The following is a 121,896-nucleotide window of genomic DNA, read 5'->3' as shown; positions in this document are numbered from 1 at the left end:
GGAGAGCATCATTAACCACGTCTGAGGGGAAATTGTGGTCTTTGAAGAAGGAGGTCATCTGGGTTGTACGGTATTGGAACTGGTCCTCCTGGGAGCAGATGTGGCAGAGACGAAGGAATTGGGAGTATGGGATGGCGTTTTTACAGGGGGCAGGGTGGGAGGAGGTGTAGTCCAGGTAGCTGTGGGAGTTGGTCAGTTTATAGCAAATGTCCGTGTTGAGTCGGTCGCCCGAGATAGAAATGGAAAGGTCTAGGAAGGGGAGGGAGGAGTCTGAGACAGTCCAGGTGAATTTCAGGTCGGGATGGAAGGTGTTAGTAAAGTTGATGAACTGTTCAACCTCCTCGTGGGAGCACGAGGCAGCGCCGATACAGTCATCGATGTAGCGGAGGAAAAGGTGGGGGGTGGTGCCAGTGTAGCTGCGGAAGATGGACTGTTCCACATATCCTACGAAGAGGCAGGCATAGCTGGGGCCCATGCGGGTGCCCATGGCTACTCCTTTAGTTTGGAGGAAGTGGGAGGATTGAAAAGAGAAGTTATTCAGGGTGAGGACCAGTTCAGTCAGTCGAAGGAGGGTGTCAGTGGAAGGGTACTGGTTAGTGCGGCGGGAAAGGAAGAAGCGGAGGGCTTTGAGTCCTTCGTGATGGGGGATGGAGGTGCCTTCGTGATGGGGGATGGAGGTGTACAGGGACTGGATGTCCATGGTGAAGGTGGGGAAGAAGGACCTGGATCTGTACATCAGGTAACTCGGAGAATGTTTGGGATAATTTCAAAATTAGCAAAGCCTGATTTCCAGTGAGTGTTGACCATGGTCAGTAGTGCAGGTTACAGTGGTCACTGTACCAGGCCCCTGCCCCTAACTCCTTCAAGACCCCAGGCCTTGCCCCTCTGGATACCCCAGGCCTCTAGCCCCTTGCCCTTGGCCCTAGGCCCCTGTCCAGCCGAAGTCTGAGCGCCTCTGACTGACGAAACGGTTCCCATGGTGACGCAGCGCGCTGACGTCGGGCGGTGCCCAGTGCGCAGGCGTGGCCGGCTGGTCCTCCACATTCCCAGCATTCCCCCCGGGCGGTGATGGCCGCCGCCGCCGAGGTGCAGTTCGCCCAGAGACTCGCCTCCAACGAGAAGCGCTTTCGGGATCGAGCCGTCCGTAAGCTTCGCTGCTATCTGAGTGCCCGCTCGCAGCGACTGTCAGGTACTGAGGCCGAGGGGCCTCCCTCACACCGGCCCGGCCTGGCCTGGCCAAGACATTCACACGTGGGTTACTGAGGGCTGGGCAGGCACAGAGCATTGTTAGGCCATTCAGCCCATCGACTCTACTGAGACGTTACTTACCCCCATTCTCCTGTCACCCCTTTCCCTCCCAAATCATGAACCAATCTGTACCTGTCTTAAAGAGACTCTGTGATTTCACCACCACGTCCCTCTACAATGAGTTCACACAGAGTCACCACCCTCTGGGTGAAGAAGTTCCTCCTCATCTCGGCTCTGAAGGGTTGTCCCTTCGCTGTCAGCTCCTGGTCTCTCCAACTTGTGGAAACATCTTCTCCACGTTCACTCTATCCAGACCTTTCAGTTTTTGCTGAAAATGTGTTGCTGGAAAAGCGCAGCAGGTCAGGCAGCATCCGAGGAACAGGAGAATCGACGTTTCGGGCATAAACCCTTCTTCAGGGCTGGCGAAAGAAGAGAGAGTGGTGAGGGGGTTGGGTTGGATTAGAGCCGGTGGCCCTGAACCTAGTGGGGTTCCTGATAGGGTAGCAGAATTCTGGTGTCTCTGCTGTTGACTGATGAGTGTGGAAGAGGGGTCTGGATTACCAGGCAGAGGGGGAAGTATAGAGAATATAGGCATCAAGTTTTGGGGAATGCCACCGATGAGTGATGGGGCAGTGCAGATGTGGAAGAACCATGAGGGGATGAGGTAAGTGAGCCAGCTCACTAAGGGAGAAAATGCACTGAATAGGTTTTAGTGAGTAGACAGTGAACAAAAGGAGGTGCTTGACCAACTGTCCTTGGCATATGAGAAATGGTGTATTTGGAAAAGAACAAGAGGTGACTGAGTTGTCAGGTTGCAGTAACAGCTGGTGTTATGTGGGCCCAGGGACCAGGTGGGGCTGAACAAGAAAAGCAGTGGAAAAGACAATTTGTGGGAGAAGGATGACAATAGAGAGGTTTCAGACTGGAGGGGCATGACTTTGCTGCATTTGGATAGTTATACTTACACTGTATGTAAAATACCAAGTCTGTCCTCAAAAGCTACCAGCAAATACTGCTTTTGTTGCGTGATGTTTTTTGACATGTTTTGGTCTTGCCTTTTGATCTATGCACAACGCTGTAGTTTCAGGATTCCAACAATTCATTCTGTTTTATTTTATAAGGTGGTTTCAGTCAGGATGAGTTACTGAAAATATGGAAGGGCATTTTCTACTGCATGTGGATGCAAGACAAACCTCTCTTGCAGGTAAGTCATGATTATAGCAGGGCATCCCAGACAGTGGATCGCATACCTGGTGGGACTATGGAAATAGTACTTGAGATTGACAATGACGGCAGGGGGGAGAAAATAACTCAGTCCAGAGGTGCTGCAGGGTCTGACCTGGAATGCGTGCAGCAGGACTGTCAAAGAATAAGTGGCAGACATTGAGCTCTCACTGAACAAGAATTTTGGGTATTCTAAGATGGAGGACGGGAAATATTTCTGGCTGTAATTCTGGCTGTCCTTTTTTTGTTTGAGGTATTTTAGGTGTTGGAGGTGATTTCCTCGAATTCCAGGAGCAGCAATTACTGTTTTATATGCTGTTGCATTGTTTTGGAACTTTTGGGAAAAAAAAGTCAGTTTACATTTAAGAGGCATTTGGATGGGTATATGAATAGGAAGGGTTTGGAGGGATATGGGCCAGGTGCTGGCAGGTGGGACTAGATTGGGTTGGGATATCTGGTCGGCATGGACGGGTTGGACCGAAGGGTCTGTTTCCATGCTGTATATCTCTGACCTCTCAAGCAGTTCTTTATTCTCCTGTGATCAAGTGCCTTGTGTTGACGTTTTCTGACTACCTTAGTCAAAAATTCTGTACTTGAAGCTTGGGTTGTTGTTTGCCTCAGCAAATGATGAATTCTGGTTGTAGGAGGCACAACATGTATTTGTAAGCTTGAGTGTTGCTGCTGGCTCTCAAATATTCCTGTGATGCAAACTCGGTGACAGGGTTGTTGAGGCTCCTCCTGCAGGCGGTAAAGATGTAGCTGCACCCTCTTCATCTGGACAATAATGCAGAATTGATCATAAAATGAAAATGAGAGATCTTGCCTTGTGTGGTTTAACTGATAAAACCTCTACTATTCGTTACAGGAAGAATTGGCAAACACCATTTCCCAATTGATACACGCCTTCAAAAATCTGGATGCCAGTAAGTTGCTGCTGTTCTCATACTCAATATCTTGTTCCTCAGAGACAAATTGAGGAGTTGTGGATACATGGTTGGATTGTTTTGTTCTGCGCTCACCCATCATTCGGGATGGGGATACTTGTGAAGCCACTCCCTCCAGTGAGTTGCTTAATCGTCCACAATCATTTACAATTGGATGTGGTGGGATGGTAGGGCTTAGATCTGATCCACTAGTTGTGGGACTGCTTAGCTCTGTCTATCACTTGCTGTATGTGCCGTTTGGCATGCAGGTAGGCTTGTTCGGCTTTATTAGGTTGACATCTCATCTTTAGTATGTCTGGCATGCCCTCCCACACTGTTGAACTAGGGTTGATACCCAGGCTGAAAATATGTTGCTGGAAAAGCGCAGCAGGTCAAGCAGCATCAAGGAGCAGGAGAGTCGCGTTTCGGGCATGAGCCCTTCTTCAGGTTCTTCCTCAGCACCTGTCAATTCCTGAAGAAGGGCTCCTGCCCGAAACGTCGACACTCCTGCTCCTTGGATGCTGCCTGACCTGCTGCGCTTTTCCAGCAACATATTTTCAGCTCTGATCTCCAACATCTGCAGTCCTCACTTTCTCCTTGATACTCTGGCTGGATGGTAAAAGCAGAGTGTGGTATATGTTGGGTGATGAGGTTACAGATTGTGCTGGAGTACTATTTGTCTGCTCTTGATGGCTCAAGTGCCTCATTGATACTCAGTCTTGAGTTGCTAGATTTGTTTGAAGTCTGTCCCATTTAGCACAGTGATAATGCAGCACAATGTGAAATAAAGTATTCTCAATGTTAAGGTGAGACTTTGTCTCCACAAGGCCTGTGCAGTGGTCACTTTTGCCGATACTGTCATGAACAGATGCATCTGCAGCCAGCACATTAGGAAAGGTGAGGTCAGATATGTTTTTCCTTGTTGGTTCCCTCACCATCTGCCGCAGACCCAGTCTAACAGCTCTGTCCTTTAGGACCTGACCAGCTTGAGTCGTGTTGCTACCGAGCCACTCTTAGTGGTAGCATTGAAATCCGCCACCCAGAATACATTTTGTATCCTTACCACCCTCAGTGCTGCTTCAGTGTTCAAAAGGAGGGGAACTGATTGATCAGCTGAGGGAGGATGGTATGTGCTGAACAGCAGGAGGTTTCATTGAGTCTTACAGTGTAGAACAGGTCCACAGGCCTGGGTCTACACAGACAAACAAAAAAAATGCCCACGTGCACTAGTCATGTTTTCCCAGGCCATAGCCTTGAAGGTTATGACATTTTGAATGGTCATCCAAAATTTTTTAAAGGTTTTGCCACCAGGATTCATGAACACCAGCTAGCCACAAAAACACATGACCCTCTCTCCCTCGTAGCCCTACACACAGAGGTAAAAAAAACACCATTTTGACTGGGACAACACATCTATCCTGGGACAGGCTAAGCAAAGACATGCCAGAGAATTCCTAGAGGCCTGGCACTCCAACCACAACGCCATAAACAAACACATAGATCTAGATACCATCTATCAACCCCTCAGAAAACGAACAGGAAATGACATCACCACAAACCCCAGGAACCTCATCCAGGAGAAAGATATAAATAGAAAGAAGGAGACAACAGCTTCGCTTCACTTGGAGGTCACCACTGATGATGTTACCTAGCCAGGTAATGAAACGTCTGGATATCAAACCTACAGCTCAGCGAGCAAACCTACACTCTAAACCTTTTAAAGGTTCTGAGGTTTCCACCTCAGTTGCCCTCCAGACAGTGCATCCCAGGTCCCCACCATCCTCTGGGAGAAAACATTTTCCTCAAATCCATTCTGAACCTTTCACCTTTCAATAATGCCCCATCATAATTGACCCTTCAACTACAGGTAACAGCTGCTTCCTATCCACCCTGTCTATACCCTTAGATCTTTTCCATCTCAATATGATCTTCTCTCCTCTGTACTAAAGAAAACAATCTGACCCTCTCTCTTCATAACTCAGCTGCTCCATCCCAGGCAGCATCCTGATGAATCTCCTCTGCATCCCCTCCACTGCAATCATGTCTTTCCTATACAGTGGAGACCAGAATTCTGATACTCCAGCTCTGGCCTAACTAAAGTTCTGTACAGCTCCATATATCCTCCTTACTCTTATGATCTATGCAATGCCAGACAAAGGCAAGTGTCCCCTATGTGTTTGATATGGTTCTCCATGGTATGCTGATCGAGAAAATGAAGTCATTTGGGGTTCAGGGTGTACTAGCTAGATGGATAGAGAACTGGCCAAGCAGCAGGAGACGTAGTAATGGAAGGGAATTTCTCAAAATGGAGAACTGTGACCACTGGAGTTCCACAGAGATCCATGTTGGGACTATTGTTATTTTGTGATATACATAAATGATCTGGAGGAAGCTACAGTGCTCTGATTAGCAAGTTTGCAGATGGTGCTAAGATTGTTGGAGTAGCAGATAGTGAAGGGGACTGTCAGAGAATGTAGCAGAATATAGATTGGAGAGTTGGGTGGAGAAATGGCAAATGAGTTCAGTCTGGGCAAATGCGAGATAATGCATTTTGGAAGATCCAAGTCAAGAGTAAGCTGTACAGTAAATGGAAAAGTCCTGGGGAAAATTGATGTACAGGGAGATCTGGGTATTCAGGTCCATTATTCCCTGAAGGTGGCAACACAGGTCAATAGTGGTCAAGAAGGCATACGACATGCTTTCCTTCATCGGACGGGGTATTCAGTACAAGAGTTGGCAGGTCATGTTACCATTGTATAGGATTTTGGTTCGGCCACATTTGGAATACTGGGACAATTCTGGTCGCCACATTACCAAAAGGATGTGGTTGCTTTGGAGAGGATGCAGAAGAAATTCACCAGGTATATTGTCTGGTATAGAGGGTGCTAGCTATGAAGAAAGGTTGAGTAGATTAGGATCATTTTCATTGGAAGGAACGAGGTTGAGGGGGACCTGAGTGAGGTATAGATAGGGTGGATAGCAAGAAACTTCTTTCTAGAGTGGGAGGTACTCCATTAGTCAGGGTGACGAGTTCAAGGGGAGAGGGGAAAAGTTTAGGGGGGATATACGCGGAAGGTTCTTTACACAGAGGGTGTGGGTGCCTGGAATGCATTGCAGCGGAGATGGTAGAGGTGAGCACGATAGCGTCATTTTAAGATGTATCTAGACAGATACATGAAGGGAGCAGAGGAATACAGATCCTTAGAACATAGGCGACAGGTTTGGATAGAGGATTTGGATTGGTACAGACTTGGCCGTCTGAAGGGCCTGTTCTTGTGCTGTGATCTTGTTTGTTCTTGTTCTTTGTTTGCCCTAGTAACCTGCCCCGGTACCTTCAGAAAGTTTTAGACAAGCACCCCAAGATCCCTGTGTTCCTCTGAGCTTCCTAGTGTCCTACCATTCATTCTGCTCCCTTGTCTTGTTACTTCTTCCAAAGTGGATCACCTCTCATTTTTCACGGTTAAGTTCCATCTGCTACTTATCTGCCCATGTAACAAACACGTCCATCCCTATTTTTAAACCAAGACTTTCTTCCTCTCTGTCAACTAATGGCAAATCTTCATGGTATCAGCAAATGTAACTATCATCTCCCCCAGATTTTAATCAACTTGTTCAGAGATGTTATTCCTCATCCTGGAGCAGGTGGGACTTGAACCCCCGTCCTCTTGGTTCAGGGGTAGGGGCCAACACTGCTGCATCACAAGAGCCCAAGTACCTCAGGGTAGTGTTCTCAGCTCCATTATCTTTAGCTGTTTCATCAGTGACCTTCCCTCGATAACAAGGTCAGCAGTAAGGATGTTGGCTGCTGGTCTTTCACAAAGCAAACCTGCTTTCCTTGCCTTGTCTGACCTACATGTGACTGCAGGAGACAGTGAGCACTGAAGATGCTGGAGATCAGAGTCAAGAGAATGGTGCTGGAAAAGCACAGCAAGTCAGGTAGCATCTGAGGAGCAGGAGAATTGACATTTCAGGCTTAAGCCCTTCGTCAGGATGTGACTCTAAGCCCATAACAATGTGTTTGACTCTTAACTGCCCTCTGGATTATTAGGAGAAAGTGAGGATTGCAGATGCTAGAGAGTAGAGCTGAAAAATGTGTTGCTGAAAAAGTACAGCAGGTCAGGCAGCATCCAAGGAGCAGGAGAGTCGACGTTTCGGGCGTAAGCCCTTCTTCAGGAATGAGGAAGGTGTGCCAAGCAGGCTAAGATAAAAGGTAGAGAGGAGGGACTTGGGGGAGAGGTGTTGGGAATGCGATAGGTGGTAGGAGGTTAAGGTGAGGGTGATAGGCCGGAGAGGGGGTGGGGGCGGAGAGGTCAGGAAGAAGATTGCAGGTCAAGAAGGCAGTGCTGAGTCCGAGGGTTGGGACTGAGATAAGATGGGGGGGGGGGGGGGGGGAAGGAATGAGGAAACTGGAGAAATCTGTATTCATCCCTTGTGGTTGGAGGGTGCCAATCGTGTTGCCATGGTCTGACGATGGAGGAGTCCAAGGACCTGCATGTCCTTGGCGGAGTCGGGGGGGAGAGAGTTAAAGTGTTCCGCCACGGGGCAGTTGGGTTGGTTAGTCCAGATGTCCCAGAGGTGTTCTCTGAAACGTTCCGCCCGAAAGCGGCCTGTTTCCCCAATATAGAGGAGGCCACATCGGGTGCAGCGGATGCAGTAAATGATGTGTGTGGAGGTGCAGGTGAATTTGTGACGGATATGGAAGGATCCCTTGGGGCCTTGGAGAGAAGTAAGGGGGGAGGTGTGGGCGCAAGTTTTGCATTTCTTGCGGTTGCAGGGGAAGGTGCCGGGAGTGGAGGTTGGGTTTGAGGGAGACGTGGAGGGAGTGGTCTTTCCAGAATGCTGATAGGGGAGGGGCGAAGGAATTGGGAATATACGATGGCGTATTTACAGGGGGCAGGGTGGGAGGAGGTGTAATCTAGGTAGCTGTGGGAGTTGGTCAGTTTATAGTAAATGTCCGTGTTGAGTCGGTTGCCCAAGATAGAGATGGAGAGGTCTAGGAAGGGGAGGGAGGAGTCTGAGACGGTCCAGGTAAATTTGAGGTCGGGGTGAAAGGTGTTAGTAAAGGGATGAACTGTTCAACCTCCTCGTGGGAGCACGAGGTAGCGCTGATACAGTCATCGATGTAGTGGAGGAAAAGGTGGGGGTTAGTACCAGTATAGCTGGGTTATTAGGGATGGTCAATAAATGTCCCAGTCAGTAATACCCTCGTGGTGTGAATTGAAAAAAAAATGTATGGGTGGATTGGTTGTAATATTTTCAAACTTGCTGATATCACAAAACTAGTCGGAAATATAATTTGTGAGGAATATATATAGAAACTTCAAGATGACTCTGAAAGTTTAAGTGATTGGGCAGCAATATAGTAGAATGGGGAATACAATGTGAATATGTGTGATGTTACCAACTTCAGGAGAAGAAGCTGTGCGTGTGTGTGAAGTACAGAGAGATTAGTGAGTGTTGGCATCCAGAGGACTGGTGTCCTTGACCATGAGTCACTAAAAGAGAGCATTCAGGAGCCGAAATCAACAAGGAAGACAAATGGTCGTATGGTCCTTCACCACATGGAGTGCAGGGAGTATAGATGTCTTACTGCGGTTGTATGGAACATTAATGAGGCCCCATGTAGTGTACTGTGTACAGTTTTGATCTCTGTCTAAGGAAAGATATATTTGTCATCGAGAAAGTGCACTGAAGGGTCACCAGATTAATTCCTGGGATTGCAAGATCATCTTGAGATGAGGTTGAGGAAACTGGATCCATATTTGCTGGAGTTGAAAATGTGTTGCTGGTTAAAGCACAGCAGGTTAGGCAGCATCCAAGGAACAGGAAATTCGACATTTCGGGCATAAGCCCTTCATCAGGAATTTTTTACCCATATTTGCTGGAGTTGAGAATAATGAAAGATGATTTGTTGAAACTTTGCAGTTTCTTATATAGCATGGTAGGGTTGCTGTAAGTGGGATGTTTCCCTACCTGGACTCCTGCCCACCTCCAACACACTGCATCCATCTGGCCACCCCACGCTGGCCTATTACCTGCCCTCGACCTCTTCATTTCCAACTGCCGCCGGGACATTAACCCCCTGTCTGCCCCCTCCCCCACTCCAACCTCTCACCCTCACAACACACAGCCCTCCAATGTCAACCTCACCATCAAGCCAGCAGATAAAGGGGGCACAGTGGTAGTCTGGCACACTGACCTCTACACCACTGAAGATAAACGCCAACTCGAGGACACCTCTTCCTACCGCCCCCTTGACCATGACCCCATCAGCAAACCATCATCTCCCAGACCATACAGAACCTCATCACCTCAGGAGATCTCCCACCCACAGCTTCCAACCTCATAGCCCAGGAACCCCGCACTGCCTGGTTGGACCTCTCCATCTCCATTAATGACGACTGACTTGACACTGACATTTTTTTTACAAACCCACCAACTCCCACAGCTACCTGGATTACACCTCTTCCCACCCTACCTCTTGCAAAAATGCCATCCCATATTCCCAATTCCTCTGCCTCCACCGTATCTGCTCCCAGGAGGACCACTTCCACCATAGAACACACCAGATGGCCTCCTCCTTTAGATTTTCCTTCCCACGTGGTTAAAGATGCCCTCCAACGCATCTCGTCCATATCCCGCACCTCCGCCCTCAGACCCCACCCCTCCAACCGTAACAAGGACAGAACGCCCCTGGTGCTCACCTTCCACCCTACCAACCTTCACATAAACCAAATCATCTGCCGACATTTCCGCCAACTCCAAAAAGATCCCACCACCAGGGATATATTTCCCTCCTCACCCCTTTCCACCTTCTGCAAATACCGTTCCCTCCGTGACTACCTGGTCAGGTCCATGCCCCCCTACAACCCACCCTCCCATCCTGGCACCTTCCCCTGCCACCGCAGGAATTGCAAAACCTGCATCCTCACCTCCTCCCTCACCTCTATCCAAGGCCCTAAAGGAGCCTTCCACATCCATCAAAGTTTTACCTGCACATCCACTAATATCATTTATTGTATACATTGCTCCCGATGCGGTCTCCTCTACACTGGGGAGACTGGACGCCTCCTAGCAGAGCGCTTTAGGGAACATCTCCGGGACACCCGCACCAATCAACCACACCGCCCTGTGGCCCAACATTCAACTCCCCCTCTCACTGTGCCGAGGACATGGAGGTCCTGGGCCTCCTTCACCGCCACTCCCTCACCACCAGACACCTAGAGGAAAAACGCCTCATCTTCCGCCTCGGAACACTTCAACCCCAGGGCATAATGTGGACTTCAACATTTTCCTCATTTCCCCTTCCCCCACCTCACCCTAGTTCCAAACTTCCAGCTCAGCACTCACCCCGTGACTTGTCCTACCTGCCTATCATCTTTTCCGCCTATCATCTTTTCCACCTATCCACTCCACCCTCCTCCCTGACTTGTCACCTTCATCCCCTTCCCCACTCACCTATTGTACTCTATGTTTCTTTCTCCCCACCCCCACCCTCCTCTAGCTTATCTCTCCACCTTTCAGGCTCTCTGCCTTTATTCCTGATGAAGGGCTTTTGCCCGAAACGTCAATTTTCCTGCTCCTCGGATGCTGCTGTGCTCTTCCAGCACCACTCATCCAGAAACATAAACATAGCATAAGGGCAAGACATGAGGGGGCACACTGATAGAGATTTGTAAGATTATGTGGAACATCCAAGAGTTTTGAAGCGAGGGTAGAAATTGCCGAGGCACTGTCCCAAATCTGTCAGACTTCCAAGGACTTAGAACAATATAGCACAGGAAAGGGCCCTTCAGCCCGTGATGGTGTGTTGGACATGATGCCAAATTAAATACATCCCTTCTGCCTACCTGGAGTCCATATCCCTCCATTCCTTGCATATTAATGTGCTTATCTAAAAGTCCCTTAAAAGCCCCTATCGTAGTTGCCTCCACCACCACCCCAGACGAGTAATTCCAGACTCCTACCTCTCCCTGTGTAAAAAGAACTTGCTGCTGACATCTCCTTTGAACTTCCCCCTCTCACCTTAAACATATGCCCCCTAGTATTAGAGATGGAGGAGGTGCCAGAGGCTGGAGAATTGTAAATGTTACAGCCGCCTTCAAGAACAGCTGTAAGGCTATTTCTGGCACAAACAGACCGGTTAGTTTCACTTCGGTGGTGGGGCAGCTTCAAGAAACAATAATTTGGAACAGATTCAGTCGTCACATGGGAAAGGTGGATACTGAGGAATAATCAGCAAATATTTATAAAATGAATATCATGTTTAACTAACGCGGAGGAGTAGTTTGAAGAGATAACGGAAAGGTTTGCTTAGGATAACAGCATTGATGTGGTGTACATGGATTTCTAGGAGGCCTTTGTTACAATGCTTCACAACAGACTTGAGGAAAGTTTTAGATCATAGTAGAAAACGGACAGTAGCAATGTGGAATCATAATTAGCTGAGTGATTGGGAACAGAGAATAATTAATTGTCAATGGATATTTTTCCACCTGGAGGAAAATTTGTAGTGGAGTTCCCCAGAGATCGGTAATGGGACCCTTGCTTTTTGTGAACTATATACATGATTTGGATTTTGATGGGCAGGAGACAATCTCCAAGTTTGCACTAAACTTGGAAGAATTATAAATTGAGGAAAACAGTGAGGAGCTCCACAAGAACATTGTCATGTTGGTCGCGTGGGCAAATAGGTGGGAGTTAATATTTAATGCAGAGAAGTGAGAGTTGATGCATTTTGGTAGGAAGTACAATGAAAGACAATACAAAATAGGAGATACAATTTGAAAGAGGGTGCAGGAGCAGAGGGAGTTAGGTGAATATGTGCACAGATCATTGAAGATGACAGGATGGGTGGAGAGCAGTTAGTAAAACATAGATTTCTTGGCTTTTTAAATAGGGACATGGAGTAGCAAGGAGGTGGTGTTGAACTTGTATCAGACCTCAGCTGAAGAATTGTGTCTGGTTGTGGGAAAGCTGTTACAGGAAAGATGTAAATGCACTGAAGAGCATCCAGCAGTGATTTACAAAAATGGTTCCAGGAATGACAGAGGTCAGTTAGGATAGGTTGAAAAAGATGGGACTGTCCTCCTTCAATAGAAGAGCTTGATAAAGTTTTTAACATTGTGATCTCGTGGGCAGAGAAGAATCTTACACAAAAGGAAAAGAACAAGAGCAGAGATTTAAAGTGATGTGCAAACAAAGCAAGGGTGATGTGAGAAAAATGTTTTCACACAGCAAGGAGTTAGGGTATGGAATACACTGTGTCTGGAAATGTGGTGGAGGCAGATTTAATTGAGGCATTCAAGAGGACCATTGGATGGTTATTTGGAGAGAATTGGTGGGCAGGAGTATGGGGAAAAAGTCAGGAGATTAGCATTAAGTAATAGAACCAGTGCAAGCATGATGGGCCAAATGGCAACCTCCTGCACTGTAACAGTTCTAGGAGTGAGAGTTTGCACTTCAGGCAGTGTGCAGACTGAGGTTCTGAGGAGAAAACCGAGTGTAGGGGATTAGAGATCTGTCTATTCTGAGAGTGTAAGGACTGCTGAATACCTCCAGTGGGATCTGTTTGCAACTTTGATTTCACTTGGATTTACTGAGCCATCGTTACATCTTATTGTGCTGCAGAGTTTCTGTTCATGGAGACATTCTTTCAGACAATGAATCGTGAGTGGAATGGAATTGATCGTCTTCGCCTGGATAAATTCTACCTGGTGAGATTTAAACTTTAATTAGGTTTCTGTTCACTGTCGCTCAGACTCTGGCAGCTACTGGCCTATTGGGAAGATTGTGTATTGGTTGTTTAGTCAGCTTCATGATGTATGGCAGTGACAAAGCCACATGGCATCATGAGTGGTGTGGCCCTTGAGTCTCATCTCTGTAAAGATCTGTGGTGTATTGTAGGTGACATCCCACCACCACTGTCACCAAAACCCATCTGGATTAAAAGCACAGATTCCCCATTTGACCTGAGCTGTGGGATGTTGAGGCTGTTTACAGCACTGCCTGTGAGATTCAGCAATGGTCTGGGATTGAACCCAGATATCCTGATTAATATGAATCAGCTGTGCCAAAGACTGTACTCAGCCTCCACAATGGCTGAGCTCAGTGTTTCAAGTAGTGGAGGTTAAAGTGCAGTTTGAATCGTGACTGTCACTGATGTTTTACCTGCCTTTGCTCTGCAGCTTATTCGCTTGATGCTGAGGCAATTTTTGGAGGAATTGAAGACCATGAACTGGGATGACAGGTGAGCGGAATTTTAAAGCATCCTCCATTAACACAATCTGTTGAGGCTAATTGGCAAAGCACTGGGAACAGTTGTGAATGTGCGCTTGGCTTGCACACCTAACTGAAACATGGTTTCTCTCACTGGTGTTGTTACGTATCTGCTACTTGGCACTGTTGTATACCTCTGCCATTGCCCCAGGCAGCACATGCCCCCTCTGTCTGTCACCACTGATGATTGACTGAAATAAGTTCCTGTGCATGGAAAACTCTATCTTTGATATGTCATTGGGTTTTTCAAAATTCTGAAGCAGGCATTTATATTGCAGAGTTCACGTGAACTGATCTTGTAAACAGAGTTTGCTGAGTGTTCTTTGTGCTGTTTTACTGGCTGACATGGCATTCTAATCCAAAGGGGAATCTATCGCACTACTTCAGTTTTACTTTGTTCATTCATGGCATTTGGATGTCATTGTCAAGGCCAACCCTTGTTGCCTATCCCTAAATATCTTTGAACTGGAGCCAATCAGAGGGCATTTCTGAGTCGTCTGCATTGCTGTGGCTCTAACCCAGACCAGCAAGTGGTTGGTAACTATCCTTCTCTGAAGGATTTAGTGAACCATGTTCCACAATCACTGGCAGGTTTATATAGTTTCATGGTCACAGTTATGAATCATTTATGAACATCTGACTTAAGAGTACTCGTACTTACAAGTGAGGTCCCATATTATAATTAATGCAGTCTTTGCTTGCACCTATGGCCATTTTATAATGTGTACAAGTTGAATTAAAATGCACAGAGGAACCTCGATTATCTGAGTGAGATGGGTGGGCACTATTTCATTTGGTTCATTGATTATTTGGTTAATTGGTTTTTCTGTGAAGTCTGCTCCCCGTTCAGGAGACTAGGCAAAAGCATACTGCGCGCAAGACCCAGCCCGTCCCCGCCCCCAGCCGCACTCACCCTCCATCCCCACTCAACGTCCGACCCTCACCCCCAGCCTCCAGGGCAGCCGGACTGTACACCAACAGTAAGGCTGCTGTTGCCTTTGTGGGGTAAGTCTTCAAATAGTGCGCGCACACAACCTTTTGATAGGTTCCACCTCTGCCCTGTACAGGACAATGTTGGGGAGATTATCTGGGGAAGGGGCGGTTTAGGGTACACCCCTGTGTAGAACTTCAGGGCTAGTGTGGGGGAAGAGAGAGAGAGGGCGGGAGGTCAGTGATTTAGAGACGGTATCTGGACTGTCCAGGGCATTTGAGTGAGCTGAGTTTGGTTTTAATCATTGTACCTGTAAACAAAAGACACAATCAGGGTTGAAACAGCTCTTTGATGTAATGTTTCTATCGGGATCTTGAGATCCCCTTTGGATAATCGAGGTTCCCCTGTATTGGGGAATGTAAGCCATGGATTGTCTAATGTAACCTGACCTTTCAGCTCAAATTTAATTTGAGTGTAATTTAAATTTCATGAGTTGTTATTGTGGGGGTTGAATCTATGTCTCCAGAACATTGGTCTGGCACTCTGAATCACTAGTCCAATGATATTATCATTGTGCCACCTCGTCCCCACACACACTGGCAGTTGCTGGCACTGATGTAATCCAGATTCTGGATCTATGGATGGAGGTTTGCTCGTTCAGCTGGAAGATTTGTTTTGAAACCTTTGTCATGAAAGTGAACCTTCCAGCTCAGCGAGTAAACCTATATCCATAAACTCAACCTGAGCTACCAATCTTCTCAAAATTCTTTATCCGTGACATCACTAAACTCAGCTAACTGAAAATGCTGTTAACATTTGTAGAAAACTAATGGAAGAAAAACTTTTGATTCAGTAATTTGAGTGAGCAAGGCTGGTTACTGTTTAATTCACTGGAAGTGTGGATATTTGGATGGTTGCATGGTGCACTGAGGAGATGGATTTCATCTTGCATTTTTTGCAGTGAACATTCCTCTTTTGTTTACAGTGTTGTCAACCGATTTTTAAGGTGTGTGACGACTGAGGTGCTGAAACCTACCACTAACACTGAGGCCAGTGGAATTCGCTTTCATTTTGTCGATATCTACCTGCAGGAACTGGCCAAAGTTGGTGCACACCAGGTAAAGAAAGGAATCCCTGGAGTGGTGGAGTTTTGTAAGGAACTGTTGTAATCTCTGCAAGTCTGTCACCATCACTGGTTCTCAGCATCTGTACATTCCGCTGTGATGTTGATGAAGGTGTCCAGCAAACTGGAAGCTTGTGTGAACTATGGAACATCCATACATGAATTAATTCTCGTTGGCTATTTAAAATTTCAGCCGCCCTCCCCACGTACTCTCTCTCCATCCCCTCTGGTTGAATATTAAGTTTGATTTGTGTGAACTATATTGAAATTATTTTGGGAAAAATATAGAACAGGTCGTGCAATTATTGTATGTTAACTGCATTCTCCCCTCCTTTGGCCCAGCTAACTGCAGACCAGAACCTGAACTTTATTGATCCTTTTTGCCGAATTGCTGCCAAAACCAAAGAGTGAGTATCATTCTGTCAGCGTGTCAGTATCTTTTGTCACAAAGTTAGTCCCTTTTTTTTCCTAAAAGCTATTCCATGGCTCAAGAAGACACTGTCCTTGGTTGTATTTTCAGAGGGGCAATAAACCCGGCCGGGCTCCGATCAGTCTGGTTTGGGACAGAGAGGAAAAGGATTTTGAGAGGCCTTTTGTTTCTATGTAAACAGATGAGACTTCAGGCCAAAGTGATCATGTTTTAGAAGTGACCTGCACAATTAAAGGCAAGTGGTCAGCTCTCTAGTTGGGCTGAGCAGTTTAGTTCAGTCTGACCTAGTGAGAAGTTCAACAGGAACCTCCCCCTCGCTGTCCCCCTCTAAGCATGTGTTCCATTTATACTGGTTTTTAAAGGGAGTTTGGTTATTGGGACTATTGTGCATATGTGTTTTTGTTGGCACGGTGGCTCTGAGGTTAGCACTGCTGCCTCACGGTGCCAGGGATCAGGGTTCGATTCCACCCTGAGGCGAAAATCTGTGGAGCTGTTGTATATATTCATAACAGCATAGTTAAGTCTATTTGGATAGGTTGAATTCTGTAGGGGTTCTTTATTCTGCTATTTGTGTTTCATTGTGTAATTTTGTGAATACATTTTTTGGCTATTTTAAAATCTCCTCCTCAACCTCGCTATCTTACTGCAGGTAGTTTCCACTGTACACTTCCCGAAACACGTTGCAAAGTTATGGTCTGGAGCTGCCTGCTTAAGAATGTGTTGAGTAGTCTGGCCTAGTCCATTACGCTGTGCTGTGTGAGATGTTTGTTATGACCCCTACGTCAGTGGAAGTCCCTTGTACTCTCTGGGCTCCTCACCAGGGTGAGGCTGCTCTCTGGGACTTATGAGCACCACTGCAATCTAGATCAATATGGAAACCGCCTGCTGTACTCCGGGCAGGGAGGTGATGCCTGAATTCCTGAGGGACCACAATCCACAGGTATTCCTGGGCTAGGAGCTGCTTCTGAGAACCAAGTATATCATAACCCATGGATAACCATACTGGATCTGGGGTATGACTGCAGTGGGTAAAGGATTGGTGTCTGGGTGGTTATTACCCGGGGTAGTGGATTTGGGGTATTATTGCCCTGGGTAACTGATTGGGGTCTGGGCCATTATCACATCAGAGAGGTGCTCAGGCTCCAGTCTGTTGTTATCCTGTGCAATCATTGGGGTCTGCTGATTTATGTCTGAATGATTCTAATTTTTGTTACCCACTATACTTGTCTGCAGTCGCGTTTTGTTTCACGTGGTTTCCCAAGGAATCTTCGAAATGATTGTGGACCATGCACCTTTTGCTATCGATGATTTGATGGAAGAGCTTCAGGGCAATGAGAATGAGGAGCTGAATTCCAGTGATGTAGAGGAAGATCCAACGCAAAAGATAAACGGTGAGGAATTACTCTGGTGTGAAATGGGGTGTCAGCTGTCTTGGTAGAAGTCTCTGGGATTCCCAGTCAGGGCAGGTGATCTTGCTGAAACATGAAAGATTCGAAGGAACTGGGTAGGTTCAGCCACTAAAGCGTTGTTCTCGGTTGGACTGTGTAGACACAGGTGCCAGGATAAATGCTGAATCGTTTACTGAGGGTAGGGAATCCTTGGAATTCTCCTAGACCAGAGTGTTGTGACTGCTCTGACTGAGAGAGAAGTCTTTAACACTCAAATGATTTGGAGAATGTAGGATTCTATCTGGAAAGTGAGATGCAGTTGTGAACTTAATGTTGCAATTGGCTCGATGGGACATATAGCTTTTTCCAACTCTGATTGCTTGGGTTCTTTGTGATTGCAGCCAGAGAAGCAACAAGAGCTGTTTATTTTGAGCTTTGAGTTACTCCCACTAATTTGCTGCTTTGTTGCACCTGGATTTCATTGTGGCTGGTTCTTGTTTTATATCAACTAGGAGAAAGTGAGGACTGCAGATGCTGGCGATCAGAGCTGAAAATGTGTTGCTGGAAAAGTGCAGCCTCCAAGGAGCAGGAGAATCGGCGTTTTTCCTGAAGAAGGGCTCATGCCCAAAAAGTCGATGCTGCCTGACCTGCTGCACTTTTCCAGCAACACATTTTCAGCTCTTGTTTTATACTTCACAGCTTTCACCATGGTTGAACTGGTAGAAGGGCCTGTTTCTGTGTCTTATGACTTTGATTCTTCGCTGATCTTATCTGGAGATTCTGTGCTTGGCCAGAGTTCAGGAGAGGATCAGTATCCATCATCCCTTGCTGGGACGTGCTTGTGTGGACAGGAATAGTTAGGACTAATGCTGTCCTTTGTTGAGTAGCTTGACAATGCTCCCATTCTTCCTGCACCAGCGAGACACACTGAGAACTTGGAAGGTTTAGATATAAAGAATAACTAATACAGGTGGCACGGTGGTTAGCACTGCTGTCTTGCAGCACCAGGGACCCGGGTTCGATTCCCACCTTGGATGACTGTCTGTGTGGAGTTTGCACATTCTCCCTGTGTCTGCGTGGGTTTCCTCCGGGTGCTCCGGTTTCCTCCCACAATTCAAAGATGTGCAGGTTAGGTGAATTGGTCATGCCGAATTGCCCATAGTGATAGGTGCATTAGTTCGGGGATAAATGAAAGCTAGGGAATGAATCTGGGTGGGTTACTCTTTGGAGAGTCGGTGTGGACCTGTTTCTATGATGGAGGGAATCTAATCTAATCCAATGTGCTGTAGGCACAGGATTAGGTACAGGAACAGTCAGTGGACCAAGAGCACTGATTATCAGTGAGCTGGTTCCACAGGAACACTGCCGTTGGGAATGGGAACAATATAAGGTCTGTGTCTTATCCAAAAAGTTAATCTTGATGGTGTGGGCCTGAACAAAGCCAGTTTCAAGTCTGATGAGGCATCAGTGTGGTATCACTCTGGTAACCAGAAAATTGAAATGTTGGTTTTGCCTTGGTGCAGCAAGAGTGAGAGGAGCAGAGAATCTGTTGAGAGAATGTAGCCCAGACTCCCCCCTTTGCTAAGGTCCTGGGGTGGTGAGAGGCTCGTGCTGCCGTTAGTTCTCGGAGCAGCATTCTTTTGTGTTCAGCTGCAGCTTGATGCAGAAGAGTTTCAAAATTGACGATTGGTTGATGTTCTCACAGGATCCACATCTGAGAACGCTGAGGGACTGCTGCTGGATGGACAGGGAGAGAAGGTGAATCCATCTCAACGTGACGATGACATTGGACCTGTGCTTCAGGTACTGTTTGATTTGAATGTTAATAATAACTTCTTTAATTGGGGATGTTAACCAATAGTGGTCACTTGAGTGGAATTGTTAAATAGAGCAGTACAGTAGTTCCTTTCGCCTTACCAAATACCTCTGAGCCAGTGGACTATTTGGACATGTGCCCACTATCACTGGGTATGGGGCTGTACTAGCAATCTGGGTTGAGAAAATTGTGAAATTGGACTGTGTTGTGAGCTGGTAACAAAATCACATTAGATATATGGCAGAACAGACTTGAAGGGATGAATGGCCTTCTCCAGGTGGGAGCTGAAAATGTGTTGCTGGAAAAGCGCAGCAGGTCAGGCTGCATCCAAGGAGCAGGAGAGTCAACGTTTCGGGCATGAGCCCTTCTTCAGGAATGAGGAAAGTGTGTCCAGCAGGCTAAGATAAAAGGTAGGGAGGAGGGACTTGGGGAGGGGCGTTGGAAATGCCATAGGTTGAAGGAGGTCAAAGTGATGGTGATAGGCCGAAGTGGGGTGGGGGCAGAGAGGTCAGGAAGAAGATTGCAGGTTAGGAAGGCGGTGCTGAGTTCGAGGGAATCGACTGAGACAAGGTGGGGGAAGGGGAAATGAGGAAACTGGAGAAAACTGCATTCATCCCTTGTGGTTGGAGGGACACCCAGACCAACCAACCCAAACACCCTGTGGCTCAACACTTCAACTCCCCCTCCCACTCCACCAAGGACATGCAGGTCCTTGGACTCCTCCATCGCCAGACCATAGCAACACGACGGCTGGAGGAAGAGGGCCTCACCTTCCGCCTGGGAACCCTCCAACCACAAGGGATGAACCTAGTTTTCTCCAGTTTCCTCATTTTCCCCTCCCCCCCACCTTGTCTCAGTCAAATCCCTCGAACTCAGCACTGCCTTCCTAACCTGCAATCTTCTTCCTGACCTCTCCGCCCCCACCCCCACCTAGACCTCCTTCTAACCTATCGCATTTCCAATGCCCCTCCCCCAAGTCCCTCCTCCCTACCTTTTATCTTAGCCTGCTGGACACACTTTCCTCATTCCTGAAGAAGGGCTCATGCCCGAAACGTCGACTCTCCTGCTCCTTGGATGCTGCCTGACCTGCTGCGCTTTTCCAGCAACACATTTTCAGCTCTGATCTCCAGCATCTGCAGACCTCAGTATATGTTTGTAAGTGGTAAAATCTATCTAACTATCAGTACAAACCAGTGAGGGAAGGGAGCCTGTCACTGTACCCACACTGACTCATGCATTCGCTGTAGTCCTTGTCTGACTTGGAGCTCTCTCACCATTCGTCACTGTTGCTGGCTCAGAATCCTGGAACTAGGCAATGTCACTGTGGGTTCCCTATAGCAGTCCAAGAAGGTAGCTCACTCCCACCTTCCCCAGGCTGTTGGCCTTGCTAAAGATGCTCACATCTTGAAAATGAGTTTTACAGCCCTGAAGAAAGATAACAATCGCAGTAAACAGCGGAGATTTTAACCATTTACAGCTACCTGAATTAACCCTGGGGGAGGAGGTAGTCTGGTGATGTCATTGCTAGACTTAAATCCCACCGTGGTAAGTGGTGGAATTTGATTTCAATAAAAATCTGGAGTCGAGAGTCCAATGACCATGTAACTGTTGATGATCAGAAGACGCATCTGGTTCACTCATTTGTTTGGGAAGGAATCTGCCATCCTTACCTGGTCTAACCTGCATGTGCCTCTAGACTCAGTGGTATGGTTGACAGTTGACTGCCCTCTGAAATAACCAAACAAGGTACTCCGTTGTAAGTAACCATGAGAATGTCTGGGGGGGAGAAAAGAATGAAACAGTGCAGATCACCTGGCACCTGCCAAGGCAATTGCCGACACAGTCCTATCAACTCTGCAAAGTCCTCCTCACTAACAGCTAGGGGCTAGTGTCAAAATTGGGAGAACTGTCTGACACACTCGTCAAAAAACAGCTTGACGTTGTCTGTAGGCTATGATTCCTTGAGTATGACTATGTCTCTGACACCACCACCATCATCCCTATCCCTGGATATGTCCTGTCCCACTGGCAGGACAGACCCAGCAGAGGTGGTGACCCAGTGGTCTACAGCCAGGAGGGAGTTCTCAACACTAACTCCAGATCCCATGAAGGCTCATGGCTTCAGGTTAAATGTGGGGAAGGAAACCTACCGTGTATCATCCTCCCTCAGCAGAGGAATCAGTTACTCCTCCATGCTGAACAACACTCGGAGGGAACACTGAGGGTGGCAAGGCCACAAAATGTATTCCAGGTGGGGGATTTCACTGCCCACCACCAAGAGTGGCTCAGCACCAACACTACTGATCGAGCTGGTCGAGTGGGTCTGCGACAGGTGGTGAGGGAACCAACAAGAGGGAAGAACATACCTAACCGCATCCTTACCAGTCTGCCAGCTGCAGATGCATCTGTCCATCAGAGCTTTGGTAAAAGTGGCCACTGCACAGTCCTGCTTGTGGAGATGGACCATCATATCTACATGGGGCGGTGTGATGTGTGGGATACTCCGATCACCAACATGTTCCTCCTGTCAGAGCCACTGCAACAGGCACTGCAGCAGTTAAAGAAAGCAGCTTGCCACTGCTTCCTCCCTGAGGGTGGGCAATAAATGATGACCTAGTCAGTGACACCCACATCCCATAACCAGATAAAAATAGAACGAGGAGTTGTGCAGAGGTATTAAAAAGCCACATAACCTCCGGTCATGTTGAACTGGCAGAGGGTAAATGGTGTGTATTAGTTGATGTTTACAATACCAAATCCAATACAATACAATTACAATACAATACCAAACAATAGAACGTATTTTTTTGGTTATCCAAAACCAAGGTGAAGAATGAGCTTACTCTTCCTTCCAGGCAAATTATTTTAGTACAAAGAAGGAACATGTTTGAGAATCTCGGTGGGAGTTAGGAAAACAATTCCACCTTTCTCCTGTGCTGTGCTGCTCCTGTCACTGCTTTGATTAATCTTTCAATTTGTGAGGTGTACTATGAAATTATCCCTGTTTCTAAAGAAAGGGCTTGGATTTCTCTTAGGCCTTTCACAAAACTCTTCCCACCCAATAATGTTGTTTTGAAGTGCTAATTATTTTATAATATTGGAACATTTCTGTTGTAATATCATGCTAATACAGAACGTCTTCGCTTCTCACCATGTACAAATTGGACTCTGCAATATCTTAAAGTCCTCTTGTTCTTCTTTGTGTGCAGTTCAATTATGAAGCTCTCGCTGATCGACTTTTCCAGCTCTCCAGCAGGGGAAGTACTCCTGCCCAAAACAGGAAGCGTCTCTATAAATTAGTGAAAAAGTAAGCTCTGCTTTTGTACATTTTTATTGTTTGCAAGCGCACATTGGCCCTTGATCTACACAAATATCTCTGCCGCTTTCTGATGTTCACACTAGTCCTTACCTCTGTCGCTTGCTGTTCCCACCCCTTTTCCATTTCTCTCTGCTTGATTTTGCTTTATTTGTATCCCAGTTCGCAGTGTTCCCAATTCCAATCTTTGTTTTCTGTTGCCCTCCATCACCCTAGCTAAAACTCTTTTGGATAATGTCATCATTTGAAGGTGTTGTATGTGAGCACTGTAGTTGTTTGAGCAGTGGTTAATTGTACCTATAACCTGAGTAATGTAATCCTATAGAGAGTAACTTAAAAGCACCAGGAATAAGTAACAGGCTATAAGGAAAGGAGTCAGAAGAAACGGAGTAAGGAATTAGAAAAGCTAGCTAATAAGATTGAGTAAGTTTATATCATGGCAGGTGAGGGCAGATGAGCAATACGTGAGAAATCCATGCAATGTACTGGCTTCCAAGATGATGACGTGTGCAGGAAGTTCTCCTTGAGCTCCCTGGAACCTGAGCTCTGGGTTTCAGAGGTCACCGGGCATCTGGAATGATTGGCACATCTGTGAGGCTCAGAATTACATGGTGGTTTTGTTTACAGAGGTGGCTACATCACAGTACAAGGGACTAGAGAAGAAGGATTAGGTGACCACCCACAGTCAGAGAGGAACAGGCAGGTAGTGCTGAAATCCCCTCAGCTCCTGTTTACAAGTCCTGTCCTGAACATCTCAAATGAATCTGCTTCCAACGCATTTCCAGACTCTGTATTCCTTACCCTAACTCCTCGCTGTGTGAAAACATTTTTTTCTCCTATCACCCTAGCTTCATTTGCAGATCACTTTAAATTTATGTCCTCTTGTTCTTGATCCTTTTTGTGAGCAAGAACAATTTCTCCCTCTACTCTGTTCAGCCCACTCATGATTTTCAAAACCTCTATCGGATCTCCTCGCAGCTACGTCCTCTCCAAGGAGAACAGTCCCAACTTCCTCAATCTATCCTCATCACTGAACTTTCTCATGCTTGGGACCATTCTTGTAAATCGCATCAGCACCCTCTCCAACCCACAGCTGTACACAGTATTCTGTCTGAGGTCTAACATGGGTCGTATGCAAATTTAAAATCACGTCCCTGTTCTTATACTGTGTCCCTGTTATCAAAGTGAAGACAATGTATGTTTTATTAACTGATCTCTCCACCTGTCATCTCACCTTCAATGATCTGTACACTTATTCACCCAGGTTGCTCTGCTGCTCCACCCCTTTAGAATTGTACCTCCAATTCTACATGGTCTCTCAATCTTCTTCTCACCATCTTGCATCACCTCTCATTTCTCTGCATTAAACCTTATCTGCAACTTGTCTGCCCACCACACCAACTTGTTAGCATTCTTTTGGAGTTCCACACTGTTTGCCTCACAGTCTACAATTCTTCCAGTTTTGGTGCCATTTGCAAACTTTAAAATAGTCCCCCTGCACACCAAGATCCAGATCTTTAATTTTTTTTTCAGGAAAAGCAAGGATCTCAATAGTGACCCTTAAGGAACTTCACTACAAACATTCCTCCAGTCCGAAAATCATCCACTGACCATTACTTTCTGTTTCCTATCATTCAGTCTATTCTGGATCCACTCTACTACTGTTCCTTTTACACCACCAATTGTAAATGAACTTTAATGCAGAGAAATGACAGGTAATGTATACCACTTCAATACCACGATCTATAACTTCCCACAAATGTCTGTTGAGTGGCATTGGATCAAATGCCTTCTGAAAATCCATGTCTGCAGCATTGGCGTTACCCTTGTCAAGCCTCCTTGTGACCTTTTTAAAAAAAACTCCAAGCATGTTTCCTTCAGAAAGCTGTGCTCACTCTTCCAAATCATGCCACTGTCTTGCACATGACTACCAACGTGGGCGCTATTCCAAACAATCCTGTTCAACTCTGTTCTTGCAGATAGGATCATCTGCAGTTAGGTGCAGGTTTCTGGTAGACAAGGGAATAGAGATTTGTGGTAGATAGGAAAATGGATTGAGACCACAATCGGCTCAGCCACGATCTTATTGAAAGGCAGGATAGGCTCAAAGATCAGAATGACCATTGCTGATTCACGTATTCGTATGTTGCATGTCTTTCTCTGATTGGTTTTCCTTTTCTATCCCTTTAGGTTCCGGGATTTAGCAGAAGGTAAGGATGGATGGCTTCTCTCAGTCTGTCACTGAAACAGTGTTTGGGTTTGCTATTCACTTAGTGGGTGGCATGGTGGCACAATGGTTAGCACTGCTGCCTCACAGCACCAGAGACCCGGGTTCAATTCCCACCTCAGGCAACTGCCTGTGTGGAGTTTGTACATTCTCCCCGTGTCTGTGTGGGTTTCCTCCAGGTGCTCCGGTTTCCTCCCACAGTCTAAAAAATATGCAGGTTAGGTGAATTGGCCATGCTTAATTGCCTGTAGTTTTAGATGAAGGGGTAAATATAAAGGAATGGGTCTGGGTGGGTTGCTCTTCAGAGGTCAGTATGGACTTGTTGGGCTGAAGGGCCTGTTTCCACACTGTAGGTAATCTAATATCTTTTCAACTAATACAAAGGGACGATTGATCTCCCCATTTTGTTGGTCAATTTTCGCAGTTCTGACCTTCTAACTTTGAGATGTACGGAACTGAAGGATAAAGAAAGGAACTTGTGTTTGGGATCAGAGGATGTGGGTGAGATCCTAAATGAGTACTTTGCATCGGTATTCACCCAGGAAGATATGGAGGATAGTGAGGTTAGTATAGAGCATGCTAATGTGCTAGGGCATTTTGAGATCAAGAAAGAAGGTTGATTCTTGAAGAGCATTAAAGTGGATAGGTTTCCATGACTGTTAGTATCTATCCCAAGTTTCTGTCAGAGACAAGAGAGGAGATTACTGAGACCTTGACCAAGACTTTGTATCTTCATTAGCCATTGAAGTCCCAGAGGACTAACCAGGAGCTGATGTTGTTTCTCTGTTCAGCAAGGAATTAGGGATAATCCAGGAAACCACAGACCGGTGCGATTCACATCAGTAGTTGGGAAGCTACTGGGGAGAATTCTTGGGGAGAATTCTAAGGGATGGGATTTATGTGCATTTGGAAAAGCATGACCTAATTAGGGACAATGGCTTTGTGCAGGGCAGGCCATGTTCTTTACTAAATTGATTGAATTTTCCGAGGAGGTGACGAAGATGATTGATGAGCTTAGAGCAGTGGATGTTGTTTATGTGGATTTTAGTAAGGCTTTCAACAAGGTCCCTCATGGTAGGCTCATCCAGAAGACTAAGATGCGTGGAATTCACACTGTCTTGGCCACATGGATTCAGAATCAGCTTGCCCACAGAAAGCAGAGGGTAATGGTGGAAGGGTGTTTTTCAGGCTGGAGCTTTGTGACTCGTGTTCACAGGATCCATACTGGGACCTCTGCTTTCTCCAGTGGTCGGACTCTGGAGCGCAGTGCCTGGGAAGCAGATATGATAAGGACATTTAAGGGGCCTATAGATAAGCATACGAATAAGCAAGGAATGACCTAGGGTAAGTGGAAGGCATTTGGCGTACTGTTCGGCACAGCATTATGGGCCAAAGGGCCAGTTCTTATGCTATACTGGTCGATGTTCTCAGTGCTTTGTCGAATTCTTGGGTGGGACTCTAGAGTCGGGATGAATGGAAGAATGTGATACGTTAAATTGAGTTAACAAGAAAGGACATCAGCGTAACCTGGGAGAATGGCCAGTTTAGAGAAATGATATTTGATGACCTGAGACTCTGGAAAGCTCCAATTAAATCCAGGTTGTCAGGAACGTGAGTTTGTTACAGTTAATTTTCTGTGTGTTTATAGAGTGATAGTGGATAAAGAAGGATTCATTCCTCTAAGTGGAAATGTAATAGTCCCATTCATACACTAGAAGGAATTTTTCTAATGCAATCCCTTGGTGTCCCTGTGCTTGGAGTGTTTGATGGGGACAGTGTAGAGCGATCTTTGATAATGTAACTGACCAGAAAGAGAGGTGATCAATTATTCTTTAATGTGCACCGTGTTTTCAAATCAATGTAACCTCACCTGGAGCGCCTCTCTTCCCCCCCCTCCCCCCCCCCCCCCCCCCAATGAGTCATGTTGTGAATGTTAATGGAAACTATTCTTCAAATACATTTAGAAAGTTGTGGTCTAATGGCCAGTAAAAGAGGTTAATCGTTATTTAAAACTTCAATTTGCCTGTTGAAAATAAGAGTTTTCTTATTAACTGAGTCCAGGGTCCATGCTTCATGTTTTAAACTCTGAGAACTGTGTAACAATGGATTTTCCCGTAACTTAAATCTGTTGCCCGAACAAAACAGTGGCGGGTGTTGTCGAAATCAGATGCTGAACTGAGAGGCTCCACAGCAAGGCAGGGTGGTGTTCTGCAAGGCTTTCTTGATTTCTATGCTTTGCCCCACTCTTTAGAAGTTCAGGGCCATTTTTTATTTTCTTTTCAATAGGCACTATGAACTAGTTTGTTTTGATGAATTGTAAAATTATGCTTTATCCACAGGAATATTTCCACAAGATGACTTCCCTGAAGATTTATCAACAGATGAGGAAGATGAAGATTCCTGGAGAAGGAAGAAAAAGAGGAAACACCGCATGGAAAGGTTGGAGGAGAAACTGGGAGGATTGGGTAAGTTGTTTCTTATCTTCATTGGGATGGAGAGCAGGGCTCTGTCCAGCTAACTAGTTCCCAGCTGGTGTAATGTCTGCCCAAATCAGAGCCCAGTCTGAAACCAGGCTTGATAGATCATTGTTTTTATTTAACAAGGAGATTTTTCTGCTGAAGTACAATGATGGAGATTGATGTTAGCAATAAAACATGTTTATTACACAGAAGCAATACAGATAGAAACAACAAAGCTGTTTATATAGAACTCATCTGAAGGATTTACAAACAGAGAATTAAAATACAATCCCGTCTATACCCACCACCGTCACTTTACAATACTCAAAACATCAGAGGCAATAACCTACTCGATCAAATTGATAGGTTTGACTTGACTGTTTCAATTCCCAGTCTCGATAGTTTGACAGCTTCTTCCTTGATTATTCTCACAACTCAGCTTAAACCTTGTTAGCTTCAAAGAATCCCTTCAGGGTTTGAACTGAGCACTTCTAGTCCAGAGCTTTAAGCTAAAACCCTGAAATTCTTTTTGAACTAACTCCTTCAGGAGAAACTCTTTCATACACTGAACTTCAACCACAGTGCCCAAGAGCACAGGAACTTGGTGTATGTATGTGCACAGATCATTGAAGATGGCAGGACAAGTGGAGAGAGCAATTTACAAAGTAGAAAGTTGCCTGGGTTTTATTTATGGGGCATATAGCGTACAAGAGCAGGGAGCTGATGTTGAAACTTGTATAAGGCACTTGTTAGACCTCTGTTAGAGTATCGTACAGGTAGAGTTTCCATAGTCCCTGAGGGCGATAGGGCTGTTTAACATTAGAGAAAGACGAGTGGTGGTGGTTTAACCTGAGGGTGACTGAACTTCATGCAGAGAGGAGAGTTCTTCATGGTAACCTCAGTCAATGTAGGAATTGTGTCCACCCCGTTGGTGTTATTCTGCATCGCAAACCGGTCTTCCAGCCAAGTGAACTATCCAACCCCCCTGTTTTGTGTACAGTTCTGGGTGTCACATTATAGGAAAGATGTGAATACATTGGAGAATGTGTAGAAGAGATTGACAAGAATGATTCCAGACATTAGGAATTTCAATAATGGGAATAGATTGGAAAGGTTGGCACCTTCCAGGCACCTGTCCTGCCACCCTCCGTGTTCTCTTTGGAGAGAGGGCGGTGGAGAAGATTTTATATATTTTTATTCAGAGGGCTGAATGGAGTGGATTGTGAGAAACTCTTCCATTCACCAAAGTATTTGAAATGAGAGAGCATAGATTTAAAGTGATTTCTAAAAGAAGCAAGGGTGATTTGAGAAAATGTTTTTTCACACAGTGAATAGTTAGTGTGAAATGCATAAAATCATACAGTGCACACAAGGCCCTTCAGCCCATCGAGGCTGTACTGATGTGAGAAGCACCTGACTTTCAACCTAATCCCATTTACCAGCACTTGGCCCATAGCTTTGAATATTATGACATGCTGAGTATTCATTCAGGTACTTTTTAAGGTCTGTGAGGTAACTTGCCTCTACCACCTCCCAGAGAAGGCATTCCAGGCCATCACCCAAACTGTGGGTGAAAAGAGTTTTCCTCCCATCCCCCTAAACATTCTGCCCGTCACCTTGAACCCTGAGACTGACCCTTCAGCTAAGGAGAACAGCTGCTCCTTATCCATTCTCTCCATGACTTTCATAATCTTATACTAGATCACCTTTCGGTCGTAAAGTCAGAGTAATACAGCATGGAAACAGGCCCTTTGGCCCAAACTGGCCCATGCTGACCATGGTGCCACTCAGCTAGTTCCAATTGCCTGCATTTGGTCCATATCCCTCTAATCCCTTCCCATCCATGTACCTATCCAAATGCTTTTTTAATGTTTCTATTGTACTTCCCTCAACCACTTTCTCTGGCAGGTCATTTTTAATGCACACCACCCTTTTACATGAAGAAGTTACTCCTCGGGTCCTTCTGAAATCTTTACCCTCTCACCATAAACCTGTGCCCTCTAGTTTTCAATTCCCCCTCTCTGGGGAAAAAGACTATATGCATTCATCCTATCTATGCCCTTCATGATTTTATACCTCCATAAGATCACTCCTCATTCTCCTATATTCCATAGAATAAAGTCCTATCCTGACCAACCTCTCCCTATAACTCAGCCCTCCTGCTCTTGGCAACATCCTTGTACATCTTTTTTGCACATCTTTCCAGTTTAATTTTGTCTCCCCTATAACAAGGTGACCAAACTATACACAATACTCCAGCTGCAGACTCGCCAACAACTTATACAACTGTAACATGACATCCCAATTCCTGTACATAATGCCTCGACCAATGAATGCCAGCATGCTAAATGTCACCTTCACCATCCTGTTTATTTGTGACATCACTTTCAATGAACTATGTACTCGTACTTCTAGGTCCCTCTGTTCCACAACACTGCTCAGGACCTTACCACTTACTGTATAAGTCCAACCTTGGTTTGACTTCCCAAAGTGCAACACCTCATACTTAACTGAACATTTTCCAATCCTCAGTGCACTTCTCATCCTTCCTGTAATGCAGCAACCAGGACTGCACACAGTACTCTAGTTGTGGTCTCGCCAAAGTTCTGGCCTCCCTGCTTTTATAATCTATGCCTAGATTGATAAAGGCGAGTGGTCAAATGCCTTTTTCATCATTGGATGCTGCCTGAACTGCTGTGCTCTTCCAGCACCACTGATCCAGATCCTGGTTTCCAGCATCTGCAGTCATTGTTTTTTGCCTTTTTCATCCCCTGACTAAGATGCCCTTTCACCTTTAGAGATCTGTGGACTAACACACCAAGGTCCCTTTGTTCCACAGAACTTCCTCATGCCATGTTGCTTATTGAATACTTCTTTGTGAAATTGCTCCTTCCAAAGTGTATCACCTCTCACTTTTCAGGGTTAAATTCCATTTGTCAATTATCTACCCCTTTGACCATCCCATTTATACCTTCTTGTAGCCCAAGATACTCAACCTCATTGTCAACTACCCGACTAATCGTTGTGTCATCACAAACTGACTAATCTAACCCTCTCTCAGCCACCTGTCATTTACAGAGGAACCTCGATTATCTGAATATCAGATTATCCAGCAAAGTCCCAATGCTTGGCGAAACCATGTTAACCAGCATTTGATTATCCGGAATTCATTTAACCAAATGAAATACTTTCCACCCATGTCCTTCGGATAATCAGGGTTCCTCTGTATATAAATGATGAATAATAGGGCACACCTCTCTGTGGTACCCCTTGGATATTAGCTTCCAGTCACAAAGCAACCTCTATCATCACCCTCTGTCTGCTATGACTGAGCCAGTTTTGAATTCACTTTATCAAATTATCCTATTTCCCATGTGCATTTGTTTTCTTGATAAGTCTCTAAGGTGGGACCTTGTCCAAAGACATCGCTAAAATCTATATAAACTACATCAACTGCACTATCCTCATCTACACACCTGGCTACCTTCACAAAATTCAAATGACCTCCCTCCGGAGATGCCATGCTGACTATCCCCCATCAAGCCTTGCCTCCCCAAGTGGAGATAGATGCTCTCTTTCAGAATTTTCTCCAATAGTTTCCCTACCACCAATGTGAGACTCTCTGCTCTGTAGTTCTCTGGCTGATCTCTACAATCCTCTTAAATATCGGAACCGCGTTAGCTGCCTGGAAATGTGGTAGAGGCAGGTTCAATTGAGACATTAAAAAAGACACTGTTTCTATCCAATAATTAACCGATGTGCAAGGGATGGGGCAAAAGGCAGGAGAATGGTGTTAGGTGCTCGCTTGGAGGGCTAGTGCTATTAATGGGCCAAATGGTCGCCTCCTGCCTTGTTACTATTGTGATCTTGTGCTTTGCTCATGATTTCTGTGTAGTTAGTTAGAATCGTTGTTCTGACTGGCTGTTTGTGATTTACCTTCAGATAAAAAGAAATCAGTAAAAGGACAAAAGAGAAAGAAAAAGTCTTCCAATCAGAAACTCCTTTCTATTGGCGAAAGGACTGACCAGCCAATTGTGGAAGATGGGAGTGAGGGGTCTAATCCTACAGAGCAGAAGCCTGCACAGAAAAGGAAGAAAAGATCAAGAGCCACCAAAATGAAGCAGAGGTTGCTGAGTGATGCAGGCAGTGGCGATGTGTTCGAGGGCAAAGGTCAGGCACAGGAAAATGGCTGCAGTGACCAGTTGAATCCAGCTGTGCTGGGTATGCCGTCTCTGACATCTGATGTCGACTCTGTGACACCCATAGCCAAACTGAAGAGGAGGAGGAAGATTCACAGTGACTCCAATGGGAGCAGCTTGGCTGAAGACTCAGCACCCACAGAGCCTGTTGTTGGAAAGAAAGTCAAAAAGCTGCTAGTGAAGCTGAAAAGACTGCAAACTAAGAAGCAGGCAGCAGGGGGCGACCAATTATCAACAAGCCAAGCAACAGGCAGGAGAAAGAGGAAGGGGAAAGAGCTGCCCGAAGGAACCAGTGATAGCAAAAAGCTAAAAGTCAAAAACTCTGTAAGTTCGAGTGGTCCTTAATCTATAAATTACTGTGTTTGATTAATCTAGAAGTGGACACTGCTGTTCAGTGTAATGTACATCCTTACTCTCTGCTGGCTGTCACAAACTCACAGCTGGGGCTAGTTTCAATCTAAACCCATCGGGCTGAAGGTTGATGTGTGAGCAGGAGGCTTTCAATGCAGAAAGTCTGTTCTGCTATTGTGAGAGGCTGCTGCCTGACCTCCATTTTTATTCCATTTATCTTCCCCAGCTTCCATGACCTTACGACAGAGTGACTGGCAGATTTCTACACCCTGTTTAATTGTAAATGGACATTATCTGACATTCACTTAAGGGGATTGCCAGGTGTCAGATGAGCAGTGCTTCCCTGCCCCCACTTTGGGGCTCAGCTGGTGTGGGGCAGGTGTGCAGTGTTAAAGCAAGGGGCATCGCCATCACTGAATCCCCCACTATCCATGTCCTAGATTAGATTAGATTACTTACAGATTAGATTATATTACTTACAGCGTGGAAACAGGCCCAACAAGTCCACACCGACCCGCCGAAGTGCAACTCCCCTACATTTACCCCGTCACCTAACACTGCAGGCAATTTAGCATGGCCAATTCACCTAACCTGCACATCTTTCGATTGTGGGAGGAAACTGGAGCACCCGGAGGAAACCCACGCAGACACGGGGAGAATGCGCAAACTCCACACAAGACAGTTGCCCGAGGCTGGAATTGAACCTGGGACCCTGGTGCTGTGAGGCGCACCACCATGCCGCCCCAAGAATTGATTTGTCATAGTCACTATTACTTAGGCGACTTTTTTCCTTCCCCAGTCCCAGACTTTAATGAATTAAATTCACCAAGGCTGCTTAGAGAGCACCTTCCAAACCCATAACCACTTCCATCTAGAGTGATAAGGGCAGTAGAGACATGGGTACACCAGCAGCACTGAAAAAGAATTGAGAATCTGTCTCTGATTATTTCAGTTTTTACCACCATTAGGATGGTGCTCAGGGTGGGAATAATTATTATCTGGTGGATGAATGTTGGGTGTAGACCAAGTTTTGGGTACCCTAACTTGCATTACAGTGGGCAAGTCTCCAGGGCCAGATGGGATCTATCCTAGGTTTCTGCATGGAGCAAGGGAAGAAATACCTGGGGCATTAACAAATGTCATCACATCCTCTTTGACCACAGGCGAGGTTCCAGAGAACTGAATATTAGCCGATGTTGTTCCCTTGTTTAAGAATGGAAGCAGGGATAATCCAGGAAATTATAGGCCAGTGATCCTGACATCTATGGTGGGGAACCTCTTGGAGAAGATACTGAGGGACAAGATATAAGCACATTTGGAAGAAAATGGACTAGTTTGTGACAGGTAGCATGATTTGTACAGGGAGGGTCATGACTCACCCATCTGATTGAATGAATGTTTTGAATAGATGACAAAAGATAATTGATGAACAAAGGGCTGTGGATACAGTTTGTATGGACTTTAGTAAGGCATTTGGTACAAAAACTAAAGTAACATGGGATTCAGAGTGGACTGGCTAGTTGGATACAAAACTGGCTTGGTCATGGAAGACAGAAGGTAGCAGTGGAAGGGTGTTTTTCAGAATGGAGACTGGTAATTAGTGGTGTTCCACAGGTATCAGTCTTAGGTTCACTGCTGTTTGTAGTATATATAAATGATCTAGAAGAAAATGTGGGTGGTCTGATTAGTAAGTTTGGAGATAACACCAAGACTGGTGGAGTTGCTGATGGTACCAACGACTGTGAAAGAATACAACAGGACATGGATAGATTGATGACTTGGGCACAGAAATAGATGGAGTTTAATCCAGAGAAATGAGAAATAAAATTTAGGTGTGAATGATACTGTAAATGAAAGAACCATTAAGAGCGTTAACATCAAACAGATCTGGGTGTGCAGGTCCACAGTTCCCTAAAAGTGGCAACACAGATGGCCAAGGTGATCGAGAGGGTATATGACATGCTTATAATTATCAGCCGGGACATGGAGTACAAGGGTTGGCAAACCATGTTGCAGCTATATAAAACCCTTGTTAGGCTGCATTTGGAGTATTGTGGTCACCACACTACCAGAAGGACTTGGAAGCTCTGGAGAGAGTGCAGAGAAGGTTCATCAGGACGTTGCTTGGTCTCAAGGGCATTGGCTATGGGGAAAGGATAAAAACACGAGGATTGTTTTCACTGGAAAGACCTGATAGAGGTCTACAAACTTATGAGAGGAATGGATAGTGTGGGTAGTCAGAGACTTTTTCCCAGGGTTGAAGTTTCATTTACAAGGGGACACAGGTTCAAGGTGAGAGGGGGAAAGTTTAAGGGAGATGTACGAGGGAAGTTATTTTACGCAGGGAGTGGTTGGAGCTTGGAACGCATTACCAGAAGAGGTGGTGGAAGCAGGCACGTTGACGACATTCAAGAGGCATCTGGATGGTTACATGAATAGGAAGGGAATAGAGGGATACGGACAGAATAAAGGCATGATGGTCGGCACAGGCTTGGAGGGCAGAAGGGCCTGTTTCTGTGCTGTACTTCTGTTTTGTACATACACTTCTTTTTTCATTTTGACTCAACTTTCAATATCTCTTGTCATTGTCATCCCAGGTTTCCAAATTTTGCCATCCTTATCTTTCATTCGCACAGAAACATGCTGGTCCTGAGCTTTGATCAACTGGCCTTTAAAAGATTCCCACATGTTAGATGTAAATTTACCCTCAAACAGCTGCCCCAGTCAGAGTTCTCCAGTTCCTACTTATTGCTATAATTAGAAATAAAAAAACCCTGCAGATGCTGGAATCTGAAGTAGAGAAGCAGGAGGCAGGAAGAGCACGGCAAACCAATAAGGGTTTGCTGTGTAATTGTTGTAATTAGCCTTCCTCGCATTCCCTCGAGGACCAGTCTTGTCCTTATTCATAACTATCTTAAAACTTATGGAAATTATGATCACTGTTTGCAGTCACTGTACTTGACGAATCTGAGCACCTCTGTTCCCTGGGTTTGTTCGGTCTGCCTGACCATGTGCTGGGAGGTAACAAGTTGACTTGTTGCATATTTGTCCTCTCCCTCCAGTTGTTTCACCTCTATCAGGTGTAATGTACAAGGTGAATAGTTCACTTGATATATTGCATGCATTGTTTGAATGAACTGTGTATCTGAAAGGAATGTGGTGTTTTATTGCGACCTTATGTTCTCAGGGTGATGCCGGACCTTGTGAAAACAAGACTTCAGCCACAACAGCACCTGAAGAATTTGTGAAGTTTGAGAGCACTCCAATTCCAAAACCCATCTTCTTCAAGAAAGCCAAAAGTGCTGAGCCTGTTTCCAAACAACAGTGTAATATGGTGAGAATGAGCTTGTGGAGTAGACCAGAGAATGATGACTCGGGGCTGTATAGGATCACCTTTTGCAATGTGTGTAGTTCTTGATGGGAGACAGGACCCAGATGTTAGTCAGGAAGGAGTGTGTACTATTAGATGAAATCAACATAATGGGAGAGGGGGAGGTATAAATCTTTCAAGTTTGATAAATTCTCAGGCCAGGATGAATAGGGAAAATTGAGGGTAATGATTGAGAGAAATTTCAGTTAGCTTCTGTAAGGTCTCAGGACATAGTCAATTCCTGTTCATGGTATATAGCAGTGTTTTGGACTTCATTGTAGGGGTTATAATGAAGGCATTTGTGCATGATACAGAAATTGCTTTTGCTGATAGCAAGGAGGAACATGTATTCATAGAAGATTAGAATCTCTACAGTGTGGAAACAGGCCATTTAACCCATCAAATCCATACCGACCCTCCAAAAAACAATCCGCTCAGACTCATCACCTAACCCTGTAACCATGTACTTCCTGTGGCTAACCCACTTGGCCAATAGGCAATTAAGCACGGCCAATCCACCTAACCTGCACACCTTTGCACAGTGAGAGGAAACCAGAGCACCCAGTGGAAACCCACACAGACACAGGGAGAATGTCACTGGATTGAGTAGGAAAGTGCCAAATGGGGTTCCACCTGGACAAGTATGTGGAGAACAGACACAGTGAGGGAATAAAAGTGTTCAGGTGAAGCTAGAGCTTCAGGAAGGGCTTTAACTGAAATGGAGGGGTCTGGGGAACGGCTATGTAGGTTTACACAGGAACATGGTTTGGCAGCATTGCAGGGCAGCTATTCAGTAGTGATACCTAGAGTACAGCAGGAGCAGGTATACAAATATGCAAAAAAAAAGCAAATAGGGTATAAACATGGGCCTGAGGGAGAAAATGATGAAAGGCAGAAGTAAAAGTGATTAAATGCATATTGTATCAGAACAAAATGACTGAATTAATGGCGAACATAGAGGTAAATGGACACGTGGCCATTCCAGAACCTTCCCACCAAATGAAAATTTTTATCTGCTTCCCTTTCACCCTCTTTTATCTACTCCCTTGGAACCCTTGAATTCTGATGGCTTTGGAATCACTCATGCCACACTCATCCTTTATCAGGGATACAGGGACGCCAGGAACTGGATTTCAGCAGTGTATTAGATTAGATTACTTACAGTGTGGAAACAGGCCCTTTGGCCCAACAAGTCCACACCGACCCGCCGAAGCGCAACCCACCCATACCCCTACATTTACCCTTTACCTCACACTATGGGCAATTTAGCATGGCCAATTCACCTGACCCGCACATCTTTGGACTGTGGGAGGAAACCGGAACATGCGGAGGAAACCCACGCAGACACGGGGAGAACGTGCAAACTCCACACAGTCAGTCGCCTGAGTCGGGAATTGAACCCGGGTCTCAGGCGCTGTGAGGCAGCAGTGCTAACCACTGCGCCACCGTGCCACCCACAGAACATTATGACAGAACATTATGAGGACATATGAAAAGGCAGCATGTTAATCACGGGTGACTTTAATCTGGCAGAGGTAACCTTGAGGAAGATGTCATGGAGTATATTTGGCCCAGTTTCCTAGAACATTGTAGACTGATTGTAAATACAGATGTAGTCAAGATTTGAGTAGTGCTGGAAAAGCACAGCATGTCAGGCAGCATCCGAGGAGCAGGAAAATGGACGTTTCGGGCAAAAGCCCTTCAGTAATACAGATGGAGGCCATTCAGTCCATTGTGCCTTCATCATTTTGTTAAATGCACACCCTGACCAAGTGCTAATGTCCTACTATTTCTGTATATCTTTGAGCAGTCTTTCTATCTGAATTGGGCAGCTCAGTTGGCTGGATAGCTGGTTTGAGTTGCAGAGTGACACCAACAGTTTGTGTTCCATTTCTACACTGGCTGAGGTCATCACGAAGGTTCCCCCTAACCTGAGGCGTGGTGACCCTCCTGTTAAACCACCGTCAGTTGACACTCTCTGAGAGCACAGCCCTCTGAGACTATGGTGACTATTATGATTTCTATCCAATGACCATCTAATTCCCTCTTGACTGCCTCACTTGACCCTATCTTCACCATTGCTAGGCAGTGCATTTCATATTCTAACTATTTGCTGAGTGAAAATATTTTCTTCACTTTTGCAGATTATTTTAAATCTGAGCCGCCTTGTTCTTGTTCCTGTTATGATAGCGAAGTTGGGAATCTAACCAGAGTTCAGGCTATTATGACCTGGTGATGTGTAATGAGGCAGGTTTAATAAATGATGTCAAAATCACACATCATTAGAAGGAGGCCATTCATCCCATTGTCAGAGTAAGTGATTCTTTAGGAAACAGTGATCATAAAATGGTAAAATGTAGCATTCAGTTTGAGAAACTTTGGTGGGAAACAACTGTACTAAGTTTAAGGGAGGAGGAATGAGGGCAGAATTGGCAGGAGTGAAGTGGGAAAGGGGTTTAGCAGCAAAGACCATTGAGAACCCAGACCCAAATTTAAGAAAATAGTTCATGGCTTATAGCAAAGTTAGATCCCAATGAGGAAGAAGGATTCTACAAAGGGGGTAAACTAACCATGGAACCAAGGGTGTTAAAGATAGTGTCAAATTGAAAGAAAAAAGTACATGGTCCCGATTGTAGAGAGACGTAGCAATGTCACCTGGGGGACTGGGAACGTTTTGAAAGCCACCAAAACATGACCAAAGGAATAATAGAGGAAGAGAATAAATTTAAGGGTAAACTAATACAGGCAATAAGAGCTTCTTCAAAGATGTGAGAAGGAAGAGAGAGGCCGAAGTGGCCATCGGTCCCTTAATGAATGAGATGGGGGAAAGAGTAATGGGGACCTAGCAAGTGACAAATTAAATTTGAGGTTATCTACTTTGGTAGGAAGAATAGAAGAGGTGAATATTATTTAAATATTCAAAGTGTTTGGAAAGGGTTGGGAATCTAACTTTAAGCGCATTGGATAAAGAGATGACAATGAGAAGAGGGACAGTAAATGTAGGACTGAGGGTGTTGTATCTGAATGCACGCAGTATATGAAATAAGGTTAGTGAGGTTTTGGCACAGATTGAAATAGACAGGTTTGATGTGGGTATCAGAGACGTGGCTGCAAGGGGATCGAGAGTGGGAGCTAAATTAGCATGGATAGACATCCTATCAAAAAGACAGGCAGGTGGGCAGAGGGGGTGGGGGTTAGTAAGAAATGGAATTAAATCGATAGCAAGAAACGACGTGGGGTCGGATGGTGTAGGTCGTGTTGAGAACCTGCAAAGGTAAGAAATAACCACAATAGAGATTATGTACAGGCATCCAGCGGTCAACATGTGTAGCACGAGATACACCAGGAAATAGAAAGTAAGAAAGGTAATGTTACAGTGATCATGAGGGATTTCAATATGCAGATGGGCTGGGAAAATCAGGTTAAGAGTGGACTGCAAGAAAAGGAATTTGTGGAATGTCCACGAGATGGCTTTTTGGAGCAGCTTGTGGTAGAGCCCACCAAGGAACAAGCAATCCTGGATTTAGTGTTGTGCAATGAGGCAGAATTGATAAGGGAGCTTAAGGTGACAGAACCATTAGGAGGCAGTGATCATGTTATGATTGAATTTGCTCTGCAATTTGAGAGAGACGAGGTGGAATCACTAACAGTATTACAGCTGAATAAAGGCCTGACAAATCTGTTAGAATTCTTTGAAGAGGTAATGAGTAGCTTAGACCAAGGAGAACCGTTCTATGTTATCCACTTGGACTTCCAGAAGACCTTTGACAAGGTGCTGGATAGGAGGTTACTGAGTAAGGTAAGGGCCCATGGTGGTAGCCGCAAGCTGCTAACATGGAGTGAAGCTTGGCTGTCTGGCAGAAAGCAGAGAGTGGGCATTAAAGGGTCCTTCTCAGGATGACAGCCAGTGACAAGTGGTGTTCCGCAAGGCTCAGTGTTGAGACCACAATTTTTCACTTTATATATTAACAATGTTGATGAAGGAACTGAGGGAATTCTGGCTAAACTTGCAAATGATATAAAGCTAGGTAGAAGGACAGATAGCATTGAGGAGGCGGGGAGGCTGAAGAAAGAGTTGGACAGGTTAGGAGAGTGAGCAAAGAAATGGCAGATGGAGTACAATGTGGGAAAGTGTGAGGTCATGCACCTTGGTGGGAAGAATAGAGGCATAGACTATTCTCTAAATGGGGAGAAAATTCAGAAGTCCGAGTGCAAAGAGACTTGGGAATTCTAGTCCAAGATTCTCTCAAGGTCAACTTACAGGTTGAGTCAGTAGTTAGGAAGGCAAATGATGGCATTTATTTCAAGAGCAGTGGAGTTGCAGGTAGATAGGATAGTGAAGGACGCGTTTGGTATGCTTTCCTTTATTGGTCAGAGTATTGAGTACAGGAGTTGGGAGGTCATGTTGCAGCTGTACAGGACATTGGTTAGGCCACTGTTGAAATATTGCGTGCAATTCTGGTCTCCTTTCTATTGGAAAGATGTTGTTAAAATTGAAAGGGTTCAGAAAAGATTTACAAGGATATTGCCAGGGTTGGAGGATCTGAGCTATGGGGAGAGGCTGAACAGGCTGGGGCTGTTTTCCCTGGAACGTCTGAGTCTGAGGGGTGACCTTATAGAGGTTTATAAAACCATGAGGGTCATGGATTGGGTAAATAGACAAGATCTTTTCCCTGGGGTCAGGGAGTCCAGAACTAGAGGGCATAGCTTGAGAGGGAAAAGATATAAAAGAGACCTACGTGGCAACTTTTTCACACAGGTGTTTCGAATGAACTGGCAGAGGAAGTGGTGGAGGCTGGTACAATTGCAACATTTAAAAGGTATTTGGATGGGTATATGAATAGGAAGGGTTTGGAGGGATGTGGGCCGGGTGCTGGCAGGTGGGACTAGATTGGGTTAGGATATCTGGTTAGCATGGATGGGTTGGACCGAAGGGTCTGTTTCCATGCTGTACATCTCTATGACTCTATAAAAGCAAGGATGTACTTCTGAGGCTCTATAAGACTCTGGTCAAACCACATTTAGAATATTGTGAGCAATTTTGGGTCCCATGTCTCAGGAAGGATGTACTGACCCTGGAGCAGGCCCAGAGAAAGTTCACAAGAATCATCCCAGGAATGAAAAGCTTAACATATGAGAAATGTTTAAGGACTCTGGGTCTAGACTCAATGGAGTTTTGAGGGATGAGTGGGGGGAGGATCTCAATGAAATATACAGAATACTGAATGGCCTGGACAGAGTCAATGTTGGGAAGGTGTTTCCAACTGGTAGGAGAGACTAGGACCTGAGGGTAAAAAATGAGGTCTGCAGATGCTGGAGATCACAGCTGAAAATGTGTTGCTGGTCAAAGCACAGCAGGCCAGGCAGCATCTCAGGAATAGAGAATTCGACGTTTCGAGCATAAGCCCTTCATCAGGAATCAGGAATCCTGATGAAGGGCTTATGCTCGAAACGTCGAATTCTCTATTCCTGAGATGCTGCCTGGCCTGCTGTGCTTTGACCAGCAACACATTTTCAGCTAGGACCTGAGGGCACAGCCTTCGAGTAAAGAACGAAGCTGGTCTCCTTATTGAAGGGAACGTATCCCAGCAGTCCAGAGAAGGTTTACCAGGCTGGTCCGGAGGGTGGAGAGATTTCCTCATAAGGAGTCTGCGTTGATTGGACCTGTACTTGTTAGAATATAGAAGAATGGGGTATGTTGATATTGAAACATCTAAGATTCAGGTGACACTGCTGATGGTGGGAACTGTGTGGAAGATGCAGAAATGTTTTAGCACGATTTAGACAAGTTGAGTGAGTGATCAAATGTCAGATGAAGTATAATGTGGATAAATGTGAGGTTATTTACTTGAGCAAAATAGAGGGCATTATTATCTGAATGATGGTAGGTTGGGAGGGGAGAGAGACCTGTGTGTCCTTGTAGACCAGTCACTGAAGGTCAGCCTGTAGGGGTCAGCAGGTGGGGAAGAAGGTAGATGGGATGTTGGTCTTCACAGGGAGAGGATTCGAGTACAGGAGCAGGGCTGTCCTGCTGCAATTACACAGGGGCCTTGGTCAGACCATTCCTGGAGTTTTGTGTAGCTTTGGTCTCTGTATCTGTTCTGACTGTGGTGGGAGTGAAGCGAAGATTTGTCGGACTGGGATGGCAGAACTGACGTGAAGAGAGATTGAATCAGTCAGGACCGTATGTGCAGGGGGAATGCTACAAAGTTCTAATGGGACTGGACTGGGAAGGTCAGAAAGGATGTTCCTGATCATGGAGGAATCTAAAACGAAGGATCATAGTCTGAGGATCTAGGTTGATCCTTTTAGAATTAAGATGAGAAATGTTTCAAATGGAGAGTGTTGAACCTGTGGAATTTTCTTCCACAGAAAGCAGTTGAAATCAAAATCTTGAATATTTTCAAGTAGGAATTAATATAGCTCTTGTGATTAAAGGTATCAAAGGATACAGTGAGAAAGTGAGCCCAGGGACTGAGTTGGATCGTGATCATTTTGAATGACAGAGCAGCCTCAAAGGGCCAAATGGCCAATTCTTTCTTCTGTTTTCAATATAGGGGATTGATCAGGTGAGCAGTTGTTTCCTCTTTCACTAAGAAAGGAAATTAAAGGTTATGGGGGGAAGGTAGGAAAGTGTAGCTAGAGATTGTCAGATCATGATCTTATTGAATGTCATGACTGACTCAATGGGCTGAATGGCCTGTTTCTGCGCCTACTTCTCACTGTCATTACAACAAATGTTGGGATAGTGAGATTTGCAGAGAGACCTTGGCAGTCACATTCAGAGATTGCTCAGGATGGCTGGGCAGGTGAATTAAGTGATATGGTATGCTTACAGGTGAGAGTACAGGGAAATTCATGGACTTGTGACCTGGACTGGAAAGTTTTAGCTTTTTGGAAGATTAAACAAACTGGAGTTGCTTTTCTCTGAATCAAAGAGTAAGAAAATTATAACACAGGAACAGGCCCCTTGGCCCTCCAACCCTGTGCCAATCCAGATCCTCTGAGGTGTTTAAAATTAAAGGGTCTGGATAATGCTGGCTGGGAAGGCAATTCCTATCCAGGAAGACTGGGATTTAAAGTTAATTTTTCCAAGACGACAATGCTGGCAATCTGAATTTTGCTATGAGAGAGGTTGATCGAGGTCTGAGCATTGTATTTCACAAAGTTCTTGGATCAGCTTGTGTAGTTCTGTAACCCATGGAGCTATCGTACTAAGAACTGGGTGGTATCTTGCCAGGCAATGCAGACCCCATGGGCCTTCTGTGTTCTGAATGTTTATAATTCTCTGAGCAAAGTGATTTCTTTTTTTTTCTTGGCTAACCCAGTTTTCTTGGCTAAATGTTTAAATGTACTTTTTTCTCTGGTTCCACAGATTAAAGTCATGTCCATGTCCAGTGCAAAGAAAGTACGGTTTGGTCTGAAAAAGAATATGACAGCAGGTGAGGGGTGGCAGCAGGAGCAGCTGAATTACTGAGCTTTACTCCCCACCAGCTCGACTTGGCACGTGGTACTGACTGAGGTGTCAGTGCAGCTTGTGCCCTGGGTATTGCAGCTGAAACTACCCTTTATTTGAGAGTTAGTCTGGATACAAGTTAGTCTTGTGGAGCCATGTCCTCGGAGTATCAGCCTGGGGATTGGGTATTTAATCCAGGGACATTACTACAATGCCATCTCCTCCCCATTTGTAGCTTTAGGCACTGTGACCCATTGCACTGACTAACACTGTTACAGGGAGATTGGTGGGGGATAAGTCATGTTTGTTTTTCTCTCCCGTTGGTTTTCCATCCACCTACCGCAGACCCAGCCTAGTAGCTACACTTCTTCAGACTCAACAGGGTGGGGTTCACTGATGGTAATGCTGTTATTCTTGCCAATAATCATTGCCTGCCACTTGAGGTGCAAATGTTACTTGCCACTTGTCAGCCGAAGCCGGGATATTGTCCATGTCTTGCTGTATTTGAACGTGGACTGCTTCAGTATCTGAGGAGTTGTGAATGGTGCTGAACATTGTGCAATTATCAGTGAAATTCCCACTTCTGACCTTATGATGGAGGGAAGTCCATTGATGAGGTAGCTGAAGATGGTTGAGCTGAGGTCACTACCCTGGTGAACTCCTGCAAAGATGTCTTGGAGCTGAGTTGCCCGATCTCCAATAACCACAACCATCTTCCTACGTGTCAAGTATGACTCTAACCACTGGAGAGTTTGCCTGCTGATATCCATTGATTCCATTTTTGCCAGGGCTCCTTGATGACACACTTTGTTGAATGCAGCTTTGATGTCAAGGGCTGTCCCTCTCCCCTGCCCCCTGGAATTCAGCTCTTTTGTCCATGTTTGACCCAAGGCTGTAATGAGGTCAGGAGCTGAGTGACCCTGGTGTGTTGCTGAGCGGGTGTTGCTTGTTAGCACTGTTGATGATACCTTCCATCACTGTACTGATGATGGACAGTGGACTGATGGAGCAGGAACTGGCCGGGTTGGATTTGTCCTGTTTTCGTGGATGGGATAGTGCAGGACAATTATTCAAATTGTTAGGTAGACACGAACGTAAGAATTAAGAGCAGGAATAGGTCACCTCACCCTTTGAGCCAGCTCCATCATTCAGTATGATAATAGCTGATCTGATGTAGTTATGCTGTCCCAGCAATCCCTGATCACCTTTTACTCCTTTGCTTACCAAGAATCTGTCAATGTCTAATAAAAATATTGAAAGATTCTGCTCCCACTATGTTCAGGAAGAGTTCTGAAGTATCAGTGGAAAATGTTTTACCTAATTTCCTTCTCAAATGAGTCACTTACAGTTCTACATTCTGCCATAAGAGAAAAAATCCTTTACAGATCCCCCCACACAATGCCCCATGTGACCCGTCCCCCAGTGAGGGTCAGTGTGTGTGAGGGGTGGGGAACTGTCCCCCAGTGAGGGTTATTGTGTGTGGGTACATGTAACTGTTCCCCCAGTTAGGGTCAGTGTGTGTGTGTGTGTGTGGGACTGTTTCCCCCAGTTAGGGTCAGAGTGTGTGTGTGTGTCTGTTTCCCCCAGTTAGGGTCAGTGTGTGTGTGTGTGTCTGTTTCCCCCAGTTAGGGTCAGTGTGTGTGTGTGTGTGTGTGTGTGTGTGTGTGTGTGTGTGGGACTGTTCCCCCAGTGAGGGTCAGGCTAGGGGTTTAGAAATGTAATTGGGACAATATTCAGTTTTTCATTCTGTTTAAAACCTCAAATTCAAAATGTTTAAAGTTAAATGAATCTGTACTAAAATTCATTTCTGTCTTCAGAATTCAAAAGAACAGATAAAAGTATTCTTGTGAGCCCCGCGGGAACCCCTCGGATTGCATTTGACCCTGAGCAGAAGCCCCATCACAGCGTGTTAAAGTCCAACTTGACAGCAGCCTTCTCGCCCAGCTTCACTGGCAGACGGGCATCATTCACCAAAAAGGGACGGCCACCAAAAATGGACAGTCTCTGAGTGTCCCACAGTCATTTTTCTATACGTATCATTTTTATTATAAATAAAATTTGTTGGATGAACTTTGAATTGTGAAGACTTGGATTCTAACGTTTGGGCTTATGTCTCACTTGGGATAATTGAGGTGCTTCAATATCGGAGGGTCAGTGTGCTGAGGGAACGCCGCCCTGTCGGAGGGTCAGTGTGCTGAGGGAACGCCGCCCTGTCGGAGGGTCAGTGTGCTGAGGGAACGCCGCCCTGTCGGAGGGTCAGCGCTGAGGGCACGCCGCCCTGTCGGAGGGTCAGTGTGCTGAGGGAACGCTGCCCTGTCAAAGGGTCAGCGCTGAGGGAACGCAGCCCTGTCGGAGGGTCCGCGCTGAGGGGACGCCACACTGTCGGAGGGTCAGCGCTGAGGGAACGCTGCCCTGTCGGAGGGTCAGCGCTGAGGGAACGCTGCCCTGTCGGAGGGTCAGCGCTGAGGGAACGCTGCCCTGTCGGAGGGTCAGCGCTGAGGGAACGCTGCCCTGTCGGAGGGTCAGTGCGCTGAGGGAACGGCGCCCTGTCGGAGGGTCAGCGCTGAGGGAACACCACACTGTCGGAGGGTCAGTGCTGAGGGCACGCCGCCCTGTCGGAGGGTCAGTGTGCTGAGGGAACGGTGCCCTGTCGGAGGGTCAGTGCTGAGGGCACGCCGCCCTGTCGGAGGGTCAGTGTGCTGAGGGAACGCCGCCCTGTCGGAGGGTCAGCGCTGAGGGAACAGCACACTCTATTTGGAGAGAACAAAGGCATAGCAGCAATAAATCATGGAACACTGGGACTGCCAGGAAGCAGGAGATTGTGTCTGTCCTAGATCCCGTCCAATACAAGATATGAGTGCACAAGAGGTTGTAAAGCAAAGATTTGCAAGCATGTTGTCTGCACTGGAAACGCATTTAAGAAGAAGAGTAGTTTAGGGCTTTTTGAACAGAGAAGCTGAAGGGAAGTGTCTCAAATGTATAAGTAATATGGTTACAACAGCAGGTCAAAGGCTGAGAACAGCAATTAAGTCACTTCAGACTCCCCAATGCCTGTTCACAAGTCAGGAGTGTGATAGAATACTCCCCAGTTGCCTGGATGGGTGCAGTGCCAACAACACTCTAAGCTTAAACAGTGTCCAGAATAAAGCTGGCCACTCGATTGGCATCACATTCACCACCTTCAACTTTGACTACTTCTTGCCACCAATAATTAGCAGTGTGTACCACCTGAAAGATACATGGCAAAAATTCACCAAAACCCCTCAGACAGCACCTTGCAAATTCATAACCACTTCCATCTAGAAGGACAAGGGCAGTAGATTGATGGGAACACCTCACGCTGCAAGTTCCCCTCAAAGCCACTCACCATCCTGTCTTGGAAATATATCGCTGTTCCTTCAGTGTTGCTGGGTTAACATTCTGGAATTCCCTCCCTAAGGGTATTGTGGGTCAACTCTCACTATGTGGACTACAGTGAATCAAGAAAGCAGCTCAATAGGGATGGGCAATGAAATGCTAGCACAGCCAGCCCCCTACCTCACCCCCCTCCACTACCCAATCCCACAAACAACGAAAAGATATAAAAGCTCCCACTACTTCACTGGTGCCCTGACTAGAATTCCTGTCACTAATAATACTGCAATTACATGGAGTGTGTTTGAGTAAGCTGCCCTTTTCGTTGCTGTCACATGTTGTATCCCGTTAAGATAACCCAGTGTAAAATATGTTGATCCGTTCCAACAGTTCAGATGCTAAATTTGTTAAAAGGTTTCTTCTCTTTAAAGAAGAAAGCACTTTTGCAACTGAAGGAGGCAGAATCTAGGACCGTGCTGGCGATGACCCACCTGGGTCCCTGGCCCTGTAATGCTAACCACACACCTGCCAAATCTACTGCTGCTTAATATGTACACAAAATACAATTCGATTTTTTAGGTGCGGGCATTGCTGGTTAGGCCAGCATTTTTTGGCGATTGCTGTTGCCTAGGAGATATTTGAGCCACCTTCAACTGCTACTTTTAAAGGTACAATGCTATGTGACAATTTGATGTAGTGCAGCAGCTCACTCGTCCATTTCAGGGGGCAGTTAAGAGTCAACCACATGGCTGTGGGTCTGGAGTCACATGTAGGCCAGGCCAGGTAAGGATGGCAGTTTCCTTCCCTAAAGTTCATTAGTGAACCTATGGGTTTTATGACAATACAGTAGTTGCATAATCTTAAGCTAGTTTATTAATTATTTGAATAGAATATCTCCAGCTGCCAATGTGGACTGGACTCATGTCCAGAGCATTAGTCCACGCCCCAGTATTACTGATGTGGAAGCTGTGCTGCTCTGTCAGTGTCACACAAATTTATATATTGTTTAACCTTCATCTGTCAGACAAAATCTGTCTGGGAACTTTGACAGGTGAAAGGAGGAGGACTCTGCTCTTGCCCACTTGCCTTTAAGGGTGTGTAACACCTAAAGCCTTTGGCAGGTCGCCTATCAGAAACACACAAGGCAGCTACTGCTGCTGGGCCTTTCTCCTTGTATCTCACTCAGTTTGAATTTTCTCCTTGGAATTCATACACACTGATTTACTGATTACCCGTTGTGTTTAGCAAATCCCTTTAGTATGATGGCTTACTGCTGTTCAAGCTGAAATAATCCTGATGTAAATTACTTGCACTTTGTCTTTCGGCCTGGTGCAACTTTATTTTTCTTCCAAATAATCCCTCTATTTGCCACATCTGTTTTCCTCATGTTAGGTCAATAGGGGATAGAAGTTTAAGATAAAAGGGGAAAGTTTAAATGAGATATGAGAGGCAGGTTTGTTTGTTTTTTTATACAGAATACCTGACCAGTGCTGCCAGAAGAGATGGTAGGAATGGATACAATCGCAGCAATGAAGAGGCAGCTTGACAGACCCATGGATTGGAGGAGAAAGTGAGGCCTGCAGATGCTGGAGATCAGAGCTGAAAATGTGTTGCTGGAAAAGCGCAGCAGGTCAGGCAGCATCCAAGGAGCAGGAGAATCGACGTTTCGGGCATAAGCTCTTCTTCAGGAATCCTGAAGAAGGGCTTATGCCTGAAACATCGAATCTCCTGTTCCTTGGATGCTGCCTGACCTGCTGCACTTTTTCAGGCCCATGGATTGGCAGAGAATAGAGGGATATGGAGTGTGTAGAAACAACGTTTTTAGTTTAGAAAGGCATTTTGTGTTAGGAACAGGCCCTTTGACCCACCAAGCCTGTCCCGTGCTTTGTCCTAATACTGTGGGTTCTTTTAGATCCTCCCTCCAATATTTATTAGAACATAGAACAGTACAGCACAGAACAGGCCCTTCAGCCCACGATGTTGTGCTGACCACTGATCCTCATGTATGCACCCTCACATTTCTGTGACCATATGCATGTCCAGGAGTATCTTAAATGTCCCCAATGACCTTGCTTCCACAACTGCTGCTGGCAACGCATTCCATGCTCTCACAACTCTGTGTAAAGAACCTGCCTCTGACATCCCCTCTATACTTTCCTCCAACCGGCTTAAAACTATGACCCCTCGTGTTCGTCATTTCTGCCCTGGGAAATAGATAGTCTCTGGTTATCGACTCTATGCCTCTCATTATCTTTTATACCTCAATTAGGTCCCCTCTTCTCCAATGAAAAAAGTCCGAGCTCAGTCAACCTCTCTTCATAAGATAAGCCCTCCAGTCCAGGCAGCATCCTGGTAAACCTTCTCTGAACCCTCTCCAAAGCATCCACATCTTTCCTATAATAGGACGACCAGAACTGGACACAGTATTCCGAGTGCGGTCTAACTAAAGTTTTATAGAGCTGCAACAAGATCTCACGACTCAAACTCAATATCCCTGTTAATGAAAGCCAAAACACCATATGCTTTCTTAAAATGGCCACCCGAGTGGACAGGGTTGTTAAGGGATCTATGTACCTGCATCATTGTAGACCTATTTTACACTGAGCTGTGGCCCAGTTCCAGTTCTACACAGAACTGCCTGAAATCTAACTTTTAAACTGGAGTGCTGGAAATTGAGATATTGGGAATTTTCAGGGGAATTCTGAACAGTGCAAACATTTCAAAAATGAAAGGATTTCTTGTTTTCTTCAATTGAATGCCAAAGCAGTTGCGTCAATTAGAAAGGCTTGTTTTTGGAGTACAGGGTCATCCTACACCATTATCTAATTGTCACTGATTCAGGCAAGTAAAGGACATGGTGCTTCTGATGCTATGTGCAAAACAAGTGACTACCCAATCCCTGAACTGATTAAACTGCATCACGACACCAGTAAGAATGTAAACTTGTTCTCATGCTTAATCAGAGTTTGTGTAACATCAAGGGCAGAGCTATTTTTGTCTTGTTTCTAAAAGCACTGATTTTTATTTTCTGAAGTCATGGTTAGATTGCCTCTGTTCCTACCTGTTCCAACTTCAGCTGTACAGACCAACAAACAAGCAGCAAGGCCCCTTAATATTCGATGAAGAGGTGGTTTTCTGGAAGCAGGAAGAGATTGCTGTGGTCACTGAGCTGGGAATGGAGATGATTCTGTATCCTGTTGGTTTAGTTCAGCCTGGTCTCAATGGTAACTGGAGCTATTTATTTATGAAAGCAAAATGTTGACCAGTTAGTTCACCAATACAATTTTGGTACTGAGCTGGAGAGAGAGATATGGTAATGAGTGAAATGAATGAGTGTACTAGAGATGAGGATTTATAGGATGAAGAAAAGGTAATTGTTTTATTGCCTATTCAGTAAATAAAGGAACTGGGCAGAAGGCTGGATATTGATGATATAAACCTGAGATCAAAGAGGTGACCTAGTGGTGGTAATATTGTGCTTTACCCAAACTGTCTGGACACCATGGAGAAACAGCTACACAGTCACATTCAGTGACAGATACAGCCAAGAATCAATTGTACAGCATAGGCACTGGCTCTTCGGCCCTAACACATATTATGGCTTTTTAAACGGTCCATATCCCTCTACTCTCTGCCTACTCATAAGATGCCTCTTAAACGTCGCATTGATTACCCCCATCTCCTCTGGCAGCACATTCTAGGCATTTACCATCCTCTGTGTAATACCATATTTCTCACATCTCCTTCAAACTTACGCCCCCCAGGACACAAGCATGACTTTTGTTCCAAACACCGTTTCAGTGCTGCGTCCTTATGTGAGCTAACCCTATCACGTATATCTGATTGAATTATTCAGCGGAGAAAGTACTTAACTCCTATCCTGGAAACCAACTGCTTATCAAATGAAATATTTATCTTATACAATATATCACTGAATCATATTTTGTTTAAGGTTAGATTCTGAGTTCAATCAAAGAAGATTTCAGGTGAACACTTCACATGGGACACTAGAACAGACACCAGTTTATTCCTTTTTGCTCATGCGGGTACTGGTCATACCAATCTGCAACTCAATGAGAACTGGTACCAGAGCCAGCAGATAGCTATGGGTTAGCATTGGATGCTGGCAGATTGCTATGGGTTACTATTGGTACATAGAGGGCTGTGGGTTAGCACGGGCGCACGCAGAGGGCTGTGGGTTAGCACGGGCGCACGCAGAGGGCTGTGGGTTAGCACGGGCGCACGCAGAGGGCTGTGGGTTAGCACGGGCGCACGCAGAGGGCTGTGGGTTAGCACGGGCGCACGCAGAGGGCTGTGGGTTAGCACGGGCGCACGCAGAGGGCTGTGGGTTAGCACGGGCGCACGCAGAGGGCTGTGGGTTAGCACGGGCGCACGCAGAGGTCTATGAGCCAGTGTTGGTGCTGACAGAGAGCTCTGAGCCTATTTCCCCGACAGCAGAAAGGTATGAGCCGGTATCCACTCCAGCGTCCTCTGTGAAGTGTTCACTTGAGATTTCCTTCAACTGACTCAGCTCAGAATGTAACTTTAACCTAAATACTATTCAGTGAAGTATGAAGAAACCGTGTTTAATCTGTGATTGGTTGCAGCGAAGGGCAGGTGCTGACCATTTCTCCTGGTCAGCAATTCAGTCAGACATGGCTCAGAAAGCAGCGGTGTGGATAAGAGAGTAACAGTGCTGAGAAAGGGAGTCGTGAAGAACTAAAGAATGAATAACATTTGGAACAAATGCCAATTGTTTATTTTGAACCCGGGAAGGAAACATTTCTTTTGGGAAACTCTCAATGACTGAGTGATGACCAGCCTGAAACCCTCAGCACATTCACCCATGTCATGTTCTCAACCGCAGAGAATGATGGAAAGTACAGGCTGTTTGGGTGTTAATTACAATTACAACACCATCTTTAAATTGCATTGGCCAGTCTTTGTTCAGATTCTCTGAATGGTCAATGCCTTTTATAAATGGACAACAATTTCCTTCTTATTTAGATTCCACGTCTCTCTATCTGCAAAGGGTTATTTGTTCTTCATTCATGATTCAGGTTTTCAATGAGTTCTTACCAAAACAAACAGCAGACCTCCAACTCCACAGGCTTTTTCCATCAATGTTTAGGAACTGGACAGTGACTCAGTACAGGCTCCTCTGACACAGCTCCATGAAAATTTACAGTCACCACATGAGTCACCCAGAGCCCAGCTACAACAAACGATTTGTGCAAATTCCAACATAAATATAATTTAAGGAAAGTATTTCTCCAAAATATTACCACCCACATCATTCTGTGGTTTCTCTGCTCCTCATTCAAAGTTTCGATGAAAATTTACATCAGGTTTTGTTAAACTCATTCAGAATGGACTGTTCTTCAGGAAGCACTGACCAACCTGGGGATGAAGTGTGTGCTGGGGTGGTGAAGCTGAGCTTTGCTGCCATTTTTAGGTCCCCCTCTTTTGGTTAAAGCCACATAAAGCCGGGGATGTGTGTGAGACGAGTACGTAGTGTAATGATTCTCCTCCATCTGCTCCTTGAAGAGACAGTCTTCAGTGAAGTTCACCTAAATACAACCAGAAGATAATCAGCATGAGGTCAAATTGGACATTCACCTCAACAAAACATCCACATTTGGCCAATTCTCCCAGGATTAAGCAAGGAGACAGCCTGAGATCTGTCGGGTAACTCTGCGGCCAGGTCAGTCGAACAGGGAAACGGGAAAGAGTGATTCAAAATGAAGAAACTAATAACCAGATGATGACATGTACCACCACCTTCAGGAACTGTGTCCCAGAGAGAGTCAGCTCCTTCAGGAACTGTATCCCAGTGAGAATCAGCACCTTCAGGAACTGTATCCCAGAGAGAATCAGCACCTTCAGAAACTGTATCCCAGAGACAGTCAGCCACTTCAGGAACTGTATCTTGGGGACAGCTGGCCTGTTGGAGACTGAAGCAGTTACACTGAATGTGAGTGTGGTGCCTACTGGCCAGACCATATGGACAGGGGAGATTTGTCAATATCTGCAGCAGCTCACCTGTGCACTCAGGATAAGATGTGGACTCAGTGATGTTACAATGTGACACAAATGGTTCTTTGGCACAGTGGTAGAATTATAGAATCTCTCAGTGCATGTCCAAGTCATCACGCAGACAGAGGGAAAATCTGCAAACTCCACACAGACAGTCTCATGAGGCTGGAATTGAACCAGGGTCCCTGGTGTGTGAAGCAGCAGTGCTAACCACTGAGCCACTGTGCCACCCCACTGATGAGGAAACATCTACCTTATGAAACTTACCGACCCATATAGGATTCCTTGACTGGTTATTGCAAGAAATAGCCGAGTGACCACAGCTCGAATGACAACAATCCCAATCTTCACTGAAAATAACTCCATAATACCTGGTGAAGCAGAGAGAGCACTGAGAGGGATGGAATATCAGATTATACAGTGACAGGGAGCTGGACTAACATCAGGAGAGATACAGTCAGTAACACAGGGCGCTGACGGTGTTAGAGTGACAGTGTGAGGTGTTGTTCTTTTGTCCTCCCTTCCAAAATGAACAACTTCACATTTCCCCACATTATACTCCATTTGCCAACTTCTTGCCCACTAACACGGCCGATCGATATTTCTTTGTAAACTGTTTGTATCCCTCTCACAACCAGCCTTTCCACCTATTTTTTGTTGTCTGTAAATTTGTCTACAGTACATTCACTTTCTCTCTCGCCAAGATATTAATATACATTGTAAACAGTCGTAGTCCCAGCACTGATCCGTGTGGAACCCCATCGGTCATGGGTCGCCAAACTGAAAACAATCTTTTATCCCCACTCACAGTTTCCTGCCAACGAGCCAATTCTTTACCAACACCAATAAACCACCTGCAACACCATGGGCTCTTACCTCACGGCTTACCCTTTTGTGAGGTACAATGTGGAATGCCTTCTGGGACACCAAGAACAACACATCTACTCTGGTTCAGATGTCTTTATAAGGATGAGGAGATACGTACTCCTGAGGGACTATTGCCAGAAAAGGTGCTGGTAACAGGAATTCACGGTGAGACAAAATGTGCTCAATTATGTAAATTGAGGTTAGAAAGTCCAGAGAAGAGTGGAGAATTTGTGATAGGAGCACTGGACAAACTCAGCTGTGAATACAATTTGTTATCCACAACCACCTGATGAAGGAGCAGCGCTGAAAGCTAGTGCTTCCAAATAAACCTGTTGGGTTATAACCTGGTGTTGTGTGATTCTTAACTTGGTATAACCCCAGTCTAACACCAGCATCTCCAAATTATAAAATCATGAGTGCATGGATAGGTTAAATAGACAGGGTCTTTTTTCCCTAGGGTAGGGGAGTCCAAAACTGGAGGGCATAGGTTTAGGGTGAGAGGGGAAAGTTATAAAAAGGACCTAAGGGGAAACTTTTTCACACACAGGATGGTGCGTGTATGGAATGAGCTGCCAGAGGAAGTGGTAGAGGCTGGTACAATTACAACATTCAAAAGGCATCGAGATAAAAAGGAAGGGCTTGGAGGGATATGGGCCAAGTGCTGGCAAATGGGACGAGAATAATTTAGGATACCTGGTCAGCATGGACGAGTTGGACCGAAGGGTCTGTTTCCGTGCTGTATGTCTCTATGATTCTATGATCCATATGCCATGGACATTTCTTTTCAATTAAAAGTAATAGAATCCTATTTTGTTAGATAGTGGTGAAAAATGGACTATCAATGTTCAACTTTCATTATTTGACTTTAATACCTAAGACTTCAGAAGAAGTTGCTTCACAAGGAGTACTGCTCAGTGAAAATGTCTGCTGTGGACACCTGAGAAGTCTATACAGTTCTCCACTTTGCATTATGGGACAACAGTAAAATCACCATCATCCCAGAGGACAGGCTCTCACTTTACAGACAGCCAGAGAGAGAGAGAGAGAGAGAGACGCACAGAGATGGCAGGTGGGGATTTACCCTGAGGGAGACCATGCCTCAGGTAGGGGTGAGGTTGAGAAGACGGGACCTTTATGGTAACTTCAGTGATGTGGGAATTGAACCCATTCTGTTAATATCATTCTGCATCACTAACCAGCTGTCCAGCCAATTAAGCTAACCAGCTCACACACATGTGAAACCAGTTACTTTGAAATTAGCACTAAAACGAGAAGCAAAACACAAGAAATTTGCATCACTGTTTCAACAACTCGAACTAAATAATTAACCTGCAGCTGCCTAAACCTTACTCCCAGATGTGGCACCTCTTCACATCTTCTTTGTAAACTCATTTCCTGTCTTTTCTGTGTGCATTTGATGTCATATTATATTTTCGGCCTATAAAACTCTCCTTCACTCAAGGAAACCTTGGAATTGATTAGATTAGATTCCCTACAGTATGGAAACAGGCCCTTCAGCCCAACTAGTCCACACCGACCCTCTGAAGAGCAACCCACCCAGACCCATTCCCCTTAATTTTAGCATGGCCAGTTCACCTGACCTGCACATCTTTGTGACTGTGGGAGGAAACCGGAGCACCCGGAGGAAACCCACGCAGACACGGGGAGAATGTGCAAACTCCACACAGACAGTCGCCCCAAGGTTGGAATCGAACCCAGGTCCCTGGCGTAGTGAGGCAGCAGTGCTAACCACTGAGCCACCGTGCCACCCCAGCTCTTCTTCATTTCTGATCTAGTTGACAGAAGTTAATTGATATGTGATCGTTTTGTGTTAAACAAAGAAAAACCTTCTAAAACACTGTTGCTTCTGATCAAGAGGGAGCCATGACACCCCTCCCATAATTAGTTTGGGTAATCTCTATTCATAAACTAACTCTTGGAAACCGGAAACATTTGGATGAATTGATCTGTGTTCCTTCCTACACCAATGTTCTAAACTGTGGTGTCCATACCTGTAGACAGTACTCCAGGTGTGATCTAACCAGATCTTACACAACTGCAGCCAAACACCCTCCACTTCATTCTCTTGACCTCTCTTCCACTCAGCTTTTGAATGAATTTTGTACCCGACCACTGACTGTATTACAGAGGAGGCGGCCATTCAGCCCCTCTAGCCTGCTCTGCCATTCAAAAATATCATGGCTGGCTGATCTGTTTGTATTACAGCAATCTGTATGCATTGTCCCGAAGCCTCTTTTAAATTCCACTGTTCTTCACATTTCAGAACTTTAAAAAAAATTCAACTATCTTTTTATGATCCAAAGTGCATAACCTCCACTGTTTATATATACTGAAATCCTGTAGTAGTTTTGCCTAAATAAAGCTTAGGATATCTGCTCGGCATGGATGGGTTGGACCAAAGGGTCTGTTTCTGTGCTTTACATCTCTATGACTCTATCAAGGTGTCTTTGTCAATTTGAGCGCCTAAGTCCATTGTCAATGGTGCTATCAAAACTTGAATTATGAGCAAACCCAAGTAAACGGCCGTTACCAGTTTTTAACTTTGTACAGCCCAGTCCCATACCAGCGTCTCCAAATCAATGCTAATAGTGATAATGATACTCCTCTCAAGTTTCTCTTTGTATTCTCTCTTCCACTTTTGTTTTCCTTTCCACCTCTCCTCTCCTCTGGATCTGGACTCTCCTGGAGGGCGGCACGGTGGCTCAGTGATTAGCACTACTGCCTCACAGCACCAGGGTCCTGGGTTCAATTCCCGCCTGTCTGTGTGGAGTTTGTACATTCTCCCCGTATCTGCATGGTACTCCGGTTTCCTCCCACAATCCAAAGATGTGCAGGTTAGGTGAATTGGCCATGCTAAATTGCCCAGAGTCTTAAGTGTGTTAGTCAGGGGTAAACATAGGGTAAGGGAATGGGTTTGGGTGGGTCTCTTCGGAAGGGCAATGTGGACTTGTTGGGCCGAGGGCCTGTTTCCACACTGTCAAGAATCTAATGTAATCTAATCTGGACTGGACCACACTCTCCTGGATCTGGATCATTTGTGTGATTTCCACTCTTTCTTTCAGTCTTATAGTACCTTACATCTCTCTTAACATCATTGGCTGTGGTATTTGCTAAGTAAGTTCTTGCTCCTTAGGGATATGGAATAGGTCTTGCCTTCTTTGAATTTTCATTGTTTATTTATAGTTTTAGAAGTTTTGTCAATTTTGTTGTTGTCAGTTTTTGCCTCATATTGTTAAAGTTTGTCTTATAGTAATAGGATTGAATATCAACTCATAAAAATACTATGTGGAGGGTAGCAGAGACACCATGATTCAGTTAACTCACTCCTGGGGGCAGGTTGACCATGTTAACATTGCAATCAGGCAGAAGGCCTCAGTTTGAAAATAAAATCAAAGCCTGCTGGTAAAACGTAGCAGGTTCTCTGCAGAGCAAGGAACAGAGTTCATGTCTCAGATCTGTCAAAAGAAACACCTTTCAACAACTGGGTTAGAATAAGTGGATTTCTTCAGGTTTTAGCTATTCTTACTTCAGAGGGCCACACACATACTTTCCAGAGGTCCCAGGGCTTCTTACTGTATTGCTCACACCCATAAGCTGTTCAGTTACCCAGGAACCAGTCAGAGTTGTCATCAGGCTGATGACCTTTGGTATCCATGAACGGTCACAATTGCAAAAACCAATCAGCTACTTGCTGCCAACTAATTCTCCCTCTGCTTCACACCCTGGTGCTGGGCCTTCTGAACAAACTGCTTCCTACTCCCACCACCTCCCAAACTACTTGAACAAAGCAGCAGTGTAAACACCGTATGCAATGCATTTCAGTCACTTGTTTTTAGAAATTGTGGAAAGAGTTGCTGCATTTCTTGTTTTTTTCCGAGTTAAGTCCACAATCAAAAATAGAGGAAATAAAATAAGGATCTTTACATCCTGAACCACTTCAAATGGTCTCTGTACCAAAAGTACAGTTCCTTTTGAACCCAGCACTGCTGCCAGTGTCGGATGAGGTCAGACCTGCCCCTGCTACTTCAGATTTTCTGTTGACCTGTCCATCCTTATGCTGGTTAGCGTGTGGACGTATGGTAATTCTGACCCTAATAACACTGAGGTCTTGCTCTTTAATTTTAGTTCCTAATCTCTGAATATTCCTCTGCAGCATCTCCTGCTTTTCTCCTCCCTCTATCATTTGCTACACATGGGCAACATGGAGTTGACTGCTTCTCATTGACCAGGCTGTGTAAGTGACAGAACTGTGTCTCAGCTACTTACCATAGTGATTACTTTCATGAGCTCCGTTGACTCTGCCATTGGGAAGGATCTGCAGATGGAATCCAATTCCGATGCTGCAGTACAGGAATTGCTGTTTGGTCGCTCTGTTACTCAGTAGAGTCTCATCATTGCGTCTCCAACCCAACGAGGGAGGTAGCAGTGTTGGACCACGTTCTGGAAAATGAAGAGCTGGTGAAGAATCTTACACTGTCTTGAGGCAGTGAATTTACAGTTTTACCTTCAAGTGTTAAAACCGAAGAAGACGTCTCATGATAAATGCCAGGGGTAAGATTTAGTTAAACCACCAGGAAGATTACACACACAATTTCTCACAGAGGGGTATTACCTTTCATTATTAGTCATCTACACAAAACGTTCGCTCCAGCTGAATTGTTTGATCAAATTCAGTGCATCACACTTTAGGAAGCTCATAAGGATTTGGAAGCAGTTACAGAATTGACAAAATTGTCTGCAGGAGCCAAACTGTGGTCATGAGAAGGTGTAAGTAACAATGCTAACTTGAATTCTGAAACATTTTAAATATATGAAGTGTAAGGACTCATTGAGGGAAAGTAATTCAGCTATTTGGTCCGACTGAGAAGGTATCATCGATACCTGTATAACCTGGAGACAATGAGTTTGTTTATTCAGTGAACCAAAGACTAAAAGATTTCTTCAAGGGTCATATGAGATTTTAGTCAAGTCAATAAAGAGAAGCTGAATAAAAGGGAAATGAGAACATGAGAAAAACCATTTTGAATATGGAGTTGTTCAGATTTGGAAGGCACTGCCTGATTTGCTGGTGGAGATAACATCCTTCAATCGAGAATCAGACAAATACATTTTGGTGAAACAGAGAAACAGCAGGAGAATAGGACAAACAAGATCGCTCTTCAAAAGGTAAATGCAGACTTGGTGATCTGATGGCCCACCTGTTCTATTAATCCCCTTGGCTGAATCAAAATCCATCTGCCATTATTCTGCACCTTCCATCAGCCTGTCTGAGATCCTGGAAACTATAACTGTTCCATTCAGTCAAATGTGTTGCTAAGCTGTAGACTGTGGACCCTGTGCATTGTGTCTGACTGACTATGGATCCTGTGCTGCGTGTGTTTGACTATGGTCTGTCTGTGTGCTGCGTCTTACTGTGGATCCTGTGCTGTGTAAGGATGACATCTGCGTGAGTAGTATTTATTTATAATTCTGTGAGTGAGGCACTGATGAGGAGCCAGTCTGACTCTATCCTCTTTGCAATGAGTGTGTAGATTCAGTCTGAGCAGAGACAGATGAGTTAGTTCATACCTTGCCACTTGAACTTGTACTTCAGGGGGCTGTTTCTCCAGGTCCCATTCCGCACTGAACCTCCCCGATTTTGGGATCTTGCTTCTGAAGACATCTCCTGGACATTCAGAAACATTAACAATGCAATCAGGCAGTTGAAGAATTTCTGGTATGTACTTACACTCACTCCCCTTGACATTACCCTAACAACTCTTGAGCCAGGAGCTGAACTTAGCTCTTGAACCACAATCTTCCAAATATGTCAGGGAATAAACCGTCCAAAATTAAATATCTATCGACTGTAACAATCACTGACTGAAAATTGTAACGGCCAAACTATGAAGAGATATTTTTGTTGTAGCTTTTGTCTCTGAGTTAATGGCAGAGATATTTATAGGGTATGTGAAATCAGTGATGTGTTTTACACTCTGATAATCAGTCTGTCCTTTAATTAATGTAAACACACTTGGTGCAGGGTCATTCATCACAGGATGCTGAGAACTCTCCATCAATTAGAACAGAAACATTCACCAAAGTGATGCTCAGTGACTCAGACAGACAGGAGATGCGGCCTCCACTGTGTCCCTATTCAGGAGTTTGGAAATCCCATTTCAGGAGTAAACAGGAATGGTCAATCGTGCCGAGTGGCCTGAATGGTTACTGTGTGTGCTCATGGTTAATGTTTTTGACACAGGAACACAAGGCTGAGTGACATTCAGACCAGTCAGGCTTTGCTCAGAGACTGAAGCTGCTGACTCTCTCTGGGATACAGATCCTGAAGGGGCTGACTCTCTCTGGGATGCACAGAATCATAGAACCCCTACAGTGTGGAAACAGGCCCTTCGGCCCAACAAGTCCACATTGAACCTCCGAAGACTAACCCACCCAGACCCAATCCCCTATATTTACCCCTGACTAACGCACCTAACTCATACATCTCTGAACATACTATGGGCAATTTAGCATGGCCAGTTCACCTAACCTGCACATCTTTGGACTGTGGGAGGAAACCGGAGCACCCAGAGGAAACCCATGCAGACACAGGGAGAATGTGCAAAGTCCACACAGACAGACGCCAAAGGCTGGAATCGAACCCCGGTCCCTAGCATTGAGAGGCAGCAGTGCTAACCACTGAGCCACTGTGCCGCCCAGTTCTTGAAGGTGCCCTTTCTGAGATAGAGTTCCTGAAGGGGCTGACTCTCTCTAGGATACAGATCCTGAAGGGGCTGACTCTCACTGGGATACAGTTCCTGAAGGGGCTGATTCTCACTGGGATACAGATCCTGAAGGGGCCGACTCTCTCTGGGATACAGATCCTGAAGGGGCCGACTCTCTCTGGGATACAGATCCTGAAGGGGCCGACTCTCTCTGGGATACAGAGAATCATAGAACCCCTAAGGTGTGGAAACAGGCCCTTCGGCCCAACTAGTCCACACTGAGCCTCCGAAGATTAACCCACTCAGACCCATTCCCTTATATTTGCCCCTGACAAATGCACCTAACCTGCACATCCTGAACACACTGTGAGCAATTTAGCATGGCCAGTTCACCTGACCTGCACATCTTTGGATTGTGGGAGGAAACCCAACATAGACATGTGGAGAATGTGCAAAATCCACACAGATAGTCGCACAAGGCTGGAAATGAACCCAGGTCCCTGGTGACGTGAGCAGGCAGTGCTGACCACTGAGCCACTGTACCATCCAGATCCTGAAGGTGCTGACTCTCACTGGGATACAGATCCTGAAGGTGCTGACTCTCACTGGGATACAGTTCCTGGAAATGCCTGGGAACTGCAGACTTGTGAGCCTTACATACGCCGTGGGTAAGTTGTTAGAGGGTATTCTGAGAGACAGAGTATACAGGCATTTGCAAACACAAGGATTCATTTGTGATAGTCTGCATGGGTTTGTGTGTGGGAAATCATGTCTCACAAATTAGAGTTTTTTGAAGGGATGACCAAGAAAGTAGTTGAGGGCTGTGCCATAGACATGGTCTACACGGATTTCAGCACAGCCTTTGACAAGGTAGCACACGGTAGATTGTTAAGTAAGGTTAAATCTCATGGGATCCAGGAGGACCTAACCAATTGGAATCAAAACTGACTTGACAGTAGAAGACAGAGGGTGGTGGTAAAGGGTTGTTTTTCAGACTGGAGGCCTGTGACCAGCAGTGCGACTCAGAGATCAGTGCTGGGTCCACTGCTATTCATCATTAGTTTAATGAATTTAGGTTAGAATTTGGGAGGCATGGTTAGTGAGTTTGCGGATGACAGGAAGATCAGTGATAGAGTAGACAGCGAAGAAGGGTATTTGGGAATGCAGCAAGATCTTGGTCAAATAGGCCAGTGACCTGAGGAATGGCAGATAGAGTTTAATTTAGCTAAATGCAAGGTGCTGCATGTTGGTAAGCCAAACCAGGGCAGGATGTTAGGATCAATGGTCTGGCCCTGGGGATATTATAGAACAAAGAGATCTCGGGGTACAGGTTCATAGGTACTTGAAAATGTAGTCATGGGTGGATAGGATAGTGAAGAAGACTTTCAACCTGCAGCGTTTGTTGGTCAGAGCGTTGAGTATAGGAAATGGGACCGAAGAAGAGCTTATGCCTGAAACGTCGAATCTCCTGCTCCTTGGATGCTGCCTGACCTGCTGCGCTTTTCCAGCAACACATTTTCAGCTCTGATCTCCAGCATCTGCAGACCTCAGTTTCTCCTATAGGAAATAGGACACCTTGTGGGGGCTGTACAAGATGTTGGAGAGCCGACATTTGGAATACTGCGTGCAGTTCTGGTCACCCTACTATAGGACAGATTTTATTAAACTAGAAAGAGTGCAGGAACGATTTACTAGGATGCTACCTGGTCTAGAAGGTTTGAGTTATAAGGAGGTTGGATAGACTGGGACTTTTTTTCCCTGGAGTATAGAAGACTGAGGGGATGATGTTATAGAGGTCTATAAAATCATGAGAGGTATTGATAAGGTAGATAGCCAACAGCTTATCCCCATAGTAGGGGAATCTTAAAGTAGAGGGGAGAGGTTTAAGGTGAGAGGGGAGGTACACAAAAGGAGCATTTTGTTCACACAGGGGGTAGAGTGTGTCTGGAACAGGCTGCCAGAGGTAGTGAATACAATTTTATCAGGTACATGAATGAGATAGGGACAGAGGGATATGGATCAAACACAGGCAAATGGGATTATTTTAATTGTGAAAACTGGGTGGCATGGGCATGTTGGGCTGAAGGGCCTGTTTTCATGCTGTAGACCTCTATGACTCCTGAAGGTACTGACTCTCAGTAGCATCGAGTTCCTGAAGATGCTGACTGCCACTGGCTGACAGTGATTGAAGGTGATAAAAAGAAAAATATGACAGGACTTAAAATAATTCTGGATCAGAGGAGCAAATAACCTTTCAATGTAGCACAATAGACACTGGTGTGTGAGAACATGGACGTGACATGTGAATGCCTTTACAAAGGATTTCATATTTGTGCCAATGAAGAGTCACATTGGTATCTTGTTAAAACAGAAAATACTCGGGCTGGTCAGACAATATGTCTGTAGAGAGATTTAGTACATTTCAGGCTGTAACCTTTTCATCAAGAAAAATAATAGTGAAAACTAACATCTAAAATGTGAGAATGAATACAGAAATAGCTGGAGAAATTCAGGTGGTCTGGCAGCATCTGTGGAGAGAGAAAAACAGCTTATGGGGAATAGCTGTTGGCTATCTATCTTATCAATGCCCTCATGATTATATGGACGTCTACAGGGTCACTCCTCAATCTTCTACACTCCAGGGAAAAAAGTCCCAGGCTATCCAACCTCTCCTTATAACTCATGTAAGACTGTGTCTGCCTGAACAAGTTTGGCTGGACCTACTGTCTTTCCTGCTGTGATTTTACATATTAATTGGTGTTCCTTGGGGTCGATGTTCACATTGCTGCCTTTTTGACATATTCATTACTGAGACTTTGGTCCAGGTTACCATGTTAAAGGTTTCAAACAGTCCAAACCATTGAGTTGTAGCAAACAGTGAGTAATTGATTTCTCAAGGACATGGCTGGATTGTAAAACAGGCAGACTTGTGGTAAATTAAATTTGAGACAAAAAGGTGATAAGACAAGTTTTAGGAAGAACAAGGAGCTGCAATTTTAAAGGGAGTCTCTAAAACAACACAGAGAATGCTTGAGAAACTCTGCAGGTCAGCAGCATTTGTCGAGAGAATAATCTTTAACATTTTAAATCTAGTCTGACTTCTCTACAGAATAGATGGACAACTGAAAAAGACCTTGTCTATTTACCCTATTCATGATTTTATAAACCGCTGTAATATCACCCCTCAACCTCCGACACTCCAGGGAAAACAGCCCCAGCCTGTTCAGCCTATAGCTCAAATCCTCCAACCCTAGCAACATCCTTGTAAATTATTTCTGAACCCTTTTAATTTCACAACATTTTTTCTATTGAGGAAGACCAGAATTGCATGCAATATTTGAACAGTGGCCTAACCACTTTGAGAGGTTGGAGACCAGAAATTGTACTGAACTCATTATATAATTACCAAGAGCAGGTCAGAGGCTGGGGAAAAAAAACTGAAAGAATTGCAAATCCTTTAAATAAAAAACAAAAACAGAAATTGCTGGAAAAGTTCAGCACATGTGAAGCATCTGTGGACAGAAACCAGAGTTAACGTTTCAGGTCGGTGATCCTCTGAACTGATGGTAGCTCAGAAAATGTTAGTTTATTTGTGGAAGATAGAGTGGCAGGAGGGAGTAAGGAATAAATAATAGGTAGGCATAGAGCCTAGAGTGAGAGAACAGTTGGACAGGCAAAAGACAACAATCCGGCTAAGATGGTGAATAGCTATTAATGAGGACTGTAACAGCACAGGCTAGGAATACTGCAGTGAGTAACTCACCTCCTGATTATCCAAAGCCTGTCCACCATCTACAAGGCACATGACAGGAATGTGATGGAATACTCCCCACTTGCAGCTCCAACAATACATAGAACATAGAATAGTACAGGCCCTTTGGCCCTTAATGTTGTGCTGACCTGTCATACCAATCTGAAGCCTATCTAACCTACACTATTCCATATACGTCCATATGCTTGTCCAATGACGACTTAAATGTACTTAAAGTTGGCGAATCTACTATTGTTGCAGGCAAAGCATTCCATACCCTTACTACTCTCTGAGTAAAAATACTCAAGAAGCTTGACTGGCACCACATTCACAAACATTCACTCTACAATGTGTACTATTACAAGATATGCTACAGAAATACACCAAAGACCCTCAGATATCACTCTCCAAACCCACCGCCACTTCTATCTAAAGGGACAAGGGCAGCAGATTTATGGGAATACCACCACCATTAAGTTCCCCTCCAAGTCACTCACCATCCTGACTTGGAAATGTGTTGCTGTTCCTTCACGGTCACTGGGTCAAAATCCTGGAATTCTCTCCCTAATGGCATTGTGGGTCAACCCATAGCACATGGACTGCAATGGAAATGAATATAAAAAATGAGATTGACCAAAACACTGCCTGAGATGAAGGAGGTCAGCGGGGTGTAAAGCTTGCTGAGGCTGGCACTGTTCTCCTTGGAGTTGAGAATGATTCAATGTGATTTATTCCCTCCATACCAGGCAACATCCTAATAAATCTCCCCTGAACCCTTTCCAAAGCTTCCGTTTTGTACAGCTGCAGCATGACCACATGGCTCCAAAACTCAATCCCTCTATCAATAAAAGCTAACACACTGTAAGCCTTCCTAACAACCTTAACAACCTGGGTGGGAACTTTCAAGGGTCTATGTTCGTGGACACCAAGATCTCTCTACTCATCTACACTACTAAGAATCTTACCATTAGCCCAGTACTCTGCATTCCTGTTACTCCTTCCAAAGTGAATCACCTCACACTTTTCCACATTAAACTCTATTTGCCACCTCTCAGCTCAGCTCTGCAGATTATCTATGTCTCTCTGTAACCTGCAACATCCTTTGGCACTGTCCACAACTCTACTGACTTTAGTGTCACCCGCAAATTTATTAACCCATCCTTCTATGCCCTCATCTAGGTCATTTATAAAGATGACAAATAGCAGTGGACCCAAAAAAGATCCTTGCGGTATAACACTAGTAACTGAACTCCAGGATTAACATTTCCCATCAGCCACCAATCTCTGTCTTCTTTCAGCTAGCCAATTCCTGATCTAAATCGCTAAATCACCCTCAATCCCATACCTCCATATTTTGTGCAATAGCCTACCTTGGGGAACCTTATCAAACACCTTACTGAACTCCATATACACCACATCAACCGCTTTACCCTCATCCAGCTGTTTGGTCACTTTCTCAAAGAACTCAATAAGGTCTGCGAGGGACAACCTTCCCTAATCAACTTTTTCCTTTCTCGATGGTTATAAATCCGATCTCTTATAATCCTTTCCAACACTTTACCCACAACAGAGGTAAGACTCACTGATCTATAATTACCAGGGTTGTCTCTACTCCCCTTCTTGAACAAGGGGACTACATTTGCTGTCCTCCACTCCTCTGGCACTATTCCTGTAGACAATGACGACATAAAGATCAAAGCCAAAGACTCCGCAATCTCCTCCCTGGTTTCCCTGAGAATCTGGCCCAGGGGACTTATCTATTTTCACACTTGCCAGAATTGCTAACACCTCCTCCTTGTGAATCTCAATCCCATCTAGTCTAGTAGCCTGTATCTCAATATTCTCCTTGACAACGTTGTCCTTTCCATGTGAATACTGATGAAAAATATTCATTTAGCGCTTCTCCCATTTCCTCTGACTCTATGCACAACTTCCCACCAGCCTTGATTGACCCTAATCTTACTCCAGTCATTTTTTTATTCCTGATATACCTATAAAAAGCCTTAGTGTTTTCCTTGATCCTATCCACCAATGACTTCTCATGTCCCCTTCTGACTCTTCTTTGTGCTCTCTAGGTCTTTCCTGGCTAACTTATAACTCTCAAGCACCCTAAACGAGCCTTCACATCTCATCCTAACATCAGCTTTCTTCTTCCCCTTGACAAGAGATTCAACTTCTTTAGTAAACCATGGCTCTGTCACTCAACAACTTCTTCCCTGCCTGACAGGTACATATTTATCAAGGACACACAGTAGCTGTTCCTTGAATAAGCTCCAAATTTCAATTGTGCGCGAGTAGTTTTTTAAAAATAGAATTGTTGTGAAAGTGCTGCCTGAATGCACAAAAAAAACTTGAAAAGAAGTAATTTACAGGATTATTAGGAATGTGCATGGGATTGTGTCTAATTAGAAAGTACTTTATAAAGGTATAGTGTGTCAGTTTGTCTCTGTGTGTGATCAGAGGCCTTGATTATATCCCTGCTTTTTTATCTTTTTACTGAAAAGAATGATAACTGCTTGCTTCTTCCTCATCAGTCATTCCCTGAAAAATTTATCCTGGCTACTCCTATCTGAAACTTTCTTAATGCATTTGCAATTTTGATGGGGAATATACAAAACTAAACTCCATACTTTCAAAGTGAATGCCTCACATGTGGCCAGTGGAATGACTTGTCCTAATGCGTGTTCCAGGCGTTGTCAGCTTTCTCTCTTGCTGACCATCTAGATTACCTTCCACTAGTGGAGATTCTTTAATATTATCAACAGGCAGTAGACATGATCTGGATGCAGTGTAAACAAAGTCATCTCAAACTAGAATCAGATATAGACTGGATTCAGTGTAAGCAGAGCGAAAGTGAGGACTGCAGATGCTGGAGATTAGAGTCAAGATTGGAGTGGTGCTGGAAAAGCACAGCAGGTCAGGCAGCATCCGAGGAGCAGGAAAATCAACGTTTTGGGCAAAAGCCCTTCACCAGGAATGAGACCGGAGCCTCCGGGGTGGAGAGATAAATGGGAGGAGGGTGGGGCTGGGGGGAAGGTAGCTGAGAGTGCAATAGGTAGATGGAGATGAATGAAAAAAAAATCTGCCTGTACTATATGCAAAATAAAAACATTTCTTTGTACATATGTACAAGCAGAAATAATTAATCACATCAAATATGTTATAGTTCCCACAATGCTACAAGGGAGGGAATTCCAGGATTTTGACTCAGTTACACTGAAGGAACAGCAATATAACCAAGTCAGGTTGGTGAGTGACTTGGAGGGAACTTGCAGGATGTACTGTTCCATGTATCTGCTTCCCTTGTCCTTCCAGTGATCACAAAATGGTTGTGTGTTTGCTAAGTGCTAAGGAGCTTTGGTGAGTTTCTTCAGAGCAGCATGCATCATGAGGTCAGAAGTGGGGATCTTCACACAATGATCAGCACCATTTACTGCTCCTCAGATACTGAAGCAAGCCATATTCAAATACAACTAGATCGGAACAAAATCCAGGCTTGGGCTGATCAGCGGAAAATAACATGCACGTCACACAATGGCAATCTCCAATAAAAGACAATCTAACTACTGCCTCTTGACATTCAATGTTGGTATCATCACTAAATCCCTCACTATCCACATCCTGGAGGTTAGCATTGAGCAGAAACTCAACTGGACTTGCCTCAATAAACACAGTGGGAGAGTGAGGACTGCAGATGCTAGATCAGAGCTTAAAAATGTGTTACTGGAAAAGCACAACAGGTCAGGCAGCATCAAAGGAACAGGAGACTCGACGTTTTGGGCATAAGCCCTTCTTCAGGAATGAGGAGGGTGTGCCAAGCAGGCTAAGATAAAAATTAGGGAGGAGGGACTTGGGGGAGGGGTGTTGGGAATACGATAGGTGGAAGGAGGTTAAAGTGAGGGTGATAGGCCGGAGAGGGAGTGGGGGCGGAGAGGTTGTGAAGATGATTGCAGGTGGCTAGTGGACCAGATCAGAGGGTAGAAATACTGCAGTGAATAACTCACCTCCTAATTATCCAAAGCTTGCCCACCATCTACAAGGCACAGGTCAGGAGTGTGATGGAATATTCCTCACTTGCGTAGACAAGTGCAGCTCCAACACTCAAGAAGCTTCACACTAACCAGGACAAAGCAGCCACTTGATTGACACCACACCCACAAAGAGCCACTCCCTCCACCACTGACGCTCAGTAGTAGCAGTGTGTACTATCTATACAGTGCACTGCAGAAATTCACCAAAGATCTTTATACAGCTCTTTTCCAACCCATTAACATCAATAGTCAGTTTGAATGGCTTCTCAGAAATTGGTGTTGCTAAAACTGGTGTCGTTGTCAGCTTTCAAACTGTGGAAGCTGTCTGACATTCTTTTCCCTATTCAATCTTTTGTCTTTCTCCAACAAATTCATCAAAGGAGCCAACACAGTACTAAAATTCAGGATGAACTACAAACAAAATTCACCCATTCAGCCCTTGAGCCTGTTCCACCATTCAACGAGATCCTGGCCTAGCCCCATTTACCTGCCTTTGATCTATATCCTTCATATCTTTGCTTCACAATCATGTAGGAGAAAGTGAGGACTGCAGATACTGGAGATCAGAGCTTAAAAATGTGTTGCTGGAAAAGCGCAGCAGGTCAGGCAGCATCAAAGGAGCAGGAGAATCGACGTTTTGGGCATGAGCCCTTCTTCAGGAATGTATGTAAACATGTATCTATCTCAGATTTAAAATTAACAATTGACTCGGCTTGCATTGCTATCGTTGGAGAAGAGCTCTAAACCTCTTCCAGATATGCCCACCTTGAAGGAGTTCTATTCCTCTCTCCAACAGACCAGCCTTTTCCTAGCTACAATCAGTTCCTCGAAAAGGATTACTGAACCTGAAATGTTGACTCTGCTTTCTCTCCATAAATGCTGCCAGACCTGTTGAGTTTCTCCTGCTATTTCTGGTTTTGTTCAAAATCTCTGCCACCTTTTTATTCCTAAGACATCCCCTAAAGGATTTGCTTTAACTCTCAGACTATGCCCTTAGTTCTGGAGGCCCCAACAGTGAAAATGATTTATCTTTATTTCCTTGTCAATTTTTTTGTAAGTGTGGAAGCAGGCCATTCAGCCCATCAAGTCCACACCAACTCTCTGAAGGGCTTCCCACCCAGACCCAACCCCCCCCCCCCCCTTATCCCTGTAACCCTGCATATACCATGGCTCATCTACCTAGCCTACACATTCCCGGACACAATGGGCAATTTAGCAGAGCCAATCCACTCAATATCTTTGGATTATGTGAGGAAACTAGAGCACCCAGAGAAGACCCATGCAGACACGGGCAAAATATACAACTCCACACACAGTTGCCCAAAGGTGGAATTGAATCTGGGTCACTGGCACTGTGAGGCAGCAGTGCTAACCACTGGGTAAAAACAATGACTGCAGATGCTGGAAACCAGATTCTGGATCAGTGGTGCTGGAACAGCACAGCAGTTCAGGCAGCATCTCGTTGGATGCTGTGCTCTTCCAGCACCACTGATCCAGAATGCTATCCACTGAGCCACCGTACCACTATCATCTAGACTGTCTCCAATATCTTTGTTCAGATGACTTTCTGTGATGAAGATGTGGGTGTACTTTTAAGAGAGTTAAAAGCTAGCAGTGACAGCGCCAAATGTTCTCAATAAAACACAATGTAACATGTGCTCCAGCTACTGGCGTAGCTAGTTGCCTGGAGACAAAAACAAAAACTGCCCAGAGAATGGCTCTCTTAGAGGTACCTTTATCGATCAGTAACCTGTGACGCAGAATCCCCAAGAAGCAGAAAGGAAGACAGGAATACAGAGAAGAACCGAAAACTGTCTGGTTTTGAGATAAGAAGTTTTGTTTTGTATATCTTAATTGGAAGTTTTATCAGATAGTATTACAAAAGAGAAGGTTAAAAAAAAGGTTAGAGGAAGGAGTTGTAAATTGTTGTTAGTTAATTATTCTCTTCTAATTTAAGAAATAAAGTTGTTAAATTTTACTTTAAATAGTTCTTGGCTTCTTGAACTTTCACAGATTACTGCATGGGATAAATAGAGTCATAGAATTGTACACCATGGAAACAGACCCTTCGGTCCAACTTGTCCATGCCAATCAGATATCCCAACCCAATCTAGTTCCACCTGCCAGCACCCAGCCCATATCCCTCCAAACCCTTCCTATTCATATACCCATCCAAATGCCTTTTAAATGTTGCAATTGTACTAGCCTCCACCACTTCCTCTGGCAGCTCATTTTATACACGTACCACCCTCTGTGTGAAAAAGTTGCCCCTTAGGTCTCTTCTATATCTTTCCCCTCTCACCCTAAACCTATGCCCTCTAGTTCTGGACTCCCCCACCCCAGGGAAAAGACTTTGTCTATTTATCCTATCCATGCCCCTCATAATTTTGTAAATCTCTATAAGGTCACCCCTCAGCCTTCGATGCTCCAGGGAAAACAGCCCCAGCCTGTTCAGCCTCTCCCTGTAGCTCAAATCCTCCAACCCGGCAACATCCTTGTAAATCTTTTCTGAACCCATTCAAGTTTCACAACATCTTTCCGATAGGAAGGAGACCAGAACTGCACACAATATTCCAACAGTGGCCTAACCAATATCCTGTACAGCCGCAACATGACCTACCAACTCCGGTACTCAATACTCTGACCAATAAAGGAAAGCATACCAAATGCCTTCTTCACTATCCTGTCTACCTGCGACTCCACTTTCAAGGAGCTATGAACCTGCATTCCAAGGTCTCTTTGTTCAGCAAAGCTCCCTAGGACCTTACCATTAAGTGTATAAGTCCTACTAAAATTTGCTTTCCCAAAATGCTGCACCTCTCATTTATCTGAATTGAACTCCATCTGCCAATCCTCGGCCCATTGGCCCATCTGATCAAGATCCTGTTGTAATCGGAGGTAACCTTCTTCGCTGTCCATTATACTTTCAATTTTGGTGTCATCTGCAAACTTACTAACTGTACCTCTTATGCTTGCACCCAATCATTTATGTAAATGACAAAAAGTAGAGGACCCAGCACCGATCCTTGTGGCACTCCACTGGTCTCAGGCCTCCAGTCTGAAAAACAACCCTCCACCACCACCCTCTGTCTTCTACATTTGAGCCAGTTATGTATCCAAATGGTTGAGTTCTCCCTGTATTCCGTGAGATCTAACCTTGCTAATCAGTCTCCCATGGGAACCTTGTCGAACGCCTTACTGAAGTCCATGTAGATCACATCTACTGCTCTGCTCTCATCAATCCTCTTTGTTACTTCTTCAAAAAACTCAATCAAGTTTGTGAGACATGATTTCCCACGCACAAAGCCATGTTGACTATCCCTAATCAGTCCTTGCCTTTCCAAATACACGTACATCCTGTCCCTCAGGATTCCCTCCAACAACTTGTCCACCACCAAGGTCAGGCTCACTGGTCTATAATTCCCTGGCTTGTCCTTACCACCCTTCTTAAACAGTGGCATCACGTTAGCCAACCTCCAGTCTTCTGACATCGCACCTGTGATTATCGGTGATAGAAATATCGCAACAAGAGGCCCAGCAATCACTTCTCTAGCTTCCCACAGAGTTCTAGGATACACATGATCAAGTCCTGCGGATTTATCCACCTTTATGCGTTTCAATATATTTAGCACTTCCTCCTCTGTAAGATGGACATTTTGCAAGGTGTCACCATCTATTTCGCTACTTTCTATATCTTCCAAATCTTTTTCCACTGTAAATTAGTATCTGGCCCATCTCCTGCGGCCCCACACAAAAGCTGTCTTGCTGATCTTTAAGGGGCTCTATTCTCTCTCTAGTTACCCTTTTGTCCTTAATGTATTTGGAAAAACTCTTTGGATTCTCCTTAACTCTATTTGCCAAAGCTATTTCATGTCCCCCTTTTTGCCCTCCTGATTTCCCTCTTAAGTATACTCCTACTGCCTTTATACTCTTCTAAGGATTCACTCGATCTATCCTGTCTATACCTGACATAGCTTCCTTCTCTTTCTTAACCAAACCCTCAATTTCTTCAGTCATTCAGCATTCCCTATACCTACCAGCCTGACAGGAATATACTTTCTCTGGATTCTCGTTATCTCATTTCTGAAGGCTTCCCATTTTCCAGCCGTCCTTTTACTTGCGAACATCTGCCCCCAATCAGCTTTTGAAAGTTCTTGTCTAATACTGTTAAAATTGGCCTTTCTCCAATTTAGAACTTTAACTTTTAGATCTGGTCTATCCTTTTCCATCACTATTTTAAATGTAATAGAATTATGGTCGCTGGTTCTAAAGTGCTCTCCCACTGACACCTCAGTCACCTGCCCTGCCTTATTTCCCAAGAGTAGGTCAGGTTTTGCACCTTCTCTAGTAGGTACTGAATCAGAAAATTTTCTTGTACACAATTAACAAATTCCTCTCCATCTTAACCTTTAAATCTTTTCTGTGTTGCTGCTTTAAATTAAGCAGGAGTGTTTACCCTATGTAGTAACAATTTAGGGGCTCATCATCAGGATTTGAATTTGTTTAGACAGATTTGAATAGATTTGGGGGTACAAAAAATCCCAGCAGATGTAAACACCTGCAGGTCAGTGTTCTAGATCTTTAGGTAAAATGTAGGTGAGGCAATTTGTTTAATTTCAGTGACTTGCGGTTGATTAAATTAAAAGTGAGAGAAATGGCTCTTAAAATTGCTCAAGGGGTTCTGGGATTTGAAGATGACTCTGAAATTTGCCAAGAACGTTTAGAATGAAAGAGAAAGGCCATACTTTTAGAATTAGCAAATAAGTTAGATTTGGGTTTAACCAAGGACAAAATTAAAACTGAAATTGTAAGGGAATTACAATCAGGTGTGTCAGAGAAACAGACACGTGCAATAGAGGTAGAAAAATGTAAATTACAATTGAGGAAAATGGAGTTAGGAGATAAACAAAGGGAGGGAGAAAGAGAAATAGAGAGAGGAACGAGAGAAAGAGAGGAACGAGAGAAAGAGAGGAACGAGAGAAAGAGAGGAACGAGAGAAAGAGAGGAACGAGAGAAAGAGAGGAACGAGAGAAAGAGAGGAACGAGAGAAAGAGAAGGTTCTTAGCTGAGCAGAGACAGAAGGGAGAAAGAAAGAGAGAGAGAGAGAGAGAGAATTTGAACTTGAGAAGTTGTGACTTAGTCAGCAAAGTCAAGTTAACAGGATGGAGATTAAAAGAGGAGGTATTGATATGTATAAATATGTCAAAACTCTGCCACATTTTGATGACAATGATGTTGAACTCTTCTTTATTTCATTTGAAAAATTGATTAGGCAGATGGAGTGGTCCGATAATTTATGAAGAATACTAGTTCAGACTAAACTGGTAGGCAGAGCAAGTGAGGGATTTGCCGCGCTATCAAATGAAGGTCAAGAGATTATGACGAGGTTAACCAAGCTATTTTAAGTGCTTATGAATTGGTACCAGAAGCGCATAGACAGCGGTTCAGAAACACAAAGGAGGAACCAGGTCAGACATATGTTGAGTTTGAAAGAATTAAACAAGAGTCATTTTGATTGATGGGTGCGTGCTTTGAAAATAGATACGACCTTTGAGGCTCTACGAGAGATTATTCTGCTGAAGGGGTTTAAAACTCACTTCCAGAGATGGTATACATTCAGGTGGAGGATCAGGAAGTTCAGGCAGCAGAATTAGTAGAGGAGTACATGTTGGTGCATAAGACAAACTTATATTCAGAATTTCGTCCTGTTGGGACGATAGAAGTTGGGAGAAGGGGTGATCCTACACTACAAAACCAAAGGTCGAGGGCACTGGGAAAAAAAAAACCCACAGGATTAAAAAAAAGCCCAAGAGGGTGGAAAGGAAGTGAAAGGCCTCGGGTTTTTCCACTGTGGTAAAGTGGAACACATAAAGTCGAAGTGCTGGTTGTTAAAGAAAGGCACTGTGGGAAAACGTGGTTAAAAAAAAGTTAAGCCAGTGGCATTAGTGAAGGTCGTAAAGGACACCCCAAGAAGAGCTGAGGAGCTGTAGGGGAGTGCACAGCCTCGGCAGGGACTGGGTATGGAGTTAGTACCTGAGCTGTACAAAGAATTCGTCTCTGTGGGTAAAGAATAGGGGGAGAAGGACAAGAAGTTATAATTTTAAGAAATACTGGATCTAACCAGTCGCTGATAGCAAGGGATGAGCGACTATGCACTCTCTCTGATATATTATCCGAGAGTGTAGTAATTTGTGGGATAGATGGACAGAAATTTAGCATTTCCCTGTGTAAGATCAGGTTGGAGTGCCAACTTAAGATTGTGGAAGTGATTGGCAGGTGTCAGTTCCAGGAATTCAGTTTGTTCTTGGGAATGATATGGCAGAATCCAAGGTGGGAGTGACACCCCTTGTTGTGGAGAAACCCAACGAAGACCAATAACTGAGAAGTTAAAACAGAAATATCCTGGTATTTTTCCAGACTGTGTGATAACCAGATCCCATTATTGTAAGTCACAGTATGAAGCGAAAAGTAAAGAGAAAGATGAAGGAGTTGAGGTTCAGTTAGTGGATACCCTGTTTGACATAATGGTGCAGGAAAAACCTGAACAGGCAGAGGGTCAGACAGAAGCGTTTCGTCCTAAAAGGCTATGAGACTTGCACCAGCAAGACAAGGCAATAAAAGATGTATATGCAGATGTGTACTCTGAAAAGGAGGCAGAGAATATTCCGGAGAGTTATTATCTGAAAGATGGAATCCTAAGGTGGAAATGGGAGACTATAGCAAGTTAGTGCAGAGGAGAAATGGGTTGAAGTGCATCAGATTGTGTTGCCAGTAGCATACAGACAGGAGGTGTTACGGGGAGCACATGAATTACCTGTAGGAAGTCACCTAAGGGCACAAAAGACTCAGGCTAAGGTACAAAAGGATGTGGTTAACTTTTGCTGTATGTGTCATACATGCCAAATGGTAGGTAAGCCATAGGCGGTAATAAAACCAGCTACCCTAGCTACCCCAGTAGCTGCAGCATGTTACACCTGGTGCTGTCACCGCTAGCTTTTAACTCTCTTAAAGGAACGGTACACCCACATCTTCGTAACACTTCTAAATTCTTGAGACAACAGGCCTAGTTTGTCTCATCTCTCCTCATACGTTAACCCCTGAAGTCCAGATATCTTTCTACTAAACTTGAACTCCCAAGTCTGTTTGGACATCCACTCTTTTTAACCTCAGACCATCTGGAAAGTACCCTGATCTACTCTTTCCTCGGTGCAAAATGGACACCTCACACTTGGTTTGATTTATTATTGTCCTATTTACCAAGGTACAGTGAAAAGTACTGTTTTGCTTGCTATCCAGGCAAGTCGTACCTTACATATGTACATCAGAGTAATAGAACAGAATGCAGAATATATTTTATTGCAACGGAGAAGGTGCTCAGTAAGATCAGCTCTAATATACGAGAGGTCCATTCATAAGTCTGATAACACTGGGGAAGAAGCAGTTCTTGGATCTAGTGGTATGTGTTTTCAAGTTTCTATTTTTACTGTCAGATAGAGGAGGGTGAAGAGAATATAACCAGGATGGAGGGGTCCTTGATTATGTTGGTTTATTTTTAGAGGAAGTGAGAAATGCTTACAATGAAATTCGTCTGCCAGTTTTTCCCATTCACTTAGTCTATCAACATCCCTTTGTAATTTTATGCTATCATGCACGCTGTCTCCAATGCTGTCTAACTTTGTGTCATCAAGTTGTTAACAAATACTGTGAATAATTGAGGCCCTGACACAGATCACTGTGGAACATCACTGGTCACATCATGCAATTTGAGTACCTACCCATATCCCTACTTTCTGTCTCCTGCCACTCAATCAATTATGCAGCCTTGTCAGTAATTTTTCTTTAGTTCTGTATGCTTCTATCTTTGTTAACAGTTGCTCATGTAGGACTTTCTTAAATGCCTTCTGGAAGTCCATAAAAACTACATCCATAGGCATTCCCCTATTCTCTACCTTAGTCACCTTTTCAAAAAGTTCAATGATGTTTGTCAGGTATGACCTACCTTGCGCGCTCTCTTTAATTAACTGAACGTTTTTGAGGTGTTGTTATCCTAGACCTTATAATATAATTCCTCACCAAAGGGGAAATACATCACAGCATTTTGCCTTTTGTCTTAAGCACGGGGAAATCCAAGATACCTCTTATTTTGCTTCCTTAAGTGACCGTGTTGACTAGTTGGACCACACTAGTAGATTTGGCTTTGGCAAATACTTTTTCAGCCAGATTTATGACCAAATTGGCCTTACTAACCATTTAAACAGTTAATTCAAATTATGTACATGCCTTCCCAGGTTTGGAGAACACAACCAAGTCATCAATGTCAAGCACATAGTTACACAACTCTTCAATAGATTTGTTGGCTAATTATTGGAAAATTGCTGGTGCATTTTTCATTCTAAATAGCATGGATTTGCATTGAAAAGTCCATAAAGCGTTACAAAAGCTGACATTTCTTTGGCTCCATTTATCATCGGATCTTGCTAATAGCCTTCTATCAAGTCAATGTTTGTAATGAACTGTGCTTGACTAATAATTTCAAAATTGTCTTTGGTCATGGGATCAGATAGAATCTGCCTTTGTTATCGCATTGTCTGTGTGACAATGTATATCCTTCCTAACTATAAGATCTTGACACCTTTAAGATAGGAGAGTTCCAGCTACTGTGACTTGGTTCAATAATGTCACAGTCCATCATGAACTTAATCTCTTCCCACACTAAAGCTAATATATCTGGATTGAGTCTGTAAGGATTGTGTGTTATGGGTAACACACTTCCTACATTAGAATCATAGCCAAAGATGGTTTCTCTGTTTGCAGACTATAAGACAGAGGATCAGAAGTAGGTCTTTCAGCCCATAAGTCAGCTCTGGTATTCAATCAGACCATGACTTGTCTAATAATCTTCAAAACCACGTTCCTGCCTTTTCTCCATAAATATTGATTCTGTTACTGATTAAAAATCTGTCTTGAATATACTCAACAACCCAGCCTTGACAACCCTTGCTGGCCAAGATATCCACCATTCACTGTCCTCTGAGAGAAGAAATTTCTCCCATGTCTGTTTTAAAAGAGCGATCTCTCATTGACATCATGCCTTTGGTCATAGACTCTCTCACAAAGGGAAGCAACATTTTAACATCTACCCTTGAAAATGCATTGCTGTTTATTCATTTCACTGCAGGATCAAAATCCTGGAATTCCCTCCCTAAAGGCATTGTGGGTAGGCCTACAACAGGTGGCGACTGCAGCAGTTCAAGAAGGCAGCTCCTCACCACCTTCTGAAGGGCAATTAGGGATGGGCTATAAATGCTGGCCAAATAGCGATACCTATGTCCAATGAGTGAAATTTTTTTAAAATAATGCTAGGAAATGGCTTTACAACAGTTTTGTGCTGTAGACTGTAAGCTAAGATACGTACTCGTGGCAAGAGAAGGAAAGAACCAGGAGCAGTAGAGCAGTGAAAATGTGAAAGGAGCTTAAAGAAGAAAAACAATTTAAAATAATGTAAATTGAATCCAGTTTTCTTCAGTTTCTCATACTTTGTACCGGTCATCCAAGATGGAGGAAAGGAAAAAGTTGTGGCTGTAAGACCTGCTCCTTTTTTTTTGTGGTATTTTCAATATTGGAGCTGATTTCAGCTCCTCGAATTCCAGGAGCAGTAATTACTATTTTGTAAGCTATTGCATTGTTTTGAAATTTTTTGGGGAAGAAAAGGTGAAAACAACAGCACTTTAAAAAGGAAGAAGAGAGACAAAGGCAGTGAGCACATGGTCAGTGAATCAAATGAGAAAGAAACCTACACTGCTGTCTGACACAGCAGTGAATCTGCACAGCTACCGCCATTGTTGTTTGAGTTCAAGTATTTCTGGACGTTGGAGTACATCTAAGAAAAATTAACAAACAGTGACATTCACAGCTGACCTTGGAGGAACCTGTGTGGGGGAGCTCACAGCATGGGAGCAGCTAAGTGCATTGTTTTTAAGTGTAACCATGCTGTTGTATTGTAAATCTACAATAATGAGTAGAATGGGCTCTTTTATGATCATATGTTTCATTGGGATCTGTCTCTTGATTAAATTTTAAACATATAAGACACAGGTACTCAGTTAGTCTGGACTAGTGTTTTTTTGAGCAGTAAGACTGTGCTTTTCTCTGGGTCTGTTAAGGTGCAAAGATGGCCTTCAGTAGAGTGATGTGCTCTTCCTGTCGGATGTGGGAGGTAAGGGAGAGTATCCACGCTATTGATGATTATGTCTGCACTAAGTGTTTGCAAGTCCTATCTGTTCGCATGGATCAGTTGGAGCAGCAGTTAGAGGTAATGAGGAACTTACAGGAACTGGGGCTGTGATAGGAAGGGAGAAAAAAACACAGATACAGTCAGGTAGATGGGCTACCTCCTGGAAAGATAGGAGAGGGAGGTAGGTAGTGCAGGGGTCTCCTGTGACTATCTTCCTCTCAAACAATTAAGCTGTTTTGGAAAATATAAGGGGTGATGGGCTATCAGGAGAATGTCTGAACTTTAGAGCCAAGACTGGCTCTAATGTAATAAGGAGTGCTTCAGGTTCCAAATGATCAATTGTGATAGGGGACTCTGTAGTCAGAGGCACAGACAGATGTTTCTGCGACCGACAACGAGAAATCAGAATAGTGTATTGCTTCCCTGGTGTCAGGATCAAGGATATCTTGGAGAGAGTGTAGAATGTTCTCAAAGGATAGAAGGACCAGTAGGAGGTTGTTGTAGACATTGGAGCTAACAACATTGGGAAAGGAAAAGGATGAGATTCTGAAGGGAGATTATACAAAGTTAGGCAGGAATTTAAAAAGAAAGGTCCTCGAGGGTATGATATCTGGATTACTCCCTGTACTACGAGCTGGTGAGGGTAGGAATAGGAGGGTAGAGCAGAGGAATGCATGGCTGAGAAGCCAGTTCAGGGAAGAAGGGTTCACATTTTTTGGATCATTGGAATCTCATCTGGGATGGAAATAACTGTATAAGAATGACGGATTGCACCTGAATTAGAAGGGACTAATATACTGGCTGGGAGATTTGCTAGAGCTGCTCAGGAGAATTTAAACTAGTAAGGTGGGGGAGTGAGACTCAGAGAAATAATGAGGAAAGAGATCGGTCTGAGACCGGTACATCTGGGAAAAGGAACAAGTCAAACAGACAGGGCAGGCAGGAACAAAGCGGAAAACAAGGTAGGACTGATAAATTAAATTATTTATTTCAGTGCAAGAGGTCTAGCAGGGAAGGCAGATGAACTCCGGGCATGGTTGGGGACATGAGACTAGAATATCACAGCAATTTCAGAAATGTGGCTCAGGGAGGGACAGGACTGGCAGCCTAGTGTTCCAGGATACAAATGTTATAGGAAGAATAGAAAGGGGGGGCAAGAGAGTAGGGGGATTGTGCTTTTGATAAGGGATAATATTACGGTTGTACTTAGTGAGGATGATCACCTGATTGGGATTGACATCCATCCACCCACCCACCCAGCAGTCAGCGAGAAATTGAGAAATAAATTTAACAGGAATCTCAGTTATTTTTTTTAAGAATAATAGGGTGGTTACAGTAAGGGATTTTAACTTTCTAAACCTAGACTGGGACTGCCATATAGTTAAGGTTTAGATGGAGAGAAACTTAAGTGTGCACTAGAAAATTTTCTGATTCAGAATGTGGATGTGCCTACTGAGAAAGTGCAAAACCTGACCTACTCTTGGGAAATAAGGCAGGGCAAGTGACTGAGGTGTCAGTGGGGGAGCACTTTGGGGCCAGTTTTAAAATAGTGATGGAAAAGGATAGACCGGATCTAAAAGTTAAAGTTCTAAATTGGAGGAAGCCAATTTTGACGGTGTTAGGCAAGAACTTTCAAAAGTTGATTGGAAGCGGATGTTCGCAAGTAAAAGGATGTCTGGGAAACCTTCAGAAATGAGATTCCGAAAGTCAGGATTGTTACCGTTAGGGTGAATGCCAAGCTGGTAGGTATAGGGAATGCTGGATGACTAGAGAAATGAGGTTTTGATCAAGAAAAAGAAGGAAGCGTATGTCAGGTGGACAGCAGAGATTGAGTGAATCCTTACAGGAGTATAAAGACAGTGGGAGTATACTTAAGTGGAAAATCAGGAGGGCAAAAAGGGGATATGAGATAGCTTTGGCAAATAAGGTCAAGGAGAATCCAAAGGGATTTTATGAATGCATTTAAGGACAAAAGAATAACTAGCGGGAGAGTAGGGCCCCTCATTCCGGATGAAGAGTTTTTGCCCAAAGCATTGACTTTCCTGCTCCTTGAATGCTACCTGACCCGCTGTGCTTTTCTAGCACCACACTCTCTCCCCTCTAAGATCAGCAAGGCAGCCTATGTGTAGAACCAGAGGAGATAGGGAGATACCAAACAAGCATTTTGCATCAGTGTTTACTGTGCAGAAGGACATTGGAGAATGTGGGGAAATTTATGGTGACATCTTAAAAAATGTCCATATTACACAAGAGGCGTCGCTGGATGTCTTAAAACGTATAAAAGTGGATAAATCCCCAGGATCAGGTGTACCCTAGAACTCTGTGGGAAGCTAGGGAAGTGATTGCAGGGCCCTTGCTTAGATATTTGTATCATTGATAGTCACATGTGAGGTGCCGGAAGACTGGAGGTTGGCTAATGTGGGGCCACTATTTAAGAAAGATGGTAAGGAAAAGCCAGGGAACTACAGACCAATGAGCCTGACATTGCTGATGGGCAAGTTGTTGGAGGGAATCCTGAGGGACAGGATTTACATACATTTGGAAAGTCACAGACTGATTAAGGATAGTCAACATGGCATTGTATGTAAAAATCATGTTTCACGAACTTGATTGAGTTTTGAAGAAGTAATGAAGAGGATTGATGATTGAAGAGTGGTGGGCATGATCTATATCGACTTCAGTAAGGCGTTCGACAAGGTTCCTCATGGGACACTAGTTAGCAAGGTTAGATCACATGGAATACAGGGAGAACAAACCATTTGGATACAGAACTGGTTTGAAGGTAGAAGACAGAGGGTGGTGTTGGAGAGTTGTTTTTCAGACTGGAGGCCTATGACCAGTGGTGTGCCACAAGAATCGATGCTGGGTCCATTGCTTTTCATCATCTGTATAAATGATTTGGATGTGAACATAGAAGGTATAATTAGTAAGTTTGTACAGTGAAGAAAGTCACCTCAGCGTGCAATGGGACCCTGATCAGATGGACCAATGGGCTGAGGAGTGGCAGATGGAGTTTAATTTAGATAAATGTGAGGTGCTGCATTTTGGAAAGGCAAATAAGGGCAGGGGGAGCATTGTTGAACAAAGAGACCTTGGAGTGCAGGTTCATAGTTCCTTGAAAGCAGAGTCATGGGTAGATAATGAAGGTGGCGTTTGGTATGCTTTTCTTTAGGATTTGGGAGGTCATGTTGTGGCTGTACAGGACGTTGATTTGGCCAATTTTGGAATATAGTGTGCAATTCTTCCTCCGATCAAAAGGATGTTGTGAAACTTAAGGGTTCAGAAAAGATTTACAAGGATGTTGCCAGGGTTGGAGGATTTGAGCTAGAGGGAGAGGTTGAATAGGCTGAGGCTATATTACCTGGAGCATTGGAGACTGAGGGATGACATTGTGGAGGTTTTTAAAATCATGAGGAGCATGGCTAGGGTAAATGGACAATGCTTTTCCCCTGGGATGGCGGAGTTCAGAATTAGAGGGTACAGGTTTAAGGTGAGAGGAGAAAGATTTTAAAGGACCAAAGGTGCAACTTTTTCATGCAGAGATGGTATGTGAACAGAATGGCCTGCCAGAGGGAGTGATAGAGTCTGGAACAATTACAACATTTAAAAGGTATCTGGATGGGTTTATGACCAGAAAGGGTTTAGAGGGATATAGGCCAAGTGCAGGCGAGTGGGACTAGATTGATTTCAGATATCTGGTTGACATGGACGAGTCGGACTGAAGGGTCTGTTTCCGTGTTGTACACCTGTATGACCCTATCAAATCTGTTAAGAATCATGTACGTTTCAACAATGTCGCTTTTCATTATTCTAAATTCTAATGAGTAAAGGCAGTATTCCAGCTGCAGTCTGACCAGCATGCTGTATAGTTTCAGCAGGACTTCCATATTTTTACACCTCAAATTCCAACACTCGTTTTGCCGTCCCTATTACCTGCTGAATTTGTATGCTAGCTTTTTTAAGCTTTATGTGCAAGGACTCACAAATCCCTTTGTACTGTAGCTTTCTGCAGTCTTTCTCCTCGTAAATAATATTCACCTCTTCTGTACTTCCTGGCAAGTACACAACTTCAAATTTTCCCGCATTATATTCCTTATCCCAAACTTTTGCTGACTCATTTCACCCATTTAAATCAATGTATAGACACTTTTGTGTCATCCACAAACTTAGCGATAGTATATTCACTTTCCTCATCCAAGTCCATTAATACATATTATAAATAATTGTGGCCCCAGTACTGATCACTGTGACACTCTGCTAGTTAGAGTTAGAGCTAATTAGGCCACCAACCTGAAAATGCCCCCTTGTCCATGCTAAAATACGATCTCCAACACCATGGGCTCATCTTATTAAGTAGGCTAGCATGTGGCACCTTATCAAACACCTTCTGAAAATCCAAAAATACAACATTCACTGATTATTTTATCTGTTCTACTTGTTACATCTTCAAAGAATTCCAATAGATCTGTCAGGCATGATTTCTCCTTTGTGAAGCCATGCTGACTCTGCTTGATCACAGCACGCATTTCTAAATGCTATGCTCTTAACATCAATGTTATACAAGCCAACATTTTCCCAATACAGACATTAAGCTTACTGGCCTATAGGTTTTTTTTTGTCTATTTCTCTTTTCATATAATATACTGGCAGTTTATCAATCCTCTGTGACATCTCCAGGATATAGGGATTGCGGGAAAATTTCTACCAGTCCTTCCACTGTCTCTTTCCCTACTTCTTTTAATATCCTTGGATACATGTCAACGGATTCTGGGGGCTTATCAGTCTTTAGACCCATTATTTCCACTAGCACTTTTTGTTTAGTCATAAATATAGCAAACAGGAGGAGTAGGTCACACTGCTCTTACGGTGAAAGTGAGGACTGCAGATGCTGGAGATTAGAGTCGAGAGTGTGGTGCAGGAAAAGCACAGCAGGTCAGGCAGCATCCAAGAAGGAGGAAAATTGACATTTTGAGCAAAAGCCCTACATCAGGAGTGAGGCTGAAAGTCTCAGGGGTAGAGAGATAAATGGGAGGGGGTGGGGCAGGGGGGAGGTGGGGTAATGGTGATAGATCGGAGGAGAGGGTGGAGTGGATAATAGGAAAGAAGGCAGACAGGTAGGACAGGTTATGAGGATGGTGCTGAGCTGGAAGGTTGGAACTAGGAGAAGTTGGGGGTAGGGGAAATGAGAAAACTGGTGAAATCCACATTAATGCCATAGGGTTGGAGGGTCCTGAGGTGGAAGATGAGGCTCCTCCAGGTGTCAGTGTGTAAAGGGGTGGTGATGGAGGAGGCCTAGGACTGCATGTCCTCGGCAGAGTGGGAGGGGGAGTTGAAGTATTCCACCAGAGGGCGGTGGTGGGTATCCCAGAGATGTTCTCTGAAGCGCTCTGCGAGTAGGTGTCCAGTCTCCTCAATGTAGTGCCGATCGCATCGGGAGCAACAGATACAGTAAATGACGTGTGGAAGTGCAGGTTAAACTAAATGGATGTGGAAGGTTCCTTTGGGGGCCTTGGACAGAGATAAGAGGGGAGGTGTGGGCGTAGGTTTTACAATTCCTGAGGTGGCAGGGGAAGTTGCCGGCAGGGGAGCGCAGGTTGTTGGGGGGCGTGGACCTGACCAGGTAGTCACAGAGGGAACAATCTTTGTTGAAAGTGGACAGGGATGGGGAGGGAAATATCTCTCTGGTGGTGGGGTCCATTTGTAGGTGGTGGAAATGGTGGAGGATGATGCCATGCACATGGAGGTTGGTGGGGTGGAAGGTAACGACAAGGGTGTTAAGACATAAGACATAGGAGTGGAAGTAAGGCCATTCGGCCCATTGAGTCCACTCCGCCATTCAATCATTGCTGATGGGCATTTCAACTCCACGTACCAGCATTTTCCCCGTAGCCCTTAATTCCTGTGACATCAAGAATTTATCAATCTCTGCCTTGAAGACGCTGCCTTGTTCTGTCCTTGTTGCGGTTGGAGGGGTGGAGTTAGAGGGCGGAGGTGCAGGAAGTAGATGAGATGCGTTGGAGGGCATCATCAACCATGTGGTTGGGGACATTGTGGTCTTTAAAGAAGGAGGCCATCTGGTGTATTCTGTGGTAGAACCGATCCTTCTGGGAGCAGATGCAGGAGTCAGGGTGGGAGGAGGTGTAATCCAGGTAGCTGTGGGAAGCAGTGGGTTTGTAGAAAATGTCAATGTTGAGTTGGTCACCGTTGATGGAGATGGAGAGGTCCAGAAAGGGGAGGGAGGTGTCTGAGATAGGTGAATTTACAGTTGGGGTGGAATGTATTGTGAAGTTGATGAACTGCTCTACCTCCTCATGGGAGCACAAGATGGCACTGATGCAGTCATCAATGTAGCGGAGTAAGAGGTGGGGAGGGTGCCGGTGTAACTCCAGAAGATGAACTATTCTACGTAGCCAACAAAGAGACAGGCATAGCTGGGGTCCATGCAGGTGCCCATGGCTACTCCTTTGGTCTGGAGGAAGTGGGAGGATTCAAAGGAAATATTATTGAGGGTGAGGACCAGCTCAGACAAATGAATAAGAGTGTCAGTGGAAGGGTGCAGGTGGAGACACTGGGATAGGAAGAAATGGAGGGCTTGGAGGCCCTGGTCATGGCTGATGGAGGTATATAGGGACTGGATGTTCACGGTAAAGATGAGGCATTGGGGGCCAGGGAAATGAAAGTCTTGGAGCAGGTGGAGGGCATGGGTGGTGTCCCGAACATGTGTGGAGAGTTCCTGGACTAGAGGGGAATAGGACAGTATCAAGGTAGTTGGAGATGAATTCGGTGGGGCAGGAACAGGCTAGACGATGGGTCATTCCTGATGAAGGGCTCCTGCCTGAAACATCAATTTTCCTGCTCTTCAGTTGCTGCCTGGCCTGCTGTGCTTTTCCAGCATCACTCTAATCTTGAGATGATGGGTCGGCTGGAGTAATCAGGCTTGTGGATCTTAGGTAGGAGGTAGAACTGGTGCAGGGTTCCTGAACAATGAGGTTGGAAGCTGTAGGTGGGAGATCCCCTGAGGTGATGAGGTTGTGTACAGTCTTGGAGATGATGGTTTGGTGATAGGAGGTAAAGTCATGGTTGAGGGGGTGGTAGGAGGAGGTGTCTTCAAGTTGGCACTTGACTTCAGCGGTGTAGAGGTCAGTGTGCTAAACTACCACTACCCCCTCCTTTTCTGCTGGTTTGATGGTAAGGTTGGGGTTGGAGCAGAGGGAGTGCAGGGCTGCACGTTGTGAGGGTGAGAGGTTGGAGTGGGTGAGGGGGTGGATAGTTTGAGACGGTCAATGTCCCGGCAGCAGTTGGAAATTAAGAGGTCAAGGGTAGGTAACAGACTAGCACATGGTGTCCAGGTGGATGAGGTGTGCTGGAGTCAGGCGAAGGGGCCCTCAGAAGGTGGGCGGGAGTCTTGATGGAAAAAGTAAGTTCGGGGCGGAGGCTGCTGAAGAAGTGTTCGATGTCACTTTATGTGTTGAATTCATTGATCTGGGAGCAGAGGGGGATGAAGGTAAGGGCTTTGCTGAAGACTGATCATTCATCCTCAGTGGGGGGGGGGGGGGTCTGGGGGGATGGTGGAAACTCGGCAGGGCTGGGAGCTAGGACCTGATATCAGGCAGGAGCTGGGATTGGGGGAGTGACGTCACCCCTGGTCCCTCCACTACCTCGCCCATTCCAGTTACAGTCTCCCTCTGATACACCCCTCCCCTAAATGAACCCATCTGATAGCTGTCCCCCAATACCACCCAGATATCCCCACCCCTCAATACCACTTTCTAATACCTCCTCCCCTTCAATATCACCCTCTGACAGCCTCCTCCCCTGAAGACCACCCTCTGATACCCCAATCCCCTCAATATCACCCTCTGATATACACCTACCTCAATACCACATTGACACTTCCCTCATCAATACCACCTTCTGATACCCAAATCCCCGTCAATATCACCTTCCCCCCACCGCCAAATAACTCCCTCTGATTGCCTCCTCCCCTGCAATAACCCCTCTGATATCTCCCCGGCCCTCATTACCATGCTTTGATATCCCCCGAATGCCACCCTGATAGCCTCCTCCCCCTCAATAACTCCCCCCTCTGATATCCCCCCAGACTTCATGACCACCCTCTAAAACCCCCAATACCACTGTCAGATACCACTCTCTCCTCCTCAATCACTCCCTCTGATACCCATCTCAAAACCACTGTGATAGCCCTCTAGTCCCCAAACCCACCCGCTGATACACTTGCCCCCTCAATACCACCCAATGATATAATCCTCCCCCTCAATACAACCCTCTGACAGCCCCCTTCCCTGACCACCACCTTCTGATACCCCCTTCGCCCTCAGTATAAATCTGATGCCCTTCTCCTCCCTCAATACCACCGTATGATACCCCCATAATGTTGACTCTCTGACTCCCTCTTCCCCTCAATACCAAACTCTGCCCCCTCAAACCCACCTGCTGATACCCCTGTCCCCTCAATACTATCCAATGATATACCGCTCCCTCTCAATACCAGCCTCTGATACGCACTCTCCCTCAATATCACCTGCTGAAAAGCCCCTATCCCTCAATACCCCGCTTCCCCTCAACACCACCCGGGGATATTCCCCCAATACTAACCTCTGATACCCCTCCCTCCCAAACCCACCCTCTGATACCCCCACCCGCTGATACCCCCACCCCCTCAATACCACCCAGATCCCCCACCCCCTGATACCCCCACCCCCTCAATACCACCCAGATCCCCCACCCCCTGATACCCCCACCCCCTCAATACCACCCAGATCCCCCACCCCCTCAATACCACCCAGATCCCCCACCCCTTGATACCCCCACCCCCTCAATACCACCCAGATCCCCCACCCCCTGATACCCCCACCCCCTCAATACCACCCAGATCCCCCACCCCCTGATACCCCCACCCCCTCTGCCACCCAGATACCCCCTCCCCATTAATACCACCCTCTGATACCCCCACCCCCTCAATACCACCCCCTGATACCCCCATCCCCTGGTACCCCCACCCCCTCTGCCACCCAGATACCCCCTCCCCCTCAATACCAGCCTCTGGTACCCCCTCCCCCCGCGGTGAACCTACCTGACCCGGTTGCTAGGTGACCCGTTGCCTGGATACCGACAGCCTTTGATCGGGCGGTTTCTGAGCGTCAGCTGCTGAGGACCTCGCGCCGCTTCCGGAAGGTGCCCGGAGTGTGCCTGAGGCCGGGGGGAGGGGGGCCGCGCCGCTCCGCTCCGCCGCGGGGACAGAGCGGCCGTGTCCAGCGCAGCTCCCCGGCCCCGCGGCCAGGCCAGGCCTGGCCTCACTGACTGACTGACAGAGAGAGAGATCCGGCCCCGGCCCGCGTCCCCGAGCCGCTCTGCCGGCCCCGGCCTTTCCCCCGCCATGCAGCCGGAGCCCGAGTGCCGGGTGCTCTCCATCCAGAGTCACGTCGTCCGCGGCTTCGTCGGAAACAAGTCGGCGGCGTTTCCGCTCCAGGTCAGTCCCGGGGTGAGCGGGGAAGGAGGGGGGGGGGGGGGAGAGGTTCCTACTCATCACACACACCCCTAATTACCCCCACACACCCTCTGACCCCACCCCCACAGTCACTGACCCTCCCCACAGCCTCTGACCCCGCCCCACAGTCACTGACCCCCCACCCTCTGACCCCACCACTCACTGACCACTCCCACCACACCCACAGTCATTAACCCCCTACCCTCTGACCCCGCCCCCACAGTCACTGACCCCCTCACCCTCTGACCCCGCCCCCACAGTCACTGACCCCACTGACCACGCCCCCTTCCCTCACTGTCACTGACCACTCCCCCCTCCCCCACAGTCACTGACCCCAGCTACCACTGACCCCGCCCCCACAGTCACTGACCACTCCCCCCCACAGTCACTGACCCCTTCACCCTCTGACCCCACCACCCACTGACCACTCCCACCACCCCCACAGTCACTGACCCCCTACCCTCTGACCCTGCCCCCACAGTCACTGACTCCCTCACCCTCTGACCCTCCCCACAGTCACTGACCACTCTCCCCTCCCCCACAGTCACTGACCCCACTGACCAATCCCATCTCCCCCACAGTCACTGACCCCCTCACCCTCTGACCCTCCCCACAGTCACTGACCACTCCCACCTCCCCCACAGTCACTGACCCCACCACCCACTGACCCCGCCCCTACAGTCACTGACCCCCCTACCCTCTGACCCCGCCCCCACAGTCACTGACCCCACTATCCACTGACCACTCCCCCACAGTTACTGACCCCACTGACCACTCCCACTGACATTCCCAACCCTCCCACAGTCACTCCCCAACAACCTGTCACCTTCCCCATACCCCCTACTGCATTGTCCCCATACTCCCCACTCCATTTTCCCCATAATGTCCCTACCCAAACCGCTCTTCTCCCTCAACCCTCATTCTTACTGCCCCACCTGCATCCCTCCTACTTCACTCCATCTTCTTGGACTCATTCCAACTTGTCCATAATCCCTCTTTCTTAACCCCAAACTATGCCCCCATTTCACCTCTAACTCCTCTCACTACTGCTACCCCAACACACTCACTCCTGCTGCCTAACTCTATTTTGTTTTCTCTAATAGGTGTTGGGATTCGAGGTGGACTTAATCAACTCAGTCCAGTTCTCCAACCACACAGGTAAGATACAAACATCAGCAGCTACACGTTTCATTTCCTCAGTGTTCACATCACTGCTGCTGTACATTCATCAATTTCTTTGCTAAATCACAGCAGGAGAACAAATAAAGGGATGTCTCTGGGAAAATGAGACAAACTATCTCATGCAGTCTGAATATGACTTGAAATTGACTCTTACTGGAGGATGGGGTCCCACACACATTGACTTTCACTGGGGTGTGCCCACTCATTATTCTCGTTGATCTTGAGAGGGATAACTGAATAGTGACTCGAGAAGGCACCTTTGCTCAGCTGGATCTTGGCATGTGCAGCAGTTATAGCTGGACTTTGTCAGCAGTGATAATGAGCCTGGGTAAAGTCCACATCAGCTCAGTGCCTGGGTTTCATCAGGATCTGTGCATTATTGGCTGGAATGCCTGAATTTCACATGAGACTCTGGCTGAGCCTGCACCTAACCTCCAATCCATCTCCTTTTGACTTTTGTATGATGTCCATTTCCAGTGTTTCAATTCCATTTCAACTCCGGTCAAAGAAGCGAGCAGTGTGTTTTTGACCAGACAGTAATGGTACCAGTTATAAGTGTCACTTTGTCTAAAATATTTCCATTGGCCTGTTTTTAATTGCATTGGTGTTTAGTAAACAGCAATAATAGAAAGCAGGCTACTGAGCTAAAGCTGTGCTCTGTGGAGATTGCTTTTGCTACTTTCTTGTTGACTCTTATGCAAGCCTCTGTCATGTGGGTTATCCGAATGAAGGCACTCTTTACTGAAGGTGCAAAGTATATCATTTGAGGGAACAAAGCCCCTTCAGTCTCAGCATCTTCCAATATTACAGGTCTGGAAATCTGGAAGTGTATCTCCAGCAGATTATCTAGTACACAACTTGGCAATGTTGCTCGATGAACAAGGTTCTGACTTACTGACAGCAGGTAATGTGCAGTTACCTGCTTCTCAGAGATGCTGCCTAACCTGCTGTGCTTTGACCAGCAACACATTTGCAGCAGTTACCTGCTTCTGTCAGGAAATATTAGAATATCTGATGTCCACTTCCCTCGACATTAGCACTATTTTGAAATGAACAGAAAGCTATTCATATTTCCTGGCTGAACCCATAGATTTTGTTTAAAATTTACAAATACAAAGAATTTGACTAACTAGGTTACCCTGTGTGGGGAACTGTGGGTGGAAGGTGCAGGGTTGTGCCTGTGTACTGCTGTCTCCCTCTGGTCTTGACCAATTTTTCTTGAAGGTACCAACAATTCTAATGAAATGTATGTCAAGAGTCTGGATGGCCTAATACTCATTGAATGATTGGCTGCAGGAAGAGGTCATTCACCCCTTTGTACTGGCTCTCTGGTAGGGGTTTAGGGGCCGTGAATTGGGAGTAAGTGCTGTTTTAGATCTTTGCCCTTTCTTTCTCCTCCTATTGACTTGCTACTTACTCTGCTGTGGGAATTGCCAAGAGCCAACATCAGCATAACACAAGACAAACACTTCTCTGACCACTGCATGGTAAAGAATGTTCTGCAATAGCCTCAGATCTCAAATCAGGATCCTGCAAACAGTCCTGGTAAGGCACACAAGGACCCAGGGTCTTGAGTTGTGAAACAGCAGACAACAATGTCCTTGCCTCAATTGTGGTATGAGTGAAAGTTTATTCTAATTAATGGCGGCAAAAGCTGCTATTAGCCTGAAAGCAAACCTACAAGATTGGTTCAGTATAAAGGTAAAGTTGATGACCAGTCATTTGTTTTATCCATTAATACAAGCAAAGTTACTACAACATCTCCCAAAGTCCTGCCAGTCCCAATCACTGCTGTGTCTGTGTTTCAGGATATGATCACTGGAAGGGGCAAACCATGACAGCAGATGAACTGCAAACACTGTATGAAGGGCTCCAACTGAATGATGTAACTCGCTATGACTATGTCCTGACAGGTGGGTGCTGATTATATCTTGAGGACGAGGGTTGGCGCAACTGATTGCTTTATGTTGTATCTAATCCATATGCTTGTCCTGCGAGTGTTTGATGGGACAGTGTAGGAGGGAGCTTTACTCTGTATCTAACCCTGCGCTGTCCCTGTCCTGGGAGTGTTTGATGGGGACAGTGTGGAGAGAAATTTTAATTTATTGTATGCACAAAGTCCCATCAGTTATTGCACTGCTCTGGCATGCTGTTTGTATTTTCTGGCCGGTTACATCAAGGTGTGTAGCTGTCTGTGTGGGAGGTGGGGTGTGCGCCTCTCAACTCTCAACTTCCTTTACTTAGTGAATGATACACTCTGTACGTTTTATAAGGTTACACCAGAGACACTTCATTTCTGGATAAGGTGATGGAAATTATTCAGGAGCTGAGGAGACAGAACCCTAAACTGGTTTATGGTGAGTCTGTCCTTGAATGCTGTGGTTGTGGATTGGTAATGTGCAGTAGAAAGCTGCTTTTGAGGCTTTTATCTAATCTTGCAGGCAATGACTGTAGCTCACAACCTTTATTCTTGTATTGTCTGATTTTGAATGAACTGATAGTTGAGGTTACAGTTTGATTCTCAGTACTGGTTGTCTTTGTTTTCAGAATCAGGACTACTGATTTTGATTTGTATCTCAGAGAGGGCGATCCCTTCAGTTAATTAGCTGTCTTGAGCTTTGCAGTATTGGGCGCTGTGCTTGGCAATGAGATTTTGTTTGACGTTCAGTTTCAGATTGTAGTGTAAATAACAAGCGTGGGATGGGCGGGTGGATCAACCGTGCATTTGGAGTTAAGTTTATTAAATCATACAGCACAGGGGTCCATAAGACATAGGAGTGGAAGTAAGGCCATTCGGCCCATCGAGTCCACTCCACCATTCAATCATGGCTGATGGGCATTTCAACTCCACTTACCCACATTCTCCCTGTAGCCCTTAATTCCTGTGACACCAAGAATTTATCAATCTCTGCCTTGAAGACATTTAGCGTCCCGGCCTCCACTGCACTCTGCGGCAATGAATTCCACAGGCCCATCACCCTCTGGCTGAAGAAATGTCTCCGCATTTTTGTTCTGAATTGACCCCCTCTAATTCTAAGGCTGTGTCCATGGGTCCTACTCTCCTTGCCTAATGGAAACAATTTCCTAGCGTCCACCCTTTCCAAGCCATGTATTATCTTGTACGTCTCTATTAAGTCTCCCCTTAATCTTCTAAACTCCAATGAATACAATCCCAGGATCCTCAGCCATTCTTCATATGTTAGACCTACCATTCCAGGGTTCATCCATGTGAATCTCCACTGGACACGTTCCAGTGCCAGTAGGTCCTTCCTGAGGTGTGGGGACCAAAACTGGACACAGTACTCCAAATGGGGCCTAACCAGAGCTTTATAAAGTCTCAGTAGCACATCTCTGCTTTTATATTCCAACCCTCTTGAGATAAGGGACAACATTGCATTCGCTTTCTTAATCACGGACTCAACCTGCATGTTTACCTTTAGAGAATCCTTAACTAGCACTCCCACTAGAGGGGGTCCATTCAGCTCAAGTCTCTTTTAGCTCTCTGAGATAAATACCCAGTTAATCTCACTCCCCTGCTCTGTCCTCAAGCCCTGTAAATGTAAGGGAAGGCATAGTGTGAATGTCCATAGTCATCTAGGACCCTAGGTTAACGTTCTAGGGTTCAGAGTTCATTTCTCACTGTGAGAGATGATGAAATTTGAATCCCAAAAAATCTGGAATTTAAAAACTAGTCTGACCAGATAACCACACTCAATTGTCAGAAGATCCCACCTTGGTCACTGTTCCTTTTAGGGAAGGAAATCTGCTGTCTTGGACAGGTCTGAATTATATGTGACTCCAGACCCACAATGTGGTTGACTCATTGCTGCCCTCTGAAACAACTGAGCTAGCACTTGATTAGATTAGATTCCCTACAGGCCCTTTGGCCCAACAATTCCACACCGGCCCTCCAAATAGTAACCAACCCAGACCCATTCCCCTATCCTATATTTACCCCTGACTAATGACCAACATAAACTTGGAGCACCCGGAGGAAACCCATGCAGACACTGGGAGAATATGCAATCTCCACACAGTTAGTTGCCCAAGGCAGGAATCAATCCCGGGTCCCTGGCGCTGTGAGGCAGCAGTGTGAACCACCGAGCCACTGTGCTGCCCAAGCAGTCAAGGGAAAGTAGAGATGAGCAATAAATACTGGTCTATCAAGTGACAATTGTGAATTTTTTTTTTAATCCCCTTGAAGTACTTCTCCTATTCATTTCTATTGTCTGCTTTTTCTAATCTTTCAAGCAAGTGCTTTCCGGACTGCAACCACCCAACATGTAAAACTGATTCTATGTTGTCCTGTTGTTCATGCCCTTATTAAACCATCTCTAATCCACTCTGGCAAACTCCCTGTGCAGCTTCTCCAACAACACGCCCTTCGTAAAATGTGGTGCCCAGAAATAAATACAAGACCCCAGTTGGGATCTTCCCAGTTTCAGCATCACTTCCTAGACTGGTATAGTAAGGGATCCAAGGATGACAGTCTAAGGGCGACACTGATCATTGTAGTTTATTTGGGAATAGGATCTGAGAGAGACTTGGGTGAGAACATAGAACATTACAGTGCAGTACAGGCCATTCGTCCCTCGATGTTGTGCCAACCTGTGAAACCAATCTGAAGCCCATTTAACCTACACTATTCATTTTCGTCCATATGTTTATCCAATATGTTGGCAGAGGTAGGGAGCAGAGAAGGATTGTCTTTTAATGTAAATAATTGTTAATTAATGTAAATGATTGTTTACTGAATTCTTTTCCAGTCTGTGACCCTGTGATGGGTGATAAAAGGAATGGAGATGGATACATGGTGAGTGACTGATGCATGCATGTCTGTCTCTCTACCTCTCATGTCCAGTGGATATTATTTTGCTGAATGTCTTGTTCTATCCGTAGTATGTTCCGGAAAATCTTCTTCCAGCTTACAAAGAGAAAGTGGTCCCCCTCGCTGACATCATCACTCCAAACCAGTATGAAGCAGAGTAAGTGTTGTTAATTGCAGCTTCTGAATTCTTGCTCCGACAATACAGTCACAAGGAGGGAGCAAACTGTCCCCTGTGGCTCTCCGTCATCAATGTGGTCTTCTAATGGCTGCCAGTCTCCAATCGAAGGAGAAGGTGCCAGTGGGAATGATTCTTCAACATCTTCAGGGCAGCTGTTGCGCTGAATGGCTGGTCTTCAGAACTTGATCCACACACCAAGCTCATTTTGCAATGTGACAGAGTTATTTTTGTCAACTGCCTGGCTCCAACACTGCCCCAGACCAGAGGAGTAACTGCAAAGGTTTGTCATACGTACAGCACCAGCTCAGGCTCATTTCGCATGAGTATTGTTCGAGGAATGAGATACAGAAATATTTGTAGCAAGGCTAGAGAAACATTGCACAGAGTCCTGGAATATCTCCCTTATCAAGTAGTCAGAACAGGTGACCTTGTTGGATATAAAATTTTTAGGAAACTTTGACGGGTTTGGAGTATGTGGGTCAAGGTTGGATATGTTGCACAGGGTGATATCAGGGAGGGGAAATTAGAAATGCAGTTACAAAGAAACTGAAGCAAGAGTGAGAGAATGCTTGAGGGGGTAGCAGAGAGAGAGCACCAGGAAAAAGAAGTGGAGGGAGAGAGAATCAGAGACTGGTGGACAAAACAAATGACTTGAGAGACAGACCATGAACTTTATGTGGAAAAAATTGAACCGATTGAGTGGATCATCCTGACTGTCTGATATTTGCTGTTTATTTTGAAGAAGTTTGTACTAAATGTAATTGCAATTTGACTATTTTTCAGAATTCTTGCAGGAAGGAAGATGAATACAGAAAAGGAGGCGATTGAGGTAACTTGCAGCAATTATTAAATAAGTAGATCCAGAATGGAGTAAATTAAAGAGTAAATTAAGGCTCTTCTGCACTGTTTAAATATAGTAGGTTATAATCCAGCAGGTTTATTTGAAAATACAAGTTTTCGGACCTTGCTCCTGCTTCAGATGTTAGTGGCATGGGATATAGGAAAAGCTGGCTGTCTGGATACAGAATTGGCTGGCTCATGGAAGACAGAAGGTATTCGTAGATGGAAAGTATTCAGCCTGGAGCCCGGTTACCAGTGATATTCCACAGGGATTTGTTCTTTCACCTTTGCTCTGTGAGTTTTGTAAATGACTTGGATGAGGAAGTGGAAGAGTGGGTTAGTAAGTTTGCTGATGACACGAAGTTTGGTGGAGTTGTGGATGGTGTGGAGGGCTGTTGCAACAGGACATTGACTGGATGCAGAGCTGGGCTGATAAGTGGCAGATGGAGATCAACCTGGAAAAGTGTGAAGTGATTCATTTTGGAAGATCGAGAATTTGAATGCAGAACACGGTTAAAGGCAGGATTCTTGACAGTGTGGAGGAACAGAGGGATCTTGGGGTCCATGTCCATAGATCCCTCAAAGTTGCCACCCAAGTTATAGGTTTGTTAAGAAGGTGTATGGTGTGATGGCTTTCATTAGCGGGGGATTGAGTTTGCAAGGTTATGCTGCAGCTTTATAGAGCCCTGGTTAGACCATACTTGTAATATTATGTCCAGTTCTGGTCGCCGCCTTATAGGAAGGATGTGGGAACTTTAGAGAGGGTGCAGAGGAGGTTTACCAGGATGCTGCTTGGACTGGAGGGCATGTCTTATGAAGAAAGGTTGAGAGAGGTGAGGCTTTTCTCAATGGAGCGAAGAAGGATGAGAATTAACTTGATAGAGGTGTACAAGATGATGAGAGGCATAGATAGAGTGGATAGTTAGAGACTTTTACCCAGTGCAGAAATGGCTATCATGAGGGGACATAATTTTATGACTGTAGGAAGGTTAGGGGAAATGTCAGAGGTAGGTTCTTTACACAGAGTTGTGGTTACATGGTATGCACTGACAGCGGTGGTGGTAGAATCAGATACATCAGGGACATTTAAGCGGTTCTTGGATAGGCACATGGATGATACTAAAATGAAGGCTATGTAGTTTAGTTTGATCTTTAGAGTAGGATAAAAGGTCAGCACAACATCAAAGGCCGAAAGGCTTGTACCCTGCTAGACTGTTCTTGAAGCCATACAGTGTGAAATCAGACCATTTGGCCCAACAAGTCTGCACTGACCCTCTGAAGAGTAACCCACCCAGATCCATTCCTCTACCCTATTACTCTACATTTACCCTGAAGAATGTGCCTAACCTACACAACCCTGAACACTATAAGCAATTTAGTATGGCCAATTCACCTAACCTGCACACAGAACATGGAAAAGTACAGCACAGAACAGAACTTTCGGCCCATGATGTTATGCTGAGGATTAACCTTATCTAAAATAAAATAACCTAATCTCTGCACCCCTCAACTCACTGCTCTCCATGTGCATGTCCAACAGTCACTTAAATGTCCCTAATGACTCTGCTTCCACCACCACCGCTGGCAACACATTCCATGCAGTTACAACGCTCTGCGTAAAGAAGCTACCTCTGACGTCTCCTTTATACCTTCCTGCTAATATCTTAAAATTATTACCCCTCATGCCAATCAATCCTGCCCTGGGGAAAAGTCTCTGGCTATCGACTCTATCCATGCCTCTCATTAACTTGCACATCTTGATCAGGTCACCTCACTTCCTCCTTCTCTCCAGAGAGAAAAGTCCAAGCTTAGTCACCCTCTCTTTGTAAGATCCAGGCAGCATCCCGATAAACCTTCTTTGCACCTTCTCCAAAGCCTCTGTAGCTTTCCAATAATAGTGTGACCAGAACTGGACACAATATTCTAAGTGTGGTCTCACCAGGGTTTTGTAGAGCTACAGCAAAACCTTGCAGCTCTTAAACTTGATCCCCCATTAATGAAAGCCAAAATAACATATGCTTTCTTAACAACCCTATCCACTTGGGTGTCAACTTTGAGGGATCCTTACACTTCAACACCAAGATCCCTCTGTTCCTCCACACTGCCAAGAATCCTGTCTTTTATCCTATATTCAGCATTCCAGTTCGACCTTCCAAAATGCATCACTTCACATTTATCCAGGTTGAACTCCATGCACCATTTCTCACCCCAGCTCTGCATCCTGTCTATGTCGCGCTGCAGCCTGCAATAGCCCTGGATACTATCAATGGCACCTCCAACATTGTGTCATCAGCAAATTTACTAACGCACCCCTCAACCTCCTCATCCAAGTCATTTATAAAAACTGCAAAGTGGGACCCCTCTCAACACTGACCTCCAGGCAGAATACTTTCCATCTCCAACTTCTGTCAGCCAACTAATTCGGAATCCAGATAGCCAAATCTCCCTTACCAAATGCCTTCCTGATGTCCACATGCACCACATCCACTGCCTAACCTCCGTCAACCTGTCTCGTCATCTCCTCAAAGACTTCAAAGATTTGTGAGGCATGACCTGCCCCCCTCAAACCATGCTGACTGCTTTTAATATCGCTATGCTTTTCCAAATAGTCATAAATCCTACCCCTCAGAATTCTTTCCAAAACCTTGCTGACCACAGACGTAAGACTGACTGGTCTATACTTGCCAGGGATTTCCCTATTACCCTTCTTGAAAAGAGGAACAACATTCACCTCCCTCCAATCCTCCGGTACGACTCCTGCGGAGAGTGAGGAGGCAAAGATCTTCACCAACGGCTTAGCAACCTCCTTTCTCGCTTCCCGGAGCAGCCTGGGATAAATCTGGTCTGCCCTGGGGACTTATCAATCTTCATGTTCGCCAAAATTTCCAACACATCAACTTCTTCAATCCTGATCTGTTCAAGCCTGTAACCCGCTCCTCAAAGTTCTCGTTCAACAAGGTCCCTTTCCTTGGTGAAAACCGAAGCAAAAAACTCGGGGCTTCCTGTATCCGCTCAGACTCCATGCACAAGTTCCGTATGCTCTCCTTGACTGACCCTACCTTCTCCCCCATCATTCTCTTATTCCTCACATATGAGCAAAATGCCTTTGGTTTCTCCCTAATCCTTCCTGCCAAGCCTTTCTCGTGCCCCCTCCTGACTCTCTTCAGTCCATTTCTGAGCTCCTTCCTAGCAAGCCTGTAATCCTCAAAAGCTGTGCTCGATCCTTGCTGCCTTCTTCCTTTTGACAAGAAGCTCCTCTGTTCTCGTCATCCAAGGTTCCCTAATCATGCATTAAACGCAACAACTGCTCCTTCAACAGTCTCCACGTGTCTGCTGTGCCCTTTCTGTGGAACAGTTGCTCCCAATCTATAACTTCCAACTCCTGTCTGATAGCATCATCATTTCCTTTTCCCCAATTAAATGACTTCCCTTGGTAACTACTCCTTTCCCTCTCCAAGGCTATGGTAAATGTGAGGCAGTTGTGGTCACTGTCACCAAAGTGTTCTATCACCACGAGATCTGGCACCTGTCCTGGCTCGTTGCCTCTCCCCTCGTCGGTCTGTCTACATACTGAGTAAGGAAACCCTCCTGAACACACCTGACAAAAACGGCTCCATCCATACCACCTGCACTGAGGAGGTTCCAGTCAATATTGGGAAAGTTGAAGTCACCCATAACAACCCTGCTACATCTGCATTTTTCCAAAATCTGTCTGCCTATCAGTTCTTCAATCTCTCTACTGCTATTAGGGGGTCTGTATAAAACCCCCAATGAGGTGGCTGCTCCCTTGCTGTTCCTAACTTCCACCCATACTGACTCAGTAGACAAACCTTCCTCAACAACCTTCATTTCTGTAGCTGTGATGCTCTCTCTGATTAGCAATGCTACACCCCCTCTTTTGCCACCCTTCCTTTAATTTTAAATGTTCTAAACCCTGGAACATCTAGCAATCATTCCTGCCCGTATGAAACCCATGCCTCTGTTACGGCCACAACATCACAGCCCCAAGTACTGATCCACGCTCTAAATTTGTCACTCTTATTTCTGACACTCCTTGTGTTAAAGTAGACACACTTTAACCGATCCCTTTGTTCCATCACATGAATAACCTTCCCAATAGATTCACTATATCCTACAACTACTCTGTCCCTTTCAACATTCCCAGGACAGGTAGAGCTCTTGTCAGTTTGAGATTAGTGATTGGATCTCTGGGTCTCTTATAGGTTATGGATATTCTCCATGCAATGGGCCCTGACACTGTCGTGATCACAAGCTCTGATCTCCCCTCTGCTTTGGGGGACAATTACTTGGTGACCCTTGGCAGCCAGAGAAAGGGTGAGTGAGAATGTCTTTTATCAGGGATTGTTTGAAATAAACCGTCAATATGATTATCTAGATTTCACACTGCTCGGTTTGCATGAGGCTGGGTATTTGTGTTCTGTGCCTAATGGTTAAAACCTTTTTGCTGATGTGAGATTTGAATCCAAAATATTCCAAGTTTGAGTTCACAGCCCAGTCTAACAGTTCCTAGGCAGTTGGAATGTTTTCTTTTGTAATGAATATTGAAAAAAAGAGCCACAGCCCCTTGAGCCTCTTGCATTTTTTGGGGGGGAAAATGTGAAAGTGAAATAATATTGAAAACATTCCATATCTTTCCCTCAAGTTTTATTTTAAAAGATCGAGGGTACTATTTTCAAAAGCAGGGAAGTTCTCCCTGGTACTCATGCTAATATTTATCCCTCAATCAACATTCCCACAAGATTCCTCTGACTGGGCAGTCTTTAACACCCATCACCTAAGGTAATGAGAAGCTAATGGTGAGCTGCCTTCCTGAACTGCTGTAGTCCATATCGTATAGGTGCACGCACAATGCTGTTCAGAAGGGAGACTGCAGGATCTATTCTGCAGTGACCACTTGTAATCCATTAGGGATATGGACTAAGGGCATGCAGAAGGGATTAGTTTAATTTGGTGTCATGTTTGTCACAACATCATGGGTGGAAGGACCCTTTCCAGTGCTGTACTGTTCTATGTTCTCTATATTCTAACTCTCAGTGAACAAGTACACCACACTGACTATAACTACTGCTTGAGTTCCAAAATCTGGAACTTGATTTTCCACAGCCAGTGATGGCATCTGTTTGGGAAGTGTCCCTGATTTAAAAGAATGAAGGGGATTTCATTGAAACCTGTAAAATTCTAAGAATGCTAAACAGCGTGAACGTCGAACAGACGTTCCCAAAGATGGGGAGATGTCTGGAATCAGAGGTCACATAATAAGGATGGGATAAGCCAGTTAGGACTGAGATGGGAAATTTCTTCACCCCGAGAGCAATAAACCTTTGGAATTCACTCCCACCAAGTGGTTGACACAAAATCATTGAATGTTTTCAAGATAGAGTTGGATTTAGTTTTGAGTGCTAAATGGATCAAAGGATATGGGGAGAAAATGGGAAGAGGGTACTGTGTGGGATGATCATGTGAATAGCAGAGCAAGTGCCTTCTATGTTTACATGTCTGTGCTGAAATGGCTTCTGTTGTGCCAAAAGATCCTGTCAATCTAGTCTCCAATGTTAATTGTCTCTGGCTCAATCTCTGACCTTTCAGGTACATTTCACAAACTAACTGAAGAATTTCTCCTGCACACTGTTCTAAACCTCTTTAATCTGGTGTCTTTGGACCCTTGCTTTATACCCCTTAATACCTCAGAATGATTTGTTTCTGTCTCTATCCCATCCTTTCCCAATTGTGCTACTTCTGTCATCACTGTGATCTGCACAGCTCTTAAGGAAAAGTGAAGTTCTGCTTGTTTATATTTTCTTATAGCAGGAAGTATCTCTGTGAATCTGTGCTGCTCCCTCTTGAAATCCTCAAATTCTTCCCAAGTGTAAACCCCAGTACTCCACATAGCACATTGCTGAGAGCAGAATAAATAAAATATACAGGCCGTGATTATCTTGGTTTTTATATTCGACATGCTTTAAATAAAACCTAGAGTTTTGTTAGCTCTTTTTATTCACAGTTTCAGCAATGTGAGATGCTGACTTTAAAGTCCTCTGAACCTGTCCTTGGGCCTCCCTCACTCACATTCTTTTGTGTACAGTATGGCATTCATACAGTTACCATTACTGTTGTGATCAGTGATTGCAGGTGGTTCACGAGTGACTGAGCGAATCCGGATGGAGATTCCAAAGGTGGATGCTGTGTTTGTGGGCACAGGGGACTTATTTGCTGCGATGCTTCTGGCTTGGACACATCAGCATCCCAACAACCTGAAGGTAGGATTTACCTCACTGATCACTTGAGGGTGGGAAAGAAAACCAGCCCTGGAAAAGCTGATATTACTGGAACGGTTGTAATCTGGGTATGACATTGAATTTGAGCTGGGAGACAGACTGGAGGAATAATCACTCATTAGATGTGGGCGTAACAGGCTGGCCAACATTTATTGTCCATCACTAGTTGCCATTGAGAAGGTGGTGAGCTACCCTCTTGAATCTCTGTAGTCCATGTAGGTTGACCCATAATGCTAGTAGGGAAGGAGCAAAAGTTAGGATTTTGACCCAGCAACAGTGAAGGAATAGTGATATATTTTCACTTCAGGATGGTGAGTGTCTTGAGGGGGATCTTGCAGGGGGTGATGGGTTTGGAAAGTCTTGTCTGAGGATCTTTGGTGAATTTCTGCAGTGCATCTTGTAGGTAGTATACACTGCTGCTAACGTGTGTCAGTGGTGGAGGGAGTGGAGTTCAATTGAAATGGATATATTTCTGACACTGTAGTGGGATCCCCTAGTGATTGATATTGGGATGACTAATCTTTTTACATGGGTACATTTCCTAGACACACTTTTTTAATATCCCCATCAATGGCGAGACCAGCATGGGAGGTAATTGAGGCAGGACACATCACAACCTTTTTAAAAAGTATTTGGATGACCACTTGAAACGTCAGTATTCAAGTGCTGGAAAATGGGATTTGTGTAAATAGATTGGCACAGACTTGATGGGCTGAAGGGTCTTTGTGCTATAGGACTATGGTTTCTTATTCATTCTTAATTACCATAACAGTGGCTCATGTGGCCATTTCAAAGGGCAGTTCAGCATCAGCCACTGTACTGTCTAGCATCTGTTGTAATTCATTGGGGGAGACAGCTAGCAAATCGAACCCCATTATTCCTAGACCTGTCACAAATGTGAACATTTGATTAAATCACTGAATTGCCCAAATTTTCATTAAGAAATCTATTGTAAACAAACTGTATTTAACCAGTGGCAAAAAGAGACATGAATTGCTTTCTTATTTATAATTTAACCCTTTGTTTTAAGAAAAAGCCCCACAGACAGACACAGAGAGAGACACAGTCAAACAAAGTGTCAAGGCAAGACTGCAGAATATGTGGGAGGGGGAAAATCAAAGAAGCCAAAGACGTGCAGTTTAGAATCCGGATCACAGGCATCAAGGAGATTTTTTTTTGGTTCCTTCCTATTCTTTGTTGATTAGAGAAGGTTCTTTGCATACCAATGCTGTCTTTCATTTACTGGTTAAGAATCTACCCTTTTCAGTGTCTCTGAAATTGGTTTTATTTTTCTCCTTTTCTTTTCAATGGGAAAACTGCAGAGCACACAGTTTCCAAGGAAATCGAGTGAGAACAACGTGGAGATTGTGTTTTCTTTCTCCACGCAGGCAAGAGAGAGATTGAAGTCCTTCCTCTTCTGACAGCATTGCTCACATATAAGACTAGTCGTTTATGCCAAAAACCAGCCATACGGATAAGTGCACAACAAATGATGAATTGAAAGCAACAATCAGAGGCACGTCTCTGGGCAAAACAACCTTGAAAACAAACCTGCACTCCTCCGCATACACTTGCACAACCCCGCTGAGGATAGTAATATTATAGATACAACTCACTTCAACATTCAACATCTTCCAGAGTTTCTTTGCTTGAAAGCAAAACCCTTTCCCATCTTTTAGTTCACTGTCCAAAACAAGTGGTTGTTAACGTCATGTGTCAGCCAGAACATGAAAGAAGGGCTGAATTCCTTCCCAAAAGTTTCAGCAGCCCAATAACAGGCCATTGACTTCTTTATTTACTGAATTGTGTTTTTTGTATTTACATTCCCAATCACTGGTGGCACTTGAACTTGTACCTTTGGATCATTCAGGTCTCTGGGATACAAGTCCAGTAATGTCATCACACTCTCCTGGGTCAATACTCCCCAAATGTGGGGGAGAGTCCCAAACTCACTGACTGTTGCTGGGAATGTAGATGGACACTCTCTCGCTTGCGAGTGCTCTCCTGCTTTCACATGCTCTCGCCCTCCCTGGAGGACAGCGAAAACATAGTATACTGTAGCCAAGTTTACAGGGAGTATAACAACTGTTGGAAAGTCAACTTGTGAGAGGGATACAAACAGTTAACAAATGTTGATAGGTTAGCTAAGTTAAAGTTGGCAAATGGAAGATAATTTGGGAGAATGTGAAGTTCATTTTGGAACAGGGAACAAAAGGAACAATAACATGTAAATGGAGAAAGCAGCCTCCCAAGGGGAGTTGGGGTACTTGTGCATGAAATAAAGCTAGCACATGGGGCACTCCCTTTCATTAAGGAAAGGTGAGAGATAAATGGGAGGGCTCATTTACCTCTCCATTCCTCTGATGCTCCCAGCCTCATTCCTGAAGAAGGGCTTTTGCCTGAAATGTCGATTTTCCTGCTCCTCGGATGCTGCCTGACCTGCTGTGCTTTTCCAGCAGCAGACTCTCAACTCAGATCTCCAGCACCTGCAGGCCTCACTGTCTCTTGGAACCGAAAAGAATTAGAGGTGATCTCATTGAAACATATCTGACCCTTAAGTGGCTTGGCAGGGTAAATGCTGACAAGATTTGGGGGGGCATGGTGGCTCAGTGGTTCGCACTGCTGCCTCACAGCACCAGGGTTCCAGGTTCGATTCCAGCCTTGGGCAACTGTTTGTGTGGAGTTTGCACATTCTCCCCGTGTCTGTGTGGGTTTCCTCTGGGTGCTCCGGTCTCCTCCCACAGTCCAAAGATGTGCAGATTAGGTGGATTGGCTATGCTAAATTGCTCATAGTGTTAGGTGCATTAGTCAGAGGGAAATGGGTTTGGGTGGGTTACTTTTTGGAGGGTCAGTGTGGACTTGTTGGGCCAAAGGGCATGTTTCCACACTGTAGGGAATCTATTAAAAATAATTGATGTTTCATCAGAACATTAGATCTAGGAGCAAGACTAAGCAATTCTGCAGCATGAGCTTGCTGTGTCATTTGATATGATCATGGCTGATTGCATCTTAGCCTTAGCTGCCCTTTCATCAAACTGAAGTACTGAATTCCACAGATTCGTGAACCTTTGAGAAGTAATTTCTCCCCATCAATGGGAGTAGGGCCTTAAGGAGTGCAGTGGAACAAAGGGACCTTGGAGTTCAGATGCATGATTCTCCAGAAGTGGAGCGACAGGTAGACTGGGCAGTAAAGAAGGCTTTTGGCACACTGGCCTTCATCAGTCAGGGCAGTGAATATAGAAGTTGAGAAGTTATGTTGTGATTGTACAGGACGTTGGTGAGGCCGCACTTGGAGTATTATGTTCAGTTTTGGTCACCTTGCTATAGGAAGGATGTTATTAAACTGGAATGAGTGCAGAAGAAATTTACAAGGTTGTTGCCGGGACTCAACTGTCTAAGTTATCGGGAGAAGTTGGACAAGCTAGGACATTTTTCTTCAGAACGTAGGAAACTGAGGGAGGACCTTTATAGAAGTGTATAGGATCATGAGAGGCATGGATTGGATGAATCCACTCTTTTTCCAAGGATCAGTTTAAGGTTAGAGGGGAAAGAGTAAAAGGGAACCTGAGGGGCAGCTTTTTTATACAGAGTGTGATAGGCATATGGAATGAGCTGCTAGCAGAAGTGGTTGAGACGGGTACATTAACAGCAGTTAAAAGGTATTTGGATAAACACACGGACAGGGACAGATTAGAAGGATATGGGCCAAGTGCAGGGAAACGGGGTTAGTGTGGATGGACATTTTGGTCAGCACGGACCAGTTTGGGCCAAAGGGCCTGTCTCCGTGCTGTGGGGCTTTATGATTGTTTTAAATCTGACCTTCCACTCTAGATTGTCCTGTAAGAGAAAATATCCTTTCAGTCTACTTTGTCAATTCCCTTTAGCATCTTATCTCCCTCAATGAGATCTCCTCTCATCCTGTAAAATCCAGACAGTATAAGCCTAAACTGCTCAATCTCACTTCATAAAACAAGTCCCTCATCTCTGGAATCAATCCAATGAACTACCTCCAAAATAACTACATCCTTCCTCAGGTGAGGTGACCCATACACTTCGCAATACTCCAGATATGGGCTGTCACCAATGTATTGTACAGTTGCAGGAACAATTCCTTACTTGTGTATTCTGTGACTTTCACAATAAATGCCAAAATTCCCTTTGCCTTCCTTTTACCTGCTGGACCTGCAAACTGGTTTTCTGTGATTCATGCACCAGGACACCCATATCCCTCTGCGGTAAAGCACTCTGAAGTTTCTCTCCATTTAGATAATAAGTTGCCTTTTTATTGCTATTATCAAAATGAATAACCTCACATATATCCGTGTTAAACTTCATCTGCCCAATTTTGGCCCATTCCCTGAAACCGATCCACATCCATTCTGTAAATTTCTGATTTCTGCATTGTGACTTACTTTGCCACCTATTTTAGTGCCATCTGCAAAATTACCTATAGTATACTCTATCCCCGTAACTATGTCGTTAATATAGATTCTAAATAGTTGGGGGTGAAAAATGTGTTACTGGAAAAGCACAGCAGGTCAGGCAGCATCCAAGGAGCAGGAGAATCAATGTTTCAGGCATAAACCCTTCTTCAGGAAGAAGGGCTTATGCCCGAAACGTCGATTCTCCTGCTCCTTGGATGCTGCCTGATCTGCTGTGCTTTTCCAGCAACACATTTTTCAGCTCTGATCTCCAGCATCTGCAGTCCTCACTTTCTCCTAGTCTAAATAGTTGGGCTTCAAGGACCAAACCCTGTGACACCCCACTAGTTACAATTTGTCAATCAGAGGAAAACCCATTTATCCTGACTCTCTGCTTTCTGTTGGTTAGCTAATCCTCTGTCCAAGCTAATAAATTGCCCTAAACCCGTGTGATTTTATACCTGTTGACTTTTGTGCGGCACCTTATCAAATATCTTCTGGAATTCCAGGCATACATTATCTATAGAATCCCCATTATCCCTCTTGCTTGTTACATCTTCAAAGAACTCTAACAAAATAATCAATTATTCTTCACATAACTAAGCTGACTTTGGATTACATTTGGACTTTCCAAATGTCCTATTATTACTTCCTTAATAATGGATTCTAACAATGCCTGTTCTTTCAGAAGGTGACCAAACAGGTAGATGAGAGTAAGGCGGTTGATGTGGTGTATATGAATTTCAGCAAGGCGTTCGATAAGGTTCCCCACAGTCGGCTATTGTACAAAATGCGGAGGAATGGGATTGTGGGAGATATAGCAGTTTGGATCAGTAATTGGCTTGCTGAAAGAAGACAGAGGGTGGTGGTTGATGGAAAATGTTCATCCTGGAGTCCAGTTACCAGTGGTGTACTGCAAGGGTCGGTGTTGGGTCCACTGCTGTTCGTCATTTTTATAAACAACCTGGATAAGGGCGTAGAAGGGTGGGTTAGTAAATTTGCAGACAACACTAAGGTCGGTGAAGTTGTGGATAGTGACGAAAGATGTTGTAGGTTACAGAGAGACATAGATAAGCTGCAGAGCTGGGCTGAGAGGTGGCAAATGAAAATTAATGCGGACAAGTGTGAGGTGATTCACTTTGGTTGGAGTAACCGGAATGCAAAGTATTGGGCTAATGGTAAGATTCTTGGTAGTGTAGATGAGCAGAGAGATCTCGGTGTCCAGGTACACAGATCCTTGAAAGTTGCCACCCAGGTTGACAGGGTTGTTAAGAAGGCATACAGTGTTTTAGCTTTTATTAATAGAGGGATCGAGTTCCGGAACCATGAGGTTATGCTGCAGCTGTACAAAACTCTGGTGCAGCCGCACTTGGAGTACTGTGTACAGTTCTGGTCTCCACATTGAAAGGAGGATGTGGAAGCTTTGGAAAGGGTGCAGAGGAGATTTACTAGGATGTTGCCTGGTATGGAGAGAAAGTCTTACGAGGAAAGGCTGAGGGACTTGAGGCTGTTTTCGTTGGAGAGAAGAAGGTTGAAAGGTGACTTAATAGCGGCATATAAGATAATCAGAGGGTTTAATAGGGTGGACAGGGAGGTGAAAATGTGTTGCTGGAAAAGCGCAGCAGGTCAGGCGGCATCCAAGGAGCAGGAGATTCGACGTTTCGGGCATAAGCCCTTCTTCAGGAAAGGGAGGGCCTTTTTCCAAGTATGGTGACGGCGAGCATGAGGGGGCATAGCTTTAAATTGAGGGGTGATAGATATAGGACAGATGTCAGAGGTAGTTTCTTTACTCAGAGAGTAGTAAGGGTATCGAATGCTTTGCCTACAACGATAGTAGATTCGCCAACTTTAAGTACATTTAAGTCATCATTGAACAAGCATATGGACGTACGTGGAATAGTGTAGGTGGGATGGGTTTCAGAGTCGGCACAACATCAAGGGCCGAAGGGCCTGTACTGTGCTGTAATGTTCTATGTTCTATATGCATGTTAAACTAACTGGTTTGTAGTTTCCTACTTGCTGGCTTCCTTTTTTAATACTGGTGTTATATTAGTATTTTTCAATCCTCTTGGATCCTGAAATCGGGAAGTTTTGGAATATTCTAATCAATGAATCCACTATCTCTGCTGTCACTTAAGATCTTAGGAATTAGGCCATCACACTATGCAATCTCGTTGGCCTTCAGTCATTTGCTCAATATATTTCCATAGTGGTAATGATTGTTCTAGGTTCCTCCTTTTCCATAACCTTTGCATGACTTGTTACTATTGAGATGGTATTGGTGTCCTCCACCATGAAAATTCAGGCAAAATGTTGATTTAGTGACCATGCCCTTCTTGTATTCCCTATAATTAACTGCCCGACCTCATCCTCTATCAGACCAACATTCACTTTAGCTACTCTCTTCCCTTTTACATACTTAAAGAAGCTTTTGCTATCTGTTTTTATATTTTGCACTAGTTTTTTCATAATGTACCTTTGCTCTCCATATTTTTTTAGTCACCCTTTGTTGATCTTTAAAAGTTTCTCAATCTCCCAGTTGCCATTCACCTTTGCAATATAGAATATCGAACAATAGAGCACAGAACAGGCCCTTCGGCCCTCGATATTGTGCCAACCTGTGAACTAATCTAAGCCCATCCCCCTACACTATCCCATCATCATCCATGTGTTTATCCCTTAACTCCTGTCTTTAGAGATAGTATACATAGTATGCCTTAACTTATTTTTAACTTCATTGCCATGTATGTTTTTCACCCCTCTTACAAGCTTTTTCCTTTTGTGGACTATTTTAGTTGGGGAGCAATTGGGAGCAAGTATCCCCTTAATATCTGCCATTGCTCATCAACTGTCCTACCTTTCAGCCTTTGTGTCTAGTCCACCAGGGCCAGATAAGGATGATATAGGAAGCAGGTTAACACGTGAGGCTTTATGTGTTGAGTTTAGGATTAAAAAGGAGCAGTCACCCTACGAAACATATACTATTCACGCCCAAATAATAAGGGAGATAGAATGTAAATGTAAACAAATTTCTGGCGGTAGAATTAAGAGAGCAAGAATAGTAGAGGACTTTATCCTACTATCAACTGGGTTACAAACAATACAAGGAGTATTAAGGGTGAAAAATTCAAGTCCTGTGTCCTTGAAATTTTTAAAACAATATGTGACAATGAGAGGAGGTGCAATTCTAGATTTATAGTATAGAGTCCTGGAACTGTACAGCATGGAAACAAACCCTTTCATCCATCCTGTCCATGCTAACCAGGTTTCCCAAACTAAACTGGTCCCATTTGTCTGCATTTGGCCCATATCCCTCTGAACCTTTCCTACTCATGTACCTGTCCAAATATCTTTTAAACATTGTAAATATACCTGCATTTACCACTGCCTCTGGTAGTTCATTCCACACAGAAACCACTCTGTGTATTAAAAAAAAAGTTGCCCCTTATGTCCTTTTTAAAACTTTCTCCCCTCACCTTAAAAATATGCTGCCTAATGTTGAACAGTGGGTGACCATATCGTTAGTTTGGTTAGGTTTAATATTATTATGGAAAAGGAGAGAGAGAAATCAGGAGGCACAGTTTTACACTGGGAAAGACATTTTCCAAAACTGAGGAGTGATTTGGCTGAGGTGAACGGGACAGGATTAGAACGGATAACTCTGTGTTAAACTAGTGGGAGGCGCTAAACAGTGAGATCCTCACAACACAAAACAGACACGACTCTCAAAATAAGAATGGTACTGGAGCCCCGTGGTTGGCGAGAAAAATACAGGGGGTGAAAGCACAGGGAAAGAAAGTTTATGGTAGTCACAAAAAGCTCAACCCTGCAGGTAACGTGGAGGAATATAGAAAGTACAGGGATCCACTGAGAAAAGAAATAAGGAAATCAAAGAGAGGGCACGTAAAAGTATTAACAAGCAAGATAAAGGAATCCCAAAGATGTTTTACCAGTTATATAAAGAGCAAAAAAGATAATTAAGGAAAAAGTGGGACCTATGAGAGATGAAGGAGGGAACTTGTGTAAATTTTTTTTAGATTAGATTACTTACAGTGTGGAAACAGGCCCTTCCGCCCAACAAGTCCACACCGACCTACCAAAGCGCAACCCACCCATACCCCTACATTTACCCCTTACCTAACACTACGGGCAATTTAGCATGGCCAATTCACCTGACCCGCACATCTTTGGACTGTGGGAGGAAACCCACGCAGACACGGGGAGAACGTGCAAACTCCACACAGTCTGTCGCCTGAGTCGAGAATTGAACCCGGGTCTCAGGCACTGTGAGGCAGCAGTGCTAACCACTGTGCCACCGTGCCGCCCACGGTAAAGATGCAGAGGATATGGGAAAAGTTTTAATTATCCACAAAGGAAAGGGATGATGTGGATACAGTAATCCAAGAGGAGCAGTGTGAAATATCGGACAAAATAATTAAAATGAGAGAGGAAGGGTAAGGAGTTGGAATCCTTGAAAGTGGATACGTCACCAGGGCTGGATGGATTGTTCCTTCAGATGTTGGAGGAGGTCAGGGAGGAAATACCAGATGCGCTGAGGATTACTTTCCAGTCTTCAGTAGACACAGGTGAGGTGCCAGAGGACTGGAGCAATGCAAATGTGGTTCCCTTATTTAAAAAGGAAATGCCCAACAATTAGAGGCCAGTTAGCTTTACTTTGGTGGTGTGCAATTTGTTAGAATCAATCCTGAGAGATTGGACAAATTGTTCCTTAGAAAGGCATGGACTGGTCAGGGATAGTCAGCATGGCTTTGTGAGGGCAGGCCATACCTTATGGAATTTGACTGAATTCTTTGAGGAACTGACGAGGAGGATCGGTGAGGGTTGTGCAGTGGATGTTGTCCACATGGATTGTAGTAAGGCATTTGACAAGGTCCCACGTGGTACACTGGTCAAAGAGGTAAAAGCCCATGGGATACAGAGTAATGTGTCAAATTGGATCCAAAGTTGGATTAATAAAAGGAAGCAAAGGGTAATGGGCGATGGCTTCCCTGGAGAATGGGAAGCTGTTTGAAATGGTGTTCCACAGGGACTGGGTGTTGGGACCCCTACTGTTTGTTTTAGACATGAATGATCTGGACCTGAAGGTGAGGAGAGGGAGGGGGTCCACAATTGGGAAATTTGCAGGTGACCCAACAATTGGCCGTGTAGCGGGTAGTGTAGAGGAAAGCTGTAAGCTCCACAATGCTATCGATGGGTTGGTGGGGTAGGCAGGAAGGTGGCAGATGGAGCTCAACTCTGATAAGTGTGAGGTAATACACTGAGGAAGGTCAGAGAGTAAAGGGGAATAGACAATAACCAGGAATATACCCAGAGGGGGAGATGGAGTGAGAGACCTTGGTGTGCAAGTGTACAGCTCCCCTAAAGGTAGCCGTCCAGCTAGATAATGTTATAAAGAAGGTAAATAGAATGCTCTCCTTCATTGGCAGAGATACCGAATACAGAAGTAGGGATATAAAGGTGACACTGTATAAGACATTAGGGAGGCCACAGCTGGAGTATTGTGTGTGGGTCTGGTCACCACATTACAGGATGGATGGAATTACTCTGGAGATTTACTGGAATATTGTCAGGGCTGGAGAACTGTAGCTACAGGGAGAGAATGGAGAGGTTGGAGTTGTTTTCCTTGGAACAGAGGAAGCTGAGGGGTGGCATGATTGAGGGATACAACATTGTGAGGGGTAGAGGGAAAGGAGCAGCTTGTTTCCTTCAGCAAAGACCAGAATTTATTGATTGAAGCTCAGTGGGGGCAGGTGGGGGGGGATGTGGGGGAAACCTTGTTTACACAGAGGGTAGTGGGTCTCCAGAATTCACTGCTTGTGTTGGTGATAAACTTTTTTTTTTCTTTTTCTTTAAGAAAAGTCCCTAGATCTATGCCTTAATGTAATAAGCTGCAGGGATATGGGATTAGAAAGGTCTTCTGGGTGTTTTTGGGTTGGCAAGGACAGGATGGGCCAAATGGCCTCCTTCTGTGCTGTATCATTTCTATGGTTCTAAGTCTTTCTGAGTATGTAATTACCTTTGTTTAACTCCAGAATATCAATGTGAACCTCCCAGTTTCCCAGCCTCCATGGGAGAATCTTGGACCAGAGGACATAGTTTCAGAATAAAGGGGGTCTGATTTGAAGTGTGACGAGGAGGAATTTTTTTCTTGGAGTTGAGAGTCTTTGGACTCCTTGCCGCAGAGAGCTGTGGGGTCGGTCCTTCTGTATACTTAAGGCTGAGATAGATTCTCAAGCATAGGGGGAACCATGGGTTATGAGGAGAAGGCAGGAAACTTGATATGAGGATCAACCATGACCCTATTGAATGGCAGACCACGCTTCAACAGCATACTACTGTTCCCTTTTCATGTGTTCATATTGAACAGACTGTCTCGATGTTTAACTGGCAAAATAAAAAACATTGGGTTTCCAAATGGAAGAAATATTAATTTCAAGAGCTGAGTATCAGTTCCTGGGATGGAATCAAGAGAGCACTCGATCCAAGAGCTTGATCTGCAGGTGAGCCCTGTCTTAGCTGCTGACCCTCACAGTACATCCTGAAACTAACTTTGACCCTGTCCCCAACATAGATTGCCTGTGAGAAGACAGTCTCTGCTCTTCAACACATTGTGACCCGGACGATCTCGAATGCAAAAGGTAGGCAAAGGCTAAGCTTGCTGTTCCTACACCCAGATTGTGGAGATACTGAGCTCCAAGGTGGGGGGTGTTGGTCAGTCTCGATTAGGTGGGGTTAAAGAGTACATGTGGGAGTGACATCTGTGCTTACATGACCCAGAACCATTCCTGTTCCTCATATTGATGTGAAGTTGTTCCTCAAAACCCTTAGTTCTACAGTTTCAGGGCAGAAACTGGTAATCTCCATTATCCTTGTACTGTCTGACCTCTGAGTGTTTGGGCAAATGTAGGGGAATTTCACAATTTACTTGCAGTTTGAAAGAGTTGAGAAGGCTTTACTCTGTATCAAACTCCATGCTGTCCCTGTCCTGAGTGTTTAATGGAGACAGGTCAGAGGTTGCAAAGGGAAGAGGAGCTTTACATGCTGATTAAAAGCTTAGAGGAAACTTTTTTTTTACATTTACACCTGTAAAGGTGGAACCTCCTGACACCAAATATGAACATCAAACCTTCCTCCCTGGATGCATAAGCTATTGGGCATTCCTCGCCTCTGGGCCACCAATGAGCTAATACTACCTCCTTGCCATATGGGGAGATAAAGCATGTCAGTACCAGATTTCACTTGGGATCAGAGTGTGCCAGCACCTTTGAGGATAAGAGCTGTTGCTTCACTTCCTTAAAAGCAATGGCTTGGCTACATGATAGTTTCCAAGGCTGACCCTTCTTTAAAGTTTAGAGGGAACTTTATTCTGTACCTAATCACATGCTGCACCTGGCCTGTATATGTTTGATTAGGACAGTGCAGGGGGATCTTTACTTACAGACTAAAAGCAGTAAGGGAGCTTTAGTCTGTATCTAATCCCATGCTGGTTCTGTCCTGGGAATGCTTGATGGGAACAGTGTTGAGGTAGCTTTCGCCAGTATCTGACCTTGTCCTGGGAGTGCTTGATGGGGTCAGTGTGTGTGTGGAGTTTTACTCGATGTAGCCTCTGACATGGTCTCCCTCACTAGCCTTCTTTCTCTTTTGTTGCAGCTTTGGCTGGACCAGGTAAGAAGCCAAGTGCAGCACAGTTGGAGCTGCGAGTGGTGCAGAGCAAGCGACAGATTGAAAACCCTGAGATAATAATCCATGCAACTACCATATAACCGTCTCAGCTGCATAGCACTGCTCCTGTGTAGCCATGCCAAGTACACCTGGGTATGGCGCCTGTTGGAAAGGTTTGTCCCCAAGTCTGAAAGGGATCATGGATCAGAGAGCTCTCTGTGTTGCTTGATCCTGCTGTACGGGGATAACTCTTTCTGGTGGGAATGCCTGAGACAGACAGGTAGAGATTGGATGTAATCATCCTCCCTTAGACTGCTGTCCATCTCTCCCTGCAGTTATGTTACACGGGAGCTGGGTATTTGCAGTTGCCTACTTGTTTTGGAACATCTGCCCATCTGATGTGTGCCCAGTTTGTCAATGTATGTGGAGTGACTCTGTGTACACGGTGTGGGATGAGAGGTCAGAGTGAGGACATCCTTGGCAGGGATGGGGATGCTGCTGGTAGTTGGGAATGTGTCGTGGATGGATGTACAATTAATAGGCACAACTGCAGGAAATGTTGCAGCAAAATGAATAATGTCAATATTTTGATGATGAATCATAAGGGAGTCCCTGGGCTGTGTTTCTATCAGATCCAGTACTGCTGATCCACACTATCCCCTGATGCTGATTGTGACCATGGGCTCAGGTAAATGGCCCTTTACCCTATAATACTGTCCAGTAACTCCCTCTCATTTGTTTATTCAATGATTTGAAGTTGATTGGCTGTTTGTGATAGTTTGCACCTGGATGGTTTATTGGATTTTAATTGGAGCGATAAAATTAAACACAAAGTACAGAAATGGGCCATCTGGCCCATCCAGGTCATGCTGGAGTTCATTCTGCACTCTAACCTCCTCCTCTACTTCCACACCCAAACCTACCACCATAAGCCGTTCTTCCTTTCTTCCATAGGAGTTTGGCTTCCCTGTGAATGTATTTATACTCTTTACTTCGAACACTCCCTCTGGCAGGAAACCTGACATTCTCACCCATTGTCCAAGTAAAGAAATATCATCTGTTTGTCAGAGGGTGTTTGAGGGAGGCATTGTAGAGGGAGCTTTAGTGTGTATCTGACCCCGTGCTGTCCCTGTCCTGGGAATGTTTGGGGACAGTGTAGAGTAAGCTTCACTTTGTACCTTATATGTATTAGAGAGATCCTCCTCTCCTCGTCCTTATGTTGTGATAATTGAAAGAATAGAATAGACCATCTGCAAGGCAGAGTAAAGCTGTAATGTCCCCCGTTTCCGGTCCATGTACTGTTCTCCTGACCCCCCCCCCCCAATTATATATTTGAGGTTGATTAGATTAAGCTGTCAATTCCACACTGAGTGAAGGCTCTGCATGTGCTCAGTCTGCCTGGGCTCTGAGACACAACTCAGCCAATGCCCAGGTTCTGAGAGCTGGGGAATGGGAAATGCTCTGAGGTGGTCTCCACAATGGCTGGAAGACTTTGAAATGAGATAGGTCAGAGGGTGGAAACCAACCAGAGCAAATTGTCAAACATTGCTCTATGACCTCTTGAATCTCTTTCCCCAGCTTCTGGGAGTGGGCATTTGGTGGTGGTGTCTGTCTGGGTTCCATGGTAATAAGAGGAAGAAGGTAACCACTCTGTGTGCTGTTGAACTTGTGAAGTCAGGGCTATATTGACTAACCTGTTTGCTTTGTGCCATCAATTGACAAACCTGTCGTTTTCCACCCCCTTCTTTCTTCACCCCCATCTTTCTTCACCCCCAACACCCTCAAGCTTCAGGTTCTGTGTTAGTTGCCTTGGATGGTATTCTTAAAGCCATTTGTCTGTCTGGTTTAGTGAGACAGAGCTTAGGATCACTTCCCTCTGGTCTCCCAGGGTGGACAAGAGGCTGGACTCCAGTCTCCTACCTCATTCTCAATGGTCTCAGTTCACACGGTTGATGATGAGACTGCTTGCACCTGGTTAGGGAATCTAGAACACAGGGATATGTGCTCAGAATAAGGGACCAATCACTTAGGACTAAGTTGAGAAATTTCTTCACTGGGATGGTGACTCTCTGGAATTCTCTAACCAGGGCTTTGTGGATGCTTCATCAGCCAATATATTTAAGGCTAGAGGAGACTGATCTTGGCTCTCGGGGAATCACAAGTGGTTAGGACAGTGGGGGTTAAGCTGGTGATCAGTCAAGATCATATTAGATAAAGGAGCAGGTCTGAGGAATGTTATGCTGTTCTCCTGCTTCTGTTACCCGTGATCCTGTGATAGGGACAGGGAGACAATGGGGACTAAGGGTTCTGAGTGATTCTGCTTCATGGAGAGGAAATGGCAGCTTTGGTTCCTGCCCCTGACCCTGCCTCCTATCAGTGTCCCTGCAGTTTGCAAGTTGGAGGGAGTGGTAATACTTGATGGCATAACATTCAATGTCAAATATTCCAATTATGCAAAAGTAATGTTCTGAAGCTGCTGGAAATCTGAAATTGCGGGCGGCACGGTGGCACAGTGGTTAGCACTGCTGCCTCACAGCACCTGAGACCCGGGTTCAATTCCCGACTCAGGCGACTGACTGTGTGGAGTTTGCAGCGGGCGGCACGGTGGCACAGTGGTTAGCACTGCTGCCTCACAGCACCTGAGACCCGGGTTCAATTCCCGACTCAGGCGACTGACTGTGTGGAGTTTGCAGCGGGCGGCACGGTGGCACAGTGGTTAGCACTGCTGCCTCACAGCACCTGAGACCCGGGTTCAATTCCCGACTCAGGCGACTGACTGTGTGGAGTTTGCACGTTCTCCCTGTGTCTGCGTGGGTTTCCTCCGGGTGCTCCGGTTTCCTCCCACAGTCCAAAGATGTGCGGGTCAGGTGAATTGGCCATGCTAAATTGCCCGTAGTGTTAGGTAAGGGGTAAATGTAGGGGTATGGGTGGGTTGCGCTTCGGCAGGTCGGTGTGGACTTGTTGGGCCGAAGGGCCTGTTTCCACACTGTAAGTCTAATCTAATCTAATCAAACAAACCCTGGAAATACTCAACAGGCGAATTAGCGTTTGTGCAGAGACAGGTTTTATTTTCTTGCATAAAACATCACATCAAGGTTAACTTGCTGCCCATTCCTAACTTGACAAGCTTGTTGAACTGCTGCGTTGAATCACTACAGTCAGTTGGATGAAAGGTCCCAGACCTGAAACTCTAACCCTTTTCTTCACTACACAGGCACTGCCTGACCTCCTGAGTATTTCTGACAATTTCTGTTTATTATCTTAGCAATGCACGCTGTTCATAAATCACACACACAATGGATCCATCCCCCAGAAAGGTAGACGGTATGCATGTGGGATCCCATCCCCCTGGGCAGAGACAGTGCCCTCTTTTAAAAAGATGAAGAGACAGCTTTAAGTACATTAATTTTACAGTTTAATTCTCAGTAAACCTGGAACTTTAATTGTAGATCACAGCACTAAAATTGATTGAAATCTGTGTTCAACCTCCTGAGATAGCAACTGTCTAAGTATTCTTAGGAGATGTAAAACAGTTTTATAATTAAAAATGATCTTGACTCCAGCAAACACAAACTCTTCTTGTTGGATGTTCCTTTATGATGGGAACTGCTTGCTGCTCAGTGAATGTTTGGTTTTCTCTGCTGGGGTCTTGTGTATAAGTGAGAAATGGAACTAGTTTGAGATATTTGTTTGATGGATCTTTATGCTCCTGCATTGGCTGTTCAGTAAAAGACAGCTGAACTCACATTGATAGTCACTGCTCATACAACGCACCTTAATAAAGCCGTCCTTCCTACCTGAGTTGTTACCTGCAGAAACCCATCTGTCTGTCATCAACAGTGTTGAGGCTGGTCCAATCTGTGGGTCATCTCTGGCTGGGAATAGTTCAGGATACTAAAGAGGCAAAACAAAATAGTGAGTAAACCTTGTGAATGTGAGTGTGTGCGTCTGTGCGTCAATATATATCCTGGGTAGGTGACTTAGTCTGTAATGTTTGTCTGTGTGTCTCGCTTTCTTAGATCCTGGCCAGGTGAGCTCCACTGACCTGCCCCCTCACTGCTCTGTTGCTGGGCACATAGTGATGCCACTTCTGTCCAGCTTTGGTCAGGAAGACTGCTCTTCCTCCTGGTTCAGCTCCCTCACCACTTGGGAAGATAACAGTTTACCTCGGCCAAACACAGATCAGGAAATCACAGGGTCCCAGATGGTCAGTGTTCAGAAGCTTTGACCTGTGCCTGTTGTGATAATGTAGGACTGATCCTGTAAGCTGTCAAGCTTGCAGTATCTGGGAGAATTTCTCTAGATTGTTGGTAGATTTTGTTGAGTCCTGCTTCCGACATTCAAACTCTGTGCTACATATGTTCCTGTACCGTCCAGTGTGTGCAGTATTAATATATCAAACTAATGAACTAAAATCAATCTTTTCAAATTAATTTACATATAAATATCTAAAGATTTATCTTTGACTGGAAATAAATCATTTATTTAATAAGATGTTGGATCTGTTGCATTTTCTTTTGAATACTTTTAGCTCTGTGGTGGGACGTGGGACATTTTAAAACAAAGCAAATTTTTCCACAGCTTGAATGTGGGTACTGCTGGCTGACCCAGGATTAGTTGCCCTTCAGAGGATGATGGTGAGCTGCTGCAGTCTGTGCTGTAGGTTAACACACAATACCCTTAAAGGGGGAATTTTGGGTTTTGACTCATTGACTGTAAAGAAATTGCTTTATTTCTGAGTCAGGGTGGTGAGTGAATTGGGGGGGAGTTGCAGGGCATGGTGTTCCCATGTATCTGCTGCCCTTGTCCTTTTAAGTGGAAGTGGTCGTAAGTTTGAAGGCGCTGTCTCAGGATCTTTGAATTTCTGTAGTGCATCTTATGGATAATACACACTGCTTGCAATGAGGGTTGGTAGTGGAGGGAGAGATATCAGCTGAACATGTGGCTGCAGGATTGTTGCAGGATAGAAGGTTTATGGATAATTGGGGCTCATTCTGGGGAAGGTGGGACCTCTACAAACAGGACGATCTTCACTTGAACCAGAGGGGTACTAATATCCTGGGTGGGAAATTCGCTAGTGCTATTTGGATGGCTTTACACTAGCTCAGCAGGGGGATGGGAATCTATTTTGTAGTTCCAGTACACAGGAGGATGAGAGTAGGGAGGGCATGGACAGGATTTCACGGTCACAGGAATGTGCTGGCAGAGAACAAGCTGGTTTGAAGTGTGTCTACTACAATACCAGGATTATCTGGAATAAGGTAGGTGAGCTTGCAGCATGGATAGGTACCTGGGACTTTGACGTTGTAGCCATTTCGGAGATATGGACAGAGCAGGGACAGGAATGGATGTTGCAGGTTCCAGGATTTAGAACTTTCATTAATATTGGGGGTGATGTGGCTTTGTTAGTCAAGAATGGTATAATGGTGGCTGAAAGAACTTTTGACAAGGACCTGTCTACTGAGATGGGATGGGCTGAGGTTAGAAATAGAAGAGGAGAGGTCACACTGCTGGGAGTTTTTTAGGCCTCTGCAGAGTTCCAGGGATGTGGAAGAGAGGATTGGCAAAACGATTCTGGGAGGAACAAAAGGAACAGGGTGATCATTATGGGGTCTTTAACTTCCCCAACATTGACTGGAAATGCTATAACTCTAGTATGTCGGATGGATCAGTTTTTGTCTAATGTGTGCAGGACGGTTTCCTGACAGTATGTCGAAGGGCTGATGAGAGGGGAGGCCACACTGGATCTGGTACTTGGTAATGAACCAGGCCAGGTGTTTGATTTCGTGAAAGGTGAGCATTTTGGATAGAGTGATCATACTTTGGTCACGCTTAGATCAGCGATGGAAAGGATAGGTACATGCCACAGGGCAAGAGTTATAAATGGTGAAAGGCAATTATAATCTAAGTCTTGCCTAATTACGAGGCATAGAATGGGGAGAAAAATGTAGGGGATGGGTACAATCGAAATGTGGAGCTGGTTTAAGAACAGATATGACATGTCCTTCACATGTATGTCCTGTTAGGCAGGAGGAAGTGATAAGGTAAGGGAACCGTGGTTTACTAAAGAAATTGTATCTGTTGTTAAGCGGAAGAGGGAGGCTTCTGTGACGATGAGATGGTTCAGTTGAGGCGATGGAGAGTTACAGATTGGCTAGGGAGGATTTAAAGAGAGAGTTAGGAAGAGCAAGGAAGGGACACGAGCAGTCGTTTGCCAGTAGAATAAAGGAGAACCCTAAAGCTTTCTATTGGTATGTGAGGAATAAAAGGATGACTAGGGTAGGAATAGGGCCAGTCAAAGACACAAATGGGAAGTTGTGTGATTAGATTAGATTCCCTGCAGTGTGGAAACAGGCCCTTCAGCCCAATAAGTCCAAACCGACCCTCCGAAGAGTAACCCACTCAGACTCATTTCCCTACATTTACTCCCGACTAATACACCTAACACTATGGACAATTTAGCACTTCCAATTCAGCAAACCTGCACATTTTTGGATCGTTGGAGGAAACTGGAGCACCCGGAAGAAACCCACGCAGACATGGGGTGAACGTGCAAACTCCACACACTGTCACCCTGAGGCTGGAATTGAACCTGCGTCCGTGGTACTGTGAAGCAGCAGTGCTAACCACTGAGCCACTGTGCTGCCCGTGTGGACCCTGTTGAGATTGGAGAAGTGCTAAATGAATATTTCTCATGTTTTCACTCAGGAAAAGGAGAATATTGCTGAGGAGAAGACTGAGATATGGGCTATTAGACTAGAAAGGATCGAGATTAATGAGGAGGAGGAGGTGTTATCAATTCTAGAAAGTGTGAAATTAGATAAGTCCTCTGGGCTGGGTGGAATTTTTCTGAGAATTCTCTGGGAAGCTAGGAAGGAGATGTCCGAGCCTTTGGCCTTGATCTTTTGAGTTGTCATTGTCTAAAGATCTAGTAACAGAGGACTGGAGGATTGCAAATGTTGTGCTCTTGTTCAAAAAGGGCAGTGGAGATGACCCAGGTAATTATAGACCAGTGAGCCTTACGTCCGTTGTAGGAAAAGTTTTAGAAAGGATTATAAGAGAGAGGATTTATAATCACCTAGCAAGCAACAATTTGATTGGAAATAGTCCACGTGGATTTGTCAAGGGCAGGTCATGTCTCACAAACATCATTGAGTCTTTTGAAAAGGTGACCGAGCATGTGGATGAGGGTAGGGCAGTTGACGTGATATACTTGGACTTCAGTAAAGCCTCTGATAAAGTTCCACATGGTAGGCTATTGGAGAATATGCAGAGGCATGGTATTGAGGGTGATTTAGCAGTTTGGATTAGAAAGAAGGTGTGGACAGTGTGGAAGAATGTTGCAGGATGCAAGGGGACTTGGATAAACTGCAGAATTGGGCTGAGAGATGAATGTGAAGTGATTCACTTTGGGAAGAATGACCCAGTACTCTGCCTTCCTGTTAATGGAAAGATTCTTAGTAGTGTGGATGTGATGAGGGATCTTGGAGTCCACGTACATAGATCCCTGAAAGTCGCCACCTAGGTTGATAGTGCTGTTAAGAAGGCATACAGTGTGTTAGGTTTTATTGGTAGAAGGATTGAGTTCTGGAGCCATGATGTCATGCTCCATGTCATGTACAAAACGCTAGTGCAGCCACACTTGGAATATTATGTACAGTTCTTGTCGTCCCATTACAGGAAGGATGTGGAAGCATTGGAAAAGGTGCAGAGAAGATTTACCAGGATGTTGCCTGGTCTGGAGCGAAAGTCTTATGAGGAAAGGCTGAGAGACTTTGGTCTGTTCTCATTGGAGAGAAGAAGGCTAAGAGGGGATTTGGTAGAGACATACAAGATCATCAAAGGATTAGATAGGATGGACAGTGAGTCTTTTTCCTATGATTAAAACATGTGCTTGTACGAGGGGGCATAGCTGAAAATTGAGGGGTGATAGATTTAAGACAGATGCCCGAGGCAGGTTCTTTACTCAGAGAGTGGTAACGATGTGGAATGCCCTACCTGCCAATGTAGTTAACTCAGCCACATCAGGGAGATTTAAACGGTCCTTGGCTAACGCGAGGGGCCATAGCTTTAAATTGAGGGGGGATAGATTTAGGACAGATGTCAGAGGTAGGTTCTTTACTCCGAGAGTAGTAGCAGCATGAAATGGCCTGCCTGCAACAATAATAGACCTGCTGATGTTTAGGGCATTTAAATGGGCATTGGATATACATATGGATGACAATGGAACGGTATAGGTTAGATGGGCATCGATGAATTTCACAGGTCAGTACAACATAGAGGGCTGAAGGGTCTGTACTGTGCTGATTTTCTGATATGTATTGATTACGTCACCTCTCAACCTTCTTCTCTCCAACGAAAACGGCCTTAGTTCCCTTAGCCTTTCCTCGTAAGACCTTCCTTCCATACCAGGCAACATCCTAATAAATCCCCTCTGAACCCTTTTCAAAGCTTTCACATCCTTCCTATAATGCGGTGACCAGAACTGCACACAATACTCCGGGTGCGGCCTTACCAGTGTCTTGTACAGCTGAAGCATGACCTTGTGGCTCCGAAATGCAATCCCCCTACCAATAAACGCCAACACATCCATATACCTTATCAACCTGGGTGGCAACTTTCAATGGTTTATGCACCTGGATATGGAGATCTCTCTGTACATCTACAGTGCCAAGAATTTTACCATTAGCCCAGTACTCTGCATTTTTGTTACTACTTCTGAAGTGAACTACCTCACACTTTTCCGCATTAAACTTCATTTGCCATTTCTCAGCCCAGCTCTGCATCTTACCTATGTCCCTCTGTAACCCACAATATCCTTCGGCACTAGCCACAACTCTGTCTACCTTAATGTCATCTGCAAATTTACTAACCCATCCTTCTACACCCACCTCCAGGTCATTTATAAGAAAGACAAACAGCAGTGGCCCCAAAACAGATCCTTGCGGCACACCACTGGCTTCATTGTCTTATGACCCATTGGTAAAGTGCGCTGATTGTTGAGCATCCCTGCTGGGATCACCACAGAAGTTAATGATTTAATCAAAGCACACCATTTTGATGTTTCTGTCTGATGGAATGAGGTTCACTGAAAACATGCTAGGTTCCAATACTTAAAGTATTACTGTTTATGACTAATAAGTAAATTCTAATCCCCAACTACCAATTCTCAACATTCAGCTCTACTGAGTGGAATCATAGAAAAATTGTAACCCCCTTTAAC

At 45.0% G+C, this 121,896-nt stretch overlaps 3 protein-coding genes across 3 annotated transcripts; 2 read left to right on the top strand and 1 right to left on the bottom strand.

Annotated features, from left to right (window-relative positions):
* Positions 1-1,060: 1,060 nt before the first annotated feature.
* LOC132821216 (ribosomal RNA processing protein 1 homolog A-like) lies at positions 1,061-44,816 on the top strand. The gene is made up of 16 exons (XM_060833885.1): positions 1,061-1,189; positions 2,370-2,452; positions 3,338-3,395; positions 13,026-13,111; positions 13,583-13,644; positions 15,590-15,722; positions 16,070-16,134; positions 17,391-17,548; positions 19,251-19,348; positions 22,571-22,668; positions 24,868-24,887; positions 27,244-27,369; positions 31,306-31,886; positions 35,101-35,247; positions 42,659-42,725; positions 44,557-44,816. Exons 1-16 carry the CDS (start codon positions 1,069-1,071, stop codon positions 44,745-44,747), a joined length of 2,094 nt encoding a protein of 697 aa, XP_060689868.1. The 5' UTR covers positions 1,061-1,068; the 3' UTR covers positions 44,748-44,816.
* Positions 44,817-50,846: 6,030 nt separating this feature from the next.
* On the bottom strand, positions 50,847-86,842 carry fgf9 (fibroblast growth factor 9). Its single transcript, XM_060833900.1, has 5 exons — positions 86,832-86,842; positions 58,586-58,682; positions 57,284-57,457; positions 52,397-52,500; positions 50,847-51,663 (listed from the first exon to the last, which is right to left on the bottom strand). The coding sequence occupies exons 2-5, from the start codon at positions 58,677-58,679 to the stop codon at positions 51,475-51,477; spliced, it is 561 nt and encodes a 186-aa protein (XP_060689883.1). The 5' UTR covers positions 58,680-58,682; positions 86,832-86,842; the 3' UTR covers positions 50,847-51,474.
* Positions 86,843-86,911: 69 nt separating this feature from the next.
* On the top strand, positions 86,912-117,165 carry pdxka (pyridoxal (pyridoxine, vitamin B6) kinase a). The gene is made up of 11 exons (XM_060833896.1): positions 86,912-87,227; positions 88,349-88,403; positions 90,236-90,340; positions 90,701-90,784; positions 93,194-93,240; positions 93,327-93,412; positions 94,217-94,262; positions 98,497-98,608; positions 100,415-100,551; positions 111,583-111,649; positions 112,662-117,165. The coding sequence occupies exons 1-11, from the start codon at positions 87,135-87,137 to the stop codon at positions 112,772-112,774; spliced, it is 945 nt and encodes a 314-aa protein (XP_060689879.1). The 5' UTR covers positions 86,912-87,134; the 3' UTR covers positions 112,775-117,165.
* Positions 117,166-121,896: the final 4,731 nt, after the last annotated feature.

Source organism: Hemiscyllium ocellatum, chromosome 12 (genome assembly GCF_020745735.1).
Source record: "Hemiscyllium ocellatum isolate sHemOce1 chromosome 12, sHemOce1.pat.X.cur, whole genome shotgun sequence".
Classification (NCBI taxonomy): Eukaryota; Metazoa; Chordata; class Chondrichthyes; order Orectolobiformes; family Hemiscylliidae; genus Hemiscyllium; species Hemiscyllium ocellatum.
This window is presented reverse-complemented; position numbering and strand designations above follow the sequence as displayed.

Excerpts from the sequence above, each read along its gene's own strand:
- fgf9 (XM_060833900.1), bottom strand. The coding sequence starts at position 58,679 with ATGTCTTCAGAAGCAAGATCCCAAAATCGGGGAGGTTCAGTGCGGAAT. Across the intron at positions 57,458-58,585 it reads GTACAAGTTCAAGTGGCAAG|AACGTGGTCCAACACTGCTA; the intron begins GTATGAACTAAC and ends TTCATTTTCCAG. Across the intron at positions 52,501-57,283 it reads TCATGAAAGTAATCACTATG|GTATTATGGAGTTATTTTCA; the intron begins GTAAGTAGCTGA and ends CTGCTTCACCAG.
- pdxka (XM_060833896.1), top strand. The coding sequence starts at position 87,135 with ATGCAGCCGGAGCCCGAGTGCCGGGTGCTCTCCATCCAGAGTCACGTC. Across the intron at positions 87,228-88,348 it reads CGGCGGCGTTTCCGCTCCAG|GTGTTGGGATTCGAGGTGGA; the intron begins GTCAGTCCCGGG and ends TTTCTCTAATAG. Across the intron at positions 88,404-90,235 it reads CCAGTTCTCCAACCACACAG|GATATGATCACTGGAAGGGG; the intron begins GTAAGATACAAA and ends TCTGTGTTTCAG.
- LOC132821216 (XM_060833885.1), top strand. The coding sequence starts at position 1,069 with ATGGCCGCCGCCGCCGAGGTGCAGTTCGCCCAGAGACTCGCCTCCAAC. Across the intron at positions 16,135-17,390 it reads ATTGCTGCCAAAACCAAAGA|TCGCGTTTTGTTTCACGTGG; the intron begins GTGAGTATCATT and ends ACTTGTCTGCAG. Across the intron at positions 17,549-19,250 it reads TCCAACGCAAAAGATAAACG|GATCCACATCTGAGAACGCT; the intron begins GTGAGGAATTAC and ends ATGTTCTCACAG.